Source organism: Emys orbicularis, chromosome 14 (genome assembly GCF_028017835.1).
Source record: "Emys orbicularis isolate rEmyOrb1 chromosome 14, rEmyOrb1.hap1, whole genome shotgun sequence".
Lineage (NCBI taxonomy): Eukaryota > Metazoa > Chordata > Testudines > Emydidae > Emys > Emys orbicularis.
Window position 1 is genome coordinate 26,984,577 of NC_088696.1, and position 144,179 is coordinate 27,128,755.

Below are 144,179 nucleotides of genomic sequence, written 5' to 3' on the forward strand. Positions count from 1 at the left end.
AATTTAAAAATAAATCTGCTTTGAAAATTGCAGAATGTCACGCAGCATTTCTCTTACTTTCACCCATACTGCACTATTTACAATGACACATTTCAATAAACTCAAATCTTTGCAATTCTTCAGCATTAGAGAAACCTGGCTCTTCACTGAAGTCAGTGGGAGGCTCTCCATTCACTTCAATGTGCATTGGATCAGGCCCTAAAGGATTAGTTGGATTTTTATTTGGGGAGTGGGGAGGCAGCAAGAAAGAACAATTCTGCTCCCGGTTACACTGATGTGAATGGAGCTACTTTGCATTTACCCTGCAATATAACTGAGAAGAGACTTTAGCTCCCATTTAGAAAGTAATTACAGAATGAAGTTAAAGCTATTTTTTGAAGTGTGTGCTAGCCAGTAAGAAGGGCGCTACAAACGGAGCTGGGCCGGAAACTGTTCTCTCTTCTCACGAAACTATGAGATTTCAAAAATTGTCCCGTTCTGCATCAGGATGAACTCAAGACCTTTCCAAATATTTTACAAAAACAGAGAGAGCTTGAGACTAGTTATGGGAGCCCTGGTCAAGTCCCTGCTCTGCATGATTTAGAACAGGACTTGAATCCAGGATTCCAATGTTTAAGGAAAGCGCCATAACCACCACACTACTGGGGTGGAGCGAGAAGGTTTCTCTTTTTCTCCTCCACCCTCTGCACTTTCCCAAGGAACATTTCATTTAAACTGACCTTTTGTGAGAAAAGTTTCGGTTTCAGTAAGTCAGCATTTTCTAACCAAAGAAAAACCAACAACATTTTGAATTACCTCCAAGAACTGGTCATTTGACCCAAAAATTGATGGGTAAAATTCCTGGTACATCCAATGAGAGGTCTCTGTGATGGAAGCAGCTAGAATAGGACTGAAGCTTTTCTCCTTAGAACCTACAGCTACAGTGTACTAATAAAGGGCCTGATTCTTACTGGCCTCACTCCACCATGTTTGACATCAGTGGGACTCCTCTAGAGGAAAGTACTAACTGTAAGGTGCATGGCAGAATGAGGCAAATGGAATTGTGACCGAAACTACAGTATTGCCAAATCAATAATAACCTTAGTAACCTCCCACTGGGACTACATTACACAACAGGATACAGATTTCCTGCAAATAGAAAATACTCAAATAATCACCCTGTGTTTAGATTTCAGTCTGAGAGAGGTTGATCATTTGCATTGTGTATTAGTCTTCACTAAAACAATCAAAACAGGAAAAATAATAAATGGAAAGTTCTTTATTCGAACTCTTCATCTGCTCTTACAGCTGTTACACTAGCAGTTCTGGTGGCTTTAATAGGACTATACATATGAGATAAAATTACTGGCATGACAAAGAGGTTGCAAGATGAAGCATTATATTTTTAATATTTTAAAACCAGGAAAATACATTCTGTTGACCTAAAAACCTTCAGGTCTGGTTTGGGATTTATAGGTACAGGGTTAGCTTTGGAAAGAATAGGAGAACTTTAGGCTGAATGAAAAGCACTTGTGGACAGGAGTAATTTACAAAATTATGCAACACTTAATAAAATTGCCAGGATTCTGTCCCATTTCCTCTGGGGAAATGTGCAGAAAACTGCACTGAATGGACCAAAAATTGTTCTCTTGTTGCCAATAATTTCCTAACAGGCTATTTTATTATTAGATATGTCACATTCATTGAACATCTCTGCAATTTTTACATTTGCCCTTTTCACACATGAAGTCCAGGACTGCACTAACATGAAGACTAAACCAGACTTTCTCCTTTCAAATCACCACTAAGCTCAGCCACAAGGCATGCACAGATACAGCGTGCTCTGCATCTGACTTACTTGTATGGTACCTGGTGGTGTGGATTAACAAAACTGACATGTCCTAGCATTTCTCAGCTAAAACACTGCATTTAGTGCCACCTAAGGGAACTACGGTATGTAAGAATAGGATTCGAAAATAAGAGATTGTACAAAGCAAACTACAATCTTGTCTCTTTTTCTCTGACTGCACAGACTGCGACTTGAACACTGTATGTAGAGGTGGTCACAAATTTTCCAACAGAACATTTTTCTTACACAAAATGCTCATTAATTGATATAAAAACATTCTGTAGGAACATGTGTATTTTGTCAACATTTCATTTTGGGGAAAAAATTGAATTGAAGCATTTTCACAAAGCGAACATTTGAAGGAAACATTTCCATTAGTCATTTTGAATGACTTGTTTTGAAATTTATTTTATATCATTTTATAAAAGATAAAATCAAAAATCAAAAGAAATAGATAAAAAGTTTAAATCAAAACAAAACATTCATTTATTTGACCTAACAAGAATTTTATTTATTTTTCGAAATGTCATTTAATAGGAAATCTCAAATTTTTATTCTGATTCAGAACAATTTTTTTAAATGTCAAAATTGCCCCAGAATGGAAATTCTCAGTCTTGACCTGCTCTAATTATATGAAATAACCCTTCTTTGGTATCGCTTGAGGTGATACAGCACAGCGGGCTCACATTGTGCTGTACAGCTCAGTTCTGTTCAGTAACTTTATCAGCATGGCACATGTTGCTAAAGCTCATGGATGTACATGATTAAGCCTGCTCTCACAATTTTAAAAGTTTGGGGCCAGACACTCCCATGTTAGGACAGCTTTACACAACTCTGCTGTCCCAAAGCTATATTAAAGCTAGTTGAAGCTGCCCATAAGAGGATTACCTCATAGCGGTTCCTACACCAGTAGGGTTGCAAATTTTGGCTGGACGTATTCCTGGAGGTTTCATCACATGACAATCATTAATTAAAGATTAATCTTTAATTCCTGGAGACTCCAGGACAATCCTGGAAGGCTGGCAACTGTATACACTATCAGTCCTTCCTGTAGCCAGTAAAAGGCAAAGCTGAGGGGGAAATGGGTGTAGCCAGGTCATCCTGTAGTGGCTTTGGTGTTTGAAGGCTTTGCTAGGGTGCCGTCTTAGAGCTTCCTTTGACTATGTGCTTCAACCCTTCTCCACTCTCTCCCGACCACACCTCCACACACAGACACTTTAAAACCAATGGTTGAAAGCCCTGCTTTTCCAGAGGAATAAGCTGTTTTAGTCACTCTCACTCCTAAATTTAGTGTCATTTCCACATTATGATGTCAGCTGTTCCCATGACATTGTTTTGTTTGTGCAGCGCGTTGATGATGCCAGTGGGGAGAGCTCAGACATAAAATTATCCTGCCTCCATAGTCTCAGACTACAGTCATCAGGCTTTAAGGGCTCCTAAAGCATTCCATTCTTGTAGGAAATACTTGAATAGCCATTGGGCCGGAGACAGAGTTAGAACGACTCTAGAGCCCAGTGGTTAGGGAACTCACCTGGGTTTCTATCCAAGGTCCACTGAATACTGAAGTATTTATACAAAGGGAAACAGCTTCAACAGGAGAGATTCAGAGAGCCCTATCCCAGAATATCCTATAGCTTGGTGATTAGGGCACTCCGCTGGCGATGGGAATCCTTGGTTTGAGTCCCTGCTCCGGAGCAGGGATTTGAACCTGAATGTCCCGCACCCCAGGAATGTGCCCCAACCACTGGGCTAAAGTTATAAGAGGGACCACACCACCATCTCCATCTCCATCGTGTGAGTCTCGCCCGACAAATAAAAACAAGACAGTTGGTTAATGCGTAAATGAACAGTTCTGACAGTTCCAAAATTTTCTTTTTTGTTTGTTTCAACTGAAATAATTGGCCAAAAATTGACATAAACTGGTGAAATGTTTCAGTTGACTGGAATCTGCATGTTATGGCAAAAAAAAAAAGTTTCAGCTGAAAAATTTCAAACAGACCAATTTCTAACTAATCATGCCAACCCCTGGCTCTGCTCCTCACGGTCCACATCTGCTTTACAGCCTCTGAGAAGCAGGCTACTGGGTCTTATGTACTATAGGAAAGGAGATTTAAATGTGCAGAATTCTTAGTCTGTTCGGAACAAACAAGTTATTCGCCAATGTCCACAGCAGGGGGCCCTTGCAATCGATAAATCTGCAATCACAGTTCATTGTTAAATCAGAGAAAACAATTTCAGTGCATGTTCTGTACATGGAAAATATAGTCTCCTTAATGACTGCACAGCGTCAGAGAGGCCTCTAGATTAGCGTACGATCCAGAGCAAAATCTCTCATCAGCAGCTTCTGAAATACTAATAACATCTACAAGGGGCTGGCTCATTTAAAAAGGTAGCATACATGTTAATATTACTACATGCTACAGAGATGAACAGGGCCATTTCATACATACTTGGTTCGATTCTTTTTCCACCTCTTTCAGTGTAGCTCAGGGAAACTCTATTTAAATAATTTGAATTGCATTGGTGTAAAACAGATACTTTGTCAGGAAGAGAATAAAAATAATGCTCATTGTATATGGTGACTGATGCGAATGGATCCAGATTAAACAGACTTTCTACCATGTGTCTAGATTCCCCCCCCCCCCCAGCATTTTTTTCAGTCTCCTGTAGTTTTATTCATTTTGCAGGTAAAATCTAACTACAGTATGTCGCCATTATGAGAAAAATGCACAGAAAGGAGTGTTCAGATTCAGTTGAATCACAGCTGCTCAAGTCTGCAAGCCAAACATATATGCTGCAAAGATCAGATGTAACGTAATATTAGCTGTCAAAGATAATTAAGTATCATGTGCAGGTTAATTCATGTAGGTCAAATAGTGCATCAAGAAAGCCTGAAGTTGCAACAGAGAGAGAGGAGCGTACAAAGGTCTGTGAATTAAGGTATCAGTCATCTATGGAAAAAGTTCTTGAAACTTTTTGGCACATAGTTAAAAGAAGCCAAAAGTTTAATCAAGACATGTAACCATTAGGGCCTGCGTTTCAAAAAAATCCAAATCCCAAGCCATGAACAGAAATGTAATATACAGTTTGCATCCACAGTCATGGTCAGGGCCGGCTCCAGGCACCAGCTTAGGAAGCAGGTGCTTGGGGCGGCCAATTCAAAGGGGCAGCATCTCTGGGTCTTCGGCGGCAATTCAGTAGCCCACACCTGCCAAACCTCATTCAATTCAGGCTGTAACTGTTTATCACAGATGTGATCTCAACAGGGAGTTTTGCTTTACTAAGGACCACAGAATCAGGCCCTTAGCTGAGTTCCAAACACAATCAAAAACGTACTTACCTACTTCTAGTTAGGAAAAACGCCACTCACATCTACAAATACCTTATTAAAGCTTTTCCACATTCAATAGGCTCTCCTCTCTCCCAGACTCTTGAAGACCATTTGACAAATTGATTGCTAGAGAACTGCACCTTTCACAAGAATCAGGGTAAAAAAAATAGAGAAGTAAACCCCATATAACAAGCAGATACCCTAAAACAATGGAGGATCAGAATTCTACAAGTGCAAGACACAAGGATACTATCAGCACAGATTGAGGACCAAGGCATATTAACATTTAAAAAAAAAACTTACACGACTCAAAAATATTGTTAATTTTAAGCTAAACATATTGAGTTTGGATTTTTAAAGAGCTAAGAGAGTCTGTTGGGGGAGGAGAATTCAAGCCATGTGGTAGAACATACAGCTGAAGTGCACTTTAAGGTTGATATTCCCTCCCCACCCTCTGCTACATCAGAGTGGCTTTTCTTTTAAGCTGTCCCCTCCACTCGCCTCTGAAATACTTCTGAAGAAAGTGGAAAAAAAGTACTTCACAGTGCTATTAAGGAGCACAGCTCATGCTTGCCTCCCTCTTCTTTGTGTCTGAATAACCTGGCTTGGCAAGACACACACACACACACACACACACACACACACTCTAAGAGCAAGGTTTCTCCTCATAGTAGGTACTTCCTACAGCCCCCATCACTGTAACATCTGTGCGCCTTATAGTCATTAATGCAGCTATCTTCACAATACCCCTCTGAGGTAGGGAAGTACTATGATACTAGATGTTCGGTGATGGCAGAAGGAATGGAGTGAAGATGAAGAAAAAATGCAGGTCATTGTCTCTTGCCTTAGATTTAGATTGTAAGCCCTTGGGGAAAGGACCTTCTTTTTGTTCTGTGTTGTACAGCGCCTAGCACAACGGGGACCTGGTCCATGACTGGGGTGCTACCGTAATGCAAATAATAATAATAATGAAGCAAATAAAAGCAATTTATAAGAAGTGTCGATGTTTCAGACCGGAACTGGTCTAGAAAGTTTTTAACAGCTCAAAATATAATAAGTTAAAGGGACCAGTCCCCAGAATAAAAACAAGTGGAGACAGAAATGTATTGAATGTCCCTCATATAACCAGAAGTGCTATTGTCCAAATAATTGTCACATCATTGTGCACCCTTGTTAAGACTAAAATGGATTTTTTTTCCAGCTAGCTCAGAGGTTTTTTCCTTTAGCTCCATATGTAATTCTTTAAATAATTACATATGTAATAAATTAGTGAAAATCAAAGAAACTGCCCGTCCTTAGAAAACCAGCTTAATTTGGCATGCTCTGCTGCACGCTTCTAAATGCTCCAATTCTTTCAGGCCCCGCTTCAACCAGCAGCCGTCTCTTTGTGCAAGTAATCTTTATAAATAATAGCAAATTGAATTTGGCATTAAGTGAGGTGTGAAATTCTTAAGCAGGCTCCTAAAAAAAGGAGACATCAGGGTCATACAGGGGCTGCCATCATTTTTCCTTCAAGCACATGAGCTGTATTTGAAAAAGAAATCAATTACAAATTACCAAGAACACAGCACAGTACAAATCCCTGATCTCTGTACAGGCCTCAATATGTATTTTAACTGTTGTTTTGAAACTAATTCATTATGTAGATTGCACTGGTTCTATTTAGCTATTTCAGCTCACCAGCTTCACATGGCAGACCCAATCCTCAGCGAGGTGCCAATGGAGCTATGCTGATTTACACCCGCTGAGGATCTGGCCCGGTGATTTGCTTACCATTGCCCGGTAGATCATTTTACAATGCTCTCAAGGTGTCAATTCTGGAAACAGAAAACATTTTCCATTCTGAACTCTCCACTGGCTTACTTTCAGTAAACATCTCCTACATATTCACCTCACTCTCCTCCAATTCTACAGCCATCGTGATTAACCCAAGAGACTCAGTGAGACCCCTCGAGTATGGAATTTCCACCCTGTTGGTCAGTCACCTGCGTTTACTGACACACAGGGCATGCTGCGAAGAAGGTAGACATTGAATGGGATTCCTTTGGCATTTATCCTGACTGCTAGAGAATCCTTTGTAAACAAGGAGTCAGTTGGCAAATATAACATTTGTTTAATATTTTGCTAATGTTCTAGGATGATTCATTAGTATCTTTTAATTTTTTCAGAGCCTGTTGGTTCTTAAAGTATTTGCTGCCTAAATTGGAAGACCAATGTAGGAAAATGAAAATAGTTAACGCTTTTTCATATGCTAAAAGCCTAATGAAATATTGCAATTGTAGTTAAAAGCTGGATTTTAAAATATATATCTATATAATGAAATAAATAAATGAGAGAGATCAGCTAGCCAAATTTTCTGAAGTGCTACCTTTTCCCTAAATATGATTGTACCTCTCTGAGACGTTTGGACCATACTGACTGACATTTCAAATCAAGATGAATATCTCCTTGGAGCCTGGAATCAGCACTCTGTCTGTACCGAGTTGGTTGGTTGGTTGGTTTGTTTTTGCTTACAGTAGTTAAGTATATGAACACCAGTGCCTGGGTCAGCATGTCCACTTCATTTCTGAAGCAGTCTGACAGTGGAGTATCACTTAAATAATGGAACACACATCTGGCAGGCGATTGCTGAGGTTGGCTAAGTTTATATAAGGTCAATTCAACCTCTACATTTCTTTTTTATTTTAAAAATTAAGAAATAAGATTACATGGCTAACTGAATCCCCTGGGTAGGCCTCAGGGGGGTTGTTTTAAACAAAGTGACCTTTTTTGGAGTTTTCTATTATTAAAAAAGTAAGCACTTTTTAATGCTATGAATCTGAGATATTTTCTCTTCAGAACATTGCAGTAGCTAGCATGTGCTTACTATAGAATACTATGGCATTTCTTTTATAAAGAGGGTGGACAAACTGTAAGGTAACATATAATGTGAAGCATAAAGTACATGTCCCCTCCTTTAAACAAGGTAATATATCTGATCCAGTTCTGTATCTTGCAAATTAAGGGCCTGATTATGCAAGTCTTCTATGTGGAAGATTCCCTAATGGGAAGAATGTAGGATCAGGCTCTAGAATATATATGTTTTTTCTACTTAGTTCCTTCCTTTCACTTGTTTTTATGGAAGGACAATACTTTACCATGGTGAAAACATTGTCCGGGCCTTCAGTGCTCCATTATTTTCTTCCTCAATACAATTGCTTTAAGAAGGATTAAATTCCAGTGTCTTACTTATAGGTGCAGCTACATATGTTAAAAGAATTGCTTTAAGATGTTTTTATAAGCGGCCACCCTGAGAAATGTCATGACAAATCAGAAAGATTCAGTGAAAACTTCATTTATGGAGTGCTAAAATCAGCTTAATCCATAGTATGAAAAAGTAGCAGCAGGGAAAAATCCCAAAATCCTAAATCTGCTTTATTCAAACGAGATGAACCTTTAATCAGTTTTCATGCATCTGTCCAAAGTAGATTGTTTGTGGCAGAGCTGGAAATCAACCCCAGATATCACTAGTCCCAGTTCAGTGCTTTCAGTACAACACAATTTTCCTCTCCTTTGAGTCTTCAGAATGTAAAAGGGAAACTCAAATACTTTTTACAGTTTATTTTATTCTCCATTGTTAGAAGATTTAAACTATAAACATCCTTTTGCTGCTACTTGGGTGGTTTTCACTTTCTCCATTTGGCAAACATTGATTTTCTATTAGTGTTTCTTTCAGAACACAAGCCAGCTGCTATGTCTCATGAAGTGGGTATAGAAAGAAAGAAAGAGAAGCTGCACTCAAAAGGATGGAAAGCAAACATACAACTATCAGCAGGAATAACAGCCCACTTTCAGACCCTCAGCTCCTGCTAGCTCATCCCACTTCAGACTGCGTCAAATAGTATTAACTAAAGGGGTCAGAGACAACACCATCACAGCTCTGTTGTGTTTTAGTTCCATCTTTGGGAATTAGCTTCATCAATGATTATGTGAGCAGAGATCGAGCAGAGAACAAGTTTTGTTAGTTAAGTTGTGCTCTTTTGGCCAGCTGGATGGCTCCTTCCTCAGCAGAGCACTAAACATTTTCGTTACCACAGACAGTGCCTTCTGTTCTCATTATTTCTTGGCATCAAAGCGGTGGAAGCTTTTTGTGGTGCGGTTTGGTTTTGTTGTTTTAAAAGAGACTTAAAATTCAGACAACAATCCCAATAGATATCAACATTAAGGTATGAAATCCAAGCTGAGATCAACCAAAAGTTTACTTGACAGTATCCCTTATTTGGCTCTCCCCAAGTCTACAGTGCATCTCATCAGCCAATTTATGGTACTACCTTGGAGGAAGATCAGTCTCCTTTGTGCCAATATCGTAATGAGGAAGCTAGCTCCTCCCTTTCTCGGTATCCCACAATAACCATTGCTCTCTGCACCAGCTGGCAACTGCCCAGATTACTGTCTCCAATCCAGCCCTTTTGTCCTGATTTATTTTAATGACTCTTTAACAAATGTAAAGACCAAAGTAAACATGCCTTTGTAGACACTGTGGAAAACACTGCTAGACTTGCACTAAGCTTTAGTTACAAAGTATTGAAATACATCCTGGATGCTCACGCAGCCAAGAAAACCATTCTCTCATATATAATCTAAAGTGACCTCTCTCATTAGCTGTGTTCAGTAACATGTCCCCAGATGTGCACGGGGACTCAGGTAAGACCCTCCTTTCACGTGGGAACTTGAGAGTATTTGATACATCTTATAACAAAAAGTTTTCTGTTATTCAAACAATGTTGCCATGGAGAACCACCACCTTCAGGCATTGCTCACATCATGCTTCTTCCATTTGTCTGTGTGGCCTTGAGGCAGAGACAGTGCAGTCTTCTGCATTTGGAGCAGGACCGGCTCTAGGCACCAGCATACCAAGCACATGCCTGGGGCGGCACAATTCCAGGGGCAGCACTCTGGAGGTGGGGGTTTTTTTGCTTCGGCAGTTGCGCTCTCGGAGGTTGTTTTTTTTTGCTTGGGGTGGCAAAAAACCTAGAGCCAGCCCTGATTTGGAAAGCACCTAGAACATTCATTTAGGAGTATCACTGTTGACTAACTCAGTTCTGTTCCAAATGTAAGAGAATGCTCTCCGGCAGTACTGACCAGTTCACCCCATTTGCACCAACACCCAATTCCCTTCTAACTCAGCCACTCAGTGAGTCCAGAACTTTCAATTTGCTATCTTAAACAGGCAGATAAGTCCTGATTAACAAGTTGCTTGGACACTCCTTCCCAGCTGACTCCTCCTTCCCAACTGCAAAAAGTTATTTGGATGTGGAATTGGAGGTAGACATTATTTATATAATGTTGCTCCTTTGCCAAGCAATAGCAGAATTTGGGGCCTTGTAAAGTATTACATTCATAGTAATCATACAGGGGAGTTAGATTAAACACAGAAAATACTCTGTAAGGAAAATTGCAACATATCAGTATCTTATTTCTTAAAATCCAGACTTTAAAACACAAGAACCAAAAGAGAGAGAGAGAGAGACAAAGCAGGCTGCTCCCTAAGGCAGAGAGGTACAACTCACCCCACCTTGTTCTATGCTGGCTGTTTGTAGACTAACTGCTGCTAGGCCCAGGATGCAGGCTTCCCTACAGAGTCCTCCAGCCTACAAGCAGGACCAGGAAAAAAACCTATTGAATTTAAAGTGACAGCTTACAATTTTAACACAATTTTCAATACACAGCAGAAGGCCGATTGGAACAGCAATTGGTAACATGGAATCAGATATTTTCTTAGTGTAATTTGTTAATTTACAAAATGTACATGAGTCCTGGAAATAAACCGAAGTGGTAACAGACAGGCAACTCCCTTCTGTGGAAACCTCAAGTCAGGCACAACTGCCTTGTCCCCAGAAACAGCTGTCTTGCTCCTCACTCTTTCTCCTCGGGCTCTCACAAATCCCACCACCAAACCTTCTTGCTTAATGCACAGCCTCCTCTTCCTGCTCCAGTCCCTGTGTTTGACACCTGAGAAACTCCTAGTCCCAAGCTGTTCACGGAGATATCCCGGCCTGGAAAGGAGAGCCTGGGCAGCTGCCCTTTTTGTGTGTAGCTGCTTTGCTGTACAAAGCAAGCGGAAAGCCTTCACTGCAAGGGCACTTTAACCCACACAATATCCTTAACAACTCTCTGGCTGTCGGTGGCATGTGACTATTTATGAAGAGTTTATTCCTTCGTGCCCAGAGATCAATGACCCCCTAGTGGAAAAGCTGTAACAATAAGAAATATGGCAAGTAGAATTCAAACCTGAACAAACTGGACCTTTTTGTCACAGGCCCTTTAATGAGAATTATTTTTAAAACAATATTCATCTTTCAGTCTGGGGTAGCTCCTGAAATACAACTTTTATATACTTACAAAGAGTCTGAGGTGAGCACACCTGTATTATCAGAGTGTGGGCAAAAGGATGAAGATAAAAAATAACCCAAGGGACAATATATACACTGAGTTTATTAAACTTACCTGAAATTCAGTATGACCAGCTGTTTGAAGCAGCAGTTATTCAATAAATACTACAGCTGACATATAAGTCAAGAGCAAGGGATGAAGCAGCAGATCCTAGTCTAGTTTCTGATCTGAGTTATGCCAGTGTAAGTCTTTTCACTGGCAGAACCTGCATGCACACATCTGAGTGCATGTGCACAAAGGAAATATAACAGTAGCACTACAGTCTCCATCCTGGAATGCTCATGCAGACAAAATTCTCGTTATAATCAATAGGAACTTTGCCTGGATTGGGGCCACCCGGGCAAACCGCGGCACACCATATTCCCAGGGCCACTGTGGTTCTGCCTTCATGACCTCACCCCTGTGTCATGGCCCTGCTCCCACTTGGAGGGGCAGTAGCTCCCTCCCTTCCCCATGAAGCAGTGGCAGTGTCATGGGGTCCCATAGGAGTGGCAGTAAGGACCCTGTACCGGGCCTCTCTCTCTCAAGGCTCTTCCTTGGAAATACTTCCATGTTTTTAGTGTCACCAAGTAAATGCACCCTGGATGCAGGAATACTTATCTGCAGGAGCAAAAAGGGACCCTTCCCCTTTGGAGAGGCAGGGATGGCAGGGGGCTATTACTTACATTCATGGGTGCCAGGTTTGTATAATTTTTGGTGGTGCCCAGAACGGGTCCAAGCAGAGCTGTCCTGTCCATAGGACAGACCGGGACATGCGCCCCAAGCCCCACGCTTCAGGGGGACACGTGGGCCAGGGCAGCCTTAGGGGTTAGCAGGGGGTCTGGTGCTGGCAGCAGTGAGCGACCCGGCCCCAGCCCACCCCACCGGCTCCCGGCGTCGCTTGAGGGAGGGGGTGGAAGCCAGAAAGAGGTGGGGCGGGGGTTTGGGGAAAGGGGTGGAATGGGGGTGGAGAGGGGGCAGAGCAGGGGTGGGAAGAGGCGGGGTGGGGGCAGGCTGGGGCCTGGTCATTCGCTGCTGCTGGTGCCAGGCCCCCCACTAATGCCCCAGGATGCCCTGGACCCCACGTCCCCCTGAAGCGCGGGGCCGAGGATGGTTGCCCCAGTCTGTCCTATGGATGGGACAGCTCTGATTAAATATAAGCCCAAACATTGGTGGAACTGGGCCCACGTTCCTGAATATTGGTGGAGCATGGGCACATATAACTCGCCGCCTATGCTTACATCCTAGCTGCTGAGGTTTCTGCAAGGGTGGAGAGGCTGGACCTGCTTCATTCTTCTTGTCCTGTCACACAGAGTTTTTGGGGGTGGTGGTGATGGCGCGGTCCCCAGAGCAGTGCGTGTCAGAGGCAGTACCCCATTGAGATGCATGGCGCAGTTCACCCCACTCAGAGTTATTATTCCAGGCTGTCTTCAGACTCAGGCTTACATCACTGTTACACTCCACTCACATTTTCAGGCTCTCTCTCTCTCCTCCACCCCCCAGTGGAAGCTGAATTTCCGGTATATTTACAAGACTTCAGGAGCCCTTGGCATAGGCCTGTAATGCCTATGTCTTAATCCAACCCTGTGTATAAAAATTGCAGGATTGGGCTCTATATCTCCCTATATCTTGTTGGAAAGCAGGGTAGCTCACCCCACTGTATTAAGGACCACACTGCAAGAGTCAAGGAACAGTCTTGAGTGAGAAAAGCTCTTGGCTCTTTCCTCCCACTGGAAGTATGCCCAGAGAGCAGCTTCGCTTTCGCTTCCTTAGTACGACAGTGACAAGAAACAAGAGATTTTGCTTTACTCACCTAGTAGAGCTGCAGACAGTCACCGAAAGCATCTCAGGTGCTATCTGAGCTGCACAGGGCCACTCATCACACCCCGCATGTGGTACCACGACACTACTGAGTCTAGTTACAGTGCTGTGACCACCAGGTGGCAGGCACAACAGAACAAACTTAATTCTGTCTGCAGTGGATTCAGCAAATTACACTAATGACAGACACGAGGAATAAACCCCCCAACCACAGTAGGAAGTGCTATTGTTGGTGGATTGTACCTATTTTGGACAGATACCTAAAGAAACAGGACCATTATTTAACACCTGTATCTTACATTGCTTCGCATACCAATATTGAACTATAGCCAAATGGAATTGATTATCCAGCTGGTCACCTGTTCCGTATGGAATGTGACGCTGCAGTTAGATGGCATTGCTGGTCTGTCCCTGTATAGGCCATTTCAGAGTGACATTGGCTGGAAGAGAGTTGTTTTTCTGTTTCATCTATCAACGTGTAGCACAGCAAGAACGAGTAGTGCAGTGGTTCTCATCCCACAGCCCAATCAGCACCCAGCTGCAGCCCATGCGATATCCTCAGGGCCATACAGGTAGTATATATATATTGTGTGGATGCAAGCCCACTTAACACACAGAGTGCTGCATAGGCGGCCCACAATGGTAAATAGGTTGAGAACCACTGGAGTAGAGGAACAAAGGGAAGTGAAGGGGATTATCAAGAGTTGATGAAGGTGGTATCACACTGCTATGTAGGGAAGCATGCAGAACGCAGGCTACCACCATGGAGACTTTATCCAGTGCTGCCATTCTCTCTTTCAGAAGCACATTCATATTTCTCTCTCTGCCTTCCAGGAAAGCGCTGCTTAACAAAAAGCTAATTTTACACTGCGAGGCAGTATGGGCAGCCCAGCTGGCCATGATAATAGTGACAAAGGAGGTAATAGATGCTATTTTCTCCTAAACTAGACTTGCCTACCTGCAGGGAAGAAAACAATTTTAAAATGTAGCAAAAGAATAAGCATTGTAGCCCATATGTGGAGGTTTGGTTTAGAATGACAGCCTGTTCCATCCAAGGATCTCAACGTGCTTTAACCACCATTAGTTAATTATACCTTAACAAACATCCCTAACAGGCAGGTGTTAGCCCCTGTATCAGATTGGGAAATTGAGGAACAAAGGTTCAGTAACTTTAATTCACGAGGCTGTACAGTAAATGACTGGCAGAGCCAAGAACGACACCCAGATTTCTTGACTGCCAATCATGTTCTCTAACAGCTTGCGGAGACTTTGGTTGGGGTTGGATAATTACCACTACAGTGGACTGATTAGCTCTAGAACAGGCCTGGGAACGGTACTCCCAGCGTCACAGAAGAGCTCTGTGTGGCTCTAAATCTGGTCTCTCTCACCAATAGAAGGTCCCATAAAAGATATTACCTCACCCACCTTGTCTCTCTAATATCCTGGGACTGACAAGGCTACAACTGCACTGCGTACAACGTTAGCCAAGCATTTTCAATTTCAACTCCAAACTAAGGTTCAAGCCAGTTCTTTAACTGAATGAGTTAATCCTTTCCACATCATTTATCTGAAAGCGAAGGATTCTGCAATTCCGTGACAAAGAAAGGAGACATAGTGCATTGGTTAAAGCCCAAGATTGAGAACTGGGAGACTCTGCTATGCCATAGACTCTGAATATGAATTTAAGCAAGTAATTTAACCTGTCTGTCTTAATTTACTCACGGGCACAATGGAAACACTTGCACAACTCATTTGTGACGCTTAATTAAATGTCTACAAAGTGCTTTGAAATCCTTGGAAGGAAGGTTTTACAGAAGGGCTATGGCTTGTCATTCTAAAGGACAAACATTGTGGCATTTATGGCTCATATAGTCATTGACTAAGCTCATCCTTCCCATTTTTAAAGTTTTAACTAAGCAATGTTTAATGAAATTTGCTAGACTAACTGCTTGTGTTGTCTCTGCTGGTAATGCAAAAGCAAACTGCTATAAGTACGGTACCCTGAAGGCAGACATTAGGAGTTTCTCTGTTGAATCCAGCAGAGAAGTTTCTTGCATCTCTGTTGAATGCCATCATGCTGTGATTAGTTAATCATTAAGTACATGGTGCTTTTAATTAACTGCCAACTCTGCTTGGGCATCTGTTCTAAAAATCACATCCGATCATGCTTTTCCCACTCTGTGGTTATGGAGCTCTTCAATAATACAATTGTTGCTCCGATCTTCAGCTCTCCCTGCTGCAAGAGATCGCATGCCCAGAGAACACTGCAAGGAATTAAAATGTAAATTGGTAGTAGTGGATGGGTTTCTTTGAAGGGAAAAGTAGTAAATACAAATTTAAAAAAAATCTTGAATAAATGGTAAGAGAAAAATAATTTTTAAAAGCCAGTTTAGACTTTGGAGAGGTTCAAATTTTTGCTGGTGGAAAATAAAGGAACAATACTTTCATATTTTACTCTCATTACACAGTTTTTGTAAATACTATACAATTTTTTTAAATTAGGGGAAATTTTCTCTGTTTTTCAAAGAAGACTGATCATAAATATAACTCAACCTCTGAGCCATTTCACTAGATTCAAAGAAAGGAAGGAATGTATGGGGCACATGCACCCACCCACCCAGCTTATGCCGCATGGTTTTGCTGGATTCAGCAACCACACTTCTCCAGCAGCTTCAGTTACATCTTTGCATACTTCACTGTTTTAAAAAAGGCACATTTTAAAAATGAGTTGATAACAAACAACACAACAAACCTGGTGTAAACACCTAGGGGAATGATATGAATAAGAAGGGTTGTTTTTTTTAAAGAAAGCACATATTGGTTTAAAGGTAACATGAAAACTGCAAAACTTGGAGAATGAAAAAGGTTTGGGAAAGATAACGAGATACGGAGACTTTCACTGCTACTGTAGGTCTGGTTCAAATCTGACCCCAACTAGTAGTGTAAAAGCTGGCTGTGGCTATTTGACTGCATTTCGGAAATGGGAGACGAGGTCAGTCCATTTTCTTGTGGGCAGGCATCCAGATTACAACTGGTCCTTAATGGAAGTCTCAAGGGACCAAGGATTTGGGGGCACATAAACCAAACTTCATTGCTTTCCCCTAGAAATGGTGGGCCAGATTCAGGTGATGCAAAGACAGCAGAAACTGCCCCCATCTCCCTTGCTGAGGGATTCCCGTAGTGTGGTGTTATGGCTTGAACCAGACAGAGAATCAGGGCACTGCAGCTGCCTACCTGCTGTCACTGGACCCCTCCCCCATACTGTCCTACTCCCTCCAGCTCAGGGTTGATACACACCAGCTCTGAACTGGGTCTGATAAGAGGTGTAATTCCATTAAGCACCCACTTTCTCTGGCGCTGAGCTTGGACCATGGAAAAGGCTCAGAAGTGAGGTGGCCGTTGCTGCTTGTCCCCATATTGTACATATTCCATGGTCTATCAGAAGGCAAGATACACATCAGTATGGCATCTCCAGCACTAAGAACAGAAGGAAGAGGAAACATTATTAAGCTTTAAGAGATTTTGAAGGAGTGGAGTTTTGCTAGGTACATCTATTGTAACATATAGTAAAACACTATAGCGCATCAATAGCCAGTGTATAAACAGGGGTCGGCAACCTCTGGCACGCGGCTCGCCAGGATAAGCACCCTGGCGGGCCGGGCCAGTTTGTTTACCTGCCGCGTCGGCAGGTTTGGCTGATCGCGGATCCCACTGGCTGCGGTTTGCCATCCCAGGCCAATGGGGGCGGCGGGAAGCCGTGGCCAGCACATCCCTCGCCCGCGCCGCTTCCCGCCGCCCCCATTGGCCTGGGACGGAAAACCATGGCCAATGGGATCCACAATCGGCCAAACCTGCCAACGCGGCAGATAAACAAACTGGCCCGGCCCGCCAGGGTGCTTACCCTGGCGAGCCGCGTGCCAGAGGTTGCCGACCCCTGGTATAGCAAGTAGGCATGAGACCATTTTGGTTACTGTGACTTAAATGACTGTATCTAGAGCTATTTTTACATAAATAACTCCATTAGAACAGAAGGTCAAAGTATTCTCTCTCTCTTTTTTAAAATTATGTTTAAAATGTGTGAAGGTGTTACATTTTATAGAGAAAAGAAGTGTTTAGGAATTACGTAGCAAACTTGGTTTTCTAATTGTTTCCTGTCTGAACTATATCAGGACACAGCACTTACATAAACGGAGTTCAAGGTGTTTATTGGAACACATTGTTTTCTGATGACATCATAAGAACACTGTCACTTAGGCAACTGAAAGTGTTACTATAGTAACTACATCTTTTACAGCTCTGCTATTGAAGGACACTGACCGAGATGTTAAAAACGTGAGTTGGAGATTTGCTAGTTAAATGTTTGCTGATACTGAGCAAGCAGAAGCAACAAGCCTATTTCAGATATACAGGGTAGCAAACCACTTTAGACCTTCCTGAGAATTTGAAAATGGGCATCCTTGTATGGGTAATGCAGCTTTGCCTTCAAAAACGGTAATGTTCTTAGAATATTCCAGGACTTCCAGCAATGGCATTAAACAATGCCGCAACTTGAGATAGGCCTAAGCCCTGACCTTTCCCCCAGTGCCAGGCTGTTAGGATCTGGGGGATTGCTTTAGAAAAAGCAAACAGCTGCTACATGTGCAGGTTGTGAGATCTGGCATTTTGATTCTCTCATAGCTAGGGAGAGCCCATTGGTATGTGAGGACAGCAATTTGCATTCAGCTTAGTTCCACTCCGGGGCAGTGCTTTGAAAAAGAAGGGAGTTTGATGTCAGCTGGCTGTGAAGAGTTGTGAAGATGTACAAGAGGGCATAGGAGTGAAGCTTGTTTTTGTCGTCAGCAGTGCTGTCCAGACCGGAATTGGGTAAAACCCTCCAGGTCCATATTGCTTATAGTTTAATTAAGAAGTGCCGGGTTTGGGGCAAATGTGTTTACACTTCTTACTAGGTCCAGTCAAACCTTGAAACGTAAAAAAAAACCTGAGAATGAAGCCACTGAGTTTCACCACCTCCTTCCCCCTGCAGGACCATCAAATCGTTTGCTAATATTTGCTATTCTAATTAGGCTGGTTAGCTGTGTAAGCCATATGGTATTGTTTCTGTTACCTGACTGGCTTATGCAACTAGCCAACACAGCATGAATCACAAAGTTTTTACAATAAAGTACACAGTCAGTCAGCTCTCCTTTGGTAAGCATCCAAGCTTAAAATTTGCCATTTGTGGATATTTGTGCTAATAAAGCTTGAGCGCTCAAATATTAGAGGGAAATATACAGGAAAGGGTCATGAACACAGTCAGATGAAAATTCACTCTTGAATCTGAATGAACGTTGGCAGACTATTTCTCTTTAAAATGCTATTGGGCTATAAGTTAGTGTTGTGGGTGGTCTACTGGTCACAGCATATGGCTATTAAGAATTGGGGTGAACTATGCAGAGTAGTTCATGGAAGTCTTGTTAATGGCAATGTGCTAAGGTTATTCTGAGGCCAGTTGAATTAAATTGTGTAGTAAAAATAGAATGTGAGTGTGAATGTAAAAGGTGAAGGATAAAATTCTTCATAGTGAATCTACTGCCACATTTTGCACTAATTAGCCTACTTGCTGGCCGTCTCAGCAGAGAGGTTAGAACCAAATTACACACTTACCTCTGGAGGTGGTCTCTCAACAACAGGACAATCAGATGCAATGGCAAGCAGCAATGTTATAATAAGTCTGTGTTGTACCTTCCTGGGGAGAATGAAAAACTTCCATTTCCAGGGCTGTAAATCCACCACCTTGCCAAAGCACCCATTTAGCTACAGTGATCTGAAAGAACTTATTTTTTAAAATGTATCCTACTAGGTGTTTCACAGGGCTCAGGCCATTTTCTTTCTTTCTTTCTTTCTCTCTCTTTTTTTGGGGGGGCAATAAAAAGAGATTCAGGCCAATGCTAGTATTCATTTCTCTGTATTACACTGTGAATCTATTTCCTATGGGCAGCGCAGTGCCTTCCTCAGCAGAAACGTACAACTACCCCATCATCTGTAAGAACAGGGATGTAGAAAAGGCCAATTACCTTTTGAAGACAAGGAAATTACTTGCTTATAATTGAGTTCTCTGAATATGGTGTCCGCTATTAGAGCCACACTCATCCTCCCACCACCCCTTGAGAGCTGGGGTTTTATTCCTATTTAAGTTATAATTATAATAATTAGTCTGAAAAGGATCTGGGAGTTGAGGGCTATGATATACCATATAGACCCCTCAAGGCATATTTTTGTACTAACTCATTATGACCAGTTCTAAACTTTACCATTTAATCTAGTTATTCAGTACCCAAGGTCACACCAGCTGACCCACGAGCATGAATCCTTAGAGATTCTCACCTTCAGAGAACTACAATTAAAAGGTAAATAATTCCCTAGCTGCCCTCTCTGGGAAGCAATGAGATAAGTCAGGGAATGGGATCCAACCACATCCTCATTATTATTCTAGTAACTTAACTAATTGCAATGGTTACAATTTACCAAAACAAAAATGCAGGAGAAGTTACAGTTAATTTAGAATTGGACTGGGCAAGACTCAGCCTTCTGTTAACTGGGGGTGGGGCCAAGTGTGTGTGTGGGGGTGGGGTGTCACTCAGACTCCAAGCAAATCTAAAGGGCTAAACCCTGAGAAATCAAATTAATCACCACTTCAAGGTTTGTAAAATTCATGCACTGAAACTAGGTCACAGCCTTATCCATAATAGAGCCCATTTGTTTGGATCTTTCATAATATGTTGTATTGATTCAATAATGATTTTAAGTTTCAAAGTATTTGAAAGAAAGCTTAAGTTAAAGGGGTTTTAGACAATTTTAGACTCCGTTAGCAGTTATCTAAACTGCAGTTCCTACCTTAAAATGTTCTTTAAAATGTCATCATGATCTGGGACAACAGATTCCAAGGAATTTGTCCCCACCTGAATTTCCAGAATGGGATCAGCCTCAAGCTTTGCAAACCATTGGAGCAATAGCTTTCAAGGGCATAGTAACGGAGCGCATGTGATGGGGTCGGAGCTAAAAATAGTTCACTAGAGTCCTAAGGTAGTTAGAGCATCACTCTTAGTGGCAGTAAAATAGCATTGCTCAAATTTCAAAAATATTCACTTTGTGACTGGAATTTTACAGGAGAAATTAATTTCACCTGCAAATCAGAGACCTCCACCAACATTTGTGTCAACAAAATCAAATCCATTATGTCATGCGTCAGCAATACATTCCATTGATTACAAGGACAAAATTAGAGGCTGGATGAAGGCCCTTTAGAAAAGGTGGCTTTTCAAATCTAGATTAGAAAACGTAAGGCAGAAGAAGATTCTATTTTCTAGATATAAAATAGCCAGAATATATATAATGTCTTCTGGAAAACCAGAGTTTGGTACATGTTGGCATAGGGCCATTATGATGCAATATGTCAAGTTTCTATGAGGACGCCATAGTACACACTGACATTGTGCTTCCAGGATATCTCAAGAATTGTAATTCTTGGATTGACTGAGCACCGTGAATGCCGTGCAGCACATATCAACACACAAACACCTAGAAACAAAGCTATAGGAGTCTTCTTGTTTTGCCTGGAAAACGATGACTGCTGATACTTTATCCTGAAGGTAACCTGAAGTCCTGGGAGCAGCAGGTCTGGCAGCCTCAGCTTGGTTCCCGGCTGCACCCAGTCCTTCTACACACAAGACACAATTAAGTACAATAGATAATCTTTGCTCTGAAGCAGGTCCGCACAATGAATTCTTTTATTCCCACCCAGGGTTAATATCACATGAGGGAGCAATAGGGAGAAGTCTGCACTTTTATTGTCTGAGCTATATGTTTGCTGGAGATAAATAGACTTCAATTTCTAATGTTGCTGGTTCTGAAACATCCCACTGTTTTTCTAAATTAAATTATAGGGGCACTACCATACTAACAGCCAGGCACATTAACCACAGAAGCAACATTTCAGACCATTTTTAAGTCCTTGTGCTGTGGAATTTGGGGGCCGGGAGGGGAAGCAATAATTTCAGACATTGGTGTCTTAATTTGGACACTTAAGTGCTGATATGAATGTACAGTCTTGGGATTTGGGTATGTGATAGGCTTTCTGGGGCTCAGACCCTATGCAGAGATGCAGAGCTATTCTGAGAACTCACCCTGGTAGCCAGATCAGGTGAGTCTGTCAACTTTAATGTCTGAAACTCAGCTCTTGCCCAGGGCCATTAAGCTTTTCCCACAGGTCCACTGACCCATGGCCCTGTGGGTGACACTATTTATGGGAGAAAACTCCTTAGTCTTTACCCTTTTGACGGAATCCTAAGGGTGCAGGCTCACCACACTGTTCCTTCACTGCCTATTAGAGGGTAAAGGTTGTTTCATTACCAGACAGTCTAAGACTCAAATGGTCTAATTAATTAACAGGCAAATTTATTAAGGTGCCACGTACTTGATTTGTGCTCATGCCGGCAAATTGTCAATAACATGTCTAAATGGCCATTTGAGAGTAATAGTATGATACTTGTGTGTAAAATTGTAACTGCATCTTCAGGAGTTCTCAAACATGGCTTTAAAGTAGATTTTTATAAATCAAAAAACATTCCAGGAGAAAATATTCATACTGAAGTTTCCCTATGGTACGTTTCCCCAGGATGATCTATTCTTGTATTTAAATGTCAACTCAGCCAAAGCTACAGAAATGCATGTCCAGAGCCTCTCACTCATACTGCCTAGAAAATCCTATACCAGCTGATATTACAAAATACTGAGCTTCTCAGACAATGTAATTAAATTCTCATTCAATAACAAATACATTACCTAATCTCTTGGTCTGGTATCTAGCACATGCTATAATCGTAAAAGACCACAAGTCTCTCCATTAAGCCTGCTTTCAGTACACTGCATCACCAACCATTAGTTAATTTCCTCATCCAATAGTTTTAATGTAGGCCGGTTGCTATCGATATCCACCTCCCAGTGGAAACACTTTCCTTTGAGTACCCTGTTTCATCAAGCTATTAGATGTCCTAAAATCCCTTGGAGTCCTAGATTAGTGAATTTGAACTTTTTTTGTATTTTCGTTTTGACTTTCCCCTTTGTGAGAGATGGTGGTAGGTGAATGATTTCTCTGCAGTTTCCAAAGATTTATTGGTTTAATTTAATGCAGCTCTGAAAACCGACTCAGACTCCTTCCTTTCCTAGAACAGTTACCATCTGTGAACACTACTATAGCTCCTACCTTTCCCTTGTTACCTACAATCCCTCATCTCTCGCCTTTCGCCCCCCGTATAAAAACCAAAACCCACACTCATTATAATCCATCTGTAGCTATGAATTCAACACTGCAGGGTAGATGATTAGAAGTTTGTAGGACTAGCTAAGGCGATATCTTTCCTGTACTTCTTCATTACAATCACAAAAGAGACTAAGCTCTAGTGGTTAGAGCAGGTGACTGGGTGTTCCAGGATCCACCACTGCCTCACTTTGTGGCCTTTCACAAATCACTTAACCTCCCAGTCTCTCATTCTACCCTCCTGGAGTACGACTTTTAGCTAGCTCATAGGGCTATTTTGGAACAAATTAGAGTGAATGAAGTTCCATAAAAAAGTGACGTGCAAACACAGTGAGCATCACACACTGGAACCTAGACATGGGCCCAGGCTGGATCTGGATTAGTCTGGGGGTGTTTAGATCTGAGGTTTTGATTCAGACCGTTTTCCACAGAAAATAATACAACCTCTCCCCTCCCCCCAGCACATACACACCTTTTTCAAGGAATACGTCATGCAGTTGGGCTAATGTCTCTATACTTGCTAATGAGAGTTCATTTCTGATGTAACAGCTTCTCAAGCTTGGGTTTTGGTCCCAACATCAACATTTGAAATCTGCACCTGGAATCGTGGCATTCATAGCCAACTGTGTATGTTCAGCCGTTTGGCTAAGTACCTGATCTGTCCATGTAAGTGCCTAGATGTGCAATTTTTAAAACCTCTCTGAAAACCGGACCCTAAAAATGCAGAAAGTTGCCTATTTATCACAGCCAATGAACAAATTTATCTTGTAACCTTGTGGACACAAGCAATAGGAAAGAAAGCATATATGTAATATCCCCATGGTTGGAGGTGATATTCTTACACCAAAATGGTGATTTATGCTAATTCAGCTACATGCAGGGAGAAAATGCTTCTAATTTTGTGTATACATTAGGGGAAAATGTTTTCCAGACTGGCAATGGTCCAGCAAGAGATGAGAGGTAAGAGAAAGGACCCACAGTATTATTTTGAAAATGCTTTTACGATCACATAAACACACTGAGGTCTTTTATAGTGCCTCAAGTTTGCAGTCTGTAAAACACACACTAGTACCCTTTATTAAACAACAGTCAGTGTTGTTCTATAAAATATTCCCTTGTTTAAAACACTCTATTTTTAATTGCCTTCAGTTTTTATATCAGTACCAATCAGATGAAGAAGAGTACATTACAAAATTCCAATTGGGTAAGCTAGCTTTGCTCTTTTATTGAGGTCATTGTCCATTTAATGTTTTCATTCTGGTTGCCAGGACATCATTCCAAGGCATTATGTAAGAAAACCCACAGTATTACCTCACAGTTCTGTATCCACATTCTGCATCCTCATTAACATGGGCCAGCAGTAGGTGCCTTTACATAGAATTGCTGAGTTTATAATAAAATGTAGGGCAATCATGTCAGCCATTTGCAGTTAATCTCTTTGCACTGGCAGGCCCAATTACTTCTGAAAGCACACTGGGGGCTCCCCCCTCCCCGCCCGCAAGATAAAAAATGGCTGACACAAGCTGGAAGGCCATGGATAGTGGTGTTATGGACTGGCTGGACAACAAAAGAGCTAAGACCTTGAGGGTCTCCAATGACAGGGAGTCATTTCAGGTATGGAGAAAGAAAATAAGATACTTATTTCCCTTAAATGTCCAGGCAGTTTGTGGTACAAATTTGTAACAAAAAAACGTTAATGGAGATCTCTCTCTAAATTAGAGCCATGTGAAAATGGCAGCAATTCAACAACAATATTCTTATTCTCCTAGACACCTAAGAAAGCTGCTGTGGATTTCTTACCTCTATGAACTAAGATAAAAGATTTAACTTCTCCAGTGAGTCAGAAAATTTTGCAATGGTTCAGCTCTTCCCCCTAAATATACATAGACCACTGACATAATTGTAGAAAACTAACTTGTTAAGGGTTGTGCAATTTCTCTCTTGTCATTCAGCTGAAAAAGATTCGAAGGTCACTTGAGACTATGAAGAGCATGAATGATAATCTGATGAAGCAGGAAGAAAGAAAAGTGAAAAGATGGCTAGCAAAACAAGCTGAATTATCACCATCAGCATCGTCGTCATATAAGAACTTATACAAGGTAATGAACTGCTTTTCCAAGGGACACCATGCAATATATAAAAACCATATAATAAAACAAGAGTTGTGGTTTCTATACGAGTAGCTCTTCATGCTGCAGATGTAAGCAGATCATGCTGGTCAGGCAAGCCAGGGGTTGAGAGGGGAGTTCATGGCTGGGGATAGCGGGACAAGTTAGGTCTTGCTCCACCCTCCAAAAATTCTATCCCACCACTGCAACTTGAGTAGCCACCAATAATCCTTTGGGCCAGACCCTTGGCCACTGTAAATTGTCATAGCTCCACTGACGTAATTTGTTTCAATAGCCCCGTGACAATTGGCACCTGCTGAGCATCTGCCCCTCCTCATATGACCACACTTGAGGATTTCACCAATTTCCAAATACATGGAAATTACATGAGCATGCGTCCAAATTCATGGATTCTAAAACACTGCAAAACCAACCATGTTTGGAGAAAGCAAACACTAGTGAATTTTGGCTTCCCATAAACTTGGCTTGGACACGAATTTCTGGCAGTTGTTTCTAGTTTTGGCATTACACTGCAACAGAGGAATGTTTCTCAAGTTTTACTGTATTAACACTACCACTTGGCAGAAAAAGAAAGACCAAGAAAGACCCAGAAGATATTTGCAAATGTTAAAAAGAAAAACAAAACACACCCCTTGTACTGGTGGTGTTGCTCATTTATCAATGACTGAGGGTGCAACTGGGGCTGCACTGGGTCAAGAAAGTTTATAAGGTATTTTGTTGTTTTGTGGAGGGGGCCTGGGGGAGTTATTTGTGTGTGTCTACAGTTTATTGGCTGTACTTTGGTAGCATTTGTGGGTTTTAATGCGAGTAAGGCACCTGGAGGATAAGACAGGTGCATGAAAACTGGATCTAAATTAACACACCCCTCAGACATTTGGAGACTTGCATGAGAAGAAGGTTGGAGAAGAAGATTTTAAAAAGCAAAACCTATCATTATCCTAGCTTCACCATCAACCAATAATGGGGGTATGGAAGGTTATTAAAATATACCAATTAAAATAAATTGACACTTCCTTCTCCTCCATACCCCTAACATTCCACCCCCAACTGTAAATGGGTCCATCCTTCTTGGGAAAGAGTTAAAGAAACAGCTAAATTTTCCCCTTTTTGGCCACTTCATTCCAATTTGTGGGTTGGATTTCATCTGGCTCTAGAGTTTCTCACACTTCAGATCCTAGTGTCCTTAAATAGTAGCTCGGCATCCCTTGGGAACTATTTCTGGCATCTGTCTCCTACACTCTCTTGTGAACACAGAGGCAAAGAACTTTGTTGTTGTTGTTGTTAAGCAATATGTCTACCCACTTTCTGTTAATGAAAGGAAGAACATGCCTATTTATTCTGCTATTCAATTTAAAATGCATACTAATAGGGATTATACATCTGTTACACTTATGTTTATCTTAGTTGATATTGGCAAGTTTAAGCACAGTCACTGTACCAGATTGTATATATTATAGATACACACTGTATAAATTATATGACCATCTAAACCTGCCCCATTTGCTAGCTGTGTCTACCTGGGATGAGTTTTCATTGAGAATAAAATAAGTAGCCTACACAGGAGCAGACTACCCCCAGCCCTGTAAAATTAAACCACCAACTGGGTATTGCATAAATCTACTGCGGGACTGTCCAACCTTTGCCCCACACAAGGCTGCACTCATCATTATAAGTATGTACTGCCAGATAACACTACATTAAATTGGAGTTCAGGTTGAGTACATATCAGCAAGTTAAGAGTAAAAGCTATAGGGATGTTGTAATTATCTAACAAACCAAGCATAAAAAACCCAGGTAAGGTTAAACTTAAAAACAAAAATCCAAACATCTTACAGAGCGGAAATGTACAGTGTAGGCACCCAACCAACCTTATTTCTGCCCTGTAGTTACACCATGCAATAACCATACAGTTATGATTAGTACATAATAGGATCAGTATAGGGGATGAGGCAGCTTTTCTTCTTTTGCTACTGGCAGTAGCAACAGTGGGAGGGGCTGATCATTCGAAAAGAAGGCATCTTTGCTGGTCACCAGCCATTGGCGTCACTCCCACTGAGAACAATAGGAGATGGTAGACATTTTGAAAGAGGGGAATTCCTCATGGAAATCCATGTGGAAGAAAATTATTTGTCAGCCTCTGCAGAAAAAAAATCTTTTGGTTATTAAGAATTATGGTAAAATCCTTAAAAAAAAACCACCTTAAAATGTTGCCTGTGCACAAGATCTTAGTGAGTTTTAACTGTATGGGAGTTTTGAAGGTTCTACATTAGACTACTATTAAGACCATTAGAAACAAAAAATGGTCTGACACACAGTGCTAAATTTCTTAAAGGAACCATTTTAAATTATAAACTAAATTCACTCTATGCTCAAGAGTATGTGCTGTAATTTGTGGTCAGAAACACTGTAATCTTCATACATAAAAAGAATGGTTGAGAATCCCTGCTTTAAATGCAGAATTCAACCCACCCTTAACTAAGGACCAGCTCTTCTGTAATATAATTTTTAAAAGTAGATTACAGCCCTCTAAAATTCGCTTCTACTTGAGATTCCTCCTTGATAGGTAAATGTGAACTATTTTTTGTTTGAGTTCACCAGCAATTAAAACATGGTTATCACTCAGATACCACTGTTATGAAGATACATATAGAGAAGATAACATATATTGCATCCCTGCTTTGTCCTGAACCTACAGCTACAGAGAGGCCAATAATTTGGCCAGTCATTCAGCATCTCTGATCTACACCAGTGTGCTTGATAGAATTCAAAAATTGTTCCCAATTTACTTTTTAATTCCTTTGAACAGCAGGGGCCAAAGCGCTATGTGTTGGGTTTGTAACTCCATGCTCTGCTGAAACACAACCACCTTTAAAAAAAAAAAAAAGACTACTACTCGCACCAGCAATTAATATGAATAATAAATATTTATTTTACAAGATACCATCCAGTGAAGTGAACCAAGAGGCAAACCAAGAAGTGCAACAAGTCTCCGAGAGAGGCTCCACTGAAACTCCCTGGAGCCAGTTTGGTGACCATTTGCCCAACTTTGTCAGCTTTCTGCGCCTACCAACAAAAAGACCAGGTTGTGGTAGGGAAGATAACATTCATGCCTTTATGAGGCTTGATTTACTTTCCAGGTTTTAAGCAGCATAATCAGTTTTTCTTATTGCAATAATTAGAGTTTCTCTGACTCCGCTAAGAACAGAACTCCCTCTCTACTTTATTGATGTAGCCCTGTAAATGATTCTTTTAGAAATGCATCCCTGAACAGTAAAATATTAGTTTTTCTTCTTCCTGTCATTTAAGTATAATTAAGAGATAATGTCAATGGAATAGAGCCTGGTGACAGGATGATTTCCTGCTGATAGGCAAATGGCAAGGTGAGGCGGCATTTAGTGAAAATTATATTTTATATATACATATTCTGTGACTTACATTACTATTATAGCTACTGATTATCATCCAAACCATAACAGACAGGTGCAGCAAAGCCAAAGCTGTAAGTCCTCATCAAAGAGAAAAACAACATTTTCATTGTCTTTGAAAATAAGTTTCCTTGATGCACTAGCCAATGAGAAATCTTTCCCCCCTAAATGTAGTGCTTTACTATTACGAATAAAGAGGCTAATGGGTTTAACACAGTAGTTAAGAGTCTAAACATCAAGCAACTGATGTGGCAAATCCCAATTGTGTGTGTTTTAAAGTCTGAAAGGAGAGACAGACATCAAGACGACAGGCGCCCGAGGCCTTGTCTACATGGGAAAGTAGATGTATCACAGACTGAATGACTAACCTATTAACTATATTTTAGAAAATCAATTTTTATACAACATTCACAAATAACTGAAGCAGCATGGACCTGAAGTCTTCTCAAATCCATTTTTTCCTTCTAAATTTGTTTCTATTTTTTGCCCTGGAGTTTTACTGAAAATTATGAGGTCTTCTTTTTACATGTTGTTTGGATGCCCCTTTTATTATTCAATACACTTAAGCATCACTGACAGATGACTTTGTCACAAACTCATTTTATTCACCACCTATCACCACACTCCAATTGCTCTTCTTGCTAACTCCACCTTGTAAAGAACCTTCCGCATTCTTATAAAAAGCTGTTCAGTATATAGCCAGTTTATCTACAGATATGAACACACTGTGTTCTCTCTCTTTTACTGGATGTACCCATCCATGAGTACAGTACAAAATGCTGCAGGTCCCTTTATGAAACCTGCCATTCAAACCCAATAAAGGAACTCCTAGTCTATTGCTCACCCTCACTTAAGCCAATTCTCTCAGAGGGTCTGATCCTGCAAGGCGATAAGTGCTCTCAATTCTCACGGACTTCAAACACCAATTTTGTGTGTTCCAATATCTGAATGGAGAAAAGGTATTACAGTGATAGCACCTTGCAGGATGGAGCCCTTAATGCACATATTCAAATCCCATTCACAATGGAACCAACTGGATTCAAAAAAGATTTACAAGCAAGCCTCACCCTCTTCATCTGACCTTCTTTTGTGCACTTGTAACTTTGTTCATGCTTATATCTGCACATACGCTTTTCAAGCAGTAACACCAGTGAGTGCAGTAGAAATATTTAACACCTTCCTGCTGGGTTTGTATAGGCAGGTTTTCACACTTGCATTTTTCAGCTGCCTGTGGGTGATTGCACCCACAACACAGGTCATTTCTGAAAACTGGCCCAAAGTGTCCAGCCTATATCTAGGGAACTGAGTTATCTTCTGCGGACTTTTTATTGGGCAATATTATTTTATGTTTTCATCAACCACCCAGGAGGTGATGCATAGTTATCATCATGGTCAAGCTGGCTGAGGATGTCTAAACCTGAGGGATAGCCACGTCACAGGAAGAGCATACCAAACAGCAATGGGGCCTGTTAAGACAGGAACTGTATGCTGTAAGCAACAGGCTGAAACGCTATTGAAAATACACATTACAGCTTTAAGGAGTGGAACTAAACAGAACTTCTGCGGGGGTGGGAGGGCTGATAAAGGCAACAATAAACGTCTAATGATTGATGGTAGATGGCAAATTGAGAGCTTACAGCATAATATCAGTGGGGGGGGGGGGTGAGTCAGTGCAGATCTTGGATGAATATATAGGGGGACTGAGTAGTGTACAGTAGCGTGATCATAGTGCTTCTCGGTGCTCCAGCATCTAGACCCTGTATTTGGTTCAGATAGTTAGAGTTTAGGAAATATTAGAGAAAATACAAAGAAGGGCAACAAAAGTGATAGAAGAATTATAGAATAAGAGATATGAGGAGAGACTGCAGGAACTAAACTTATATGGTCTCAAAAAGAGAAAACTCAGGGGAGCTTGATCACAGTCTATAAATACCTCCAAGATAGTAATATAAATGAAGGAAGGGAATTCTTCAGTCTCAGAAGATAACAGGACAAGGAGCAATGGCCTGAAGCTAAGGAAGGAAAAGTGTAAAACAGATTATAGTGAAGAGTTCTTAACTCCGGCCTCAGCCTCAGTGGATGAATTCACTGTGGTGGGGAGCAATTGTTCTCTGTCGACAGAAATGCACCTCCCCCCGCTCTCCACTCGATTTGTCCAGGGAAGGAATAATCACTGCAAAATCCTCTCAGACTTTACCCCTGTTGCCAGGAGTGAACAGCCCCACTGAGTCAGGTGTGACATGTTGACTAATTTTTCTCCAGATGTGCAATCAAATATCTGATTTTTAATAAGAACTACATGAAGAATGAAGACATTGTACACAGTAGGATTGCCATATGGAAATGTGTTAACACAGCATCACGAATTCTAGCAGAGAGGTAGCATTGTCTCCAAATAGAGGTACACCCTGTTCCCCCCACACACTTAGATTTCTCTCCTCCTTCTAACAGTATTATTTCAAAGGATATTTTTGCACCTTCTGCAAACAGTGAATAAGATCCAACCCACATACTTACCCAGTGCACTCGGTGGTTTGCCTTCCATACATCTGCTTGATTCAACGGGGAATGAAAACTAAGGGGAGCTGCTCCAAATGAAACTCCTGTCGCATGAGCACTCATTTGCAATCTATTTCAGAAGGCTCATCTACTAATCCAGGGATAGGAACAATGAGAATATGTCCCACCGCCTTACATTAGTTATAATTTTACAAGGGAAAGTTCTTTGACATACAACCAGCCCTTTGTCCTGGGAAAAGCCTAGATGAGAAGGATTCTTTTTATGTTCACTACAGATCAAATATCACATTTCAGGCACTTGTGCCATCTTCTTGTCTTTCATCCTCTCTGACATTTGCAATGGTGGCAGCCTGCAAGTCCTGTGCATTTAAGAGGAAATATCTACAGACTTAGAAAGGCACCTGTGTCCATCAGAGACAGAATGAGACCTGCAGGATTGATGAGAGATGACTGCAGAGACCATGATGGTGACCTGAAATGGTGTGGCTGTCTACAGAAGACGGGGCTGGAGGGAGATTAACACATCAATCCAGAGAGGTGGAGCTGAGATACAGAAAGCCACAATGAGGCTCTGGATCACTATTGATATTCTGCAAAGGTTTCAGATCACTAAGAGTAAAGCAAATGTAAGTTAAACCCTTAGAACCCCAAAGAAGTCCCCAGGGTTCAAAGTTGCGGGATGGTAGACAAACAAACTCAGCTCCTCTCTCTCTCTTTGCCATCAGAAAAGCACCCTCCCTTTTTCTAATGAGACCCTTCTAGCTTGCCGGAGTCTATATAGACACTTTAAAAGTCCATCATCACATTCCCCGCTTGCCTCACCTCAGTCACCGGCCCAAACTCCTCATTCTGCTCAGGTTGCAAGGTGCTGTTCCTTTTCAGTTATCCTGCTGACACTATTGGTGGGAGGCAGGTGGGATTTTAAGTAGACAAACTGGAATTTGATCCGGACATTGGGGGTAATACCAAAGTGAAAAAATGGCCTGGAATCTTTACTGACAAGTGGTTTCCATTTAATCCAAAACTCCACCTGCAGGATCATGGTGCCGGCTAGCCTCAGCTAACACACGGCTCAGTGATCAAGCTGCCACCTAACAGAGCATCATTGTTTCAAACTGTACCAAGGTCTTCCAGGTGTGCATTACCCACGCCCGATCCTGCTCAAATTGAGGACTGGCTAGATCACAGCTGAAAGTGGTTTTGTTGCAGGCTGTCATTTGCACTGCTCTAGATTTGCACTTTGTCTGATTTCTTGTTTTATGTTTGGAACTTTCATACAAAAATTCCACTCTGAGGTCTCAACCAAGAAAATCATTGGAATTGTTAAACCATTATTATTTTTTTTAAAATACCATCCAAACTGCTTAAGTTATAATAGTTTAAAATTAAAAAAATATGGCCAGACATTTCATATTTGGGTGCTCAGCACTTCTGATAATCAGCCCTCTTATTGAGGTGCCTGCACATGGATTCAGGTGTCCAAGTTTATAGGCAGCCACGTTTGAAATTGTCGACCTATTTGTTTAAGACTCACTGCCTTGTAAAACTTAAACAGCTAAACATTCCATTTAGTAAGCAATTTATCTACAGGATGATTCAATTCAGTTTATTTTTAAAAAGATCCTAAACCATTGAGATGATGCAGTAAAAAAGAAAGATTTATACAATATATTTTGTCTACCAGTTTTAAAAGGTGTTTTTATGGTTAGTATGTCCCCTCAATAAATTATTGCATGATAGAGCTGAACCGCTTTAAGACAGCAGTAGTTTATTTTTTAAATATTCTCTAATCACTTATTTACCAAACAGAGCACCATTGTCCTACTCTTATACTAATAAGATATGTCTCAAATCTGGAGCTAACATATATTTGATTGAGAGGCCAGACATCTTTGTATATACACATTTTTAAAAAACAAACAAACACTTTATCTGTGTGTTGCCTATAGCCTGGAATGTCTTCTGGGCAAATAAGATGCATTTTTAAAAATTTCCTATGTTCAGTATTTAACCTGAAAGACATGTAGCCATTTTGGTCCCTTAGGAAAACAACATATATGTTTCATAACTTTAAAATAAAGTTGTCTAATGAAATACTAGGAAATAGGACAACATTAAAAAGGTATACAGTCGCAGATTTCAACTAAGACTCGCATTTGCACTGGAAAGGCTCTTGCAAATTAGGTAACTGTTCATTTAACTCCCTGATTTGCATACAGAATGTTCACAGCTGGTAGGAAAATATGGCCCCAATGTTTTTCCCAAAGCTAACTTCTATGCTCCCCTTAACTTTATGAACCATGGGCTTTATCCTGAAGACCTCCCTCAGGCAAAGAGTTCCACTAATGTCAATGGGACTACTTGTGTGACTAAAGTCTTCTTCCATAAATAACTTTTACAAGATGAGCTCCTTTGAGAGTTCAGATGGCAACATTACCCTTAGCACTGAATTTGCGTCTGTAGCTTTCATTGTTTTCCTACCACAAAGGATATTTTAGAAGGCAGAGCTTTGTATTTAAGGTACTCTATATGAATCAGAAAAAAATCTCCCTCTTCTGTTCAACCTTATATAATACTATAATTTAGAAAAACATACTGTTCTTATTTACAAACTAACAGGTAATAGTGGTTACCACTAAAACCTCAGCATTTGCTATCGGTTGTCAAACTTAGAACAGTAAATAAACAGTGATAATTCTGATATTTTTAACAGCAACCAATGTACACAGTTCTCTTTGAATTAGCAACAACCAAAAGCAGATTTTTTTTTTAATGGAAAACATTTACTTGATATTAGAGTTCTTTGGAGGTTTCATCCTTAAGCAGCTCTATTGCCAAGTAGTACAGATCCAGAAGACCAGGTCCAAAACTGATGCAAAACTAGATTCACTAAGGGCTTGTCTACACTTACCGGAACTTTGACACGTGGCGATCGATGCATCGGCGATCGATTTAGTGGGTCTAGTGAAGACCCGCTAAATCGACCACCGATCGCTCTCCCATCTACTCCTGTACTCCACCTGAATGAGAAGCGCAAGGGGAGTTGATGGGAGAGTGTCTCCAGTTGACACAGCATAGTGTGGACCCCACTCTATGTAGATCTAAGCTACGTCGACTTCAGCTACGTTATTCACGTAGCTGAACTTGTGCAACTTAGATTGATTCCCCCCCCCCATAGTGTAGACAAGGCCTTAGTCAATTTCATCCTGGAGATGACACGTTTCAAACATCCAGACTTGTATTTTATTTTCAAAATATTTTATAATAGTCAACAGGCATCTATTGCCAAGAAATCTGTACTTCTACAGCTCTACACAGCAATTAACATATAACAATTGTTTCAAAATGGACAATATTTGTTGAGCAATAAAAGAGAAAGGATGGGTCAATGGTTAGAGTGCTAATCTAGGACTGGGGAGCCCTGGTTTCAATTCCTTGCTCCACAACAGACTTTCTGTGTGACCTTGGGCGCATCATGTAGTCTTTCTATGCCTCAATTCCTCACCTGTAAAATGGAGATAATCTTACTTCCCTACCTCACAAGGGTGTTGTAAGGATGAATACATTAAAGATTGTCAGGTGCTCAGCTACTATGGTAATAGGGCCCATATAAGCACCTTGAGTAGAGAGAGAGAAGACGTTTAATATTTCTGACCTTTTTCAGACCAGAAACACTCCAAGGATTTCACACCCTTCAGTGGAACTGACTTGTCCATGCAGACAGTATCTGCTAGAACTTCCTATGGCTCAAGAGGCAGCTTTTACAATCCTCACCCAACTGCCAGTGTCTCCAAGAAGGATATCAGTGCAAGACAACTTTATGGGGATAACAGTTTCTCCATGCAAGAGGCAATATCCATGTTTCCCTCCTTGCAAAAGCTATCGGTAACAGGAGAGAAGTTCTCTTTTTCTAAACTTCATCTGCACGAAACTGCCTCTGGATCCCCAGCATTTGAAAGAAGGTTGAAGGGCTTGCTTGAAAGAGCTCGGGAAGAGGAAAAATTCAAACAAACAGTGACTCTGCCACAGATCAGACCTGAAGAATTTTTGAGCTGCAGGTTAGAAAATGTTTTGTGAAAATAGCAAAGAGAACTCCCCCAAAGTTTACAGATCTATGAAAATAGGTATAATGGGTATCATTAAGAAGTCACCCTCTCCCAACAACAGCTAGCATAGAATGCTGCACAAAATATTTATTTTCTGGAGCTTGCATATGTGCTAGCTTTTGGCAAATAACCTTTTAATGGTGACTAGTAATGTGGGTTGGTTCAAAATGACGATGAATGATAATGAGAAATACTTACTTCTTTTTAGAACCATTTGAAATATCAAATATCCTTACTGCTAGAGAGTGCAATCCAGGGAAATCTTTAAAACCGAGGCAAAAAATAACTTGTAGACATACAGAGTAACCATCTTTACCCTGCAAATCTGCAGTTTGCAAATTATTTCATTTGACTATGTATATAAAAATAAAAATACAACTCAACATTTTGAAATACAAATACCTGAAATCAGGAACTTAATAGATGACCTGATTTTCAAAGGTGCTGAGCACTCAAGCTCCCATTGACTTCAAACCATTTTTACCTAGTTTTCTAAAGGTAGATTTATGTGCCTATAGCTATACACCACATACGGAAATTTTGACCAAAGTTTCTGAGATGCTTGCAAGATACTTTTGCTCTCTCTTTTTTCTTTTATCCAGATACCTACGTTTGTCACAGAGCAATATTAACACCTTGCTACAGCTGTGTAAGGAATCAGGAGTTCACATAGACATTCATCCCCATATGAAGGAATCTGAAATCGACATCAATACTGTTCTCTCTTCAAACCTCAGTAGGGCAGTGTAGAGCTTAAATTCCCTACTCTAAATTTTACTGTCATTAGATCAGTTTGTAATTTTCTGAAGTTATGACAACAGCACATTAAATTAATTCCCATCTGTTGCTATCCTTTAAAGCTTCTCATGTTTTGATTTTTTTTTTAAAAGAAGAGAAATCAACTTACACAGATTTTCAAAATGTTATGGTTAGTAAAAAAAAAAGACTAATTGGACTCAAAAGATGTTATTTGAATAACCAAAATTAGATCCACTTATTGTAGTATTGTATTTCACTGGCTCAGACTGGATTCCAATTGATTGTCATTAGATCTAACCCCCTTTTACTGCACTTGAATATCGGATCAACACTTTAATAATAAACAAAACTGTATTAGCAACATCAAGCCGTAAGAGGGAACCCTAAAGATAACTGTACCAACCCAGGCATCGGCGTTATGCTACCTCACACATTCACAAAGGCAGTGCAATATGCTTGTGCCCTGATTGGGAGCGGTGCTGAATAGCTTCAGCTCCCCTTTCTTTAACCCTCCGGATTTGGCCCTAATTATACAAAGAAACTAGTTTTTTTACAAAGAGTATTTTTTTTTAATTTTTAACCTCCCTCTTCCTCATAAATGTGAGTTATAGTTCCTGTTATACAGTATGTTCAGTCTGCTGCATGCACACACACAAACCACCAAAGAGTTTAAATTGTTGTATGTGAAATGTTTGTTAACATAGTAGATAAATACCTAAAGGAAATAAAATCATCTTCAACAAACCACACTGTGTGTGTCTTAAGGACCGTATTCTGTTACCCTCCAAGGGCCCATCCTGGAATGTGTCAACCTCCCACTTTGTCTCCTACAGACTTTAACAGGAATCATGTGTGTTCTGCATCTCCCAGGAGTAGGCCCCTATAGTTGTGTCAACCAATCACATATCAGCGTTCCTAAATCCTAGTAACCGGTTTCCTGGTTTAGCCAGAGTGGTTGCTCTGTCCTTTAGGTGCAGATAAAAACCCAACACTCCAGCAGGAGTGCCAGAATCTCTCCTGCCCCACCTCTTCCCCCAAAAGCCCCACATCTTCCCCTGAGGCCCCGCTCCGTCCACTCCGCATCCCCCCTATCCTGTCGCTCGCTGCTGTTCCCCTTCCACCACCCCCCCCACCCGGATCATAAGGGACTCACCTGTGGAGCCAGGACTGGGAGCGGCCCTGGCTGAGTAGGGGCTGACGCAGGTGACGACCTGGTGCATCCTCCACCCGCAGTAACCAGACTTTGAGTGTCCAATCAGTAGATCTGACCAGACACTGTCAGGTCCCCTTTTTGACCAGATTTTCCAGTCAAAAACCGGACACCTGGCCACCCTACTTTCTATATGGGATTGTTAATCAATTAACACTTTTAATTGTACTTAGACTGAGCCTGTCCACTTGTTCACAGTGGGTAAAAATTTCCAAGGTGCCAAAGTGACATAGATGCCTAAGTCTCACTGATTTTCAATGGGACCTTAATTGCTTTTGACAATTGTACCTAGTATTCAGAACAGGTTCACAATTTATATGGGATCATTTTACTGGGAGAAAAATCTTGCAGGACAACAGGAATAAACAACAAGCATTTTTGTTTAGTCTGAGACTTGGCTGCAGTCATGATCATGGATGGCTGGTGCCTAAAATGAACAGCTGAATTATTACCACAAACCCATATTGCTGATGATTAGCCTTTAAGGAGAGACAAAGTTCTTAACTGTTCAGCACTGTTAACCTAGCACCATACCATTTTGCAGATGAACACTATTCAGGGGTCTGCAAATGAAAAATCCCCTACTCTCTCCTCCTAATGATTTAACACACGCAAGAGTGCCCCTTTCCAACCAGCAGATCTCTGAAAATCTGCGGATAGCCGCTTTATATCGGTGGTATCTGCAGACCATGCTTGCGGATCGCTGATCAGATGCGGAGGGGCTCTACCAACCAGCTTAGCTAGATTGACACACTAACATTTCGGCTCTTTCTGAATATAAATTCTGCCCCATTCCCAAGATATTAAAAAAAAACAAAAAAACCCCACACATTTTTGGGGGGTTGGGACAGCAGGTGAAAGATAGATTCCAAATTTAAGAACCAGAGACTGGTTTTTATCTCATTTCTTCATCAAGGATCAGTCAGATACAATTCCATAGAACTCAATGGCATTACAGCAGCAGATAAGTGTGACACCAGAATCAGGTCAAAGACACATGGTAAATCTGCTTCCTAGCATTAAAAAAAACAACCACTCTACAATATGCCCCACTCTAGCCATTTGGTAAGGGGTTTTCATTTGATAAGTATATTACAAATGGCTTTAAGATGCTCATATTTCTCTCATTGAAATCTTAATTTAACTAAAATTAATGTCTTGATTTTGAAAGGCATATTTCACTCATTGTAAAGAATTTAAAACCACAGTTACGGACCCCATTATTTGTATGTTGCTTGTCTACTCAAATCATAAGATCATTGAGGTAGGCACTATGTCCTTGTGCAGAGCCTACAAAATGGAAACCACTAATTTGGATTGGAGCCACTGAAATATAAATATTTAACAACAACAAACAACAGTGGTTAAGACTTCCTAGCATTAAACAGTATAAAAGGCCTTATTTTCAAACCTGAGCTTCATTTCTATTGGTGCAATTTTGTACCTATGGTAGATTGCCTCCACATTTTATACCTGCAGGAAAATAGATGAATGAATTAAAGGGAAAAACTAAGTGACCAAATCATTGTGGGTTGCAAAACGGTGGCAACAAAAATGGAATCTCAGTTTAAAAATCATGACCAAAACACAGAAGTTTAAAATTCGGCTGTTTAAAAATAAAGATCTAGTCAAATTACTCCTTAGGCCTATACTGAAACATTGCATCATGCAAATTAAACAATACAAACTCTTCAATATACAATGGCACAAAGCCAATTTATGTATCTTACTTACACTGAAGCCAAAATGTACTTTATGTTAATTAACATATCTTTTTTTTTTCTGGGTACATTTATGAAGTCAGATGCATTGTGAGTATCCACCTAAGCACAGTAACAGGATACAGACGTCCTAATAAATACAACATCAGGCATAATAGTCTCTTAAAACCAATTAAGATTAGCAATTATATTCAATGGTTGTATGTTCCAAATATCATTGTGTTTCAACTCTTAAAGATATCCAAGCTGGCAAATCATAAAATTCTTCTGTGACATTGCAAACAATGCTCTGCAGAATTTCAAAGTTTTCATAAACTCATTGTGCCAGAGGTTAAAATCCATTGTGCTAAAGAGATGCTTGTTTCCTGTAGATGACATATTAGTTCTTTTTTTTTTTTTTTTAAGAGTGCTTTATTGCATCTTCCATGCCCACTGTAAATCATCAGTTCGAGGTTTCTGACCTGTTAATGCTTCTATAATATTTTCCATTTTCCTCCAAAATCCTATTCTGTCCAAGGGGTAATTTAGCCAGCCTGGAAGGGAAAAAGTGTTGATAGTTAAAAATATTTTCTCAATCGTGTCTCTTTGTTGTCTTTCCCCTTGCTAAAATATTATAACTTGCTAGTTACTGCTCTTCTTAAGCATAACCTAAAGCCATTGCCAACCCATACATTAATGATAATGTTTAAAGTACATGTCAAAGGGCTGTTGCAAAGTAATGTTAACGCCATCTGCCCCCATTCTCTTTCTTCCACCCTCGCCATGCATTCTTACATTTCTAGTGTATCACATCCTTGAGAAGACAAGCTTTTACTAGCCTGGGAATCATTCTCCTGCACTTCATTCACTATCTTTTATGCACCACCAGATCACTGTACTTTGAGATCTGTATTCTGTTCAGTGCCACCATCTCAATACTCCTTCTGTGGGCATTACAGACGCTTTCCACTTAAATTACCCTATTTAAGATCTATTTTTAAATTATGGACTATCAAAACAAATTTTCAAAGGCATCATCAATAATGAAGTAAATAAAAAAAACTTAGTAGATGATTATGGATTCATCTGAAACATTATCAAAGAATCATCAACACAGAGTTGGTACAAACTAGCTTCACTAAATCATAAGTAGCTTCTGTCCTTGAAGCCCTGAGCAATCTAAAAACATATGATTTCCTTTTATAGAATTTCTAGTCAATTTAAAATTACAGCAACAATTTACAGAGAACGAGTTTTAATATAAGCACAGGTATGTTAAATAATTTTTTTTCACATTACTGTAATATTTGATTGCCAATGATGTGTGTTACATTCAGTTATGCAAATATGTTACCATCTGTGGTACACACATCATACAATATATGAAGGGTTGAATGCTACTACATAAAACTGTTCCTGTAATATGACAGTACTGTATTACACTGAAACAGCTCTCTCTTCTATGAGTAGAGTTTCTAACAGTCTAACTTAGCATGAAAGATGAAGAATTCTCAGCGTTGCACTCTAGAAAGCACCAGATTTATTTATTTAAAACTCTGGCTTTAAAGTGAACACATCTATTAGGAAGCAGCACCAAATGAAAATATCCAGTTTGCAATAATCATTCCAAGAGCAATACATTTTTTCAACTTTCCAAATTCTTCCTCCTTCCCCCCATGTCACAACATCAGACATGTCATGGTTCTCAGAGTTTTTATTTTACCTGTAGTGATGCAAAAATAGGTTTCATGGGGTGCTACGTGATGGATTCTGTGGTGGTTCCTCGGTAAAATGATGTGCAGATCTTGCAAAACTGTGACCCATAGAGGCAGCCCAAAGTAGGAATGGGACCACTTATGAATCTGATTAGTCATTGTGACAAAAATAGCTAGCGCAAACATAAAGCACTCCCAAGCATATGTCTCATGTATATATTCTGTACGGGGAAAAAACCATTTGATTAGTAAGCAGTTTGTAAGACTTTATGCAAACACATTCAATTTTAAAAGCAAATTGTGCATGAGAAAGCTAAGATTATGTCGTTCAGTAATACAGAGATATAGTTATAGGCAAGAGAACAGTTCAGACGTCAATAGCTACCCTTATACAATAGCTTCAATGACTAAACAATGCTTATGACATAAACCATGAGCTGTTTTTTCCTGAATAAAATAAATAAATAAATAAAAAGGTCTACAGTCAAAACAGCTAGGAGGGAAAAAAGTTGAACTCTGGCATGGAAATAGGTCTCACTGAGACGTGCTGAGTGCTGCAGTGGAAAATGATTTCAATCTGACTTACTTACGATTCACCAAAACTCTCACAGCACATGTAGTCGATTTTACATAGAGTTTGTGCTAAGCTCCTAAAAATCCAGCAGCTAGTGCTGCATTAGGTCCCACTGCACTGAAACCAGTGCACCTCCCCCCCTCCCTTTTTGGCAAAGTGATAGGGGTGCTAAGCGTGTAAGAACTGTGCATCGCAGGACTATGGTGCTGTGTGATTCCTCCTTTCCCCACCACTTCCACAGGGGATCGCATATGTTCCCCATATAAACTACTTCAGCCATTCCTCTTCGTAAAGCAGCCTCTGTGAAATGGCTTAGCAGCTGCTGAATAGCATATGGGTATTGTTCCCTTTTGCCTCCCTTATGTACAGGATAATAAGGTGATACCACCTAGCTCTTATCTAGTACTGAGGGCTGGATATTAGACAAAGGAAATGTACTGTATGCGCATAGCAAATTTAGTCATACACTCAATTTCTTAGTCCCTTGAACTAACAGGAGCCATTTCCCAATGGTTTCAGTAAAAGGAATCTACATCCTGCCCCATTCCCCCCCAAAGCCCACTTCATCAAGGGAACGTGCACAAGGGTAGGAGATAGGAAAGCCTAACTTCCGTTCCCACATCTGCCATTCTTTGCTCTTCACAAACTTTATTCATTCATTTGTTACCCTTTTGTTGTGCCTATTTCACATGCCACAGCTCAGCACAACAAGGCAACATTTACCATTCTGCGATAACCTACATGTAACAATTTTTCTGTATATTTAGAACAGAAAGGAGCTGTGGAATCCCTGACCACTGTGGAAACTGTTGACTCTAATCGGTGATTATTGGATGTATGCCCACAAATATATAATGTGTGTGCATGCACATGAACACACACACACAGCGCTCTGCAGGGCCGGCACCAGGCACCAGCTTGTCAAGCAGGTGCTTGGGGCGGCCGCTCCGGAGAGGGGCGGCACGTCCAGGTATTCGGCGGCAATTCGGCGGACGGTCCCTCACTCCGCCTCAGAGCGAAGGACCTCCCGCCGAATTGCCGCCGCAGATCGCGATCGCAGCTTTTTTTTTTTTTTTTTTTTTTTTTTTGTGGCTGCTTCGGGCGGCCAAAACCCTGGAGCCGGCCCTGGCGCTCTGGCCTTGATGTCAGGTCAGCCTAGATTACTTCTTGAGGAGAAATAAGATGGAGACACCCAGCCATTTGCTTGTGTACATAAATGCCCTGGGCATATACTCCATTTTATGGCCCTGTTTTGTTGTTTTTATTCACAGTGGCTACACACTGTTACCATGTTGTGTAATAATAACTGAAGCACTTTGTGTTGCACCCTGAGGTCTTAATAGAGGACTGCTACCTACTATCCTCTAGCAGCCAACTCGAGAGACAGTGAGATCCACATTCTTTCTTTGTGTGTTTGTTTTTGGACATTGATGGGGGGAAAAGTCCCATGAAAGTGAAAGATTAGCTAGTAGCAGAAAGTGTGATAGCCAAGCTTTGTCGATTACACTAATGAGTCCACACAAATAATTTAATCTGTTTTCTGTAATCTGTAACAATTTCTTGAGCATTTGTTTGGATCAGAGAGAGCAAAAAGGCTTCCTAGTCGGTGCAGCACAGGTGAGCAATTCTACTCATGACACTTAAATCTGTATTAATTACAGAAGAGATCGTATTCACAAACCCTCAAGACAAACATAAACAGTTATAAAGACAATTATTTTAAGATACGACTATTAGACAGGAATAGTATGATTAAAAGTGATATTATATAATTAGCCTCACATTTATTAGTTAAGACTTACGTCTTTTGAAAAAAGGTTTTAACTCTTGTGTGAACAATCTCTCTCTGCCATTGCAATAATTTATCAGTTGTTCCCTCATATCACCACCAGATGGGGCTCAATTATAGCTGAATTCGTTTATCATTATATAATTTTATATTATATTATATACGCACACAATTTATATTATCCACATTATTAATTTTAAAATATATTATAGTCGCATACTCTCTCCTTTAACAAAAATACATATTTTAATTACCAACATAACCAGTATTATACCTACAATACTCTCAAAACTATTTGCTACATTGCATGCCCTGTTCAGATTAAGTTTGCGTTAATAAGAAGAGCAAGTATGTTCAAGAATTACAGTGCTAGTTTTGTAGCAGGCTTCTGCCTTGCTGGGATCTAGAACATATGGAGAGTCTCACTGCCTGTTGTGAAATCACTACGAGTACTTTAAAATTTGCTCTCATGCCAGCGCCTTGTCTAGTTCCGGGTTAAACGGTGGCAGCAGGATGAGATGCAATTATATTAATTGTAGGTGGAAATCAATTACAATCAATCCAGAATTGCTTTTGCTTTATAAAAAGTAGTTTTACCTTAAAAAAAAGAAAAAAAGAAAAACCCTCGTGTCATACAGCTTCGAAATTCAGTAGGGGAAATGTCCTATTTTTATCACCTACTTTCTCGCTTTCTGGAGGCTTTCCTTACTATGTGGTTGTTGTTGCTGTTGTTTTAACTTTCCCCTTTGCAGTTGACATGAGCAATAATTCCCATAGAAAATAACTGAGCTTCCATTTTAGATACTCAAATGTTTCAGGACTGACTTGGAGGGGGAGAGAGCAAGAGCGAGGGCATTCGCCCATTTTCTCAGCCTAAGCAAGCCATGCTGGGCACTCTGGTCCATGTCAATCAGCAGCACTCTGTGAGTAGGATCAGTAGCAGCAGGGACCTCAAATGTCTGTTTGATAAAGAGGTGGCACCATGGCAGCCAAACGCAAGTGATAAAAATCACAAAATGGTAGAAAACACTGCAAATCCTCCAGGTGCTTCGCTAGAGTGGTGGGAGGGGCAAGTTAATATTAAGATGCGTGCCTGTAAATCCGTTCCCTTATTAATAGTTTAGAGCCATATTCAATATTTTAAAAATGAATTTCTATGACTTCAGCTTTGAAGACTCCAGGGGGCTTATCAGGCCCAGCTCCTGCAGAGGCTAATCCTGATTCTGCAGCAAAAAGCAACACTCCTCCCTCACAGAGCATCTCTGACTCAGGGGTTTGGCAGCACCCACTTGATTCACATGGGGCCTTCCACTGCAGCTCCACATCAGTATTTCCCCACAGATGTGGTCACAAGGGCATTTTCTCAAACAAGGAGTGACCTAGCAATTGATTAGCCCTCCAGATACGCTGGCTTTTAAATAAAACCTGAACACAGAAAGAAGTGTCTCTTTATATGACAATAGCAACACATCGTGGTGTCAGTCAGCCAAACACTGATCACGTGTATTTTATGCCAAGATATTTTTCAAAAAGGGGAGGGGCTGCCTAAAGATGGGGTTCTAAATCCTTCTTTATGGTTGTAAACAAAACAGCCTGAACCTTTGTGAGCCCAGGTCATTTATTTAGGAGCCTAACCTTAGACACCCATTTCTGAAAATCTCAGTCTGTATCTGCAAAACTTCCAAGTAGGGAATATAGGACTGTTTCCATGGCATTTTGATCATGGTGTCATTCCAACATATTATTAGTATAAAAAAAGAACCTAAGCACACTGCAACCACAAAGTTAAGATGACACAGTCTCTTGGAGACAACAATGAGCTTTCCAGGCCCTTTTCTGACAGTGTCCCCCGATTTGTCTTTTGCCTAGCATTGCTACAGCTCTTTGGTATTTTAGAGCTTCACTTCCACTCCGTGCTACAGGTGCTTTTCTGGGCCAGAGAGGAGGTCAGCTACCTTCTCTAGCCAGCTCCTTGTACACATGCTGCCTCTATCCTTGCTCTGTGTATTTGACTCACTTTACTAGACTGACCCTGGGTGTTCCCCTGTACTTACAGTGCACAAAAGCCTGCCAGGTGCTGTACAGAAATATATTAAAACACCTGTCCCCTGCCCCAAAGAACTAACGTGTTAATTACTGACAGGACGAACAATGGGGGGCGGGGATGGGGGGGAGGTGTTCGGGTGGAAGAGGAGAGGCAGGGAAGAACCATAGTTATAGGATCACACGGCAACTTCATTTTGGCACATGCAGTGTGTCATATTCCGTGCGATATGTTTTTTTTTTAAAATTACCACACCTATGGGTGATACGGCAGAAGTGAGTTCAATTAAATGGAGGAAGAGGGAATTAAATGGTGGCTCAGTAAATGGGGATTCAGAGAGCATGTTTCGTGCAGAGGAAAGAGGTGCAGGTGGGAGAAGGAAACAGAAGGGGCGGGGGGCAAGAAAATGCGATGGGTCAGAGAGGCAGGGCAGAGTGGCGGATAGCTTTGGAAAAGTGAGAGCAAGCAACAGGATAACTGCCGGAAAAAGGGATAAAAAGGTAAATTTAAGAAGTCATAATAAATAAAGTATTTAAGAGCCAAGTACTGAAATATGACATTTGTACTGAACCCAAATGTCATAAAAATTTAACATTTTAGTTTGAACAGATGCTTAATTGTAGGCACTTAATGAACCATCATAAACTAAAAAAGATTCCTGATATGGTTGTAAGCCAGGCACTATACTGTATAATGGCAGGGATAAATCAAGGAATCTCAGCCTGATGATTTGGTAGTCACAATGAACAGTGTATAGCAGATATAAAAACAATGTGCTAAATTCCAAACCAATGAACTCTAAGTGCTTGATTTAAAAAAAATAGATTCTATTTAAAAATTAAATAGACAAAAATTATCCCTGTGAATGATGGGTGAGGACAAAAGTTGAGCAGCCTTCATGGAGGATTGTGGAGTTCAAAATTGGGCTTCTTGTTAAGCTCCTACAGAATCCAATAATACTGAAATAACACAGAGGGTCATAAAACCATAGAGCCTTAGTGAGGATTTTTAATTTTCTAATGGTGAGGAAGTTCTGGTCTCATCTACTTCCTCAATCACAAGGCAAAACATAAAAAGGAGGTGAGATTTGGGGTTGTTAAAGGTACAGGAGGCTCAGCATTCAAAACTGTTCCATAACATACTGCACACATGGTTCTTTCCATTTGCACTAAAAATGGAAAGGGGAGAGATTTATTTTGGTTACAAAAAATCCCCCAAGACTTGATAGGTTCTTCCCAAAGTTTCCACGGCTTCTCTAAAATGTCCTTAAGCCAAAGAGCTGAGCCTGATCTGCAAAGTTCTGATCTAGAGCTGCACTTCCCCAGAGTTTGAGGCGATTTGGATCTGATGTTTTAGTTCAAATTCATCTCTATCAAATATCCCTTGTGGAATGTGAGGTTAAATGCCTCTTCTTTGTTTGCACCCATTTCACATTGTCCCTTTTTCAGCCTTTGAACTGGTTTGTCAACAACCTAACATGACATGTTAGGAAGAGTTTTAATGACTGGTAGATGTTCCTAACATTGTTGTCCACAGCCCCATGATAGAGAAACTGCATAAATGTGAATCCAAGATTTTCAGTAGTTAACTCTTCCACTTGCAGCTGCTCAGATACCATCAGCTAGTTAAAACATAGCTAAAGAAGGACAGTGTCGAAAATCTTCCAACGTGGCCAACAAGACTCCCCAGGAGTGCTATGTAAAGAACACTGGGGGGAAATGAAGATTGCATGCCATGACTAGATTCTCTTATTAAGGCCAGGGTTAGTTATGGGGACTCAGCACCTTTCAAGAGTGCTCACCACTTTGCAGGAGCAAGCCGTGGACCAAATTACCTACCTCTGGTTTGCATACGGACATTCGAAAATACAGTGCTGATGAACAGAGAGGTGAATTGATTATTCAGTTAGTGTCTGTCTCCCTGACCCCAGATTACAGAAGTTAATGTTGCTGTGGTACGAATATAAGCGCATTGTGAATAGCTCTGCAAATTATTGGAAGGAAAATTAATAGGAAATCTATACACTACGTTTATTATTTGTTAAATGCAATATGCTTGGCGCTGTACTAGACAAAATCCAGAGAGTCCCTGCCACAAAAAGCTTTGAATTTAAGCATTATATAGGACATAATTCTCAATTCCTCTCACTTGAAAAGTTATCCATCTGTGTATTTTCTGAAATCTTTTATTCCATTTTTTTTAAAGGATTCAGCTATGGAATCACATGTTGTCAAAGTGCTCTTGATCTGCATGTTTCTTCCCCCTCTTAAATGAGTTATTAGTGGGAACTGAAGTGTCTGTTAAATCTAGAATACGTTAACAAAATATATATAAAGCTGACTTGTGACATGCACTTTAAGAAACGGTTACTCTGCATGTTTCCCAGCTTCTAGCTCCTTGATGCTCTCTGCCATGCTGTAGGTGGCATCCAATCAGAGAGACCGCCACTGAGGGCCAGGGAGAAGGGCTGCAGTTTTTTTATTTTATATTCCAGCTAAGTACAGGGAATGTAAGACAGTAAGGTGTGTATAGCACGAATAATGAGTTGTGCTAATTCACAGAAATTCATTTTTTGCCATCACACACTGCTCCTTTTTCTATAGACCAACACTTTGAAAGTTCATTTTTATATGTCATTTACTTCCCTGGGGTGTAATGCTTCCTAAAAATATGGCCATTTCTTAGACTTTGATAGAAAATTATTTATGTTAAAGCAGATTCATTATTCTGGACACACTGGAAGTAGAAGATTTTATTTTATTTTTTAAATTAAGGTGATTTCAAAGAGACACATTTGGAACATACAGCAAAGACCAATATTGTCAGCAGAGGCTGAACCTTACACATGGGTCTTCTGAGCACAGAAGGGATGTCAGGAGGTTTATTAAATGAGAGAACGCTAGTCTCAGTTGGACAGATCACTTGATTAAAAAGCACAAAGGAAAAACTGATTAAGACAACGAGGTTGCTGTAAGCAGTTACCCCATCGAACCCCAAAGAAAACAAAATCACATCTTTGTGGTGTAAAAACACACAGTAGCAATTAAAGCCACACAGAAAATATGAATGTGGGGGGAAGCCTGACAACTGGCATCAAGAGGTTAACTCTTCCATTCTTTTTAATCAGTAACTAGTTCTGTCATCTTTTGGTTCAGTGCAAAACCTCCCCAGAGAAGCAACTCCGTTCTTTGAATGTCCATAAGGCAATTAGGTTTTACATTTTTAAAACTGAAGGGTTTTACAGGATGAGCCAATTTATATGTTTCCATAATAAGAAAAGACTCAGGGCTACTGAAGGATCTATTACAAAATGGCTTAGGTGGTGCATTATTGAATCATACAAAGCCAAGGGGCTTCCAGGTCCCAGAGTCTTTAACAATCATTTTGTGGGAACTACCTGGGCAGAATACAGAACAGCTTCATTTTTGGAAACCTGTAAAGAAGCCATTTGCTATTTGGAGTTCCTTGAACACGTGCAGAACAAAGCGCTATAAATCAGAGGGTCAGGCTTGAACACAGGCAGCGTTTGGTAGAAGGGTGCTGCAATAGCAGTGGGTGGTTAGGTTTCCTAGTTCCTGAGCCTTTTTATTGTCTTAATAAAGCCGGTCAAGTCCCAATCATAAAAACAGTTGGGTGAATATAGCTGTGAGCAAAAATGGGTGATAGCTTTCAAACTGGAAAATTGTAACAGCTATATCTACCAATTAAAGCTGTTCCGTGAACAAATCTGATGATTAACTGGATATGTAATTAAGCCTTTATTATTAGTCTAATTGGATGGTTAGGGGAATTATTAAGGCTGTTAAGATTCTGTGCAGCAAGCTGGCTGTGCAGTACAGGCAATATGAAATTCAGCTCATTATTAGCAGGGCCAGGTGAACGTGTGAGTGGAAATTCGAGCCAGCCGCACCCAAACCTTTCAAACCTAGCCCAAATAAACCTGAACGCAGAGTTCACCTCAGCAGAGAATGCTGTGATATTCCACTGCAACTTGCATCAATTGGCCAAGCAAAGACTTGCCACCGGGTGGCAGAGTAAAGGGAGGAGATTCTCAGACACTGGCCCAGGACAGCCTCAGTCTCGGACACTAGGTCCTTGAAGTCTTGGTGGGAAGGAGCTCTTGCGACATAGAGATGTGGTCAGTTAAGAAGCAGCCTGCACCGCAGTAGTCCTTCTCCCTGAAGTGTGGAGAGGAGGAGAGAGCGGACTGAGTCCCAGAAGAGTCTGGCACTCCAAGACTGAGTCCCTGGAGCACAAAGCAAAGGAATGAGATTGGCAAATTTGCAGAATCTGAAACCAATCTGCGTGGCTGCCCGCAAAACCTGAACTTTTCCAGGCTCACTTAGCCCACGATCCTTGGTTCAACATTCTCCTTGCTCCATGCCTACACCAGCGACAGCACAGTCAGTGCACTTCAGCACAGACTCTGTGGAAAAGGCACAGCAAGCGACAAGCTGAGCATTAACGACAAAACGTATCTCCAGCCCACACTTTCAGCTGCCACAGCTAGTGAACAAGGGACTGCACTTTGGAGAAAGACAATCCTTACTTTTAGAATCTCTCAGTGGTAAAAATCACGGACCTGATTTCCCATTGCCTCACACCTTTTTTCATCATTTACACCCGTGCAGAGTGAGTGGAAAATTTCAACCTGCAAACATTAAAACTTTGCAGTGGTGTCAACGACAATACAAGTTGCAAGGCAGTAGAGAACCAGACCTCAGAATCCCTTGACTATGACAAGAGGTGCTCACCCCTCTTTGTCCACCAAGACAAAAAAATAATACAAGCTTACCTGGTGTTTGAGAGAGGAATTTATATAACATGAAGGCCAGTGGAATTATGGTTATCAAACAGTTATCTCCATTGGTCTCAATGAAGTCATGTCTGGTTATTGCTGTTGGATCAATATGATGCTCTCTAAATGGCCTGATAAATGCCTGTTGGTAGAAAAAAACAAGATTTATTTTAATTATTTTTGCAGTGGTCTTACAGAGTTTTTCCCAAGTTTGTGTGTTCAGTGTGAACACACAATCCATTTTCCTACCAATATGAAAAATCTTGAATTTAACAAAGGTTACTAAAAGTATGATTTTATCAATTAAACGTAGCTTGAGAGCATTAAAAAAAAAGTATAATTATCACCAGAACTCAAAGCGTTCACAGTGAAGAGGCTTCACGGAGCCCAAGGACTGTGGTTGGGTGATGGTGCAGGAATGCAGACGTTTTCCTAGTTTGCATACCCATCCAGAACCAGCCACATCCTACCCAATACAGCAGAGAAACCTTTAGTGTTATAGCCAACACAGATACGTAACACAGATGCCATGCCAAACACAGCAAATAGCTTTATGTACTAATAGGCAGGGGTATAACAAATCTAGAGGACAAAATGGGCCACATTTTAAAAGACCAGTTCTAATTTTTGTGTCCACAATTAATGTCAGTTGAGAAAAAACTAATTACAGTTAAGTGGGTAAAAATACAGCCTAAAGATAACAAGCCACAAGTAATCAATGGTGTTACATTGGAATGGCATGTGTGTGCAGAACACGTATCAATTCCCTAAGGGGTTGATTGTGGGTCTGGTATTCTTCAGCGTACATTAATATCTCGGATGACAACACAAATCTGAACACATAAATTTGCATATAACACAAAAACTACAAGTTACAGAAATCACAGAAGTTTGTGTTTTTGTTTGGATGTAAGTCCTAGCATTCCTGTATGAGAGCTAGGGATTGTTGTTGTTATTATTGAACAAGAACATCTTGGTGAAAATTTGCTACTGGAGCAATGCCTTAACTTGTGACCATTTAACATCCCAATTTTCTGTGGGGGTATATTCTGTTCAGACAAGACACTGGCACATCAAATGTCTGTGGAATGAAAATAAATATGAGATATCATTACTTCAGGAGACTGCGAGAACTTTATCTCCACTGCTACTGTTACAGGTTTCGGGTGTTCCTCTCCTATAACCACAGAACCGAAGCAACAGTTAGAAAAAGGTTTGCTTTGACACCTAGCTTTTTACCAACTCGCATGGTTGTGGAGGTTTTGTAATTATATCAATTCACACGCTAGATTAGCTGCTAGCAGGTTCATTTGTTGTACTGCAGCAAACTAAGAAAGTAAAATTGTGGGATGAAAGCAATCATTTAAAAAAAAAAACATGATAAAAATTCTTTTGGATCCCCACTTCTACAAAGGGAATACTTACACAATGGCCTAAATGACAACAGGGGTATTACAACTCAGAACAGAGAGCTCCCACTAGAAAGACTTTCAAATACTTGCTTTTCTGTATGAATATCATGTCACCAGATTACTGCTCAAATTCTCACAATGAATGGAATAATTTACTTTACAGAATATGCAAATTCTAAGTAAGCCAAACTCCACAAACAAAACTAAGGTTTACTTAACACAACCACAAAGAACCCTAGAGACATTACAATTACAACTTCTGCATTTGAATTTCCAGATTTAATGTCACACTTTTACAGCTACAAGATTTTACATTCTATGGGTACATGGATATTGACTGATACTACGGAACAAGTAGGAAGGAATTCATTAGAGAAAAGACAATATAAGAAAGATAGAGAAACTCTGGTACCGAAACTAGATTATTAAAAAAATAAGTTAACCAAGCTATAATTAGTACAATTCAACGTTCAAGCAAAGTGTATTTCCAACAAAAACTTGACCAGCAACAACATTACTTAGGCCTTGTCTACACCGGGAGCATCATGTAACGTACGTATAGCTACAATTTATATAGGAAAGCAGGCTGCAGCCAGACTGTGGTATGTAGCTACATGCAGCAGTGAAAAGCTCTGGCTGGGGAGAGGTAGCGGGGAAAAGCTTTGGCAGTTTTCCACTGCTGAAGCCTTTCTCTGTGGCGGGAAAAGGCTCCAGAAGCAGGATGCTACATGCTAAATATAAGAGCATAGACAGGAGAGGCACTGCTCGGGCATGTAGAGAGCCATATAGGGTACATAGCCTAAGGTTCTAGCATGTCTTTGCTCTACTCACCTAGCAGTGTGGATGGTGAAGCACTGCTTATTTATACCCATGCTTGGGGGGCATGCAGAGTCTGTACTCTTTATGCCACCACAAGTGTAGGCATAGCCTTAGACAGATATAGAACATCAAAATATCTCATTGTATTGATGCTCATGAAAAAAAAGCCATACTAATCTCTTCATACTAATTCTCCTTCTTGTCTATCAAGCACCTAGAACATGTTTGAGGCTGACTAGTGAACAAATAACCACTCAATACAAATAACCATAAAAAGAAGACTATCCCAAGTAAGGGCGAGTTAATTTGTGCTTGAGGTATAAACATATCTTGGATCAGTTTTCCCAGCAAGCACTATAAGTTTCCTCTGATTGTTGCTAATCATTCTATTTATTTTAACTGCTATATTTTTATAAAAACAATGAGGAATCCGGTAGCACCTTAAAGACTAACATATTTATTTATTTATTTATTTATTTTTATAAAAACTCTTAGAATCTTGTACACAAAATAAGTAATAGATTTGTGTGTGACAGTCACTGTTGCTAAGTTAATTATAACCGTATACTGAGTTCCCCCAATACATTGTTTTCAGTTACTAGTAGACTCTAAAAGGAAAACTGCAGGTGGACAAATGCAGTTTTTTACTTTTTAGGGCCCTGATCTAGCAACTGACCACACACCTGCACAGATGTGCACCCACACGGAACCTCACCCATTGCAATGGGGCTCAGAGAAAGAACAGCGGTGTATCTCCATGTGGTCAATTGCAAGATCAATGTCTTAGCTGGTAGGAAAAAAATTCTGATTGGATGAAAGACAATTTTTACATTTTGATGACAAGTTTATCATCTCGTAGAAAAATGTATTTCTTAGATCAACTTTCCAGGACACAAAAGTGAATTTGAAGACTGCTATGTATCTTTACAAGATGGCATATGACTTCAGAGAAAAGAAAATGATCCCAAGAACCTTGAAAGAAGGAAACACCATTGGTTTGAAGATGACTTATGGAATATTTTGTAAAATTTCTCAGGAGAAAGGGAATCAAAGCTGCTTTTTCCCCACATATGAAAAAGGATGAAAACCTGTCATTCATCAAAGTGGGCTGCTGAAAGAAACAAAGAAAGAAACTCTGCAACATTTAAAAGATTGCAAAAATTTCTGAATGTCATTAGAAACACCACCAAATGTATAGTACAGCACAAATACACCTATGTATGCATAATGATAGAAGCAAATGGAAGGGAATAGCACCATGTTGAGGTTCTTTCATGGAAATGGGATTGCAACACATGTCCAACTCTAAGAGATAAATCCCATGCTTTCAGACCAAATGGGAGTCCTGCACATGTAAGGAGCTATTTGCTTTCAGGAGGATCTAAGAGAAGAATTTTACATGGCATTTCAACCATCTGTATCCACAAGTGCTTGAAAAGGGATTCTATGAATAGTGGAACAGCAGTGGAACAAACTCCATGAACTGAAAATACTGCCAAGCAGCAAATAGTGACTTTTTAAGTGGTACTGTAGTTGCCAGCTCATTAACAAATAAGATAATGAATATCAATTGCACGAAGAATATTATTTTTATATTATTTAAGATTATTATTTGAAAGCTAATGTATATAAGTCCGTAACAAGCATTCTGACACTAAGCGCTGCTCCACACAAAATAAAAACCTGACATATATCTGACCAGTTACTAAATTCTAACCCTAATTTTCACGTATCCAGGTGACGCAAAGGGCCACTTTAGGATGGAAGGTCGAGGTGAAGGCTGGGCTGAGGCTGAAGGGGCGCTATGTTTGCTGAGACTGGTGTGTGGGCGTGGGAGGGGAAATCTCCTGCCCTGGGTCTGAGGTGAGGCAGAGCAAGCACTCCATCATAAAACCTCCTCAGCTTAATCTCCCTTTTCTTCCTGGCCCTGGTTTTAAGGGCTAAACAGAAATTGTACTTCTGTGGAACATGTGTTTCTCCTAGAGAACGAACGCACCAGGAATGCCAGTCACTGACTAGGATCACCTCTTAGCAAGTGAGACAATATCAGAACCAGGGCTGGCTCCAGCGTTTTTGCTGCCCCAAGCGGCCAAAAAAAAAAAAAAAAAAAGCAGCGATCGGTGGCACTTCAGCGGCAGCTCTACCTCCGCCGCTTCATTCTTCAGCGGCAATTCAGCGGCAGGTCCTTCCCTCCGAGAGGGACTGAGAGACCCGCCGCCAAAGAGCTGCATGTGCCACCCCTTTCCGTTGGCCGCCCCAAGCACCTGCTTGTTGCGCTGGTGCCTGGAGCTGGCCATGATCAGAACCCCGGTGATCTCGGCATATCTCCGAGCAGAGGGAGAACCTCCAAGAAGGAAGTGGGGGGAGGAGAAGGAGAGGAATAAAGACAAGGCACAATCCTCTTACAAAAACCAGCAAATTCAACAATACTAAACACTAAACTAATAAAACTAACAATTAACTAAAGACTAGTTGAGGCAAGCTTGACCAATTGAAGTGGGCATGCTGGATGCGCCGTCTCAGGCCAAGGTGGTTGAGAAGGCACTGACGGAGATTCATCCATGCAGCCCTATGTAGCCTTTGTTGCATGGCACGAGAATGAGTAGGGTGTATGAGTGCGCCTAACGGGCATTACTACCGAAAATCTCCAATCGAAAGCACATACACACTTGACATGGAGCATCCATAGGGACACTACTCAAAGAACTGTCTTTTGGAAAGAATGTCCCTTTCTGGTAACTGATGCTTTGAAAGCATAAAACAATCTAGCCTTAGACCTAGAAAGATCCTACATTACTCAGAGATTATGGCATTAAGAGATTTTGTTATCTGGTGTGTAAGAAGCAAGGAATTTCTCAAAGAACTTTCAAAAAACCCAGTACGTTTAATTGGAGAAATGTGTCAATTTATTTTCCTGGTATGGCTAATAGGGTAGTAGCACTTTTTGTTCTTGCAAATCTCTATATTCATTATGCTAAGGAAGTACAGAAATCAATCTGAGAAAAGAGAGCTAATGGAAAGTATTCAATTAAACACCAAACTGTCACCATGAAAGGGCACATATTGAAATGATTGCTTAATACAAGAGCAATGATGCTGATGTGAAGTCCTGCAAGTTACAAGCAAACACTGATATATTTTCAATAGACCTTTCTCTATGGGTGGATTTCAGAGTTCTTACACTTCCAAAAGGAAGCATGAAAAAAGTGAACAACAAGAACACGAAAGGAAACATAACAAAATAGCGTTCATTTGTTTGACTAAATCGTCTGCAGAAAACTGAAGACAAAATTGATTTAAACCAAGTAATTATCTGGAATTATACAATAAGAAATTTAAAATACTCATATCCTCCACAGCTCCTCCAATGGACGGATAACAATGCTATTTATGTAAAGAAGATGTATAGTAGCCACTTAGCAGAAGATGAAAATAGTTGCTACAAAAGGAAAATTATGTACTGAGGCACTATTAGAACTATACCACCTCCTTCTAAAATAATAGCATTACTGCACTGGCTCTGGAAGAATGGATGGATCCGTGTCAACACTGACCACCGGGCTAGGAATATCTATCACACAGCAAATGATAAAAATGACTGCTAAGACTATCCTCTGAATAAATACATAAATTTGGGAATTGTAAACATGTAATCTGAATAGCTATGCAGGAGTCAAACTGCAGCAATAAGCTAACTGGTAGCTATTCAGTCGGAGACATAGCTTCAGTGTGTTAAAATAACTAATAAAATCTCTTTGCATTTCTTTTGACTAAAATACATGGCACACGCAATGACAATAGTTATGAAAAGTATGAGGGCACAATGCTTTCTGGCCTTTGCAAATAAAGGATTTTAGCCTTTAAAATCTTTTAGAAAGGCCATTCAGGAGGAAGATTTTCAAAAGCACCTAAGAGATTTGGGAGCACAGTCTCCACTGACTTTCACTAGGACTTGTGCTCCTAAAGCTCTTAGGTAGCTTTGAAAATTTCCCCATTAACTACCCTTGGGAAGTAATAGGCTAGTTCCAATTCATTTTTTTTTAAGTAAAAAAGAAACAGTAATTTGCATTGTTGGGTCCCAAGGCCCTTTTCCCTGTTTACTTGAGTCATGTTGGGTCCCTGTAAAATAGGATCTGGCTGGTGCCCTGAGAGGATGCAGGTGACACAGTGAACAAACAAATAACCAAGGAGCTGCAGGAGAAGTAACCACCAAGGTAAGATGTGGTAGGGGGACAATCTTGGTAGGGCAAGCAAAATATACAAGTGACACTGTGCTGGCAGGAGACTGAAATTCCTCTTGTAAGACATAGCTATGTGACAAAGAGCTGTATTTGTTAAAACACTGAGATTTCCATCCTGGAATCTGCAGGATGGGTAGCTCCAGAATGCTTCTGGCTAGACGGCTAGAAAACGGGTCAGGGGAGTGGACACCAAGAAACTACGCTGCACCAGAGAACCCTGGGAAAAGATTGTGCATCAGCACCTCTGAAAACCAGGCCCTAATTTAAAATGACAAGTTAGAACATTTTGGTCTCCAAGTCCATCTTTGGGACCAGATTCCTTCTATAATTGCTCATCTCGTTGTTGGCACCTGAGTCAGTATATCAGCCAATTAGAGGGCTAATTTCCCATCTGCAATAGTATTGTCAGTGCATGTGCACTTGTGTGTACAGAATTCTGGCACTAAATCATAGACCTTCACCCTGGGCTGTGTGTCCAGTATTACTTCAGACTAATCCTTTGCTGCTTCAGGGAGAAGTCTGGAAAGATCTTTTGTCCCTTTGTTCAATGTGTCTTTCATTCAGGGAAGCCGGAGACCTCTCTCTCCTTGTCTCTGTTTGATGTCAGTTTTCCAATCCGATTGCTAAATGATGCCTGCCTCTGCGCAATGACTTCAATGGGAGCAGTAGGAACTTAGTACTTCTGGGAATCAGGCCCCCTTCCTTTAGGTTCCAAAACACGGATTTAGGTGTTAACCTTTAGGCACCCAAGTCTGGAATGTTCTATAGCTATTTGCCTTCTTTTAGTTTAACTAGCCTGTTATTGAGTATCAGAGGGGTAGCCGTCTGAATCTGTAAAAAAGCAACAGAGGGTCCTGTGGCACCTTTAAGACTAACAGAAGTATTAGGAGCATAAGCTTTCGTGGGTAAGAACCTCTGTTGCTTTTTAGCCTGTTGTTAATTAGCTAGATCCTAAATACATTGTTATGAGCAGGAAAATGGTTCAAAAATAATATCCCATCTTTTTCTGATAATATTGGTATAATATTTCCTGTAATCTGATGTGCTTCCCCAGAGATATTAGTAAAATTAATGGTTGCAATTCTGGCACTATATAAGAGAGAAAGATACACCCTCAGAAATGGGTAGATTGACATTTAAGCTTCATGTGTTTGTATAGTCTTAGTATTACAGCTTCACTGTAAATTTCTTTGCTATGGAGATTGTTACTAATATGTGAACAACAACTCTGAGGGTAAGCATTCTACCTTGAAAATGAATAAAATATAAACATTACAGGAAAGAAAGACCTTGCAAGGTCAACTGTAGAGCAAGGGCAAACCCAGAAGCTACACACAGAGGCATCAAGCTGCAGTATGTGTGGTTCACAGGCAGGACTCTAAGGAAACTCTGAAAACAATGGGTCAAAGGAGAAAAGGGAAGAAGTATTACAGCATCAGATAGGTCATGGTCTTAGCAGCTCAGCAGCAAGAAATATGTGAGGATTGCTGCGAGTATGAGAAAAATCCAACCACTTTGCCAGCCTCTCAAATACAGTCTCAAACCCGTCATTGTCTTGTGACTGATTTTTAAAGAAGGAGGTAAAAAGTGCTTAGCAACCACAAGCTCCAAACATAGCCATGAAAGGTCAAAAATATGGTATAAAAATAATCACCTAAATGTAAAGGGCAAATTCCCACCCCTCAATCAAGAACAGTTAAAATAAATGCACAGTTCAGTCTCAACTATCCAACCTCAGGTTATCTGAAATACCAGGTTAAAAACCATGGTACAGCTCTTTCATATAGTTATGCACAATGCATTTCTATCCCTTTCATACAAAAGCCTATGTTCCCAAAGATTTAAGAAAATTTGGAATATAATAGGGCAGGGGGGGAAATCAGGGTTGTACTGCAGAATTTAGGAATAACAAGTTATTTTTACATAAGCTTTTCATACTTATCTCAAAGCACTTTAAAAAGAAAAGCAAATATAATCTCAATTTTACAGATGTGGACACTAAGACACAGAGAGATAAAGAGACATAATAAGTCAGTGGGAGAAACAGAAATAAAACCCAGTTCACCTGACTCTCAATCCAGTGTCCTGATTACACTGCCTCTCAGTTTAACAGAGATATTGTATACATTACACACACACACACACACACATTCAAAATATAAGTAGCTTGATTTTGCAATAGTGGTAAATACCCAACCACTCCCACTGACTTCAATATTCAATTTTACCTTGGCCTAAGGACTTTAGGGACTTGAATTCAAGGGGAGCTGTGAATGCTCTGCACTTTTGAAAATCTTGGCCATTCTCTCTAGCCTTGATCATACACACATTGCTCCTTCAATACATTCAAAATGCAGCTGTTAAAGTCATCTCCCTTGATCTAACTGATGAGCATGTCACTCCCCAGTATGAAATTCCTTCACTATTGCATCAGATATAAGCTCATAATCTATTTCAAGGCTCTGCCCATTCCTAGTTATCCACCTATATCAAGTTTAGCACTACCCCCAGACCATCCACTCCATCAATATTCCTTCTCATCTCCAGCCATCTGATTCTCACAAAGACACCTGACCTCCATGACATCTGCCATGCAGCTATCTATGCAGGTACATTAAGCTAGTCTGCAAGGGCCTCTCCCATGTCCAGAATTAAGACCCACTTCTTCCATCCTTCCTATCATGAATCTAGTTGACTTATATAAACATCTTATCTCTCTCAACTTCTTGAATGTCTGGAAAATACCTTAGAGAGACAAGGTGGATGAGGTAATATATTTTATTGGACCAACTTCTGCTGATAAAAAAAGAAAAGCTTTCAAGCTACACTGAGCTCTTCTTCAGGTCTGGGAAAGGAACTCAGTGTCACAGCAAAACACAAGGTGCAACCGATTGTTTAGCATAAGTAGTTAACATAAAGTCTGAAGGACTTGCCTCTTCCACCAACAGAAGTTGGTCTCACCCACCCGCCTGTCTCTCTAATATCCGGTTACCAACACGGCTACAGCACTGCAAATGGAGTGCTACCAAGTAGCTAAATATAAATAAATAATATGCATTTAAAAAATTCACCAGATAATGTTAGACAGGACTGACTTTAGATGGAGACCCATAATTAATTTAATTGTACCATTTCTGCTAAATAAAAAGGTAAAATTATTTTAATTACAAAACACCGCTAGTTACATTGTTACATATTGTTCTTGGCTGTTGCTAAATTGCAATTAATAATTTTGAGACTAGTCCTTTAAAATAATCCACTCTTTCTTAATGAAAACTAGAAGCATTCATATATTAAAAATTCAGATCAGAAGTCAGAGTGGAAAATGAAAACAAATATGCACACAAAACCTAATATATCTCTCATATATATGACCAAACTTGTTGAGATCTAAATAGTGTGTGTACCTTTGTGTAACACACATACACATGCTCACACTTTATTTATCTGTATATACCTCAGATGTCACCACTTTTAGCCCATGCCTCATTTATGTCTATTAATATTTTGTTTTGTGAAAGAAAGGCATATATGCTATACCACATACAAAATTAAGTGAGGATAAGATGGAGCTTTTGTAATGTATATCATACGAATGGTCTCATCAACCCTATTACATTCATATTACTAAACAGCTTCACATATAGTATTTCAATGACCTGATTACGTGCCAGATTTGGCAACTGTGCACACACACACACACACACACACACACACACACACACACACACACACACACACACACACACACACACAAATGAAGATAAGATGGATTCTTTTGTCAAAGATATATTTGAGATTAACAGCAAGCTGGCAGATTGAACGTGTTACACTGCACTGAGGCAATTACTGTAGTAGGTAAAGCAAGTGATAAAAATTTATTTAGTACAAGGCTGATATTCATTAATCTCATTAAACCCCATGTTAAGGTTGTTTAAAGCACTGTAGATCTTCTCTGGGAAGGTCTGTTGAATCTATGACAGAAAAGGCAGACCTGCATAAATGCAGTGCAAGTCTCCGTGGACTATGACATTTCTATACCTCCACAGGGAGGCCAGTATTTTAGATTAGTTTGGTTAGCACTGCAGATGTAGCATGCTGATTTACTAAACTCTGATGCAAGTACCAAAAATAATTAGCGTATCAAAGATCACTTTCTTTCCCCTCTTTTATTAGTGTGCTAAATATGGCATTGTCACAAGGAAATAACTTATTTCACTGATGTTCAGACACTAACGGCAGACTTCACAAAACTGTACGTTTCTAATAAGATCTGTTTTTTTCCAGTACTGATTTTTTTTTAAATGAACATATTATTATACAATTGCACAAAAGTCACTCAATTACACCCCTCCTTCCACATATCTCAGTATAAGGTACTAATAAGCATTTCTAAAAATTAAACAGTTACTTTGGTGCTCCGATACTATAGTAATAGGCACAGTAGAAATACCTAGATTTAGTGCAAAAGCTTTTCTGAACTGCATTTTATGTGTCACAGATTAAACTTGTTCAATGGATAACCTGAGCACTAAATGCTTTTACAGCATTCGCTTTATTAAAAAAATAATTCTTATTGGGTGGGTACACAGAAAAATACTCTCTTTGAAACAAGTTAATTTCTTCAGTGTTTAAGTGAGATCCATTTCTCAATACATAAGAAAGAATGAACACTGTCTCAAGAGTTTTGGTCAAGGTTCCCAGGTATTGCTGGTGGATGGGTGCGTAAAACCAGAAAGACACCCACAACCCTTCCTAATTTTTTATCTTCAGAAAGCATATTAAAATGATTTATTTCTGGTCTACTGCTCATATTGAATGCAAGTCAACTTCTCCTTACCTTGCCAATGACAGGGATATCAACGGAACCCCAGGTATCAGCTCCCCAGTGAACCATGCCTGAGGCAAAATCAGCTGTAATAATTCCAGCAACTGGAAATAAAAAAGAATGTTAACAGTAGAAGCTAATCTACACACTGAAGTTACATCAACCACTTACCCTATGCAGCAGAAAAAATTAAAAAAAAAAAGTCACTGATTTCCAAATGCAAAAATACTTTTTATGAGACCACACAAAACTAGCAAAATTCAGTTTTATCAATTTCAATTAAAAGAAATGTAAAGTCTCTATTTAAAAACATATTAAAAAGCTGCTTCTGGAATCAGGCAGAATCAGAAATCAGTTTTACATATAGAAATGCAGCAAGTCAGCAGGTGCCAACTTCATTTTAATAGTAATCCATTAATCAGTTTTTAAAGGTTTCTCTATTGTAGGTTTACTTAACCCAACCTAGCACAAAATAATGGGGTTAGCCGAGTGTTTCTCCAACATTTTTTCAACCATATTCTTCCTTATCTCTCTTTCTCTCTCTCCCTTTCTCTATGTGGCCTGTACAGTTTCGTATCTTCATTGAAATACCTTCCAGAAATGCCTTTTATTCCAGCAACATAAGATGGTTCCATTGTGCTGAGAGCCTTTTCCAAAAGAGCAAAATTCTCCCGAGACTGGGGTTTCCAGATCTGAATGCTTAATTTCATAGTCTATCTCAACAAGGGCAAAGCTTCAAAAATACTGGATCAGGGTTTATTGTGATTAAACTACGAGAGCTACTTATATTGAACTATTCCCTCATTTTCAAATGCTGGTTCAATATTAACATCTAGCAAAAATGCTGAAGATTTGTATTACTATTTCATAAGCTTTATATACAGCATATCAGTAACTCCATCTACTGTCCATAAAACTCTATTCTAGTTATTCAAATACAACTAAAAGGAAAGGGTTTTTTTAAATGGGCTAATTATCTAACTCCAAGATTCATGATTTGCCTGTCAAACTAAAGCCAAGTTGTTAATTCAAAACAACTGCACCAGTTACTTTTCCTCCGATCAATTCTTTGCATTGTCCTGCTTAGCTACCATGTAAACAAACTCCCCTTCACAGTAAATAAATTCTTCACGCAAACCATCTTTGTCCTGAATTTAAAAAAAATATTTGAAATCAGTATGACATGTTGTCACTGCAACAACTAGATTTAATAACCACCCTGAACTTGTATTCATAGATTCCAAGGCCAGAAGCGACCAGTGTGATCATGTAGTCTGACCGCCCATAAAACACAAGCTATTTAACTTCCCCAAAATAATTCCTAGAGCAGATCTTTTAGTAAAAACATCCAGTCTCAATTTAAAAATTGTCAGTGACAGAGAATCCACAATGACGCTTGGTACATTGTTCCAATACTTAATTACTTGCATTGTTAAAAATGCATGCTTTATTTCCAGTCTGGATTTGTCTAGCTTCAACTTCCAGCATTGCATCATGTTATATCTTTCTCTGCTAGACTGAAGAGACAATGGTTAAATATTTGTTCCCCATGAAGATATTTATAGACTGTAATCAAGTCACCCCTAAACCGTCTCTTTGTTAAGCTAAATAAATTGAGCTCCTTGAGTCTAACACTATGAAGCATGTTAGTATTCAGACTAAAGGATTTTCCTAAAGTCAACTGCACTTATCCTAATATTTCAAATAGGCCATTAATTTCATAGTCTATTTTAAGGACCAAACCCCAAAGTCCGATGGATTTTCATAGGAGTTTACTTGAGCACGGGCTGGCATAAAAACAGAGTGAGGACTTCAAGATTTCGCCTTCTAATAGTGTCCTCTACGTTACATAAAATATTTCTCCCTCCATCTGGGAGATCTTATTTGTCAAAATCTAGAAATGTAGATAATTTCAGTGGGAGCAGGATTATACCCTTAATTCAGTCTTCCTCTAACATGCAAACTGGGCATAATTCACAAAAATAGCACTATAACAACAAATGTGACAGTTAATTATGTTTCATGGCGTGACTACCACCGGTACAGAAAAATGGGTAAATCCTTGTCTTCTGTCAGGTAAGTGGTGGTGCCCACATGAGGTACAGGAATTTTTATGCACAGTTCTGCCTCCTCTTCCATGCAGGCAAACTCCCCAGCTGATGACTGCAAAGTCTGTATAATATAGGTTAGTCTGCCTTGACTTCCTAATTTCAGTCACTCAGCCCAAGCCATACATCTGATTAGACAGTTTTGTGGGCATCTGTACCTCTGTGGTCATGCCCTGGAAAATGTGATGTACAGAAAATGTATTAAAATTGTAGAGCTAGTATTTTAATGCTCAGGGGTTTCCTGGTCCTGCTTGCAGGCTAGGGAGCTCTGTAGGGAAGCATAAAAGCAGCAAACAAAAAGCCTAGAGTAAGGTGGGGCAAGTTATGCCTCTGTTTTAGGGAGCAACCTGCTTTGTGTTTCATCATTCTGAATTCTAAGAAAAAAAGTAGTGTTACATTGCAACCTTCCATAAAGAGTATTTTATCTAACTTCTCTGTTGGTATGCTGTTACACATACCAGAAAACCATCAGGATAGTCAAAACAACTAAACTGTTTTTTGCAACACAAATTAAACATTTGAAAGGTTCCAAATGTTTTTTTCCATTTCTGTCCCCCCCCTGGTGTGACTGTCACTGCCTTACACAAATAGGTTTGACTAGCAATAACCTCAGCTCAAAAACCTCCTTAATCGGTTTATCCCATTTTAAGAGGCAAAAGAGACAGCACCTTTCTGCCACCCATGACAGAGAAGTCTTGGGATAAGATCGGAAGTAGACAGGTGAGACAGAGAGCTGAAAAGGGCACTCAGTTAGGGAGATTTTAGGTGAAGAAGAGAAAAGGCGACCTATGAAGGAAGCTCCATGTGCTTAGCTGATACAGGCAATGGCCTCTGGAACCAATTTTTTTCCAAGTGGGGGCACAGAAAGGGGTAAAAGGATCCCCTGGACAACCTCCTCCTTGACACTGCTTTCCTCCTCTTTCTTCTACCTCGGGGGCGGAGCAGATAAGAGATTTGTCCAGCCCTGTGACAAGTGTCTGAAGCACAGTGAAAGTGCCCTTTATCAGCCCTGCCTCAGGTGAACCAGTGACCATCTGCGAAGAGGACCCAGTGCCCCATGTTCATACAATGCCCACAACAAAGTGCTGGAGAGTGGAGTTGCAGTGAGTTCCTGGCTAGCTTCTTTTTCTTTCCCAGCTGAAGAATGAAGCAGGTTGAAAAGGTTCAAGATGCCACCTCAGTATGAGGCACCTGCTGCTTCTTCAACACAGGCAAGAATCAACTGGGGAGTCTGGCTGCATGGAGGTGAGAAGGAGCTGGAGTGGACATGAAAATTTCTGTATCCTGACTGAGTATCACCGTCCGATGCACCAAGGATAGAAACAGACAGTGCTTAATTTGTAATGAAAGAGGTGACCGGGTTCAAGCAATTTTTTTTAACATTCATAACTGATGCAGCAAGCGCAGAGGTGCCTGGCTATGGACTGCCACACCTAGAGTTGCTGGAAACGTGCTTATTTGTCTGTATCAGTGGCAGCCACACCATGGGAAACAGAGAAGGCATGATGGTGTGGCATGAAGGTTGTATCGACATCAACTTGGAATGGCCACATTACTTACAAGTGGTAAAGTCACATGAAAATTATTCAAATACATCAACAGTGTTGGTAAAGTCTTTATACCATACAGTCACATATTCTATGCATTCCACATCCTTTACGGAAAAAACATTTTAGAAACTGTTTGAAGGAGTTTTCAAAATTTTTATATCCCTCCACTTGTAAGGTCAGGTTCTCTTAGTGCCCTTAGCCCAATGATGTAGGCCTCAGAATGATAAAGATTTTCTCAAATACATTTTAGAAACCTCTAAAACGTGATTAGAATAGATTTTCTATGCAGAATAATGTGGTGTTTTTAAGGTTTTGCTCTTAAAGGACTCAAAGCAAGTTTTAAGATTGGGCATCTCAGAGCTAAAAGCCAGTGGTTTACGCACTGGAAAGCTGGCAATGTCCCCATCACACTGACTGGTATAAAATTTCACGTTTCTAGTCTGCTGGGTTTCAAGATAGATATCTGACTTTAAACTTGTCACTGTTCCTAAATTGTTCCTAGGCCAATGTAATTCTGTGGGAAATTCCACATTTATGAGACAGGAGGAAACAGGCAAGTTGTTTAAAAATAAAAGTCTGGAGGGGTTTGAATGTTTGAAGTAGTCCCAGATGAGACTGATTAGTGATGGTGAGTTGGCCAAAGGTGTCTGATAACCATTATCACACAGACTTTCAATTTACCAACACCATGTGTGTTATAGAAGGTATTATCATAATTGTGTTTTGATGCTGTTTAATTCTTGCACTATGCATCTGTATTGTAAAACACACTATTTGGAGATTCATAAGTAACTAGAAAAATATTGGTTGTTTGAAATAAATCATACACATATATTTTAGTATATGGGAAGTTTTTAAATACTTCATTTAAAAAAAGGATAATGTTTAACAACAGTGCAAGAAACTAAAAACCCCCACAGGCTTTTGGGTTTTACTCTCAAGGTCAACTGATATCATTAGACTTACATGAACTCACTTCAAGTTACAGCAGGGAAATCATGTTAGGAAATATGGGTCAAGTCATCAAGCAGTAATAAAGCTGTTACCTCCAGACTTACTATTTGAAATATTCTTTGAAACCTGTCATAGTTTAGTATTTCCATTATTAGAATGACATTTAACAATGAAATATATCAAATGACTAAAAAACCAAAGGCCACTTAAAATGAATATCAAGTCAAATGTATCAGGAAAAAATTTACAAACCAAATAACGTCACATTTTATTTAGTTGATAGCCATTTTGTCCCTATACATAAGACATGAAAGAAAAAAGTGGAGAAAACTTCTTAAGCTTCAAGTTAATGAAATAACTATGCTATTTAGAGAGCTTCAGAAAGGTTTTTATATGGCAACTGATATGGGCCTCCATTGATGCAGCATATGAGTACAAAGAGTAAATGATATGTAAATATGAATTATAGTGCCAAATGCACATCAAACGGATGAAGTGACATCATCAATCAGATGAAGTGACAAATGTAAGTCACTCAAATAGCACAATCATAAGCATGGTATAAAAATGTATGTTGTGATATCCTCAAATGTATATTCTCATTTACAGTTTAGGGAGAGATTTTCAAAAGTGCCCAGCTTTTGACTGACTAAATTTGCTCCCGATTAAGTCAACAGGAGCTTTATAATTGATTTGAAAGGGAGTTGGGTTAGGCCAGTGCCAAATGCTTTTGAAAATCCCACCCTAAATTGTTTTCATGAAGAGAGTTTAAGCTTGTGTGACAACTTTGGTATTCCAAGTATCTCCAAGTGCTTCAAAAAAGGAAAGATTAGATACAAACTGAATACTCATTATACTTGCACAAACCCTTGGCATTAGAACCTGTTTAACTAAGCACAAGGGTGGGTGCATCAATGCTGGCCCTTATTCTTTTCAGAAACTGCCAGTCGTCCAGATGAATTGACAATCACCAGACACTGCCATCCCTATCAACTGCTGATTTTGTGTCTCCCCTCTGCCTATCTTCAGCTCCTGATTTACAATCCAACCACTCCTCATAGTGCTTCTAGATAGATCATTCTTATATGGATCATTATTAAATTCTAGCAACCCTGGTACCGTCTACCCCCTGCACAGAATTACATGGAGCTACTACAGAGGCAGCTGCGCAGACAAGCAGGGGACAGCCAAAACAGATCTCGGTGGCTGCTAGCAGGAATAGGCACATACATGCTAGAACATCCACATTGCCTATATGCTGTCTGGGTTACTTCCTGGGGACCCAAATAATTTTTCAGGAGTTAAACCTGAACACCCTCAAACACAGTTTTATTATATAATGTATATAGTGTTTCAAACAATCATAAGAATCAACCAAAGTGGTATCGCTTTTTGCACATTTGTTTTATTTTTGTATTTTTAAATTACATTGAATTCAGTAAAGGTGTTATATTTCATATAGCCAGGCATTCCATATGTACTAGATAAGATTTACATTTCCATTAGTTAAATTTGGGGCTAAAAAAATAAATGGTTGAGTGTCCTTTTAAAGAACTAAGTAGAATAGAGTACAGTTTAAATGAATAATTCATTTTTTTAAAAATGGAACAAAGTAATATAAGTGGGGCGCATTAATTCCCAAGCAAGTGAAATTTATTGTCATGTAGGTGCCCATTGGGAATAATTTATGCACCTTCTATTAAGAAAATATTTTAAATTTAAATTTACATATTTTGCTTATTAGGACTAACCTTGCCAGGATCCTTTTTGGAGGTGCCAAGCCCTCTGGTGTGGACTTTATAAAGTGTCCACTTAGCAGGAAAAATAATGAAACACATACATGGGTGTTTTCCAAAGAGAAATGTTCTGTGCATACTGAGCTTCTCACATGCTCTTTGTAAACTCAGCTTGTCAGTCTGCAGACTAGATTACAGAAGTCTTTTTTTTTTTTGCCTTGTACAATCAAAACCAAGTAAAACTCACTATCTCTTGTTTCAGAACCTCTTCACTCAAATGCATTAAATCAAACCAAATCAATGGTAGTATATTAAATTACAAAACAAGAAGAAAACTTCACTACAAACTACCTGGGTCGAAAGGAAAGGAAAGCAGCATTCACTTACAGCACATACAATATTCTTAACAACCTAATCTCTCTCCATCATCTCTCATTACGACTGAATGCAAACACAAACAAAGAGCTCCAGGAAATGTATTTCAGTCATCACAGGTCTTTGTGAGAAGCACAACCATTGTGAAATTCTAAGGTTTATAAAACAGAACAGATTTTTAAATCATTCTTTATTAAAGCACAGCTGAAGTTGATGTTAAATCTTCACTCTCTAAAACATTCAAAAGCACTGATGCTTGCAAGGTGTTAATAAAGCAAATCCATTCAGATCACAGTAGTTTGCCTGGCTAGAATTAAAAGCATGACCCCCGAGACAGACTCCAATGCTCCCCTCACCTCCTGCTGTGGGATACGGATGGGATACTGCTGTTGGGCCCTGCATAGGAGAAGATAGCAATGGAAGCCTCCTACTCCACATACCAGTCTCTCTCCTCTCTGAAGAAGATTCATGTGGACACTCTGCCACGCAGGACAAAAACAGGACATGGCTAGGATTGGAGAGGTAGGGGGTTGGGGGAGAGAGAGACACACAGGAGAGGTATATTCCTCTCCAGAAACTACATAAGGATATACCACTCTGTGACGCTCCCACACCCCTCCAAGAGTTCACAGTGTGTTATCAACAGCTGAGGTACAGTACAAAGGGGAAGTACAACTAGAATGAGCCAGCAAGGTGATATGGGGATTGTGACCCTAGATATCCATGGATCCATAGCTTTTTCGGTCTGTGGCCTCACTATACCCTAATGGACTCCCACACTGGGTGAATGAGCTGACCCAGAAATATTGCATTAGTGAGTTCCACTTTTTGGGTTTGAGAGGAGGGCTGGAAATACTTCACAAAACAGTCAACGTGGAAGCAAGAAGTACAAGAAAGCATTTATATAAGGGTTTCTCGCTTATTTTAGCGGGCTCTAGAGATTTAGATAGTTGGGATAAGCCTCCGAGCTATTCACCTATTAACAATAATTACAACTGATTTAAAATATCTTAAGGCATTCCCATGCTTCACCTACAACAACACTGCCTTCCTATAACTCTACATGCAGATAATTGGAAAGAGATTTAACTTAAAAAAGGAACAAACAAACATGAGACCAACAGTGGTCATACTAAAAATACCTCTGGGAAAAAAATTAAGCCATATATAAATGGGGAAGGACTAGCTGAGATAGATGTCCAGGGACAGGAAATTCCACATTCAAAGTCTACGCACACAGCAAAGGTCAACCCATAAAGCAACAGAGTGGGAGTTCTAGAACACAACTTATCAATAAAAAGCAAACTTCAACAAGGCTGTTTTCAGTATAGCCAGTGCCTACACCGTTAGAAACCAAGGGGCCAATTTAAAATTAATCCACCACTTTATAGGCAGCCAACGTAAAGAACAAAAAGATGGACAGGCATAATATGATTGTTCAAAACAATGAGCAAGGATACTGCTTCAAGCGACAGAGAGGCAAAACTGGAAGGAGTAATGCTATTAGGAAATTAAAGACACAAGCCTCATGGGCAGGGGGACTGCAAAGTATTAGAAAGATAAGACAACCTGCACATATTATGCACAAACATTCCCAAATAATCAAACTCACACATTCACTCATCCCACACATGGCTTTCCACAGTCAGATCAGTGCTTGCTTTAACGATAACTGAAGATGAGTTACATCTCTAATTGGTATTAACTCTCCTGTAAGCCCACATAAAATCACTGTACAGGCAATGAAATTCCAGGCAACCTCAGAGGCTTTTGTAGTTTATATTTTTTTTAAATCATGGTTATCCTCTTAAGAGCTTCCTAAAGCAAGAATCCATATTAAACTCCTAGTAGCACTAAACCAATTGTTCTATAAAGTCAAGTATAATGACGATGGCACATCTGTTCCACTACAGCTAAAGACTAGGTGGACTTTCCAGTACAAATCCTTTACTAGATCTTCAATCAGTTCAAAACAAGTCAGTTGTTTTACAGCTTATTTCATAGGGAGTATTGCCAATTTCTAAGGGAAGTGGGTGGGAAGGCCATTTTTAAACAACCTGGAAAAACTGCTGACGAGCAGTATAAGTAAGGGCAGGTCTACACAACCGCTTAAGTCTAACTTATGTTGCTCAGGAGTGTGAAAAAGCCCCACCCCACTTGAGCAACGCAAGTCTTGAACTGTCCACACTGCTCTCCCACTGACATAGCTTCCGCTTCTCACCGAGGTGGAGTAATTATGCTAATGGCAGAGCGCTCTCCCATTGGCATAGCGTGTCTTCACCAGACTTGGTGCAGCTGTTCTGATGTAGCGCTGTAGTGTAGACTTGCCCTGGTGACATGTAATGTGATTCCAAATACCACTGCACTCAACTGGATTACATGAGCTTGAGTGAGTAATCAGTGTCAATTACAGATTGAATGGGAAAAATTCATTTTTAATAAGGTTAGGCCCAGATCCTGCACTTGAATCCATGGAGCTGGGCCCCTATGACTGCAGGGAGACCCAGCAAAGTCACTGGGGTTCTGCTGCACGGATCAGATTGCAGGATCAGGGCCTTAGTCTCTGAAAGCAAACAAGTGCCTTCAGACTATTTCAGGAAATGAAAACTGGAAATAAAATCAAGAATGTCTTTATAGTTGTTTGAGAATTGGGTGAAGAGAATGCATCTGAGCTGTTAAAATATTTGTATTATGGTTGCGATAATATGTCCATAAGGTATTCATCAGAAAATACTCTTGTATCCGTACTTCTCAAGACTATGCTCTCCCATGTATAACACTCATGGAGTGTGGCTGGAACAAACTTCTGTACAAGTTCCCCTTGTGAATTAAATTCATACCAGCAGTACAGGAGCACTACATTATCCATAAAGTGCTCCTATCCCTGCCTCATATACCCAGCACTTGAGAGGCCTTTTGTGGGATACAAGGTGAATGAGGATTTCAACTGAATCTGGTCCTAAACTGTTTTTCCACAGCTCAATTGGCTGGACAACCTAACATTGCAATTGCAAAGCCAGTCGGCTTCACTAGAGAGGAATAGCTACTGCTCTAACTGGACACCTGAAAGGGAATCAGTATAGCACCCTGAGAATGCTCATGTTTGTACATCAGGTTCTTATTTACAGTTGAGGCATTAAAATAGACTTCACAGTTGATTGGTTCTTCTAGACCAGTGGAATTAGACACTCTAAGTACCTTAGTATTTGGAGTATGATAGTGCAGATACTACAGATGGCAAAACAAATAATATAGATACAAATAAATTGTGATAAACCAATTCTTTTTATTTTTCAGTGGAAGTTTTGAGTTTGTGTTGCTACAGACAGACTTGCCGTAAATTTGTTGCTGCATTTATATTTAATATGTTTAAAAGAGGGATGAAATAGACTTTAGAAATGCTGGTGAAATATTTATAAAACCACAAAGAAGCTATGTAACTGGAAGAGAGGAAAATAAAATAGCTCACACATGGGATCAAATATACAAGTCTAGCTTTTAACCTGACAGTTTCCCCACAATGCAACTGAGTACACTGCCAGCATGTCACAGATCTGCAACACCTGAGCTGGCAGGGGGAAAAAAGTGATTAAAAGAGGGTGCAATAACGTAATTCTGTCCTTAACACATTCATCCCAAAATACTCCTGCAGATCTGTTCCAAAACAAAGGCATCCTTAAAAGTACAGCCCTCCTCTACTACACAAGAGTTTCTAACAAGTTTCTCCCCTTCACGAAAATATCAGCAAAACATTTTTTCCAGGATGGCACTAAAGTTCAGGATTTCTTCCCTCCCTTTCTCATTATTTCAATATATTTAAGTACTACAGATGAAAATTTCACAAATCATATGTTACAAAGAGCAACTTAGACGTGGCATTAAAACAATGTCCAGAAAGTCTATAAGCCCGAGGTAATGTCACCAAGTGAATGCTAATTATGGTGGAAAAGACACTATATGGACACCAATTCATCGAGTAGTAAATGTGATAATAGAATCCACTGATCCTTTCTCAGTGTTCTCTCTTCATTTTTTATATATTAGGGTAACCAATGTCCTGATTTTATAGGGACAGTCCCGATATTTGGGGTTTTTTCTTATATAGATACCTATTACTCCCCACCCCCTGTCCCGATTTTTCACACTCGCTATCTGGTCACCCTATTATATATACACACATACATAAGTTAAGCACATAAGTGCTTTGCTGATTGCGGACTATAATTCTATATCCTGCTATTTCAAAAATACAAAACATAGGAGCTTATTCAAATCCTGTGGCCTAGAACAATACTGCTATATTGCCTGGGTATATGGGTAGTTGCGATACCAACCTTAGTTCTGAATTTCTCTACATTTCTGATTTTGCAATTCTTACAACTAAATTAAAAATACGTTTATAACAATATCTGCCGTATTGCTGCAAAATGTGAAGATTTGAACTGTGTGTATTGATAATTTTAAAATATGTTGAGGGTTAAAAGACTGAAATACTTACCTACACCTGCTATTATTTTATAAAGATGATTTGCTGAAAAATGGATTAACAGGAGCAGAAAGTCAACTGTGACCAAGATTATGCAAAGGATAACAGAAACCCATTCTTGCAACCGTTTACCTAAAAAAGAGAAAAAATAAGAAAAAATAAATTTAGTGCAAACTGACTGGAGAGGAGGAAGGAGAAGGACACCGTGGAAGAAGGTGATGGGAAAGAAGTGAAGGAGAAAAAGAAGAAAAAACTACAAGTATATTACAAACACTATTTGTCCTACTAAAAAACTATTCATCCTTCTACTGTGATTCCTTAGTAAATCTTGCCCAGAACACAGGCATTAAAGGTATGCAAGTGAGTGGATCATAAGAAAAAGAAATAACCAATTGCAGTCAGCAAAGTCTTCTGCTAAAGGTCTAATGTTTATAACGAGGAAAATAACGCTTGGGTATGGAACCTGACCATCCCAAGGAACTCTCCCATCTTGAAAGCAGTCAGCTGCTAGGCTTTCCTTTGGGCACCTACATAAAGAAAGGATTAGCAGAGCTGAAGTTAACCTGTGGAGCAAGGTAGTGCTCAAGCAATCCGTCAGAAGACATAGAATAAGGCCTCAGTCTTGCCCAGGGATCCAATGTACTTTTCCTATCTTTTCAATATGTGAGGTATTTTCCAAGAAGCTGTGAGAAGAGAGACATCTTGTTACTTTGCTTCATTAGACCTTAAGAACCCCTCATCATAAAAGTGGACTAGCCTCTGCCCTCAGTTTATCATCTCTCTCAGGAGGTCATGGAGGAAATGCTAGGACTCAGTCATTAAAATTGTGTTTTCTAAGTTTTCTACTCCTTTTAAATAATTTAAATCCTAAATAAATAAAATTTAGCACGTGAGACAGTGCATCAGGTGCAAACCCAAGTGTCAATGTAGGCTACACATTGGGTCTTTTGCAGTGTCATGGTACCAAATTTTGTCTTGCCACAGTTTAGTATCACCTCAGATTACCTACAGCAGAGGCAAGTGCCACAAGCTTCAGCTGTAAAGGCTCTAGCACAGTAAAGGCTCTTACATTTGCACGGCCACCCGCAGCTCCCAGTGGCCACGGTTCGCCATTCCCAGCCAATGAGAGCTGCGGGAAGTGGCGGCCAGCACGTTCCTGCGGCCCGCACTGCTTCCCGCAGCTCCCATTGGCCAGGACTGGTGAACTGCGGCCACTGGGAGCTGTGGGTGGCCGTGCAAATGAAAACAAACTGTCTGGCGGCCTGCTGGTGGATTCCCCTGACAGACCACAGGTTGCCCACCACTGTTCTAGCACCTGGCTGACCCAAATATACACTCTTCCACTGCCTTCAACTCCACGTTCTGCCCTGGGCCACAGACATCCTGCTTCCAAGATTCACTTCTCCCACCTGGCCTCCTAACTGTCACAGAGTCTCCTCCTGGGTTTATGGCTCATTTTCTGCCTCAGCTGGAGGTTTAGAGCAGCATAACGACCACCATTAGCAGGCTCCCCAGACGGCTGTCTGCTGACCAGACACTGCTCAGCTGATTCAGCTCACCAATCCACAAGGCGCCCAACCCTAAACTTCCAACTTCCACCTCAGATACATCTCCCAAGCCATTCAAGACAGCGGAGCTAGCCATATTAAGGCCTGCAGTCGATTTAGCTGATTTAAACTACTTAAAAGGGGCATAGAATTTAGAAACCAACCACAGCTGGTGTAAAATCAGCATGTCATCTTTGAACTCAATGGAGCTAGCCCGATTTACACCAGCCAACGATCTGACCCCAGGATTAAATCATCAAAAATCTTAATTCTCAGGCAGACTCAGAGAGCGATGACAAACTGAGGGCAGACGGTAGTCTATTCCTCATAATTCAGGTTATGTAAGGACTAATGGCCTCGACTAACAAAAACATCTCTTCTTGTACCTTCTGGAAAAATCACCACACAGGCCGAGAGTACAGGAAAAGTGAAACTATTATTAATTAAGTATCAGAGGGGTAGCCATGTTAGTCTGGATCTGTAAAAAGCAACAGCGAGTCCTGTGGCACCTTTAAGACTAACAGATGTATTGGAGCATAAGCTTTCGGGGGTGAAAGAAGTATGCGTCTGACGAAGCGGGTATTCACCCACGAAAGCTTATGCTCCAATACATCTGTTAGTTTTAAAGGTGCCACAGGACTCTATTATTAATTAATGTCAGTATTGACGTTGAAGAAGTGCACAGAAATTAGTTAACTCTTTTCAGAAGCTCTTCTACTGACTTGCTGGAAATGTAAGGGTCCAAATAGCCACCTCTCCTTATTACAGTGCCACCAGCTGACTCTTTGTACAACCCCAGTTACTGAATTCAGGCTATTTAAAGAAGGCTTCATAGAAATTGAGAACTTGATTCTGCTCCCATTGACTTCAATGGTGCATGATCGAGCCTTTTAAGGTTGTTGTACGCCAAGTTAAAATGTCAATGTTGCAGATACCTATTAAGAAATTTAGAAGCTTTTAATTGCATAAGAACCCACAAGCACTTTAGCATAGAAAGCTGGCACCATTAATGTCGGGCTAAACACAGCGTAGTAGAATCAACCTTCAAATGCACATGACAATAGTTTTTGGGTTTGGAATTAAGTTCCGACATCGCATATAGCATAATATTAAATCTCACAGAGTGTACTATAAGCAATTCTCTACTGGCCCAATCTACTAAAATGATTTATGCTCCGAAAGTTTAACTGTACAGTAGGGAGACTGCTGCATATTTGCTCCCTCACAAAGAACTCTTGTCATTCAAGTCACTGGTACAAATGCCGTTTGTGCAGATTTTCGACTGGTAAGAGATTTAGAGTTTTAAAATAAACCCATCTTCTTTCAGTGCAAAAAGACAACAAACATACTATATGGAATGTATACCATTTCTTGTGCACAAACAAATATATTTTATGGCAATCACATCACAAAAACACCTCACCAGCATTAAATAAGAGACCTGCCATAACACAACCTGTTTGCTACTCCTCAGAGTGATTAAAATATGATTTTGCCATATTGAAGCACTTTCACCCCTCGCAGTCAGCAAGGCCTTCCCTCCTCACCGTATTCATGATGTTTGTTTTAACAGATTACCTGTATGCCTGTCAATATATTGATGAACAAATATAGGAGCACTTATGATTAAGATGCCTCTATTCTACTACATTAAAATAAATACTTACAAGGAAATGTGTTCAGGTTTGTTTTGGTTTCGGCTCACTGTTTCATTTGGGAAAAGAGTACATAAAATTACTGAAAACATTTTTGTGTTTCCTACTTGCAAATATAGAAAAACTTCTGTTTGAAAGGCCAGATTCTGCAGACTGTCTGCCCTCAAAACTTCCCACTGATATCCTGATCGGACACAAGCTACTCATATGACCATTTATGGATGTAACAGAAATTCAAGAAACGTTGCTAGAATAAGCAGATACCAAAAATATGGAGTTGTTTGTTAGCAAATAGAATTTATACCAATGAAGAAACTATCTTCCACCATTCTGTACATTTAAGTCATCTTGAAACATCCAGTAACTTTAAAATTAGAACCTGTCAAGAGATATTTTCCATTTTATTTTGTCTAAGCACGTTTCTCTCATTTTAGGGTCTCCACCGATTTTCATAAAGTTTCCAATAAAAATGATTTTGTTGACGCTACAATAAAACGGGGTGACAAACCCACAATTGAAAGCCCATGAAATAGCAGAATTACATAGGATTCCAGTATAGCTGTGAACAGGGGACTGCGCAATTTGCTACCAAACTCCTTTCTCTCACCCCTCCAATCCTGTACCCTTTTACCCTCTGCATCCACCTTCTCCCCTGTTGAAATCAAGAATGCAGAGTAGATATTAAAATTAACTAATACAGTAAGTGAACTGAAGAATTAGTGCCAGTCTAGCAAATTAAACAAGGGAATAACCTAATTTTTCCCCATTTTTTTCCTTTTTTATTACCAACAAATTAGAGGGCTCCAGTAGATTTTATCAAATACTGAGCTCGCCACTCTCTTTCTCAAGCTGTATAAATGCCTTTAACTCCCAAAAGAACATCACCATTCCTTAGCCCCATGTAGCTCTCTTTCATTTACCCACTTCCACAGCACCATTTTCAAAGATTTGTTACAGCCAAAGGGAACAAAGTGGAAATCCTGAAAGGATCTCTGCAGATTTTTCCAGAATTTTTACTCTGCCCCCTCCACCAACTGTCCATAAGACCTCAACTCCCCTGCTGCCTATATCCTTTATGGATGACTCCTAAGATACTTAAAGATTAAAACAAAGGACAAGCCTCACAAGTCTTCCACAGAAATGTCAGCCATAATAGTTTAGTCACACTATCTGAACACAAAAGGGAAGCCTAACCTTACCTTTGAAGTTGCAAGCCTTAGTCAATTCCAGAAAACAGAAGATAGGCACGACACAAAACATTATATAATTTATTTCATTACCTACACCCATGCAGACTCACGCTATACAATCTGAGCAGACACACTAAATACAAAAACAGGTCTCACCTATTAAGTTCAATATGTTTTATTTTTTTTTAAATAGTATTAAGCTATGTTAAAATAAAATGTATAAACATCTTCATGGAGCAACATTGCAAACACGTAGGAAATAAGAAAAATGTCTCTTTAATGCACAAGCCATTCAAAACTGGGCCCCAAGTGTTGTGAGAGGCTAACTACAATAGATAGCCTGCAGGCGCCTTTAGAACTGTCCAGGCACGGAATGTAAAAAAGAACGACAGTGCTTCTATAGTAGCATCAATTCCAATTGAAGCAAAATAATAGGAAAGAGCACAATATTCTACACTTGTATCACAAAAGGCTAAACCTCAAATATTTGTGTACGGTCACTCAGCCAGATGCTAAAAAAAAACAGTCATATGTATTTTTTTAAATATGATCAAATTTTGCAAACTGCAGCCTTCTAATTCACATATGTCTAAGTGATGGCAATTATTTTTTCCCCCTTTAAGATACCATTTGCTTTCCTTTCAAATGAGCCATAATTTCTAACTATTCCCGTGGTGCATTTTAACCTAAATAAATCTGTGCAGGTATGCTTTTGTAATCACTTATTTTGCAGTGTACTAACCTCTACTATGGATTGTACATAGATATGAGATTAACTGAGTGTGTGTGTGTGTATATATATATATATATATATATATAACAGGCTAACTTCTAAAAGTTTCATCCCATGTGAATTAAAAACCTTACATGCTGTTGCTGGTTCTAGTCCTCGGTGCTCTAGCACAGGACTGTTTTCTTTGAGTAGAACTGTGTCTACAGGGCCATCTCTGTAAGCGTTCACCACTGGTAGATGCTGTGGTCATTATGGTCACACAACTACATTGACTGTGCCGTACCTAAAGCATTCTGTATGTGAACAAAGAGCAGATATGTATAGCGATCGCAGACTGATGTGCTCCTAAACAATGGGCCTGTGTCACAACTGGACTGAGATCAGAAGGTAGCATGTGACGTCATATGGATGCAAGCCTTACTAAAATGACTGGTCAAAACCAGCAAGTCCCAATGTCCTTTATGGAGCCAAACTAAATGCTAGAGACTGCAAGAGACTTCCTAAACTATGAAAGTGCAAAAGCTGCTTAAGATCCAGTCTCCTCCTCTACTGTGTGAGGGAAGAGGGTACGAATGACTTTATAGGAGGAAGCAAAAAGATCACTGAAAGCAGAAAGCCTGGGTGAAGGCCCAAGGCACCAAAGGCTGTCTCTGAACCTCAATCTACAGGACAGAGAAGCGTTCTCTCTCTCTAAGGGTATGTCTACACTACGGGATTAATCCGAATTTATATAATTCGAATTTGGGAAACAGATTGTATAAAGTCGAATGTATGCGGCCACACTAAGCACATTAATTCGGCGGTGTGTGTCCATGTACCGGGGCTAGCGTCGATTTCTGGAGCGTTGCACTGTGGGTAGCTATCCCATAGCTATCCCATAGTTCCCGCAGTCTCCCCTGCCCATTGGAATTCTGGGTTGAGATCCCAGTGCCTGATGGGACAAAAAACATTGTCGCAGGTGGTTCTGGGTACAGCCTCACCCCTCCCTCCCTCCCTCCCTGCATGAAAGCAACGGACGGCAGACAACCATTTCGCGCCTTTTTTCCTGGGTGAACACTGCAGACTCCATACCACGGCAAGCATGGAGCCCGCTCAGCTCCAGACAGCAGTCATGAACATTGTAAACACCTCGCGCGTTCTCGTGGAGTTTATGCTGAGCCAGGACCAGAAAAACGAGGCGAGGAGGCGGCGGAGGCGGCAGCGCAGCGACAAGCGTGATGAGGACATGGACACGGACACGGACACAGAATTCTCTCAAACCTCGGGCCCCGGTGCTTTGGAGATCTTGTTGTTAATGGGGCAAGTTCTATCCATGGAACGCCGATTCTGGGCAAGGGAAACAAGCACAGACTGGTGGGACCGCATAGTGTTGCAGGTGTGGGATGATTCCCAGTGGCTGCGGAACTTTCGCATGCGTAAGGGCACTTTCATGGAACTTTGTGACTTGCTGTCCCCTGCCCTGAAACGCCAGAATACCAGGATGAGAGCAGCCCTCACAGTTGAGAAGCGAGTGGCGATAGCGCTGTGGAAGCTTGCAACGCCAGACAGCTACCGGTCAGTCGGGAATCAATTTGGAGTGGGCAAATCTACTGTGGGGGCTGCTGTGATGCAAGTAGCCAAAGCAATCACTGAGGTGCTGCTACGAAAGGTAGTGACTCTGGGAAATGTGCAGGTCATAGTGGATGGCTTTGCTGCAATGGGATTCCCTAACTGTGGTGGGGCGATAGATGGAACCCATATCCCTATCTTGGCACCGGAGCACCAGGGTACCCAGTACATAAACCGCAAGGGGTACTTTTCAATGGTGCTGCAAGCACTTGTGGATCACAAGGGATGTTTCACCAACATCAACGTGGGCTAGCCGGGAAGGGTTCATGACGCTCGCGTCTTCAGGAACACTACTCTGTTTAAAGGGCTGCAGCAAGGGACTTACTTCCCGGACCAGAAAATAACCGTTGGGGATGTTGAAATGCCAATAGTTATTCTTGGGGACCCAGCCTACCCCTTAATGCCATGGCTCATGAAGCCATACACAGGCACCCTGGACAGGAGTCAGGAGCTGTTCAACTACAGGCTGAGCAAGTGCAGAATGGTGGTAGAATGTGCATTTGGCCGTTTAAAAGGTCGCTGGCGATCGCTACTGACTCGCTCAGACCTCAGCCAAACCAATCTCCCCATTGTTATTTCTGCTTGCTGTGTGCTCCACAATCTCTGTGAAAGTAAGGGGGAGACCTTTATGGCAGGGTGGGAGGCTGAGGCAAATCGCCTGGCTGCTGATTACGCGCAGCCAGACACCAGGGCGATTAGAAGAGCACACCAGGAAGCACTGTGCATCAGAGAAGCTTTGAAAACCAGTTTCATGACTGGCCAAGCTACAGTGTGAAATTTCTGTTTGTTTCTCCTTCATGAAAACCCGCCCCCTTTATTGACTCATTGTCTGTAAGGAACCCACCCTCCCCCTTCCCCCAGCTTGCTTTCAAACCAAATAAAGTCACTATCGTTTAAAAATCATTTATTCTTTATTCATAGATTATAAAAAGAGGGAGGGAACCTGGGTGGGGTTTGGGAGGAGGGAAGGAAAAGGCCACTAAAAAAAGGTTAAAAAAATGACAGCCTTTTGCTTGGGCTGTCCACTGGGGTGGAATGGGAAGGTGTACGGAGCCTCCCCCTCCCCCCCCCGCGTTCTTACACGTCTGGGTGAGGAGGCTATGGAACATGGGGAGGGGGGAGGGGGGTTATACAGGGGCTGTAGCGGCACTCTGTTATCCTGCTGCCGTTCCTGCAGCTCCACCAGACGCCGGAGCATGTCTGTTTGCTCACGCAGCAGCCCCAGCGTTGCATCCTGCCTCCTCTGATCTTCCTGCCGCCACCTCTCATCTCGAGCGTCTCTCCTCTCCTCACGTTGGTCCCTCCTGTCCTCACGTTGGTCCCTCATGTCCTCACGTTGGTCCCTCCTGTCCTCACGTTCACTGGCTTCTTTCCTATACTTTGAAACCGTGCATGGCGTGGTCAAGTGTCCTACCATGGAGTACGGAATAAGGCTGCACTGCCCAGAAACCTTGTGGCAAGGCTTTTGGAGTACCTCCAGGAGAGCTTCATGGAGATGTCCCTGGAGGATTTCCGCTCCATCCCCAGACACGTTAACAGACTTTTCCAGTAGCTGTACTGGCTGCGAATGCATCCCAAGTCCTCAGGGCAAATTAATCATTAAAAAACGCTTGCTTTTAAACCATGTTTTATATTTTAAAAGGTAAACTCACCTGAGGTCCCTTCCATGGGGTCGTGGTCTTGGATACTGGCTTGGGAGGGTTGGGAGGGTACTTCAGTCAGGCTGAGAAAAAGATCCTGGCTGTTGGGGAGAACGGAGTGCTGGGTGCTCTCTGCAAGCTCGTTATTGTCCTCCTCCTCCTCCTCCTCTTCCCCGTCCACAGAATCCTCAGGTGTAGCTGATGAGATTATCCCCACCTGGGAATCCACGGTCAGAGGTGGGGTAGTGGTGGCGGCCCCCCCTAGAACTGCATGCAGCTCGGCGTAGAAGCAGCATGTCCACGGCTCTGACCCGGAGCAACCGTTTGCCTCCTTTGTTTTTTGATAGGCTTGTCTGAGCTCCTTGACTTTCACATACCACCTCTCACAGAGGCAGGAGTTATTAAGCAGACAGGAGAACTCCCTCCAGTTGGCTTAAAGCATCTTCACCAGAAGATCACTTAGTCTGACCTCCTGTATAACACAGGGCATGGAATTTCACTTAGCAATTCCTGCATTGAGTTCAGCAACTTTTGGATGAACTAGGATATCTTTTTAAAAAGCATCCAGTCTTGAAGTAAAGTGACAAAGAATCCACTACATCCCTAGGTAAGCTGTTCCAATGGTTAATTATCCTACGTTCATGACTGTATGCAGGGCAAAATATTCTGCTCAGGAGATATACTGAAGTTAATACAGGTTTGGAAAGAGTGCTTTTTCACGTTCATGTATTGGGTGTCACAGTGAGCTGAGACACAAACAACAAATAACATGCACATGCTAACAAATGAAGACCAAGTGACATGATGTACAATACACAAACAAATTCTGTAAATTAATGATAGTGTGTCTAGAATATACTGTACCTGAAAATAAACTAAAATAGGTTTAAAAACATGAATTTTCAGCCACGTCTTTTAAGATGCCAATTGTACGAGACTACCACTACACAAAATATAATATCTAACAAACCTCTTGTTAATTGATTTACTCACCTTAATCTTTTAAGACTAGACAATGCAATGAATAATACATTCAAAAAAATATATATAACACTTTTCATCCCAAAGTACTTTGAGAACCCCTGTTTTACAACCAAAGTTTCTAAACTTCATTGCACCGCAACCCCTTTGGACAATAAAAATTACTACACGACCCAAGGAGGGGGGACTGAAGCCTGAGCCAGCCCAAGCCCCCCAGTGGGGAAGGGGCCAAAGCCGAAGCCCAAGGGCTTCATCCCCAGGCAGGGAGCTAGGGCTGCCAGGAGTCTGGTTTTTGACCGGAATGCCCAGTCAAAAAGGGACTCTGGCGGCTCTGGTCGGCACTGCTGACCAGGCCGTTAAAAGTCCGGTCGGCAGTGCAGCGGGGGCCCCGGGCCAAGGCAGGCTCTGCATTGCTCCCAGAAGCAGCCCCCAGGACCCTGCGGCCCCCTAGGCACTGGGGCAGCCAGAGACTGGGAGACTCTGCGCACTGCCCTCATCCCAACTACCAGCTCTGCAGCTCCCATTGGCTGGGAACTGCGACCAATATGAGCTGCAGGGGGCGGCACCTGCAGGTGGGAAAACACCGCACAGAGCCACCTGCCCGCCCATGCACCTAGAGGCTGCCGGGACCTGGCGGCCACTTCCTCGGAGCTCGGTAAGCGCTGCTTGGACCCCGCACCCGAACCCCCTGGCCCAGCCCGGAGCCTCCTCCTGCGCCCCAAACCCCTCGTCCCCAGCCCCACCCCCATCTGGAGCCCTCACCCCCACACCCAACCCCCTGCCCCAGCCTGGAGTCCCCTCCTGCACCCCAAACCCTTCATCCCCAGAGCCTGCAGCCCCAGCCCAAAGCCCATACCCCCTCCACAACCCCCTGCCCCAGCTCGGTGAAAGTGAGTGAGAGTGGGGAAGAGTGAGTGACAGAGGCAAGTGGGGATGGAGTGAGCGGGAGCTCAGAGAAGGGGAGGGGCAGGGGTGTTTGATTTTGTGTGATTAGAAAGTTGACAACCCTACAGGGGGCCTGTAACCTGAGTCCCGATGCCCAGAGCTAAAGCCCTTGGGCTTTGGTCCTGGGCCCCTGCAAGTCTAAGCCAGCCCTGGCAACCCCACTAAAATGGGGCCGTGACCCACTTTGGGGCCCCGACCCATAGTTTGAGAACCGCTGTTGTAAAAAATGACTGAGTAGCAAGAATAATTTAACCCAACTGTGAAATGCAGGTACCTATGAAGTGAAACACAGCAGCTAACAGCGTTCAGTAACACATAACAGGTTAGGACCAGATGTGAAGAATATTCTACCCAAACGAATTTTATTGGGAATTTTGATAAGAAGAATGTAATTTCCCAAACTGGATATTGGCCAAGACACATGGGATAGGTAACACCCTTTTTTTGCCAGAAACAGCTTGAAATCTATAATTATCACACATGGTTAAAATTTAAGTTTTATCTCTCATCTGACAGTCAGCACCTCCAGCAACACAGCACCCAATAGCATCATTGTAGGGCACTGCCTGGAGGAAGATGTTCCATTCAGCTCCATCTTAAGCATCACCTTAAATGCTCCCTAGAGCATTCTTATCCAGATAAGCAGGGTCATCTTGGATGCCTAGCTTGTAAAACCTGACAAAATTTGATCAGAAGATGGAAAGCTGCAGAATATAAAGAAGGGAAGAAATTTGCACTAGCAGAGTTGACTTTTCATCTTCAATTTCTATGAGTATGTGTTAATCCAGTTCCACATGTAATGTACATAATTAGAATCGACCCATCGTGTCAGGCACTTCAGCTTCAAGTGGAACTAAATTCATTTGAGTTCAAACTTGGAAATACTGGACTTTTGAAACAAAATCCCCTTATAGGAATATAGTCCCATGTTAGGCATGGGTGAACTATGGTTTTAAATTGAGATCGGATGTTTTGCATGGATAATTGGCTCAAAAGTGACCAAAAAAGAATGAACTCATGAGAAAGGAGGATTGTTTGTGTTAAAATTGTAGTGACGCTGGGAATATCAGTATAATCTTATTTAAGGTTTGGGTGTAGGTCAGGGGTCGGCAACGTTCGGCACGCGGCTCACCAGGGTAAGCACCCTAGCGGGCCGGGCCAGTTTATTTACCTGCTGACGCGGCAGGTTCGGCCGATCGCGGCCCCCACTGGCCGCGGTTCGCCGTCCCGGGCCAATGGGGGCGGCGGGAAGCGGCACGGGCCGAGGGATGTGCTGGCCGAGGCTTCCCGCCGCCCCCATTGGCCCGGGATGGCGAACAGCGGCCAGTGGGGGCCGCGATCGGCCGAACCTGCCGCGTCAGCAGGTAAATAAACTGGCCCGGCCCGCTAGGGTGCTTACCCTGGCGAGCTGCGTGCCGAACATTGCCGACCCCTGGTGTAGGAAATAGAAATTTTAAAAAATGGTTAATTGGGTACCCCCAAGTGCAGTAAATAATTGGCTCGTTTAGTTTATTATAAAGAATTGCTTAGTCCAGGGTTAGGCAGAAATATGGCAAAGTTAGACCTGAAGAAGAAAATCACAAAGAGAGCAGATTTCACTGTTTCATCTGGTCTTAGCTAAGGCCTGATAACTAGCAATGATGGTACTTGTTTGTTATAATGTAAAAAAAGCAAGGTTTTCTAGGGGTTTCTTTGTCAGAGCTTTTCCTTACCCCGCCGGAATCACACCATGATGGGAAGGTATCTCCCAGACCAGATCCTGTTGCAACTATTTTGGCCAATACTTATACCAGTATTGTGGCTAGGATATAGAATATAAGACTGTAAGTATATACTTATATTGGTATTTTGGATGTAATCAACACTTGGTTTTGGACTAATAAAGGAATACCTGTCTGGAAACTGAGTCATGGAAAATCTTAATAAAATTATTAGGAAAATTATTTCCAGCACCTCTCATTTGTATACAGTTGTAGCGGGTTGGCTACCCCGCTCCTGCCGGGAAGGGCTTAAAACAGCCCTGGCAGAGGGCTGCAGCTCTAAAAGCTAGGCTGATTGGGGAAGCAGCCACAGCAGGGCCACGCCCCAATCAGGCCACAGCTGGCCTGTATAAAAAGGCTGGGAGCCAGAGGCCAAATAGTCTCTCTCTGCACTCAGAGAGAGAAGGGCCTAGCTGCAGGGAGCTAAGACAGAGTACCTGGGTGGAGCAGGGCTGGGGAAAGGCTGAGGAGCTGGGGAGCTCCAGCCTGGAAAGCCCCAGGCTGCGGCCAAGTAGGAGGCCAAGGGGTACTGGGGGTTGCAGAGGGCAGCAGGTCCAAACCCAACCTTGCCTGTGATGAGTGGCCTATACTGCAGTCTGCCCCAGGGAGCGGGGGCTAGTTGGTGACTGGCAGTGGCCTTATTCTGAGGTGAGGTAGGGATAGTGGGTGGGGGTTCCCTGGGGAGGGGAGACCCTAGTACTGAGGGGTGTACTGCCAGGGGGGCAGCACCCCAGATACAAGAGCACCGGGGTCCGGGAGGGACACGGGGGCCAGAGGACAGGCGGATCACCGGCCTGCAAGGGGCGCTCCAGGATGCCGGAAGAGCTAATTCCCAGAAATCACCAGCAGGAGGTGCCGCAGGGGTGAGTCCGCTCCTGTACAACAGTATTTTTTAATTTGAGTTAATATGTTTGAAGACTCTTAAATGAATGAAGAAAGTCTGCAGTGTGACTTAGGTCAGGTAGACTGGAAGGCACAATTGCTTATAAAAAGCTAGTCACGGTAATTTTTAAGATGGACTTTCAAATTACTAATTCACTTTCTTCCCCCAAAGAAAAGCAACCAGATTTTAAACATCATCATATATTTTTCTGACAAGACTCAATTGAACCTCTGCATGTCAGTTAAATAAAAAGTTTAAATACATTTGAAAAAGGATATTTGGTTAATTTATAGATAACTATACACATCCACAATACATGTCTATATCCCCAGAATGGTTAACCAAAGTGTTAATAGTTGATTAAATGTTTCATTGGTAATCAATTAAAATACTATAATATTTTAAATGTCCACATTAAATCTGAAGCTGTCTAAATTAGAGAAATTTGCACTGAAGCAACTATTGATGTAGTTACACGGATTCACATCCCTAAAATAAACTAGACAAGTACACCTCTACTCCGATATAATGCAACCCGATATAACATGAATTCGGATATAACGCGGTAAAGCAGTGCTCCGGGGGCGCGGGGCTGATCAAAGCAAGTTCTATATAATGCGGTTTCACCTATAACGCGGTAAGATTTTTTTGGCTCCCAAGGACAGCGTTATTTCGGGGTAGAGGTGTAATTCACACTGAAGTAAGCCCAGCTTTATACTAGCGAAACATGTCTATGCTGGGGAATTACATTAGCGTAACTGCATCAAAATAGCTACAGCAGTGCAAATTTCCCTAATGTAGACTGGGCCTTATTTACGCCTCGGAAAAATAAAATCCACCACATAACAGAATACATTATAAGATCCAAACACCAAGCATGCATCATTACCCTGTATAAGTTTTTATTCAACATGTAGTGTTCAATATGGATCTTAGATACATGGGGGCACATCTCCAAACATCTTGTAAATCTATAGTAACTATTGTCAGAGTAGCTAATTTTGCAAACTACGGTTACACACCAGTATCTGATGTCAACTTTACGCATAATGTACTTTTAAAAGTATTTGCCTCTCTCTTTGTATACTATCTTTTTCTCCATTAAACAGATGTGCTCCAGAATTTAGGAGCTTTGCATTCGTCATGATTCAAAGCCCTCGTTTGTTTAAGAAAAATCGCTCTATGTCCATGCGTTTCTTTAAAATGCATGTTCTAATAACTGTTTCCCATGTAGCAGACAGCTGAATTGGCAGACAAGAGATTTTTCTGAAATAGACAACTCCAGAAGAACTCAGACCTGAGTGAATGCCACAATTTATTAACTCAGATTGTGAAAAATTACATTTATTACTCTTTTCTCATACGGAGCTGTTCCATAAAGGTAAATTTGGAATTAGAAAGCTGTTTTAAAAAGGCAGCTGAAGGAAGTTTAATGCAGTAGAACATAAAATTGTAACATGTTTACTCAATTCCAAAGACTTTTAAATTTACTATAAAAAAAAAAACACAAAAAAAACCCCTCCTCCCATGCTTCAGCATCCAACTTTGACGTTATCAATTCAAAAACTAAATAAAAATATATATTTGAAAGATTCTCTTACAACTGACCAGTAAGGAACTCAGTGAACATTGCTGGCTTTCAAATGATATTTAAGTCTTGGAGAGAAAAAACTCTTTCAAAGAATAATAGACTTTTTTTATTTTATCTTCAATGGTCATATTTCCATAATATGAACTGCTTGATAGTCACTTTCCCTTTAAATTATTTTTTAACCATACAGGCAGTCACATCTGATTTCTGATTTTCCTTACCTTACTTTTCCTTTCAATTACTTCAGTTCTTAATACGAACAATAAGAGTGCTCATCGCATGTCCTCTGTGGGACTCCTGGAACTTAGATACTCTATAGACAGGTGCATAGACAAGGATTCAAAGTCTTTGTTCCACTGTCCAGACAGAATATGTTTAATCTTTTTTTCTACCTTTTCTATGCCATTTAAACTTTAACCTAGTAGTAAGTTTTACTGCCTTGATTCACAATTCAAAGGTTTAAAGATGAAAAGTCCTTGCCTTGGAACATAGCTTGAAAACTTCATTCTTAGTCTTTATTTCTTTTGAACTTCTTCTTGCGGTTTTTGTCTTTATTTTTCCAGGGTTCCAACTTTACAGTATAGGACTTTCCAAACCTAGCAGCAGGGCTACTCAGAGGGAAGAAAAGTGGAGCAAAAGTCACTGGAACCAGCTCACCCTAATGGAAAATATTTAAATTGCTGACTGAGGCTACATCGTTTCTGATTTAGAGGGTTATTAGTCAGTGCATTTTTCTTCTGTACAACAAGCTACTGCAAATCCCTTATATACATACATTTTAATCTGCTAAGGCATCAATGTGGGACAAGGACAAAAACACAGTAGTAGTGGAACCACACTTTGCAACATGCCCAACTTTTCCCATAAATTCACTATTTCGTGATTCACAATTTTGAAATAATAATCACTCTCAAATGTGAAAGAACAGCAAGTTTATATGTATCAAGGGCATCTGATATGAAACACCCCATATCAGAAGGAACCTTTCAGAGAGTTGTTAAAATATACTTGCATTCAGTGCAGCTAAAACATCCAGGTTCTGGAAAATTCAGTAACTTTCTTTCCTGGGGTGTAAATGGTGTTTATGGAACACATGTGCCTCTAGGATGTGTGCAGGACCTACTTGTGGACTGAAAGCAGCAGGGTGAATGTCTGGTCTTATGGGACATGTAAGGTAAAGAGACTGAGCACAGAGTCATTCTGCTCCAAGAGTATTTCTTTCTATTTACTAGCAGTGTAAATAGGCCTTCCCTGTGCACAAGTAATTCAACAACATCAACAATCCCCCTGTTACATGGGTAGCAATGGAAGGCTCATTTTAACAGTGGCCTATAAATTATACCACAACTTTATTAAAATTACCCTCATCCATGATGTCAAGTATCAGGGGGTAGCCGTGTTAGTCTGTATCTACAAAAAGTCTTTAAGGTGCCACCAGACTCCTTGTTGTCCTCATCCATGAATACTTCGAGATCAAGTATTAGGGGCAATCCTAGGATGCTTCAAGAAAGTAAACATTGCTTGTAGATGCGGTTACATTTTCTCACATTGTTCAAGTTATTTTAGTGTTACTACGCACTCTTCTTTGATAAAATTATCATTATCGGTTAAAAGGGAGATCTAATGAATGTCGTCTTCAACAAGGTGAAAGCCATCATGAAGGCAGGATTACAGCACACAGACTGTCAGGTAGCAATGTGATAAAGCTACTCACAAATCCTGAAGCTATAAAAAGCATTTAAAGTAATTATGTAAAGGATATGCCCTCACACTCTGCCATTTAAATACCATTTAACTCATCATTTCAATTTACTAACAGATGTAAACTTGGATCAAGTACAAAAACGATGTCAATCAGTGCATTCTCTGTTCTTTTTAAGAAATTTCAATTTTAATTTATACAGCCAGCACAACCTTCTACAATGCTTCATTCACTATTAAATTTAGATTTACAGCCAGACAATTAAAAATTTAAAGGGCATATGTACACTATACTTAGTCATAGTATATTTTTTTAATTGGAAAAGTTGGTAAAGGTCTTCCTAACCCTCAGGAAGGAGGCCCTTGAAGAGTGGTGTGGAGGATTAGAAGAAAGTGGTGGAATCTCCATCTTTAAAGGTTTTTAAGGCCTGGCTTGACAAAGCCCTGGCTGGGATGCTTTAGTTGGTGTTGGTCCTGCTTTGAGCAGGGTATTGGACTAGATGACCTCCTGAGGTCTCTTCCAACCCTAATATTCTATGATTCTATGAAAGTACAATAGGATTGTGCTTTGGGAGGGTGAGCCAAAGGTGCTGTCCAAACTAGATCAAAATTAGTTCTCAAAAATGGTTCAAAGTCCTTCTTAATCCCATTTTTGTGGAGGTTTCCCTATGCTGAGCAGTTCACCAACATTATCTCCATGCCTTCTTGCATTTTAACTATTTCCTCATGTATTGGATCTGTCTCATTTAGGGCACAGTCCGGCAAATAGCGCCCACTAGTCCCATGTTCATCACTGTATATATACATATAGCAGGGAGAGGTGCAGCAGGTGAATTAATAGGAAACCGGGTGAGGCAGGAAGAGACAGGGGACATTGAAAAGGAAGGAAAGGGAGAGAAAAAGACAGGAGAAATGGAAGAAGCATGGTGTCTGGCAGTGGAGGGATTGAATCTACCTAGGGCAGGGGTAGGCAACCTATGGCACGCGTGCCACCTCTGATTTTCAGTGGCACTCACACTGCCCGGGTCCTGGCCACCAGTCTGGGAGGCTCTGCATTTTAATTTAATTTTAAATGAAGCTTCTTAAACATTTTAAAAACCTTATTTACTTTACATACAACAATAGTTTAGTTATATATTATAGACTTATAGAAAGAGACCTACTAAAAATGTTAAAATGTATTACTGGCACGTGAAACCTTAAATTAGAGTGAATAAATGAACACTTGGCACACCACTTCTGAAAGGTTGCCGACCCCTGACCTAGAGTTTTATAGTGCCATCCACCACTAGTATCCAAGCACCTTCCACATAAAATCAATAGCCATAGTTATGGATTTCATTGAGTCTCTGACACTTCTCCCTTTTCAGGGTTAAAATTCTTCCTGAGGTAGAGAGATTGCGAGGGAGAAGGTCAAAGCAATCAGCCAATCGGAGGAGGAAAGAATAGCCAGAGTTCACCCTGAAGAAAACAGGTTATGATCATGTGCAGAGCCCTGCAAATCCACAAATATCCGCAGATGTGGATATCCATGAACCATTTTTGCAGATCACAGATTGGATGCGGATACACATTTTGTATCTACACAGGGCTCTAATCATGTGCATCCAGACCTTTCTGAATACACCCTCCTGCTGCTGCTGCCGCCGCCACCACGATCCTCTGCCCATCTCCTTTCCCCCTCTAGGACTTTTCTTTTAAGACTAGCACAAATTAAAACAAAACCAGAATTACATGATTCAAAGGAAAGCTATCAAAAAAGGGAGTGCCAGATGGGTCATTGCCATGCCTTAACCACACTGCCATAACTCTGCTCAAGGACCTTAACTACACCTCTGACATAAGTATGCGCACCTCACTTGCACCCTTACTACATCAGCTGGGGTCTGGAAGGCAGTTATTTTTATACTGTTATGCAGGACATAATCCACAGAAACAGAGTCTGTGAGTTTCTCCTGCAGGGGCTGTAAGATTAGCCTAGGAATATGTAAACTAAAGGAAGACCAAATAAATATACAAGATGCCATTTGAAAGACTTGCAGAGATTTTTTTTTTCTTCGCTTATATATCAAAGAAGGCCTGATGGGTTTGAGGTTTTCCCTGCTTGTTTTATACTTGAGCAACATGAGATACCTCAAGTCTGTTCTTCCAGGATCTTGCTGAATGACTTATAGGTCATATATTTTTAACTTTTAACACTTAAATGAAAGGGTGAGGAAAATATCCCTTTCTCCCAAATGTCAGCTGAAGAACAAGTATTAACCACACACACACACACACACAAACTTTAGCACAGCAATTTAAAATTCCTTTCCCCTCTCATTTACTCTGCATTCCTTCTCTTGGCTCTTGTATTGTCACCATTTCACTAGTTCTCTAGTCATCATACAGTTTTCCAAACACAACATGACTCAAATTTCTAATGTAAAAAGCAAGCAGAAAACAAACCTTTTAAGCACCTTCTACGTTATAAAGCAGCAATAATGGTCACAAACCCATTTGTTTCCACCTTGTAGGTCATTTTTTAACAAAAAGGAGACTAGTTGAATAGTGAATGATGGAGGCATGATGTTAAGAGTTTTCATGGTATTTGAGGATTTTCTCATCTTGTTGCTCTGGAAGCGAGGAGATAATATATAGAACTCACTACACAAGATGGAGAAGTCACTCACCTTGTGAAGTAACTGGAGTTCTTTGAGATGCATGTCCCTGTGAGTGATCCACTTCAAGTGCACATGCACCCCAGGCGTCTCTGATTGGAGAGTTTCGATAGCAGTGCCCATTCGACCTACGCATGTGTCCAACTCATCCTCATGCCTTGCATCAAAAATAGATAGGGCTACACGGGCAAACTTGCCCCAGTTCCTTCTCCACCATACAGGAAACTCTGAAGCAAAGGGGAAGGAGGGAAGGTAGTGGAGAACCCATAAAGACACACATCTTGATCTCCAGTTACTGCACAAGGTGAGTAACCTCTCCTTCTTCGAGTAGTGTCCCTATGGGTGCTTCTCATCAGGGGACTTCCAAGTAGTATCCTTGGAGTAGGGAGCTTTGGAGCAGAGTCCAGTGCTGAAGCCAACTCTGCACTCCCAAGGACTGCATCCGATCTAGAAGAATGAACCACTGCATAATGCTTGGGGAAAAGTATGTATCGAAGTCCAAGTTGCAGCTTGCACATCTCAGCAATGGGAACATGTTTAAGTAATACCATAAAGGTAGACAGAGACCTCGTGGAATGAGCTAACTCCCTAGGAGGAGGTTGTATATCAGCAGATCCATAACAAGAAATCATACACCCTGAAATCCACCTCAAGTGTCTCTGGGAAGAGAATGTGGACCCTTTGGATATAACAGAAAATGAGATGAACAGCCTGGGAGACCTTCTAAATGATTTGGTTCTGCCCAGATGGAAGGACAATGCCCTCCTGATGTCAAGAGTATGGAAGGCAGCATCCTCCCTAGTCTGATGTGGCTTCAGGGGGGAAAAAAAAAGGGGGGGGGAGATGGATGACTTAGCTGATGTGAAACACCACTGTAGGGAAACTTGGGATGTTGGCATAACTAAACTTTGTCCTTGAAAAACTCTCTGCCCAAGAGAGGTGACAGCTGAGGATCCAGGAGCCTAGAGTGGGTGCCCTCAAGAGACTCTGCAGGGGGAATACAGGTGTAGTTGCCTTCTACTGTGACAACCTCAACAAGCTGATTATCTGTCTCTTTCTATGCCACATAAAATTTCTGCAGGTAGTCAAAGTGGGAGGATTTGCAGGAACTGTTATGATCAAGGAAGATCATTCATTTTTATCAAGTTGAATCAAGCAAACAAAGAAAAAACATACCACAATGTAAGGTATATAAAAGGAGTTGTAGATTAGTTTGGTTAAATTGGGTGAGATTTGTATCCCCAAGTGTCCAAATTCCTCAAAGGGTGGGGAGAGGATTATTGACATGAAAAATTAGAATATGCTTAATTATTACCTAATGGTTTCACCTCAGTCTTGGTTAAATATACATGGACATTTATAGTGCCGTAGGCCTTTAAGATAGAGGTTGTACTTCCAGACATAAAGCAAGAGGTCACATCTGGAAAGGACAATTTATGTTCTTTATAGCGGCTTGGCATGGCCTGAGTCTCAAGAGAATCTCTGACAGTTATTGCAATTGGTTCTGTGGAGACAGCAAAGGGAAGTTGGCGGCAAAGGATACCCTTGCCTTGTGGTGCTCTTTAAGGAGAAAGCTTCTGATATTAGGTGCCATTCAAATGAAGGAAAACTGTAGAACAGTTGGACAAAGGTCATAAACTGATGTCCAAAATTCAATTTCTCTATTACTACTGTATGATAGCCCCAAAGAACCCTGGTGAATGTCTTCTCTGCATCTAATGCTAGGAGGCAGCCACATTAATTCACTTGGTTAACTTGATCAATATGCTTAAATACTTGTTAAATTGTTATGAATTGTGCCTGCTCTCTGAATAAAGCCAGACTGGTCAGCATGAATGAGTAGTGGTAGGGCTAAAGACAGTTGGTTTGCTAAGACTTTCACCAGTATTTTATTCATCAAGATTAATTAATGTATTAATCCAATTTGGTAAAACCTACAGAGCTTTGTACAGCTAAACTGGATTTTAAAACAGACAATGGGCAATTTTCCTTGTTCAATGGTTTGATGGATTTGAGGCACCCCTGAGAACATGTTTTAGCTCCACAACATTATACATTTGTGTTGTAGTAGTAGTACCACAAAAATAACATCCTTCAGTTTGAGCAGTTGCTGAAGGAATTCTGGTTTCTTTTTCAAGATTAACTGGTTTGCTAAAAGGGCTCTTTTGGATTCCATCACATACGTAATAGTCATTCCTTTAACACATGCCTTATGCACTTCCTACAAAATCTGTGGGAAGACTGCCCCATTGTCATTTATTTCAAAATCATATATGCCCATTGATCAACTGAACAAATGCTTTCTGTCTGCACATATATGAGAGGAACTTCTATCTGGCTCAGAAGCCTCTTCTAATGTTGGCTTTTCCTCCATTTTAGGACCTAATTCAAAGCCCACTGAAGTCAGTGGAAAGACTCCAATTGGCTTCCATGTGCTTTGGAACAGGTCCTTAGAGAAAAAAACTTCGAAAACTATAAATTCTCCTCTTGGAGCCCACTTATAAAACCTGCACAAAAAAAGTAGCATTATGTTTTAAAGGGACCAAGAAAGAAGAAGAATTGGGCCTCTTGCCTCACACCCATCATCTGTCACTTTCACTTCTCTACATCATTCCACAAGTCTAGAATGTTTCCCTTAAAGCACCCCCAATATGAGAGCAATAAAATTAGCTTGCAGGGACACAGTAAAAGCACAACAAAATCTCAAATGGGCTGTGTAGATTTGTGCAGAACATCTTCTTTCCTTTGGTGCATAGCCCCAACATTCACGTTTTTCCACTTTTTTCCTTCATCTAATACATGGATAGTTCTACTTTCTACACCCCTATTCTTGTTGCAGCCACCACTACTGCTCCCTCATCCTATTTCTGCTTCCTCCAACCATCTGACTGGTTTGCTGAACATGCCCCACGGTCTTCTGTAACAGCCACCGACTTCCCTACCACTCCAGCACACTTACCTGAGTGTTGGAGGCAATACCTACCCTTCCATTGAGAGAATATGCCTGTCTTTTTTTTTATTCAGATTTGCAACTAAGGATCCCTCTTGAACCTGCAGATGCTACTGTATGTACAGTGAGCAACTGTGGCTGAGTATGCTTTTTGAATCTGCTGTTGGCAAGGAGACCTATCCTTTCAGATGTGGACCTAGTCATCAATACTCATGCCTTTGTCACCTCCAAAACAAGTCACTGAAATGCATTTTATATGGGGGTACACTTGGAAGCTTCCTCTAGTGCAGAATGCAGTTGCCAGCTTACTTTGGAGGTATTTACACCCATGCTCCAGAAGATGCATTGGCTGCTGCTTTCTTTCCAGGTGCCATTCAAACCGCTATCTTTGATCTATAAAACCCTTTTAATTTGGATTCTTCAGTATCTGTGACACCCCCTCTTTCTGGGTGGTATCTCAACACTTGAGAGCACCTGGATAATTGTTCATCTGGGAGCTGTGGGCAAGTCATTCTCAGCAGAGAGCCCTTCACTCTGGAATTTGCTTCCTGGCTTAGTCTGCCGGAGCTTGAATCTATTGACCTTCAGGACACATTAACAGTTTTTTCTTGAGGATGATTGGGAGTAAGGGCTTTAACTTGATGGAGAATCTTATTTGGGGCTGAAAGATTGTAATGTCAGTATGAATCTGATTACTGCACATGTTTTTAAAAGTTTGAAAAGTGCCTAGGAAGTTAGATATAGTTGTAGTGTATAAACCAAAAGAATGAATAAATAATGATCACCACCCAACCACTTCTGCTTTAATCACCACCAGAGCAGCAGCTGTTTGAGCAAATGCCAGATACAGCAAGTTTCCAATTGGCTGAGCCTCATCATTCACAGTGGGATCTCACTCATGTGAAATCTAACATAGGTTACCATCAGAAAGTTTAACACTGCAGTCCATTACAGATGCTCCCCGACTTATGCAAGCATTCCGTTCCGGAACGCCTTGCGTAAGTCGAATTTTGCATAACTCGGAGACATATACCCGACAATTATGGGGGGGGGAAAAAAGCTTACGGAACTTTTTCCGTAAGCACGGGTTTGCGTAAGTTGGGTTTGCGTAACCCGGGGAGTGTCTGTATATTAAAAATACATAGCTTGTCAGCAGAAGGAAGGAGCCTGTCACAAAAACTGCATGTAAAGGGGGAAGCCCCTCTATTGTTCATCGAATTGAAAGAAAATTCAAATCAATACTTCTGTATTTCTCCAGCTACTCACCCATCAGTGAATCTCAAGGTCCTTTGCAAATGTTTATTAATTAAACCTCACAATGCCCCTGTAGTGGTAGGTAAGGCACCAGATACAGGAATCATTTACTTCATCCACAACTGAATTTCAGCCATCCCTGGGGTGGAATATAGCAGCTGTTTAATGACACACACAGCAGCACTACACAACTGTTTAGGGCAGAAAGTGAACAATACCCACTATATCCAATCAAAACTTCACTGGGGATTCAAATAGGTGGCATGTAATTATCCAAGCTATAATTTGGCCAGGACCCATACTCTTGCAAGAAGTCCCATAGGATCTTTTAATGTTCAGACAATCTCTTTTGTGTCCCATCCAAAAGAGGACACTTCCAGAAGCACAGAGAAAAGCAACATCAGAGGAATCACCAACACCTTTCCAGAGCATCTGTTTCTTAGAGGTCTCCTCCGCAACTACTGACCGGATTTATGAGATTCTGGTATAGCAAAAATGGCAACAATTATGCAAGAATGTCTTTGCTAAAGAATAGCTGGGAAGCTAATCTAGATTTGTTCCTGAAAAAGAATACTTTTCATTTTTAAAAGTTTGTGTTTATAAAGCTGTATGCTTTAATTCCAGACACCTGTTCTCTGCCAGTTTCACACAGGCCCAAGCCTAGAGATGTTGTGGATGGAAAAAGAAACTTTTAATAAAATTTTGCCATGCTAATTAGCAGGAAATGGAATAATATGATGCAAGGAAGAGACTGCATTGAAGCAGGTAAAGCTTTAAATTAAGAAGAAAAAAACACAATGTATGGACCTAAAAAGTGGGGAGAAGAAAGCTAATCTTAGGGAAAAAAGAAAAAAATCTAACATTTAGAAACCTAAAACAATCATATAAGAGAAAATTGAAAGTATGAATAAAAAAATTGCAATATAAAAGCTTAGGCAAAGATGATAAAAGATCAAAAACGAAGTCATACCTCAAACAAAGACACTAAAGATAAAGAAAAGAGAGTTTGTATAAGAGCTAGTAAGTGTTCTTCAAAAGAATTGTGTTTTAACTTTAAGGAAGATTTTGCCTTCTTAGATGAGAGCCTTTTATGTGATGCTTCATTACTAAGGGTTATCAAGAGAATTACAGTAAAAACCTAATCTTTCCATTACATGAAAAATCAATCTAGCATATTTATTTTAAAAACTATTAAAAGAGCTTTCATGAAAGGACAAAAAAAAGACACTAAAAGGTATTTTGACAACTGGGAGCATAAACGAATAAACAGGACATAAATTAAATTAAACATATTATTCTTACAAACTTAAGAGACACAATCATGTAGTTAGGGTTTTGTATATGAAAAAAATAAACAAAACACATGAACACCAGAAACCACAAGATAAAAACTTCTCTTTTTTTGGTTTAAATTTAAGTATGTCCCTGCCATGTTTGCAGGCCCAAACACTACATCATTGTAGAAGTATCAGAGAACTGAGTATTTCCTTGTCCTGGCAGAATGAACTGAAGAAAGCAAACCGAAGTGGTGAAACATAAATTAGAAATTAGTCTTAGAGGTCCAGATCCCAGGCTCTGGCCAAGGAGCACACAGTAAAACTCAGGAGAGAATTGTACAGACGATCGTGTGCCAGCATAAGATAGAAAAGTCTGAAGACTGCTCTAATTTGCATCAGCTGCCAATTGCTCCAAGGGGCCAATAGAGCAGCTGAGGAACAGCAAAGCTCAGGGAAGTGCCAGACAGAAACCCTTGCACCAGTCACGCCTCCTACCGTGTCTGCAGGTGAGGGATAGCGTAAGGGCTGCTATGTATCTATCTGTACAGACTAGCGCATTTCAATTTAAAACATGAGATATTGTACCCTTAGGCAGCTGTGATAATGTGGGCATGCATCCCCAAGGGAGGCCATATGCTGTTCTCATGGCTGCCCTTCACACTGGTTCTGCATTTTTCATGGGAGCTCAACCAAGGAAAACTGTGTGGAGGATATACTAACTCAGCAGCATTCAGGCAACCTGGCCATATCACCTTCTGAACTGTGCCATTTACCTGCCTGATCCACCGGAGTGGGCTCGCTACTGTCAGGCACGCCTGCAGGCAGTTTTTTGCAACTAGCAGAAGTCGGTGGAATACAGTGATGAATGCGTCCCAGGATTGTAACCCTAAAATACCTCTTTAGCAATCTGTGTACTTATGCAGTCCCTGTACATGAGAGCCTCCCAAGCACAGAAAAACCCCTATTTTATGGACTAAGTTAATAAAAATTGAGTATCTCATAGTTACTGTAGGTATGGTGCACAAGTGGCAGTATGGTGCACTACTTCGCTTTCTTTTTGTCCTTCAAACCATGTAGTGGATGCTCCCCTGCTGCAGACCTCCTGATGTAGGCCTCTCCAAGAAGTATTTATAAATCTATTTTATGGGTCAGAGGTAAGGCTATTGGAATGCGTAAATCTTACTGCTGGTAAGCAAATGTATGAGCTGCGAAGTATTAGAATATGCTTTGTAAATTACCTTAACTTGTCATTTTGATACTTTAATGTTTAGGTTTGTTTGAATTGTTTTTGTATAAAGGCTTAAAGTACTTACTGAAACAACTGTAACTTTCAATTAAAGTATTTTATTTGAGAATATGATAGCTGTGCATTACAAACACCCCCCCCCCCGAAAGATGATATATTTTTTAAAAAAGAAACCACCATAAGTAATAGATCTCTCGGAATTAAAAACTTTCAGTGTTTCTCTCAAGCAGAAGGGCACACCTGGCTAGTGACTGTGGATGTGATTGCACAAAAATCAGTGCTATGGGAGGAGGGTGGTGGGGAAGCTAATAATTGGGCCCTGCTGATTCAGTGTATAAGCTTTCCAACCTTAAGCAAGAACTCTATGGGAGACACCCACCACAGAGCCAGATCTGTGGACTTCTGCACCACAAAAGTCTGTGGTTCTTTTCTGCTGAACAGAGCCCAGTGAGATTAAGATAAAATGCTTCCTCTCTACATGGCTCTTTTAACAAATCAAGGATTTTGCATGTGACAATGGACCGTGTTAAAGCATTTATTTCCCCCTTCTTATTACATCTTTCAGTAAATTAGGATTTTAATATTCCCAAAAAATTGCAGAAATATCCCCTTTATGTGAGAATAAGTACACTGAAAGAGACAACAACTTCTTAAAAATCCATACATAATAAGGGAACAGGTTATTCAGCTATTCATTTAAGACGCTCTCCCCTTCACAAAATAATGCCTAATCCTCCTCTTCATTTCAGGGTTCCCCACAATAAATTTAGCAAGCAGGATAATACAGAGTTCCCTACAGAGGTCCACTACTTAGCAGGGAAGGAAAGCTATTAGTGGGTAACATCACAAAGGCTGAAGTATTTAATGCCTGTTTTGCTTCAGTCTTCGCTAAAAAGGTTAAATTGTGACCAGCTGCTTAACACAGTATTAGCTACAAGGGTGAAGGAACACAAACCCAAAACAGGAAAAGAACAGGTTAAAGAATATTTAGATAAGTTAGACATATTCAAGTCAGCAGGGCCTGATAAAATTCATCCTAGGGTACTTAAGGAACAAGCTGAAGCAATCTTAGAACCATCAGCAATTATCTTTGATAATTCATGCAGGACAGGTGAGGTCCAAGAAAACTGGAGAAGGGCAAACATAGCACCTGTCTTTAAAAAGGGGAATAAAGAAGTCTCAAGGAATTATAGTCAAGTCAGACAAACTTTGATAACTTGGATAATGAATTGGCGTGAATACCAATTATAAAATCGATGGATGACGGCAAGCTGGGAGGGGTTGCAATCACTTTGGATGACAGGATTAGAATTCCAAGTGTCCTTGACAAATTGGAGAGTTGGTCTGAAATCAACAAAATAAAATTCAGTAACAAATGCAAAACACTTCACTAAGGAAGGGGAAAAAAATCAAATGCACAACTACAAAATGGGGAATAACTGGAGAGCCAATGGTACTGCTGAAAAGGATTTCAGAGTTATAGTGGATCACAAATTAAGTGTGAGCCAACAACGTGAAGTTGCGAAAAAGGCAAGCATCATTCTGGGTTATATTAACAGGAGTGTCCTATGTACGACACGGGCGGTGAGGCCTCAACTGGACTACTGCATCCAGTTTTGTGCACCACACTTTAGGAAAGATGTGGACAAACTGGAGAGAATCCACAGGAGAGCAATAAAATATTATTTTTAGAAAATGTGATATACAGGGAAAGGATAAAAATGGGCACTGGTAATCCTGAAAAAAGAAAATGGAAGGGCAACCTGACAACAGTCTTCAAATATGTTAAGAGCTTTTTTAAAGAAGAGGGTAAGCAATTGTTCTCCATGTCCACTGAAGGTAGAACAAAGAGTAATTGGTGTAATCTATAGCAAGGGAGATTTTAGGTTAGAGATTAGGAAAAGTTTTCTAACTATAAGGATAGTTATGCACTGGCTTCCAAGGGAGGTTGTGGAACCCCCATTTTTTGGAGGTTTTTAAGACAGGTTGGACAAACACCTTCCAGGGAAGGTCTAGGTATATTTAGTCCTGCCTCGGTGCAGGTGGATGCACTAGCTGACCTCTTGAGATTCTTTCCAGCCCTACATTTCTCTTTCAAAGGAAAACTGCGTGTTTTTTTTTTTTCTTATACAGATGCCACAAAGCAGAGGCATCCCAATGCATACTGCCCCCTCCTTCCATTCTCCCAAGCAATGACATATACTGATATAACTTATGCATCCTTGCAGCCATAATCAAAGATGCTAGCCCAATTGGTGGGATTCATAGGAGTTTTTAACCTTGCCTTTGTGATGGGAAACCACCTCTCTTGTCATCTGTGGGGATGGCACCACCTGAACAGAGTCTGACCACTATACCTACAACTCAAGATAGCAAGGTTAGGGAGTTCTGGTTTAATTTAGCCAACAGAACAGGAGTAGTGCTACTAGAAACAGTGAGGACTTGACTCCAGGAGATAAGATCACCTTTTAACTATACTAGCTAGATGGGGACAGGACAACACACAGTATCTGGATACTACAGTGAGGGGCAGAAATGTAACACCCTAACACAGTGTATGATAAATATTCTGATTGGCTCCTGGAAAGGAATGGGGACAAATGTCCCTATAAAAGCTGTTCTATATCACTTGATAGATGGTAAGAAACAGAACAGCTGTGAAACACTTAGGAAAGTGTAACAGCTGACTCTTAATCCATTAAGGATATGTATATTTATTGGGTTATTAGAAGCAGGAAAGAGTAAAGCATGACAGAACAAGGGTTATTGTGCCAGTTAAAAACTACACCATTTTACATTTTAAAAATGGATTTCTCCTTTAACAATAGCTTCACAATAACAACCCAAAGAACAGTTGCACAGAAGTTGGAACTGCAACATGCAGTTAGGTAGTAATTGCAGGGCTTACACAGTTATAAAGGTAGCTTGGTTAGAGCAGCAAAGAGTCCTCTGGCACCTTATAGACTAACAGACGTATTTGGGTGAATACCCACTTCGTCGGATGCATGTAGTGGAAATTTCCAGAGGCAGGTATAAATATGCAAGCAAGAGTGAGTCAGGCTAGAGATAACGAGGTTAGTTCAATCAGGGAGGATAAGGCCCTCTTCTAGCAGTTGAGGTGTGAACACCAAGGGAGGAGAAACTGCTTTTGTAGTTGGCTAGCCATTCACAGTCTTTGTTTAATCCTGAGCTGATGGTGTCAAATTTGCAGATGAACTGAAACTCAGCAGTTTCTCTTTGAAGTCTGGTCCTGAAGTTTTTTTGCTGCAGGATGGCTACCTTTAAATCTGCTATTGTGTCCAGGGAGACTGAAGTGTTCTCCTACAGGTTTTTGTATATTGCCATTCCTAATATCTGATTTGTGTCCATTTATCCTTTTACGTAGGGACTGTCCAGTTTGGCCGATGTACGTAGCAGAGGGGCATTGCTGGCATATGATGGCATATATTACATTGGTGGACGTGCAGGTGAATGAACCGGTGATGGTGTGACTGATCTGGTTAGGTCCTGTGATGGTGTTGCTGGTGTAGATATGTGGGCAGAGTTGGCATCGAGGTTTGTTGCATGGATTGGTTCCTGAGTTAGAGTTACTATGGTGCGGTGTGTAGTTACTGGTGAGAATATGCTTCAGGTTGGCGGGTTGTCTGTGGGCGAGGACTGGCCTGCCACCCAAGGCCTGTGAAAGTGAGGGCTCGTTGTCCAGGATGGGTTGTAGATCACTGATGATGCATTGGAGAGGTTTTAGCTGGGGACTGTATGTGATGGCCAGTGGAGTGCTGTTGGTTTCTTTCTTGGGCTTGTCTTGCAGTAGGAGGCTTCTGGGTACACGTCTGGCTCTGATGATCTGTTTCCTTATTTCCTCATGCGGGTGTCATAGTTTTGAGAATGCTTGGTGAAGATTTTGTACATGTTGGTCTCTGTCTGAGAGGTTGGAGCACATACGGTTGTATCTCAGTGCTTGGCTGTAGACAATGGATCATGTGGTGTGTCCGAGATAGAAACTGAAGGCATGAAGATAGGCATAGCGGTCGGTGGGTTTTCGATATAGGGTGGTGTTAACGTGACCGTCACTTATTTGCACCGTGGTGTCTAGGAAGTGGCCCTCCCATGTAGATTGGTCCAGGCTGAGGCTGATGGTGAGGTGAAAGCTGTTGAAATCGTGGTGGAATTTTTCCAGAGTCTCCTTCCCATGGGTCCAGATGATGAAGATGTCATCAATGTAGCGTAGGTAGAGAAGGGGCGTGAGTGGACGAGAGCTGAGGAAGCCTTGTTCCAGGTCAGCCATAAAAATGTTGGCATATTGTGGGGCCATGCGGGTGCCCATAGCGGTGCCACTGGTCTGGAGGTATATATTGTCATCAAATCTGAAATAGTTGTGTGTGAGGATAAAGTCACAGAGCTCAGCAACCAGTTGTGCTGTGGCATCATCAGAGATACTGTTCCTGACAGCTTGTATTCCATCTGTGTGTGGGATGTTTGTGTGGAGAGCCTCTACATCCATGGTGGCTAGTGTTTTCTGGAAGGTCACCAATGCATTGTAGTTTTCTCAGGAAATCAGTGGTGTCACGGAGATAGCTGGGAGTGCTGGTGGCGTAGGGTCTGAGTAGAGAGTCCACATATCCAGACAGTCCTTCAGTGAGAGTGCCAATGCCTGAGATGATGGGGCGTCCAGGATTTCTGGGTTTGTGGATCTTGGGTAGTAGACAGAATAACCCCGGTCGGGGCTCTAAGGGTATGTTGATTTGTTCCTGTGTTAGTGTAGGGAGTGTCCTGATTAGATGGTGCAGTTTCTTAGTGTATTCCTCAGTGGGATCTGAGGGAAATGGCCTATAGAATTTGGTATTGGAGAGTTGTCTGGCAGCCTCCTTTTGGTAGTCAGACCTGTTCATGATGACAACAGCACCTCCTTTATCAGCCTCTTTGATGTCAGGGTGGTTTCTGAGGCTGTGGATGGCATTGCGTTCTGCACGACTTAGGTTATGAGGCAAGTGATGTTGTTGTTCCACAATTTCTGCCTGTGCATGTCAGCAGAAGCATTCTATGTATAGGTCCAGACTGTCATTTTGACCCTCAGGAGGAGTCCATGTGGAGTTCTTCTTCTTGTGCTGTTGGTGGGAGGGTATCTGTGTATCAGTGCGCTGTTCAGTGTTATCTTGAAAGTATTCTTTGAGTCAGAGACGGCGAAAGTAGGCTTCCAGATCGCCGCAGAATGGTATCATGTCTCTGGGGGTGGCAGGGCAGAAAGAGAGTCCCCGAGATAGGACAGACTCTTCTGCCAGGCGGAGTGTGTAGTTGGATAAATTGACGATATTGCTGGGTAGGTTAAAGGTACCACTGTTGTGGCCCCATGTGGCAGGTAGGATTTTAGACAGCTTACAGTCCTTTTTCCTTTGTAGAGAGGTGAAGTGTGTAATGTAGATCTCCTGTCTTAGGGCAGGTCTACACTAACCCCCCAATTCGAACTAAGGTACGCAACTTCAGCTACGTGAATAATGTAGCTGAAGTTCGAAGTACCTTAGTTCGAAATTACCTCCGTCCAGACGCGGCAGGCAGGCTCCCCCGTCGACTTCGCGTACTCCTCTCGTCGAGCTGGAGTACCGCAGTCGACGGTGAGCACTTCCGGGTTCGACTTATCGCATCCAGACAAGACGTGATAAGTCGAACCCAGAAGTTTGATTTTCTTGCCGCCGAACTACCGGGTAAGTGTAGACCTACCCTTATTTTAGTGAAGTCCGCTTGTATGGAAGTTTGGTTATTTATGAGAGTCTCCAGGTTGGAGAGCACTTTTTTGATGTTTTCCTGTTTGCTGTATAGGATGCTGATCAGGTGGTTCCTCAGTTTCTTTGATAAAGTATGGAATAATCTCTCACTGTGGTCTGTGTAGTATGTAGATAGCAATGGATTTTTCACCTTCAGTCCATTTGGTATGATGTCCATCCGTTTGCATTTGGAAAGGAAGATGGATATCTGTCTGTACTTGTGCAAGTTTCTTCATGAGGTTGATGGATTTCCACTCCATACGGCTAAATGCAGTGCCTTGCATGGTGTCAAGTATCAGAGGGGTAGCCGTGTTAGTCTGGATCTGTAAAGCAGCAAAGAGTCCTGTGGCATCTTATAGACTAACAGACGTATTGGAGCATGAGCTTTCGTGGGTGAATACCCACTTCGTTGGATGCATGTAGTGGAAATTTCCAGAGGCAGGTATAAATATGCAAGCAAGAGTGAGTTTGTCTGCGGCCTTGTCATGAGACTGCAGAGGGGGTGGTGACAGTGTCACAAAAGAACTATAAATTAAGCCTCAAAAATTCTATTATCCCATTTTACAGATGGAAGAGAGAAGTTATTTGGCACATAGGAGTTATTTTCCTGAAGTCACACAGAGAAGCCTGTAGCACAGCTGGCAACAAAACTTACACCTCCAGATTCCCTATGTCCTACTGTAATTACAGTACCACATTACAAAGATCATGATATAATGTGTCAAAAGCATTATTTCACAATTACCCAAATTTTACAACCCAAGGGCATTATTTTGCACAGACACTCAAAACTGCAGTTCCTATTTGTTGCACTGTACTTTTAGTCAATAAAAGTGTTTTATATACCGGTATATATTATTTGGAAAGCAGTCACAAAAACAGCACGAGTGTGCTGTATTGATTTCTTTGCTTGTCTCTTATCATGAACAATACTCTATTGCCCAATCTCACTATCTAGGAATTTTCATCACTGTGACATCCGAGTGCTCTATTGTCCAGTTTTCTAGCAATGGCAGAGAATTATAACAAGTTGCATAGTGCTGTTTACTTAGAATAAAAAAAAAGATGCAAAATATTAACTAAATTGTTATTTTAACAAAAACAACATTCCTGCTTTTATGTCAAATGGTCTACACCTACCAATGTGGATACATCTTACATGCATTATAAAGTCTATTGCTGGTGACATTAAGTTTTCCCCTCAACCATTTTATAGTTGGAAATATATTTTGGAGTTGTTCTTTCATTAAATTTCCCATGAAAAAGTATTTTAAAGTAAGGGGGAAGGAGGAGTTTACAAAACTAAGAAGTTAGTAGAATCCATTGGTCTCTTGGGTTCCATGTATCTAGTATACTAAAATCAAATTCAGGCACTGTGATAATAATACAATCTATATGGTCAACTATCATGGGGATGAAAATAATAGAATTACCTAGATTATGTACAAACAATTTTTGGGAGGGGTTTACAGTGAACAGTGTGGGGGAGGAAAGGGGGGTCACATAGATAGTACTAAAGCTTGATGAGCTAATTTTGCTAAGAGATGTCAGTGCTCCAGTTAGAGAGAATTGTGTCATGTGGGAAAAATCTCCCGGGAAACCTGGCCTTAGGAAAGAGAATGTCACTAGGTTAAAATTGTTAAAACTATGCAACTGGAAGCTCAAGGCAATACAGAACACGCTGTCAGCATAAACTCTTAGTGAAGCATACTTGGAACATACCACATTAAAAGCTCAGGATCCTAAAGTTACATGGTAGTAACCCTCAGTTAACTTCAGCATACTGAAATCAGAAATTGTAAAAGCAAATTGACATGGGATCTTGCCATTCCTCGGTAGTTTCAGAAATACACCTGTAACTGGTGGGAAGTAATACAAATGTGATGGATTGAAGATTGTTAAGAAAGACTACAGGAAGTAAAAAAAGAAAGCTAACACATAAAAACCCCACCAGTTCACTTTAGTTGTTAGAGGACATTTTTAAAAGTCTTAGGAAAAAAATTAGAAAAGCTGTGGGAAATGTTAAAAAAAACGGCTTGACAGAATCAGTAGGGGATGCTCTGAAACTAATGAGAAAATGCAGGCAAGCAAGAGAGGTAGATCAGGTCAGAAATGCCAGATATGATGGAAGAACTGTATGATGTGACCGTGGAGGCCCTGGAGACAACAGACAAAGACAGAAAAGCAGAGAAAGAGACAGTGCTCAAGGGATGGTGCCGAGAGAGAAAGAAGCAGGTTTTCTAGCAGAGAGGGAAAAAAACTTGAGGACCCATAGAAAGCCAATATATAAGAACCAAAACTGTTTGCCAATCCTATTTATTCTGAATTAATCATGCAGAGTGACAGATCTCGAACGAGGGGGGGGAATACTGAAGATAAGAATAGGCGAGACGGTAGATTGGTAGGTTGCTTAAGTTTTTGAAAGAGTGATTGCATAAGCCGTTTTAAAGAAAGGTGACCACCATATGCAGCAGAGATCTTCTGAAGGATGAAAGAGAGAAAGAGCGAAGCTGCAGATCATGCTGATGCCAAACAGACAATGAACATGGAGAGAGCAGCAGCTTCCAAAAAGCTAGAGAAAGCACTAAATCCAAAAGAGGGGGTGGGATAAGAAAGGCCACCCAAGAACATGTGGAATCAAAGTGGAGGTACTAAAAGGACAGCAGATTAGAGGAAGAAGAGGCACAGCAGATCAGTGGTCAGAAGCAGAGAAATCTCATTTTATAATCTGTGCAGCCTGAAGGGCAAAAAAAAAAAAAAAAAAAAAGTAACACAGGGCTGGAAAAAAGCAGTTATTATACCATACAACAAGGAAATCATAAAGAAGTGTTAAAAATGTCCATGAAACAGACCTGTCAAGGGTTCCAAGGAAAATGTAAAACAGGGTACAGGGTCACCTGAAATAAGTAAGAAACTGAATAAAGTTAGCACCAGGAAAGGAAAAAGTAGTACTTAGTTAAATTTCCACCTATAACAAATAACGGAGAAGTACTAGACATTTGGATCTGACCTGTAGGCGTGTTTTCTGGACTTTAAACATTTATGATTTTCTTTGGTGAGAGGAAGCTATTGGAGTTAAATGGTGTGCCATGGAAGATCACAAAGTTACTCACGGAGTTAAACAAGGCACTAAAACCTATGTTAGGATTAGAGGATAGAAAGTGTTGAATCTTTCTTACTTACTCTTTTCAACATTAATGAATCATGTACTGAGGTCAATGGGAAACACAGAATAAAGTAGGAAGGAGCATCTGTTAGTTGATCTTTATTATGAAGATTATGATACTGTACCTTGTTAGGAGAGATGTTAATTGAAAGAAGAACTAAAGCAGGGAAAGAATATACTAATTCCCTTAAAGAAAAAATTAACACTTGTGAAAAAGTAGGCTGAGATGCAAGTAGCTCTCTCTCTCTCTTAGACCAGAATGGAATTATCGAAAGTAAGTTATTGGATTCATTTTAAAACCATATGCCAAGGAACAGGACCTAAGTGAGAAGGATGTAAAGTAAAAATTTCTTTCATGAACCATGTTAAATGGGTTTTAATCCATTCTCTTATACTTCCAAACATTTGAGGCAGGGAGAGGACTGGGTATAATTGCTTTCGTTGTGAAGTGCTGTGAGTTGAGCAAGAGTAGCATCATATCTGGATTTTAGGAATATCACTGTAAGGAGGCAAAAAGCTACACCCAGAGGAGAGGCAGAAGAAAGTCATCCAATAGGTGTTTATTGGTTTGCTGTTGAGCAGCAAGTGACGAGAATTTGAGCAATTAATGCCAACAGGTACTTTTAACAGAACTCGGTCCACCCAATACCAAGTTCCAGAAAAGCTGTAACCTTTGCTATCACTCTGAATATCATTTAACACTCATAGTTAATGGAACTATTTTTGTACAGGAAAGTTACTCAGTATGAGCATGTGTCACAGAATCAGGCCCTCACTGAAGATGTGGTGATATTTAAGCTACACTAGTGAAAAATTTGCAGTGAAGATTCAGAGGTAAATACACAGATCAGATTAAAGAGTTACTTCCACAAGGTACATAAAAACACATGGAAGAGGAAATCAGGACAAGGTGCTGGTGATAGCAATACCTCTGTGCTGTTTATGACTGACTGACTGAAACAGATATGCATAAAACTGTCACAGGGAGTAGCCAGACAGGATTTTCTCTGTATGGATTTTAAAAAAAAAAGGCAAGTTTTTCTGCATTGATTGAGTCATTGTGTAATGTGTATGTGATCATTTCTGAGCAACATCCACCCAGCGTCAAAATACCAGTAGATCGTTTATTGAAATTATTTACCAGCTTAAGGATCATCACTTTTCCTTATGTGATGCAACAAAGCTTATTTTAAACCACCTGTGCAGAGTTTTTAATAGATGGAAAGAGACTGAAAGGTAACTTTGACGTGTAGGCTCTAGACGCTCATTTGATAATTACACTGACATCCTTTGTAAAGTGCTTTCAAATTTCCTGATGAAGGTGAGATATTATAATTATTTGTGTCTGGACATGGAGGAAGGTGAGAGGGTGGAGGAGCCAGCTCCACTTTCTTTGTCACACTGATACCAGCAGAAAATTCTCCTTCATGAGGGGAATTCTCTGCCTGCTGGCTATGACCAGAATTCTTCCACTTGGTTCCACCTGAGCAGTGCAAAGTAAACGTGGTGGACCAGAAATTCAAAATCAAATATCAAAGCTTTGGTATATTGGTTTTGAATATAATTGCTTGAATGAGTATCGTCTTATACATAACAGCAATAATATCCATGCTGAAAATGAATTCAGGTCAGTCCTTGGGGTCCACAAAGCTTGCAACCCAGGCTCCCACGGATTGAGAGAGAACACGTGTGTGTCTGCGTGCATGCAGAACATGACCTTGATTCCACAAACAGGTGCACTTGAACTGACCCTTTCACATATATTGAGTCCCACTGGCTTCAACAGAACTGTAAAGGTCTGTACCACTTATCCATTTGCAGACTGAGAGCCTGCATTTGTAAACTGGGTCCTATCTCCATGGAGCCACACCTTTATTTTGAGATCTGCCATTGAAACAACTTCCAGAAGTGTGACCCCTCCACTGATCCAAACTGCATTTTTCCAAGGAGGAGGAGGACCGTTTCCAAGTTATATATGTAATAGTGGTATTAAACAAAAACACAAGTTACACCAAAAACTTCAATATTCAAAGAGAGACTTCACAAAATAGATTTTTACCTTATATTTATTTAGCTGCACACACTCCTATTCTGGACATACATTCAACACAGATTTTTAGCTGCAGAAAGAACTTATCACCATTTCTTGATTGTTAGGGCTCACTCTTATGTTTTAGTGACAAACATGTTGAAATTACAATTGTATTGTTTTAAACCTTATACATAAATTGGTTGCCACTCTGAAGCCTAAAAATGTCACTGTTCAAGCCTAATTAAGAATGATTTTACTATTATATAATTACATCTAAAGAATTTTTTAGGAAAATGGACACAGATTGAGTTGTGCTATTCACATTAACATTAATGGAAGTCATGCGGCTCAATCCATGGCACACTGTGCCAAAAATATACCCCCTAATGTCCATCCACAAACATGACCTTTTCATTGTAAAATACAAGGTTTCAAAACCAGTTGAAAAATTAACCCTTCAGACCCCATCTCCATTAAAACTACAAACATCTTAGCAATTTGCTTTTCATGAAATAAACATATGGGTACTCCACCAGATGGGACCTCTTTTTAATGAGTAACATACACAAACCTCTTCAGAGGTTGGCAACAATGTCAAATTCAAGGCTTTTGCTCTCTCCATATTACTGAAAGTGTCATCATTATCTCCAGTGACCAATTCTGAGCCAAACCCAAAGGTCTCTTCACTCTATTCATTCTCCTTGATCTCTTACCTACCTTAACATCATGGACTGCCCTCTTTACAAAGACACTCCCCCCTCCTTGGGCTTCCAGCACAGTGTGTGCTATCATCCTACTTCGGGACTACTCCTTCAGCATCTCCTCTAGCTAGGTCTCATCTTCTCACCTCCCCACATCTGTAGGTACCCACAGGGTTCTCACTTTGGTCTCCTCCTTCAATGCTAATTACGGAGGTGACATATCCACAGCTAACACACAGATACAATACTTATGCCACCAAGTCCCAACTCCACCTCTTCCCATCTGTCAAGGCTTGCATCAGTGACATCTTTCTGGATGTCCCACCATTATCTTAACTCACTATGACAAAAGCCAAATTTCTTAGCCTCCATCCAAAACCCTCTTCCTTACTGCACTACTTACTTTATCACTGTTATTAAAGCCACTACTCTCCCTACCGTGCAAGCTTGCATCCTTAATGTTCTGTTCTTCTCCCTGCTGTCTTTCAGCCCATTTCCAGATTCACGCTCTTGCCAAGTCCTGTCACTTCTTCCACTATATTTAAATATCTGACCCTTCCTCTCTGTACATTATGACAAACCCAGTCCACATTATGATCATCTCTTACCTCATGATCTGCAACCGCCTTCTGTCCTCCTACTTCACCAGTCTATCCAAAACACTGCAGCTAAGAACATCATCTGCCATTCCAACCTTTGCCCCTGCTCTCAACTAACTTCACTGGGCCTTCCACCTATCAATCAAACATATGCTCTTTATTCTCAAATCCCAAGTCCTGCTCTAGCTCTGCTCGAGCCTACTTCTCAGCACTCATTTCCACCTCCACCCCAGACAGAAGCCGGAATACCAATCAATCCTCTCTCCCTAATGCTCCCTTTGTCTCTTCCACTTGACCTTTCTATTACCATGCTGTCCCCTCCACTTTGAGCAGCTTCCCTCTTCCCCTGAGCAAGCACCCTCACTCTCCCTCAAATTCCTCCTCAGTGCTTACTTCTTTCACTTATACTTCAAAGGCTGATCTCTTCTCCAAAGCCCTCAGGTCCTGATCCTCTGTCATTTGTGTGGTATCTGCCTAAATTAGATTAGGCGCTCTTCAGTGAAAAAGCCTTATCTTCCTATGCAATTGTAAAGTGGTATACACAACTAATGCACCATATAAATGACAGTAACTTTTCTACGTCTTCAACATAATTGGGACTGTCCAAAAAAAAAAAAAAAAAACCCGACCGGAAAATATTGGCCATATAAAACTTGAGCAAGTGTGACACTTAACTTGAAAACAATTTATCAAGTGTTTACTGTTTGTTCTAACAGATTAGTATTTAATAATCTGCTAATAGAGTCCTCCCGAGGCCAAAGGGTGTGTGTGTGTGTCTGTCTCAAGCTCGTTGTTTGATCAAGGCCAGGGTATACCACCACATCAATAGGCCTCACCCATGACTCCCGGGGTGGACAACCTCTTTGATTGAGACCACAGTTCAAGCGCCATTCAACCCCATTCTCTCTGTCAAGACTGCTAACAAGGAGACCAATTAGTGCTAGGTTTTGTCATGTCCACTCTCATTCAAATAGACTGAGATCACTAAGGCTGTGTCTACACTGCCACTTTCAGCGCTAAAACTTTTGTCATTCAGGGGTGTGAAAAAACACCAGTATAGACAGCGCTTTATCGCTGGGAGCCACGCTCCCGGTGATAAAGCTACCACCGCTCGTTGGGGTGGGGGTTTTTTATCGCCAGGAGAGCTCTTTCCCAGCAATAAAGCATGTCTACACTGCCCATGTCACAGTGCTGCCGCGTTAGACATACCCTAACTCATTTCATGTAGGCCACTGAACAACCTGAAGATGGTAGCCACCTCCAGTCACTACCCACTTGTCTCACACTTAAGGTGGCAAAAAGAAGGCCTGGTGACTTTTGGTAAGAAAAAAGGAAATGTTAGCCAACACACCATTTGAAGAGCTACCATATATGCGATAACAAGCTACCATTCAGCTCCACTAATCTGAATGAACATCCTATAGAAGACACGTTAGCAGTACTAGCACTTAAATCATTCCTAGAAGAACCAAAGTAAATGCACCAGTGCTAGACCAAGAATGGAAAAAATGCCTACAATTCTCAGTGTAGACGCAGTCACTCCACTGCCCATCCAGTCAAAATTTTCAAGAGTGATTAGCGATATTGGGTGCCCAACCTGACACCTGAGATGCCTTAAAGGAGTGAGATAATCAGATAGCAGGAGCTCAGCCCCCTTCAGACAATCAGTTTGGGCACCCAAAATCACTGGTTACTTTCGAAAGCCGCAGTCTGTGGCTAGACGCTAAAGGTTACTGGCACAGAAAGAGATTACAGGGTAAAAAATATGTAAAATCTATTTTCCAAGATAGTTTACTTTGTGCATTTGACAGCACTTTACGCAGCTAGTCAGTTTCCTCTCTAGTTGCCTGGCCCTTTCAGATAGCACAGAAAAATGTTTTCAAAGATTGGAAAACATGATTGTAAAACCACAAAAGTTAATGGGGGACTCGGAAGCAGTATAATACCCAAAACTACTTTAAACTCTATTTTTACATTAATTAGATTTGGTATCCCTCTATCCCAGGCCTGAACATCCATCCCTAACACGATATTTAAAGTCTTCACCTTAACATTGTCACTTCTTCATATGTTGTTCTATTACATTTTTACAGAGGACATGCAACAATGCAGCCCTGTCCATCTAGCTGTCCTCTTGAGTGTTTCACTCAGTCCACTGAACTGAAAAGCAGCCACAGTCACCTAGATGGGCTTGGATCGAAAGCAAGGATATTAGATTATGAAGCTAAAAGGTGCCAGGGTGAAGAAGAGCACCAGTTTGGGCTCAGGGAATGGCTAGATCAATGCAGTCTATATTAAACACTGAGAGAAGTGTGCAGCACCTGGGGCTATGAAGCCAGGGGATAAGCCCCATCCACTTTCTGCAGCTGTGGAAATCAGGTCCCGGACCACCACATTCGCCCTCCCTTCACGCCCCGTATCTGCGTGGCTCTGGGCCACTTGCATCGCGTTAGTCTATAACGGTATGAAGCAGAAGCAGCAGCGGGCGGGGGGCGGACGAGGAGGATGAAAGCGCAGCGGAAAGCCGGGGACATGATGCCATTCGCCCCTCCCTCCGCGCTAGGTCCCTGCGGCTGCGGGCGGGTCAGGGGCGCGCAGCCTTACCGGGCGAGTAGAGCTGGGCCAGCTGGCGGGCCCCGGCGTGCTGCGGGCCCCAGCGAGGCACGGTGCTGCTGCGGGCCGCCGCCCCGTGCTGGTTGCCGTTGGGATCCTCCTCGGCCATGGAGCGGTGCTTGATCTCCAGCTCGCTGAGCAGAGCCGCCGCCATGCTCCCTGCTCCGCCGGAGAGCGGGCTCCGGGAAGGAGGCGGCGGCGGCGGCGCTGCGGAGCAAAGCGAGAGGCGAGCGCACCTGAGAACGCGGCAGCCGGGCGGGGAGCGCTCAGCGCGGCGCAGGGGGGTGCCGCCCTCCCCGGAGCGGCTACGCGCGCACACCGGGCGGGGGGCGTCAGCCCTGGGGAGGTTCCCGCAGCCCCCCGGAGACCCTCCCCTCGCACACAGGGGAGCCCCGAGCCAACGCGCTGCAGCCCCCGCTCCATGAGCAGCCCCCGGTCCGTGTCCCCAGCCTGGGGCAGCGGCAGTGCCCGCGGGGAGGGCGGCCCTAGGGGAGCCCCCCCCGGATCGGGCACAGACGTGTGGGGGAGCTGCAGCCGGAGACTCGGGGTGGTGGCCGCTCCCGCTCCAGGGCGCGTCCATCCCCGCCCTGGCCCGCACCCCCCGGGGTGACAGCTGCCTGGGGAGGAGACAGGCTGCGACCTGCCCTGCGTGGGGGCACCCACGGCTATCGGCTCATGCGCGTGTCCGTGGCCCCCTTCCCTAGTTGGGGATGTTCACCCGCCCGCAGCCGCGCCCCTCACCTGCCGTCCGGCTGGTGGCCCCGCTGGCTGGGCCGCCCGCCGACACCGGCTGCTCCCCTTTCCCAGCCCAGCCGAGCCGAGCCGAGCCGAGCCGAGCCGTCCTCCCGCTGCTGCGAACCCGGCCGCCGCTAGGGACGCTGCGGGGCCGCCGCTCCCCTGGTCCGGCGGCTCTCTGAGCCCGTCCCGGCTCCCCCCGCGGCTCGCCTGACACCTCCCGGACCAGCTTGCTGCTGCCTGCCCGGCCCCGGCGCTCGTTGCTGGGCTCCCCCGGCCCGGGCCTGCTGCTCCCGGTTACCCGAACCTCCCCCCCGCGCTGCTGCGGGTAAGAACCCGGGTCTCCCCGGGGCAGTACTGGAGCGCAGGGTTTGGTTATGAAACCCTCTGACTAGAGCTCCTGCTCTGCTGTGTGGGGATCGGGTTGTGGGCAATGGCCTCGCTAGGGGAGGAGATATTAAAGGGGGGCCTGCAGGGACCCCTGTATTTAGGTTACCCAGCATGTTCCAGTATAAGATTCTTGGGACCATATTCTGTACAGCTCTGTTACACCCACTCCCCCGCCCCCAGCAGGCATCTGAAATATGGCAGTGGCATGGCTTGGAGGTGTGTGTGTGTGTGTGTGTGTGGTGGTGGGGAAGTACCTTTTGTTGATCACCTGTACATCTGTTCAGGTTTGGGAGTGATTATAAACTATTGAAACAACTCTCTCTTCTTGTTGTTAGGATCCACAAGGCTCCTTCTTATGTCATACCCATCCTCCAGGTACTGATTTAATTCATGAGATCAAACAGTTGCATTTCTCCATGCCAAAGGCTGGAAACTCTTACTTTTCTCTCATTGACATAATTCTTTGCTATGATTACTGGGGACTTGTATAAATAGACCAAAACCAGTGATCATTACTAATACTTATCATGGACATGGCGCTTTCAACTCCTAACTACTGTACAGACATGAACTAATGAATTTTAGCACTTCAACAATCTCCAGAACGTCGCCTTCACCATTTCTCATACTTAGGGTGACGAGATGTCCTGTTTTTATAGGGACAGTCCCAACTTTTGGATCTTTTTCTTATATAGACTCCCATTACGCCCCACCCCATCCCAATTTTTCATACTTGTTGTCTGGTCACCCTACCCATACTGGTCTTTCAGAAAAGCTGCAGGCTTCAAGATGTTTAACATAACAAACCTAAAGATTCTCCTCTACTTAGGCATCATGCACGCTGCAGTGTAGACTCATAGCAGTTTCATTTTATTGCAGGTTCACAGTAATTCTGCTTCATTGCAAGGACCTGCTTTCAGCTCTTATCAAAGTCCATAATTCTAGTCTCCATTGTGCCAGCTCGCTGCCATTCTTCCTTCTGCAACCACCACTTTCCCTGGTCCACCTGTGCCATGCCTTGCCTGCCATCAGTCTGACAACGGATGGGGTATTTACTTCATAAGTTTTGAAGCAATTTGCCAAAGATAGGTCCACATTAGAAGTAATGGTAACTCACCTGGACCTCAGTAGTCATCTTCTCAGATCAGCAGCAACTGAATGCTAAGACAGACAAATTGGTTTGAACTTGACCTTTTGACTAAAATCAAGTGTAGTATTATCTAGTATCAAGGGATTACATTTTATAATGTATTCTGTAGGATATTTCCATAAGGAAAATCAACGGAGAGTGACCTTTTAAACCAAGTCGTTCCTTGCTCTCTTACTATACCTTTATACATTAGCTATTCCTTTTATTACTTTGCCCTTGCACCGTAGGGTTTCATCCTCCTTTTCTCTGCATAGTATGTCACAGATTGCAGTACTTCTTAGCCTAGATTTAAAACATTTTAACCACATCTCTGTTTCTGTGCTTCTAAATTAAGCTCACATACATTACATTCTTTTTTTCCCATACTAGTGGATAGTAATACAATACAGGTGATCAAATATTTTCAGATTCATTGAGATCTCACCTAGTCCTCTGAAAAAATAGCATTCAATCCTAAAGTCAAAGAGTTGTGTGAGATTTAGTGATTTGATGCCCACAGGAATCAATGGCCATTTTGGGGTTTAAATCATGTGCAATTCAGGGGCCCAATTATCTTGGCAAGTTCGTATGCACTACTTCTGTTGCCTTCATTGGGAATTGCACACGTGCAACTAACAGAATAATCAGGCCCCTGAAAATGTAAGCTGGTGTCCCTAAACACAGCTACTGTATTTTTAACTCATTCAGTGTTAGATGCATCTGTGGCCTCAGAGCACCAGCTAGGAATGTGCATTGGCACTCCGAAGGGATTTTCTCCTAGCTAATGCTCTCTGTTTCAAATGGGATATACACCCATCTATAACCTGCATTGTCTGTATTTAAAACATAAACTTACCTTATATTATATCTAAGTATTTCTGTTACCATGACATCAAACAAGAAAATAAACATTACTCTCCATAGAAAATGAAATGCATGGTAACAGAACATTTTAGCAAGTCTAATGACAGACTCGGAGCCATCATAACAGATTATAGGAGACAAATAAAAAGATTGCTTTTGATAGTCTGAAATGAAAAAAAAAATTAAATATTTTGCATACAGAAGGAGAGAGAGAAACCATTTTCAGATAATCTGTCTTTGTTCCAAGCAAATGACAGAAATGGACTATGAATTCACAAACTATGGAATGGGGCTGGAAAAGAAACTCTCTCTATATTTCCTACAAATCAGGTTATTTCTTGAAACACAGGAACAAAGAATCCAGAATGCAGAGAGAGTTGTTATTATTATCAGTAAAATATGTATTGTGGTTCTCAGGAAAGAGAATGTTAGTTCAATTTTTTCATACCTGATATTCTTAGACATTTTAAATCCCAGTCCTTCAAGTTGGGTTTACTCAGCCACCCACAGAGGTATGCAACAAAATATATAACAATAACTAGAGCCCTGTACAGATACAAAATTTGTATCCGCATCTGATCAGCAAACATGGTCTGTGGATATAAAGTGGATAACTGCAGCTTTTCAGGGCTCTAGATATAAAATTTGGATCCGCATCCATCCGTGATCTGCAAACCTGGTCTGCGGATATCTCCATCTGTGGATACAAAGTGGATATCTGCAGATTTGCAGCGCTTTAAAAATAACTTTGCCTAAAAGCTAAAGGTTGCTTGACTACATTTGTGATTAAAATTACATAAATACATATGATTCAATGTTTAAAAAAAAAAAAAATGCTATAAACCAATATTCAAAGTGAACTCGCATAATGACAGAAACCAGACATTTCAGAGGTATACCCTAAAGCAGGCTAAGCATTCCAGAATCAATCTATCAAAGTCTATTATGTTAGAGTAGATGAGATAAAGTCATTGACTTGCAACTAAAGAGATTCTAATTCTAGTCCTAGCTCCTGTACTTGTTTGTAACAGATGTTAAATAACTTTTAGTGATAATTCAGTAGAAGTCCTGCTATTAGATGGATATAGGGGATAAATTAAATATCTTAGGCCCTGATTCAGGAAAGCACTAAAGAACATAGTACATCTCTATTCAGGATAGCAATTAGGCCCCAGTTCAGCAAGGCGTTTAAGCACGTACCTACCTTTAAACATGACCTTGCTAAATCTCAGCCTTAAGTATGTGCTTCACTTTAAACATGTGCTTAAGTCCCATTGTCTGTAATTAAGCATGTACTTAAGTGCTCTCCTGAATAGAGATGCTTTCCTGAATTGAGGACTAGCTTTCAGACCTAAACAATTCTATGATTTTCCACACCCTGCTCACTTGTAACATTACACTAAGCAGGGCTTTCCAAGCTTCTTTGGTCTCATTCTGTAAAAGCTTCCCTTGGGCAGACAAGAGTCAGAGATGTTATTTTTTTAATGAGTCCCTCCCCCTCCACCCAAATTCTGCCCAGTTCAACAAAGTAAAATAGACTCGGCCCCACACAAGCTGATTTGAATTATTTATTTTTTAGAGTTGTCCGTCTTAGAGCTGAATTAGTGAAACACATCTTTAACTGAGCCAGGAGTCTGGACTGTCATGTTGACGTTCTCATTGGGGAAATGATGCTGTAAACACCCATACTTGATTCACATGCATGGTCTCTTGGTTGCCTAGAGTAATGCCCATCTGTTTGGATGGCATCTTGCCCACACAAGTTGCCCCAGAGAATACGTGCTGGGCAATGATTGGTTTAGGTAAGTGTTTCTCAAACTGGGTCGGTGTCAACCTCTTTTGGGAAGGCCCAAGAGAAAATGAAACAAAAAGAATTTTTTTTATTTTCAATGGATTGTTTTAATTTAACATTCAGCAAAAACATCACCATGTATTGAATATTAAATATTTAATATTCAGTAGATGGTTGTGTTAATTCCTAGGTAAATATGGCCCAACAGGAAGAAAAAATGAATAAGCACCCCTCTCCCGATTTATAAACTAGATTTATAAACACCTGCACCATCTTTTTTTTTTTCAGGGGAAGGTTTTTTCTGTTCCTTTTGCAAAAGCCTTTACATCAGGGAAGGGCTGACTATTTTGCCATATTAGGGATAGGATGCTGTGCAATGTTTGAGAAATCCCACTTTACATTATCATTCTGCATAGCACTGCAAGCACCATCCCATCTCTAGAAAAGAAACCAGTCTCAGAAATGAAGCCATGTCACCAGCTGACAATTAAACCAATCACTTTTGTTGATACCTAGTAGTACTGTATGTGCCCCCAAAATGATAGAGTATAGTGGCAGGCGACTTTTATGTTCCTAAATTATGATTCAGACCCAAACAAGTACCACTTCACAAACATAACCCCCCCAAAAAAAGAAATCACACACACACACTCATAGCCTTTATGTGTGTGGTGTCGTGAAAGACTTAAAGCCCTTTTAATTTCATAACAATTGCCAGTTCCCCGAAGCAAAATAACTTTCATATAGTGACATGGACTGTACAGTGAACTTACTCGGCACAGTGCTCTATAATTCAACGGGGCAAGAGGGAGGAAAGTGTGTCAGCCCCCTTTTTAAATTCAAATACATTGCATTAAGAGAAGCTGCTATTACTTAAATATAAAAAGAAAATGATCCTGATCTTTTTCATTTGAGAGACAAAATCCTTTTCATTGCTGCATCCATGATCTCTGACTCTACTGTTTTGACACTGTGTCAAGATGCTCCCACTCCGCTCTAGGTCTCAGATCACAGTTGGAGTGTCTTGATACAGTGTTGAATCGGTAGTGGCAGCAAGTCTCAGAGCAGAGTCAAAGAGCCTCAATGCGGCACTGGAGCAGGTAACATCAGCGAGCCCTTTCCCCTCAACTAAAGCAGGGAGTGGGAGGAAGGAGAGGTGGTGGTGGTTCTTTTTAAAAAAAAAAACTGTTTATTTTGTTGCTTTTTGACCCAGCAGCGCAGGGTTCATACATGTAACCATGTGCCCTTTGCAATAAGATGTCAGAAATACTCTTCTCCCAGCACCAAATCTCTGTTAAAAAGAGTGGAATAATAATTATTTTCTTAAAAGGATTAAATGTAGAATAGGAACAGGAATCAAGGTACCAAGCTTCTAAAAACCAGCCAGCATTGCCAGAATGCTGCATTAGCAGGACCAGATTGTGCCTTGGGGCACTGGCCCTCACTTGGGGATTGGGAATAGCTGCACCACCTCAGGGGGAGCTGCAGGAGAGATTGTGCCTCAGGAAGTCCCTCCTGGGGCTCCCCAGTGCAAAGGGGGACTGACCCATCCCTTCCTGTTCGAAGCCCAAATTTCAATCCCCCACTAACCTGACTGAGAATGTGAGTGCACAAGGGCAGCTTCATACGAATGACCGTGAGATTCTAGCTACACCCATTTCTGGATGAAGGACATGAAATCTGTGACTGTTCTAAAATGGTCACGCTACTGAACGGCAGCTCACCCTCTGCCAACAGCATCACAAAACTTGGCGTGTGGAAGTTTAAGCACCAACAAAGACATGGGGTTTGATTCAGCCCTCAGAGGAGGCGCAGCAGCAACCGCCCCTCTTCGGCCCCTACACAGGGCCAGTTAGTCCCACCCCAATAGCTTGTTCAGAGGCTCTGTAACATCCCAGGGAGCTGAAGGCGTCTCTGTGCAGCTGCTCCACAACCAAACATCTCTGAGAAGGGGCATAAGTGGAGCCAAGGGGTCTATGAGGGCCCTCCTCACCAGGGTGAGATTCACCCCTAGAGAATAACGTAACTGCCATAATCAGCATAAGGAACGAAGCATAGTGGATGAACATGATTATGTTTTGTGTGATGAGTTACAGGATTCGAGCAGGAAGGGATGTCATTGATGTGATATCTTTAGACAGTAGTGACACAATTGATAAGTGACTCACAAAATCTTGGCAAAATTATTTCCCATTGCCTTGGATCTGGATGCTGCCATATATGGGCATGAAAAATGGCTGAGGATGGCAGACAAAGGGTAATGATGCAATGCAGCATATTGGGTTGGCAAGGTGGCAAATAGCGTGCTGCCAGGATCAGTTGAAGACAAGATGGGTTTTGTTGTTGTTTTTTGTTAAAATCGTTAACTATCTTGAAGAGAGAAACACCATGGTAAACAAACTCTCAGATGACAATAAAGAGGTGCCTGTGAGGGCAAAGAACTATTGGAAAGGGACCTAAAGACTGATAGAAAATGGGATTTTATCAAAGACAAAATAATTCATGTGAGTGTGTGTATATATATATATAGAGAGAGAGAGAGAGGTGGAGTGTCAGTCAATGGGAGTGAGCTATCCAGAAACCAAAGGGCAGCAAATTGTGTCAGCTTGTAGCACAATGTTGTAGCAAAAGGGCCAATATGATTTTGTGGGCTGCATAAACAGCTTTGTCGTGGGCCCGCTCTTAGAAAAGGGGCTGGAAAATGCTGAGTTCCAATTTTTTCAATGGATGTTGAGGACACGCCGCTCCTTGAAGGATTGAGCCTTGTGCCATGAATAAAGGAGGTGATAGTATCTTATGTACTGCTGAGACTACCCCTTGGATACCAAGCACAATGCTAGTTACTGGCTTTTTGGTACCAGAATGATAGCAGTATCTGGGGAGGAATGGGCGGATGGAATAATAATGAGAATCCCTAGCTTTTATATAGCATTTTCATCAGTAGATCTCATGATAACACGATTGATTGATGAGGAAAGATTAGGAAACCTGAATGGTCAAATTCAACCTTGGTGCAACATTATCGACTTCAGTGGAGTACTGTGTCCAATTTTGGTCACCAATGTATAGAATGTGGAGAAACTGGAAAGGATCCAGAGGTGAGCGACAAAGAGGCTGAAGGAACTGGGTATGTTTAGTTTGGAAAAGAGGAGATTGAGGGTGGACCTAATAGTGGTCTTCAAATACTTGAAAAAGTTGGAGAAAAGTTGTTCTCTCTTGCCACAGCGGGCAGGACAAGAGCAATGGGTTCAAATTACAGCATAGCAGATTTAGATTAAATCTCAGGAAAAACTTCCTAACTGTAAGAACAGCAGGACAATGGAACAGATGCCTAGGGAGGTCGTGGAAGCTCCTTCACAGGAGATTTTCAAAAGGAGGCTGGAGCCATCTGTCTGGGATGGTTTAGATACAACAAATCCTGCATCTTGGCAGGGGTTTAGACTAGATGACCGTTCCGGTCTCTTCTAACCCTAGGATTCTATGCCTGCCTACACCAGGGAGATATGTGGCCACAGTGAGTGAAGTGAACTTGTTCTTTTCATAGTTGGGTCAAATTCACTGAAATCACTGTAGTTGTGATTGTGTGTGTAGTTGTGGAAGGGATGAATTTGCCCTCTGTGTTTTATTGTGCACACCAGTATGTTAACTATTAAAGCAAAAATAGAAAATAAAATACACACAGGTACAGTAAATGCTCGAGTATTGGATTTGACTCATCAAGTAAAAATATAGTTGAGTTTTAAAAATATGTATTTTAAAATTAAAAATTATATTATTTAAATCTATTTAACAAAACAGTCGTAGAGAATATAGTCTAGTGGTTAGTGCAAGAAAATGGGAGATGGGACTCCTAACCATTTTGTGCCTTAGTTTACCCAAATGGGGATAATAATTACCTTCCTGTGGAATTATGGGGCTTAATTAGTATGTATAAATTCTTTGAGATAAAGGTGCTATTGAAGTGCAAAATATTATTATTATTAAAAACCCCAGCTTGATGGTTGTGAAGGATGACTTATTGGAGGTGTCTTTATAGTGTTGGTAGAATCCAGTGGTTTACCCTTCTCTTTCATTATGGTCTGCCCAGAATTGTCTGTTCAGAATTAGTCACACCCGTCTTTGGTGGCAAATTATCTTTGGGAGCACTTGCCCTCCTGCACCTTAACAAGCAGTTATCACCCAACGCTCCTCTGGCTAGAGCAGGGACTGGAGGAGAGAGAAGTTAAAGAATGTGTCTTCCAGGGCACAAATTAAAATCTTTACAGGTAAAGACCGGATAGAAAGTCTCAGAATAGAATGAATTATGTATTTGAACACTTAAGATTTTCTTGCTTTTATTGCAGCATGGGGTCTGAACTCTGCTTTCTTCCCTGCACTTTATTACATGGTTAGAAGTCCCACAGTATGAAACTTGCCGTTTGAATTTTGAAGCACCTATATTGTCGTGCTTTTTATTTTAATATTTGTCACCGACAGGGCCGACAGCTAAAAAGTGCTGGCTCCCCATGGTGTGATGTGCGGGATTTTCAATAGAGCTACACAATTGCATTTGCTAAGTGCTTGCGGGGCTCACACGGTCAAAGCCCGCAAATTGCCACATTCATTCCACTGGGCAGCAGCCAGCGCTGCACTGAGGCGAACTGCATTGGAAAAGGGATTTGCTTGCAGGAGGGACATTTGCCTAAATGGCTGATTTCTTTTTAAAGTCCTAAGCCATTGTCTTTAGCCATTTCTACCAAACAGTTCTATACTCACAGCTTTTAAGAGCTGGTGGGAACTTCGGTGTTGTTTACAGTTTATTTAATTTATTACATATATTTTTTTTAATCTCTGTTTTCCCATCCCCAAAATTTACTGGCCAAAGAATTCATGGAAGTAAATGGTTCTAATGACAGGACGGAATCTACATCCGTTACTCTTTTCTCCTCTTCCCTCTATATTCTTTTATTTTTTCAATTCTCATACTTCTATCTTAACGTATGGCAAACCTGTCTTGTTTGTGTTCTAGCTTCAAATCAATACTATTGTGTAAATCATTTGATGTGCACAGCAATGTTACGTACTGTAACAGTTACACTTTGGGTATCAGGGGAGTTATTTGTATCCCCTCCCTACCTCCTTTGTCTTATTCACATGTCAATTACAAAAAATGATTCCAACAAAAAGGTCCATGATGATAATTGTCAGAAAAAGCCATGGCTGAGGATTGGTTTAATGACAGCTGAACGAATCATTGGGAAATGCTACTTTCATGGAGTCTAAAGCATACTTAATGAGCCAAATTCATCCCTGGGGGAGCTCCACAGGCTTTAGTGGAGTTACTCCAGGAATTAATTTGGCCCACTCTGCACATCATTGCAGAAAAGACAAATGATTCTGTAATGGCTGCGCTGCTGAGCTTAGGTGTTCTTTATCAGTGTATGGAAGAGGTGTCAACTCGGCCTGCATAGACTTGGTCGGCCTTTACTTGTGCATTCTGCAGTTATACGAGAGGGGAATTCTCCAACCATTTTATATATTTTGTTTCTGTCACTGAAGGAAATGAATTCTATGAAACAGATGAAAGTATAGGCCCAGATCATCTTCTACACAGGAAAATGCCAGTCAGGGGACTGAATAGGGAGGGACACTCCATTCACAGAGTTTCCTCTGTATTTTTCCATCTGGGATCAGAGCAAGAGGCTCTTCCCATAAAACCTGCAAATTTTGGAGATCTATCAGATGGCCTGTGTCTCTCCACTTCCTCCATAGTGGCCTTTGATTAAGAGGAACTCAGCGCCTGCAGCTCCTATTGTAGGGTTACTATATTTTGAGTGTCCAAAAAGAGGACACTCCACGGGGCCCTGGCCCAGCCCCGCCCACGCCCCAACTCCACCCCTTCCCCAAAGTCCCCGCCCCAACTCCACCCCCTCCCCTGCTTCCTGCGAACATTTGATTCGCGGGAAGCCTGAAGCAGGCAGCAGGTAAGCGGGGGGAAGGAGGCGCGGCCCAGTCTGGCCCCCCCAACCGAGCGGCTCCCTCCGGCGGCCGGCCCCGGCCCCAGCGTCTCCAGCCTGGCTCGGCTCGGGCCCTGGGGTGCCGGCCCCGGGCCAGCCCCTGGCCGAGCACCCCCGGGCCAGCACCGCCGGCCCCCGGCCCCGCACTGCCGGCCCCCGGCCCGGCCCCCCCGGCCCAGCACCCCCGGGTCCTGGGCCAGCCCCCGGCCCAGCACCGCCAGCCCCGGCCCGGCCCCCGGCCCAGCACCGCCGGCCCCTCCCTATTTTCCCGGACATGTTCGGCTTTTTGGGATTTCCCCCCGGACGGGGATTTGAGGCCCAAAAAGCCGGACATGTCTGGGAAAATCCGGACGTATGGTAACCCTACCTATTGACTTCAAATAGACTTGTGGGTGCTTAGCACTTCTAACAAAATCAGACACTAGGTGGTTCATCTTGGGCACCCAGAATTATTGGACATTTGAAAATTTACACTTAAGTGACTTTTCCATGTCAGTATCAGAGGCTGAGCCAGGATCAGAAATCAGGAATTCCTGCTTCCTGGTGCTTAATCCACTAACTCTCACTTCCTGGACTTGGAAAGGTTATCAACCTTTCCAACAAAATACAATTCCTACTCAATGCTATCAACGTTGCCGAAAGACAACTGCAAAAGGCATCTCTGGAGAAGACTCCCATTACCAGGGCTATGCAGAAGAATAATGAGAAACTTGCATTTGGTTCGAAAGACATAAATAAGTCTCTCTTGGATACAAAATATTTGTTCAAACACCCTTATGGAGAAAGTAACACAAAATTGAGCAAAACACTGTCAATGGGGAGCTCAGAGTGAATGAGATGCACCAGTAGGGCTCAAATAAGGAGCAAAATGTCATTTCTGAGCATGAACCTGGGCAGAAAGCAGCGTCCGTTTTTCAGGCCCAATTTGCAGCTATTACAAGGTAGGCATGTGTGTCAGCATTGCTTTTAATATTGATTTTCCATATTCTTGCTTCTTTCCCTGTTGTTCCTTTGGGACAATGTACAATGCAGGGATGTTCTTGGTTCATCACATAGTTTGGCATCTCCTCTTCTTTTAGTTTTCTATTTTCATATTATGTAAAATTCAAGAATAATTTTCCACAGAAGAAATATTTTACACCCTTTTAAATGTATTAAAAAAACCTGTAGACATTTTAACCTCATTTTGCCCCCGAAAGCCCCCAGCACAAACCAAAACAAAAATCCCCAACATATTTCAGACTTAGTTTTGAGCAGACTAGATATACAATATCACTCTCCAGCCTAAGGCCCTGATCCTACAAGTGCTTACTCAGAGGCTTTGCTTTATGCATGCAAGTAATTCCACCAAAGTGAATAGAACCAGTCGTATTCTTAGAATTAGAAGCATGCACGTGTTTGCAGCATCAAGATGAGAGATGCAATTTGCTGCCATTCACGGGAGAGTAGTGGGGGGGGGGGGGGAGAGAGAGAATGCCCAGAAAGCAGATGAGTTCAGTATCTTAAAAATTGGCGCTACCCTGCAGAATTAAAGCATCAGACTTTCTTTCTGCAAGGCTAATACACAGCAGAGTTTAGCTTTGGCTTATAGTTTGTGCCCTATCTTAGTTCTACACACCTTAGAAAAAGGTTATTCAATACTTTATGATACCTTGGACTTGAATTTGCTGAAGAAAGTAGGTGCCCTCTTCTATCAGCAAGGCTTGCTTCCCCGCTGAGATGGATGTGTTAAAACCTAGTCTCAGCTTTCCCTCTTCCTAGCCACCCGCCCTAGCTGTAAAGATCACAACAAATGTGGGCAGTGTGAACTTGCAAGTCCTTCTCCCCCTTTCCCAGATAATCACTCCCAGCCCAGATACTCTGAACAAAAGGAGATCACTAATTCTTAACCGAGGGCCTGTGCTCTTAGCACAGACTCTCAACAGAAACATTGGCAAACCACAAAGCCCGTCACACATGAAGACACCTTTGTTGGGGAGGAAGTTGGAAAGGAGTAAACACGGCACTGGAACTGAAACACATCCAGCAAGCACAGCCACAGGCACCCTGCCCCAAATGTCTCTCAGCTGCCACCACTAAACAGGGCCCCTTTCTTTTGGGAGTGGTCCATGCACTCCGACAGCAACCCAGGAAATCAGGCAGCTGGTCTTCTTTCAAACCGTGGCGAGCTACAGAGCTGTTTCATCTCATTGTGTCTCGTACAGTGGGTAGCACCATATGTGCCGGTGCTACAATGCCTAAACCTGCAGGAGGTAAGTGAAGAACCGAGTGGCAGCCTTTCAACTCTGAACTGGGCTTGTTTTTGTGCACTTTAGTCAGAACTATACCATGGAACTTGATTTAAACAAAAAATGTGCTTGGTATTTTAAGCCATCATTTTCATGACAGTCACCGCAAGGGGAAAAACTCACCATGGACTCCCCAAGCATTCCTGATTCAGGTGAAATGTGACAATGCAGATGTTGCCTCTCTCTCTGTTTCACTCATCATCCCCTTTTTCCATCTACCATCTGTTAGACTCCATTGCCTGGCTCTGCCAGCAGAAAGACAGGAGGCAATGCATGTGGTTTAATTAGGCCACAACTTTATTCACTTCAAATATCTGGGAGTACCCAGCAATACATCACACAGGGCAGGACATTTTCTTCATAATTTCCACATAATCCCCAACCTGGTCCCAGCCATCCCCACATAGGACTTAAAAGGGGGCTACAGAAGGAAGGGGTTGGCTCCCCGCTGTACCAGACATAGGAGCCCAAAATCCCCCTTCCTCAGCTCACTTAAGAGCTCTCTTTCCTTTACATCCTTTTCCAGTCCATTTTATCTGGTAACTGTAGCTCTTCCAAACCGAGTACTCGCACTGGACATCTGCCGCAAGTTCTGCATCCTAAAATGCACTATTATAACTTGATCCCCCGCCCCACCCAGTCCCAAACCCGCTGTGGGGAAGGTGAAGAACTCTACCCTGCCTCAGCTGATATTGTGGTGTAGGACAAATTCCTTTCCAGCCTCCAGGGAAAAAGAGGGACTACTGTAATGCCCACACTGGTCCTGAGGTAACCCAGTCCTTTTGCAACCTTCATGGGTGGGTGGGTGAGTGCTGCCAGCAGGGCTGGCACAACCCATTAGGCAACCTAGGCAGTCGCCTAGGGCGCTACAATTTGGGGGGTGGCGACCGCAGTGGTATTTCGGCAGCGGGACCTTCCGCCACCTCTGTGGGGGGCAGCATTTTGGGGCGGGACCTTCCGCTGCCTAGGGCGGCAGAAAAGCTGGCGGCACTCCTGGCTGCCAGCCTGAGTCAGGTGACAGAGAGCTTCTCTAGGGCTGCATGGGGTATATATACACACCCCTCTCCCCCCCCCCCCCACACACACTCTCCAGGCTGGCAGGAAGGGCAGTGCCCTCCCCCTGACATTGAGCTGTGATGAGCACAGCACATTCTGCAGTAAATGTAGCCCCCGTCGTCAACCTCTGAATGTTTTCAGCACTAAGCATGAAGTGCACAAGATAACATCTGATTAACCCTTAAACCACAAGACACCTCATATGGAATGGGGTTCACTGTGTCCTTCATCTTCAGCATTAGTAAGGCAAAGCGTTCCTGCTACCTGGTACAAACGGAAGCTATTTACCATTTCCCTTAGTCTCATTACAATAGCAGTAGCTTTACAGTATGGTCACTTGCACACTTCCCTTAGCCCTCTTCTGTAGCAAGGTTATATTAAGATCTTTTGTGAATAATATAGTGGAAGCTATATCTTTTGCAAACAACATACATATTTCATAGCTTTCATGCCCAGAAGCCAGTTTCTTGAGGATACTGTCTATAAATTGCAAATGAAAGAAGATGCGCTTATTTATTACATTACTCCCAACCAGGAAAAAAAAATGCTGTCTCTAATTTAAGGGCCCAATGAAAAAAACAAACACCTAGTGTATGTTGTTCAGACATGCCAAGTTTTGAAAGCTTTCCTGCTTGAGTATTTATTTGTGATGTAAGAATCATGCTGGGGTCTCAGGTACCTCTTCAGCTCACATAAGATTTAAGAGATAGGGCAGCATAATTGGTGAATTCAAGGTGACTATTTGAGCTTAAGTACAGAGGTTGTACTTAAAGTTTCTTCTGGTTTGAGTTGTAGCAGTATTTCCCACACAGAGCATAAGAGATGTCCCTGGGACGGTTAGATCCCTAATCCATATTTTTTCATATATCATTTGTTAAGTGCGAACGGTGGGCTCTGTGCTGCACAAAACTCTAAATACCAATAAGTATTCTGGGGGCACCAGGAGAAACAACATTTAGCAAGTGAATTCTTGCATTTTCCCAGTTAATCAGCAAATGTATTTGTATCCTTTCCCCCCTTTTTAAGTCACTTTTAATGCAGAATCTCATTACTGAACATCAAGTATGTGCAAATAGAGCTGGGCATCACTAGTGAAAATCTTTGCATAAAATTTCATCACCAGCTGGGTTCATGCAGGCTTAGCTTTCCCAAAATTTTGCTTTTGGCTTAACATTTTTCACAGGCCAGTTGGTGAAATCCAGTTCTAGGTTGAAATTTCACAAAGTCCCATGTGGAGACAAGACAAGAGGCTGACCATGTAGGTGCACAGGTGCCATGGAGGCAGAGGGAGGCAATGTAGGCACTTCCTCTACTGCATCACTGGTAGATGGTATCTGTCCCCCTACAGTCCAGCAGGATGAGGCAGGGAGTGGTCAAGAAGGTTTGTGACTTAGGTGGAATTTTCAGCAGCTAGAGGAAAACAATGAATTTTTTGGCTGAAGACATAAAGGTAGTTTAGTTAAGTGGTAGCAGATAAACCAGCCTGTTTCCCAACAAGACCCCCAAGTGAACTTGAAATAGCATCAGTTCTCATGTGACCTGAATACTGTCGCTGCAGCAGAGCCTCGCCATTGCTGTTCTGGATCCTGCTCTCTTCAGGAACTTTTGAAGATCTCTGGGCAATGCCTGTTCAAAACCTGGCAGCTGCCAAGGACCTACAGGAGAGGTACCAGGGCTCCAGGATGAGAGAGTTAGTAGTTTTCAGCATAAGGATATCATACTAAATTCACAACAATTGGATCCTGTGTGCGTCTCGCTGGGATACCTAAGTATGCCTATTCCATTGTGATGACGTGCAGTAAGCAGAGCTTTGAGGAATGGGTTCTTAGCTTGGCACACCTACACCATAAGAGAAGATTCTCAACACAGTCCAACAAACCTCTGTTTCTGGACAAAACTGAATGTTTGCTCATGCCTGTCATTACCCTGTCTAGCAAATGCACGTTATGCCCTAAAATGTGGGTGAGACAGCAACTGAGATAGCTTTATGAATAAATAGCCAAATGTAGGTGTAGCCAATGGCTGTACGGTACCTGCACATATGTCTGCTTTCATTTTTTGAATATCTGTAGCCAGAGGACATTTTCCACAATGCCGATATAAGGTGATATTACTGGGTTTTGATACTGGAAGGCTCCCCAAAAGGGAGGATGATTGAAAGGTACAAGTCTGGCCTTGCCTTAGGAATGTGGATTGGAGACAATACACTATTGAAGTGGTTCCCAAACTTGTTCCGCCGCTCGTGCAGGGAAAGCCCCTGGCGGGCCGGGCCAGTTTGTTTACCCGCCGCGTCCGCAGGTTCGGCCGATCGTGGCTCCCAGTGGCCGCGGTTCGCTGCTCCAGGCCAATGGGAGCTGCTGGAAGTAGTGGCCAGTACGTCCCTCGGCCCGCGCCACTTCCAGCAGTTCCCATTGGCCTGGAGCAGCGAACCGCGGCCACTGGGAGCCGCGATTGGCCGAACCTGCGGACACAGCAGGTAAAAAAACCGGCCCGGCCCGTCTTGTTTGTTTACCTGTTTACACAAGCGGTGGAACAAGTTTGGGAACCACTGCACTATTGGATTGATGGATTAGGGTGCTGGAGGAAAGAACAAATAGATGAACTGCTCTATATCAGAGAATAGCTGCCTGGAAAGGGGGACAGATGGTTTGGAGAACAGAAGGAGGGAAAGTAAGCAGCAGGGCAGCCTGCCATAAACTTGGAGAGAGAGAGGAGAGAAACAAAGCTAAGGGGGCTGATGTGGTCATTGACATGTAAGATTACCATGAGTGTCCTTTAGCTTTTGTAATTTACACACTCATGGCCTACATTACTGTTGTTATTTATTGGTTGTGTTATAGTAGTGCCTCGGGGACCTACTCAGGGACCAGCACCCCATTGTGCTAGGCACTGTACAAACAGAGAAAAAAGAGCTGGTCCCTGCACCACAGAGCTTAGCACAATTTCCAGCAGTGGCATCTACACAAGGTATCGTCTTTGCCATCTTTTCTCTCTTTTTTTTAAACAGCATGTTGCTGAAACACAGCTCTGATTGGCTAATACTGAGGTGATGACTATACATCTTGGAAAACTAGAAAGGCGCTCGCCCTGCGAAGGAAGAACAAACGGATGACGCTCAACTGCTCAGCAGTGCCATGGGCTCTCGAAGAGGTGCACAGGGGCGTGGGGGAAGTGCTCAGTTTACGGCTATCCGTGGTACAGTGGCCCCGTTACAGTAGTTAACACACACACACGACAGTTTCTTGAGGGTATTATTTAAAGCAATATTTCCAGACAGGGAAAAATATGCTTTCCCTAATTTGGAGACGGAACCAAAGCCCGCTGAGGTCAATGGAAAACTCCCAGGCCGTGATTCAGCAAAGCACTTATGCACATGCTCACATCCCATTGAAGCCAATGGAATTTAAGCATGTGTTTAAATTTAAGCATGTGCTTGAGTGCCTTGCTGAATCAGAGCCAATCTGACTACAGTGGGACCAGGCCCTTAAAACCAAAAGGAAAAATAAATTTCTGTCCAGAAAATTAAGAAAAAATAATGGTTTAATAAACATAAAGGAGTTCATTAATAAACTGACTTTCCTAATCTAATCTGTGTTTACTAAGTAATACCATAGTAACAAAACATAGATGAAATGCACATGCAATGCTTTCCCAAACATATCCAGCTAAGCCTTCTTCACGCGTATCAAATAAAAACTGTCCATGTAGTGAATGTCATAATAAAAAAATCATTTTGATTCCGTACTGAGATGCTCTCAAGCGATTAAATTACAGTTCATTAATAGGGCAATGAAGATTCATACTTTGTTAAGAATCCTGTAGGTGATGTGGTAATTATCTTATCTTACTCTTGGAGTGCTTGATTATTTTTTCCTTTGGATGCTTTCTACAGATAGGCATGTGCTTGCTCTCTCTCATTTTATCTATTAAACTTTAGAAAAGTAACAATAATTCCTATATAAATAGACCATAGGTCAGGCTGTGGCTGTTACTATAAGAAGAGGATCTTACAGTCATGAGGACAATAGCAATTAAATGAAAGATGAGCGAAACTAAAGAGCACACAGAATTGCAAGAAAGGAGAGTTTGGGGAGAAAAGAAAAGGACGAGATGTTCATGTTCTGCTCAATTTAACTCTGAGGACCTTGTCTAAATTAAGGATTTTGGCACCAGTGGAGGCACCCTGATGTAAATCTGCAGCATGAAATCTTGCTCCATTGAAGTCAATGATAAAACTCCCATTTGCTCCAACAGAGAGTGATAAACTTAGAAGTGGAGGATAAGAGAAGGGCTGGAAGACCCAAAACTAAGTGGATGGATGTAATACAAAAGGATTTGATTAGCCATGGAGTTTCCAAGGAACTGTTTCAAGACAGACTGGAATGTAAAAGGAGTCAAAGAGCCAACCGGGGATGGGACTGGACTAAGGGTAAAAGAAGAAGATAAGCTATCAGTAATGCATATAAAATATTTAATGTTAAGGATTAGTCAACAGACAAAGATCTGAAGTTGTGGTCAGTCAAAACACAAATAGTGTATGTAAAAGGTGACTGTACAGACACTAAAAATTATGTCCTGCAACATTGTTTAATAACTTATGATTAGTTCAGAGTATTTAACGCTTCTAATGACACGGAGGTATGCAGACACGGAAAATGTAAAATCATTCAATATATAAATGGTAATATGTTAAATTGTTACAAATGTATTGGCTTCATTGAACTAAATTTACCAGTAACCTGTGTGTCAATGTTTACCTCGACTTTTATATACAAAAGAGCGATAAAGTTTTTCTTTACACTCTCATAGCTTGTATCTCAGTGTCCCTAATACCACCGAGGGACTTTGAAGGGTGTTTAGTCTAATGTGTTTTGTGAATTCTCTGATACAACCTCATGTTTACAGACCATCTTGCCAATGAAGCTCCCACTTACCGGTGCATCTTCCACATTAACTGGAATCTGAGCAGAATCCTCCTGATCCAGATTAGCAGCCACCAGTTTGAAGAGTAAGTTAATGTTACATGGCCAAGTAGATAAAACTTTACATGGGGTTTTCCGAGAGCACCTCCATTCAGTATGACACATTATAGATTCAGACGACCTTCTGGGCCAATATATCTCCTTTTGGCCACAGACAAAAATGGGAACAAGACTCAGAAATTAAATGTTCAGCAACTGAGGCACCTCTATCTGCACCTGCAGAGCCAGTGATGAGAGCCAGATGCAGTAACAAAAGCAACAGCATATACCAACAAAGGGTCCGATAAGTGCTAAGAACTATTGTCAATAGGAGTTGCAGGGGTTTGGAACCTCACAGGATCAAGCCCATAGAGCGAAATCATGACAGTAAATGTGAAAGCTGAGGACTCTCCTTCCATTTCCTAGCACCAGATTTCATTTTCAGAGAAGGCTGAAATTCGTAATTACTTATTAAAACAGCCCCAGCCATTTTGTCTACATTGTCTTTGGCTCATAAGCAAAGCAGTAATTGAGGTGGCAGCATCGCTGGTCATTGTGTGTGCTTTCATTATGTTCTTTTATATAAACACTGGTTATGGCAAATATTCCACAAAACAACTTGCTAGACTGTAATTTACATTAAATGTCACTGGCCATTTGTAGGTATGATCACACTGCGGTGGAGTGAAAGATTCTTAAAGAAAAACAAAAGTCAGCATTTGCAATCAGATCGAGTTCAGACATTACTGAAGTGCTGCAAGGCACAGCAGAGACTGGAGAAGAGACCTGCAACTCAGTTTTTTCCAGCCTCAAGCGCTAAGTGCAGCCTAGTCTGGCCTCCTTTCTTTTCTAACTGGTGCTGCCCATCCACAAGACTCAGATGGCAGAAGAGGCAAAAGGAAATTGTCCACTCATCACGTCTCTTTTGATGACCTAAGCCTGCTAGATGATTTACATCTTGACCCACTGTGATGGGGGCAGGAGGAGAGCAACAAGAATGTGCTGAGCGAGCTCTCAGACACATTCAGGTGACCTATCCAACTGAGGCATGTTTGGCAACTCATCCAAAATGATTCATTCAGTATAGGAAGTCATGTGGGTTGGTGGATAACACTGAACAACAAGTTGGCACAGATTATATTTCAAGGAGAAGTAGCAGGTGTTACACCTACTTCCTTGTCAATCTGCATGGAACAAAGTCAATTCCTGATCCCTAGGGTTGGGGTTACCTACCCTTTTAACTTAGTGGAAAAGTAAACTAGCATGTGGACACACACAAACTCTTCATCTTCTGGGAGAGAGTTAGTCTCTCATAGTTCCCTTTTCCTCAGGGTAACATGGCAGGGCATGCGGTGGACAGTTAAGCAATTTTCCCATCCCACTGCCATGAGCGTCTTTGAACCATACTCTCTGATATGACATTGAGCACAGTGTGACCTTGGCTAAAAACTTTTAGCTAAACCCTGTTCAGCACCAGATCAACCGCACCAGTAATTTTTGTAGCACAGCTAAGGCTTAAGAGAGCTGTGCTCTGGGGACTTGGGACTGGTTGGAAGTAGGAGGCAGATTCTTTACACCATCGGAAGGGTGACGAAGTTACTAGCTGAAAAAGGCTTCTTTTAGACCAACTCAAACATTTGCTGTACAAAGCCATCCTTATTTAGTTAATTTAGTAACAAGGCTGAAGGCAGCCTTTTTTTAATCTCCTAGGTTAAACCCCTAACTATAAGAAGTTTTAGTGTAAAGTGGTAGTAGGTATGGTACATACACCATTTAATGGATGGTATTTTCTAAAAGCATGTAATGGAGTTAGGCATGCAACTCCAGTTGAAAGTCTAAGTCCCGAAGGCACTTTAGAAAATCCCATACTAATTTTTTGCCTGCAAGTTGGCTGTGGGTACAGTATGTGGTTAGAAATGCATTATTACATTATTTGTGGTATTATTAATTGCTGCAGTTTTCATTTAATTCTTCAGCGCTAAAACCGATTTAGTGGTTTACATAGAAAAAATGTTTAAAAGGTTAAAAATTGCAGCGGTATTTTTGGAACTGGATGTATTTAGAACAGTGCTTAGGTTTCAAACATAGCAAGAGAAAATTTATTTAAATAAAAAGTGACCCATTTTCACTGAAATGAAGAAAAATTATAACTAGTTTTCTTACTAAAATTGAGTTTTGTAATTTTTTTTAATAAAAACTAAATTTTGAGCCTAAACTACCTGTCAGCGTCCAAGTCAACTTTCACTAAGAAGAAAATTAACCAATTTCATGTCAGCAGAGTAACTGGAAACATAAAAATGGTCTTATTTGCCCAAACAGGGAAATTAATCTCATTCTCTTGAGAAATGTGAAACATTTCTCAAAATAGCTGTGCATAATTTACATCTGCCCTAGTCCTTTCTAGTTTAGGAATGAACCCAAATCCCTCCTTATAACCAGGAGGCCAATTCTGTCCTCAGTTACAAGAGTGCATCTCCCACTGCCTTGAAGGTGTGGTGCACCAACGAAACAGAGAACAATCAAAACCAGCAGGAAAATATAAAACATCAAAATATAATCTGAAATACAGGAGGTGTACTAAAAAGAAGCTTCAGCCTTTGCATTTGTTAAACAGTGTATTCCAATCCCAATTGTAATGCACTGCATAAACCAATTTACGTACTTAGTGTTTTTGCATTGAAGGGTATATGACCCTGAAGAGTACTTTCTACAAGGTGTTAGTGACATCCTCCAAGCTCAGACACAGGGCAATGACAACTAATTGTGCTCAATTTTGGTATGTTAAAGGAATCTAGTAATTAGCAGTATTAATATTAGATCATAATTAGGGCCCTACCAAATTCACAGTCCATTTTGGTCTATTTCACAGTCATAGGATTTTTAAAATCATAAATTTCATGATTTCATCTATTTAAATCTGAAATTTCAGTGTTGTAATTGTAGGGGTTCTAACCCAAAAAAGAAGTTGGGGGGGGTTATTGTAGGAGGGTTTGCGGTACTGCTGCTTTCAGAGCTGGGCAGCTGGAGAGCGGCGGCTGTTGGCTGGGGTCCCAGCTCTGAAGGCAGAGCCGCCACCAGCGGCAGTGCAGAAGTAAGGATGGCCTGGTATGGTATTGCCACCCTTACTTCTGCGCTGCTGTCTGCAGAGCTGGGCCTCAGACAGCAGCCGCTACTGTCTGGCCACCCAGCTCTGAAGGCAGCAGTGGTATTACCGTCCTTACTTCTTCACTACTTCTGGTGGGGCACTGCTTTCAGGGCTGGGCACCCGGCCAACAACCACCGCTCTCCGGCCTCCCAGCTCTGAAAGCATCGCAGAAGTAAGGGTGTCAATACCACAACCCCCTTAAAATAACCTTGCAACCCCCTGCAACTCCCTTTTGGGTCAGGACTCCCAATTTGAGAAACGTTGGTCTCCCCTGTGAAATCTGTATAGTATAGAGTAAAAGACCAGATTTCACGGTCCGTGATGCATTTTTCATGGCTGTGAATTTGGTAGGGCCCTAATTATAATATGGCCGTTTGATAGGTCAAATGTGCAGTGGTTGAGTAGAGAACCCATACCAGGAGGTCTAGAAGTTCATGTGGCTGATATGCACACAGTCTCCTAACTGGCCCAGCAGTTACTGCATATGAATATAAGCATGAATCTTAATTACCTTGTGTTGAAACAAACAAAAAAGCAGAAGGAAGGGATCCAATCCTGCAAGACGCTATGTACCTCAATTTTCATTGGCATCAGTAGGAGCTGAGGGTGCTCCAGCCCCCCATGGGGCCAGAGCTTGGAAACAAAATAAAAAAAACAACCCAAAACCAATTCTATGCACAAGTTTTATACAGTTAATTTCTAAAGTGCCAACTGTTCCATCCTAATGCATGTGCTTAACTCCCATTAACCTTAAAGGGAGTTCTGTGCATGATACACTGCTCAATACAAGAGTATATGTTTTGCACTCCTCAAGGCTTCACTTTTCATGGGTTACTTCCAGTGCTTAATTTGTAATGGAAGAGGTGTTGGGGCTCAAGCAATTGTTTTACTTTCATAACTGATGTGGCAAGTCCAGAGGTGTCAGGGCTATGAACTGCCAAGCCCAGAGTGCGGGGCTCAGCCCTGGCAAGCTCTGGCACAAATTAAGCACTGGTTACTTCATGGGTTACATGTGTATGACAACAAATGATTTTATACTCTAGTCCTCTGACCCACACGTACAGGGAAGAGTGACATAACGTGTACTGATAGATGCATTGAAGCTCTGACACTAATCGCATGTATTCCCTTTATTGAACTGTACTAGTTATTGCAATCAGATTAAGTCACATTTATAAAGCAGACCATCCAGTTGCACTGAAACCGATTATATTCATTACATAGTTTTAATCACTGTCCGGTGAACTGGCAAATCCAATCAAAGCATTAGTCTTTAATTAAAAAATTCAAAAGAAATATTCCGACAATAGCCAAGCAATCACATCACAATGCACAATTACCTAAAATTGCAATTAAAAAGCAGTTAAAAAAATCACACCTAATCTTTAACTATCCATATAATACAAGAAGCAACAAAGGGCAACAGCATCAAAGCAGATTTATCTAACACTATAAATTCAGTCAGAAGCAGAAGCTCTAAAGTACACTAGCTGAAGCAGGACAATAAAAAATACTGAGCATGGAATACTTTTAATCTCTTCCATTAATATTCATTTCCAGCTGCTTATAATAGCAGCGCCTCATGGCCAAATCATTAGAGTTTTACATCTGGGTTGCAAATGACACTTTGATTGGATGTAATGTTCAAATGGTCCTCCCCACTGTGCCTCCGTCAAGTCTTCTGCAGAGAGGTGTCCTGTAGTGCCAGTGGCTCACTGTGCGTGCTGACTCAATGTGTGGTTCTGGAAAGATGAAAAAAGGATACATGCATGAGGGGCAGAATAATAGAAAGCATGCCCATACCCTCCTACTCAGTCCCATTTATGCAGAGTTCTACATAAAAGCTTCTCAATTATTACAAAACAAAATGCAATAAAGAAAAAGTACTCATAAGTAACAGCTGCCAATATGACACATTTACTTTGTACTGATAGATCTGTTAATGCTGGCATGAACTTAGGGGGAAAAAAAATTTCTACCAGCCAAGTACAGCCTTTAAGATTTTCAGTACATATAGAGAAAATGGTAACACGTCACGAGAAAAATCTGCCTTCAGCTATTCACTTAATTGTAACAATTAAAAAAAAAATCTGTATCACTGAGGGATCCCTTCCCATATTTTACTCTTCATTCTCACTAGTCATTGGTAGAAGTACTGGCAGAAAGAGACACCAGATTGTGACACACACTTTGCAATCCAAGGAATACTTCAGCAATAACAGCTGAACCACTAGTTTTGGCAACAGGGCATTTACACTGCAGAAAATATGCTGGATGTGTCCCCCAGAAGTTCAGTCTCTTTACAGAATGGACTATGCTGCACATCTTTGTGAACAGCCCTCCTTTTTTTTAGTAGAGCTGTAACCACCACCTGCAATCACAAACAGCTCTTTAGCATAGGAGGGAGACATTACAGTCCAGTCATGCCACTTTGGGTAGAAGCCAAATAAATCCAGAAGCAATCTCAAAGCGGCATTTTCAGTGCAATACATACCCAGACATTTTGCTTGCATACTACAGCCCCAATCCTGCAAACGTGCATGGAGGTAAGTTTATTTGCATGAGTAGTCAAAAGGATAATTTGTGGAAAGGTATACGTGTGCATAAGCCTTTGTAGGATTGGGGCCTAAATGTTTTCAAATGTTGCCACAACTCCTACCAGTAAAAATTCACACATTTTCCTTCATGCTAGTTTTAATTTACTAACTTCTATCTGCCTAGTAATAGAACCATGCAGGTCTCCCAAAGAAAAAGGAAAAGTTTCTAAAATTATAGCTTAATTTGGAATTACATTATTTATGTACAATGTATTTCAAATACATGAAGATATTTTAACTTTTCATAAATCATCTGTTCCTTCTAAATTATCTACTGTTACATCTCAATCAGAAACAAATGGGTCCTCTACTTCATTATGGCAATGGCATCTGTCTAATGAAAATTGTCTTGTGGAAATAGTTAACTAATGAACCTTCCATTCGCAGCCCTAGTCTCTCTAGGTAGCAGTGACCCCATTTAAAGCTGGTATTATTTGCTGAACTGTGCACTCCCAACAACTGACCACAAGGTGTCAGAAGTGCTGTTGAGTTCCTAAATCATGTCAAAAGTTATCAGCAATAGATATTGTGGCAGGCAGATTCTTATGAAACTCTACACAATGATCAGTCTTTCAACATGACAAAAGATTAAGGAAAAGGGGGAAGTGTTATAGTTTAAACATGCATAGGGTGATATTTTGTGAATTAAACAATCAACTGATAAAATAGCAAAATCACTACAGCTTGCTTAGCGTAACTATAGCCCATAGCATAGCTATTCCATGCCCTGAATATTGCAACAAATTAAGCTAAAATATTTGAGATCAATAACCCAAACTACTGTGTAGAGAAATGGAAAACTTACTAATGTATTATGAATCACATCTGTGGAATGTAAAAGAAACTGTATTTTTTGCTTTTAAGTGATTTAGCATAACCAAGCATAAAATCTGACAGCTTATGACTTTTTTAAATATGGAGATATTACCAATCATACAGAAGAACCACCTTTGCCGTGCTTTATGTTATTCACAAAGGGAACAGCAAGTAACAAAGTTATGTAATAGGACTAATGTAGCTGTATAGGGTAACAGCAACACTATACCTATCTCATAGAGCTAGAAGGGACCCTGAAAGGTCATTGAGTCCAGCCCCCTGCCTTCACTAGCAGGACCAAGTACTGATTTTGCCCCAGATCCCTAAGTGGCCCCCTCAAGGACTGAACTCACAACCCTGGGTTTAGCAGGCCAATGCTCAAACCACTGAGCTCCCCCCCCCCCGATAAATGAGTTTGCGCATTAAGACAAATGAAAAGATTTTTTTTTTTTTAAAGTTGAAGAATACAAAGGTATCCCTGTGTTCAAACATGTTCCTGAGCATTTTAACCATGGCTATTTCTAGTGCACTTCATTGTAATTCTATTTTTAGGTCATCCTCAATACCAATAAAAAAATGCAAAAGGTTTACCATCCACAAATCGAAGCAAGGACTATTCATGGTAGACAAATCCATACTTATTTAGGCAGTGTCATTTAAAAGATAATGCACAATCAGCACTCGATGCAGGGCGCACAGTCCACAGTCAGGGAACATGATTTCAAATCTGTGTGGCTGCTGCATTGATTACACCAGGCAGGTCAATAAAGGAAGGGTATGTGACTCTAAATCTGATAATGAAGCACTCATTGTGAACCCTCCCTCTTCAAACATGGGTTAATAATATGTTCTGCCACACATCTAATATAAAAAACATAGTGTTTTGGTGAGCAGAGTCTATACAAAGATGCAAACAAATTATACTCCAAACCAGCAGCTGTATGGAGCCGAGGTCATCTGTTTTCAAGTAAAGACTCGTATACTGAACATAATATACAAGCCATCAGTCGAATGGATCAGATATACATTTTCCATATGCAAATCTGGATTTCCTGGGGAAAGTGCTGTTCCCCCTTCCCCTCACATGTACTGCAGGCAATTGACATGCTGACTAATCCCAGCACCAAACAGTTAACATATAAGGCCAAATTTTTAAAGATCCTCAAAAATGCACTTACAATACGTATGGGTACAGCTGTCTGTGTGTACGAAATCCTTCATCCATCTATAAGAAAACTGAATCAACACAAGCTAAATGGGTAAAACTTGCACGTACAAGTGCCTGTGAGTACTTGACTGTGGGGTTTCTGTACATGCTAACAGCTAACCCCACAAATACCACAGATGCATATTTGGAAGCCCTATGAAAATGTGCTCATCTTCTGTGTTTCCAATATACATTTTTACTTGTTAAAATATGTTTCAGACCACAAAAGTGAGCCATTCGGTTAAAGCATGACGACCTCCAACCCTCTACCACTCACCAGCAAGATTACATTTCTTTTTTTCCTGCCTAGTCCTGAGGTGTGAGTTTGTGGCTTATTGCCACTGCATTTTGGTGATGCTGAAAATTGGCTACATTCAATCCTTGCATTTTATAACTTTGTTCCCCAACATGAACATTTTTAAATTTTTAATCCAATCATCACATGTTTTTGAGCTCAAATCTTTTAATGGTAGTCATTTTGCATGCCCACTGCTGGCAACAGACAGTGTACCAAGATGACCAGATTTTCAGGCCAAAGCAATTTAAACCTTATCAGTACCATCTTCAAAATCTATATCAGACCTTTGGGGAAAATGTGCTAACCGTATTATAAATGAAAAAAAATGACAAGAGGTAGAGAAATAAAGCACAGGCAGTAAGAAAAGCTGTTAGCACATCTTAAATTAGCTAGTAGAGATCCCTTTTCATTGCATCCCTTTGTACTAAAACTGAACTATTACACCAGGTAGGCAGAAGTGTAAATTTGAAGCCAGTGAACACTGTATATTTCCCAATATATCAATATTACAGCTATACTTCTGCTAAGTAACGGTTTGTTGACCAGTGTGAAAATTCTCATTTCCTACCAATGAAGGGGTGGTTTAGAACTGCAGTGGGAATCAGGATTGCTTCAAAGGGTTTTTCCAACACAGCAAGTTACACTCTACCAAAAACAACATAAAACAAACAATAAAAAAACCCCAACTTTAAAGGTGACATGCAAAAGAATATTGAAGCAGTCACAGACAATTGTGCTAAATCCTCCTCATCTTCTGACCATGCCCTTTGTACATGTGTAGGTTTGTGCGTTTGGTTAGGGGAGTAGGGCATAATGTATAAACTAACCATTAAAAGACATCATGGCAAGTGGAAAACTGCAGCAGCACTAAGCTCGCCTATCAAGATAAGTTACGTCACTGCCTTAGTATATGACAAGGTTGGGAGATTTAACTGACGCCAATTCTGAAAGCCATGTCAGATAAAACTGGGCATTGTCCCTGCGCCCCAAGAGTGCCTGGATGCTTATGTGGTGTTTTCTACTCACTATGGCATCCCCAATCATTCTGGAACTGGGTGACCGGTTTTGTGGACAATAAAAAGTTTTACTATAAGGATTAACTGGCATATATGCATATAGTGATTGCTACCCACAGCATAGTTAGTTGGGAACATCAGTGCTTGCATTGGTGGTTGGTTCAAGCTAACTTTGCAGCACACCTTGAACGAGCATTTCTTTGTTATCGTATGGGTACATAGTGCATTATAATCAAAGCACTTGCACAGCAACCTCCATTTTCAGAGCACTTTATCAACAAGAAAGGAGACAGGGTCAAAAGAGGATAACTTAGAGCAGTAGAAAGAAACTCTTACGAGCTGTATAAGGATTGGGAGAACCACCTCAAAAAAAGCAGCACATGATGGAGCAGAGCTACAAGGCTGGCACTCAGGCTGGGAGTCTCCCACACTGCAACCACATTTCCTGCCAATAAGTCACAGGTGTACTACACAGGAGCAGGTGAAAAAAATAAAATGCAACTGCAAGGGGTGTGATGATGGTTTGAGGCCATAATACATTCAAGTCTATGGTGGCATTGTGCATCTGTTCTGTATTTAGGTATTTCGTACAAGCTGTTTTGTCTATACATTTGAGCATATACACCTAAAAAGACTGTATATTGTACGGGGTGAGGAGATGGCACAAGACTGGCAATATGTGCCCTTCTTGAGTGAAATTCATAAGTCTCCTAGCAGTTTTATACATAGACTGGGGACTCTGATTAAAGTTTATAAAGTCTCTCACTCTAACTCCCATTAAGATGAACAGCAACCTCTCCTCAAATCATTTCAACAAAAATTATAACAGATTTGTGTAAAAAACAGCAACATGAAACTCAACAGGTGCTTAGCCCATTGGATGACCCATGAATATGAGCACGCCTAGGTATTTCTGAATATAAGTGGATAGCAAGTATTTTACTGCCCACACATCTCTTTAATTCAGCCTGATGAACACATTATCATCTGGCCAGACAGCACACCAGGTTGCATGGAGCCAGGGTAAATGGAAATCACTGTAGTTACAGGCAACAAGACAAACTGGAAGTGTTGACTCTACTGATGCTGCAAGAATACAACTGCATGATCTTGTGACATCTAGGAAGATAATGCCTATAAATTATTGTATTTCTCCCAACCAGAAAGTCCTCCAGTTATCTGTAAGAGCCTCATGGATTCCTCCCCCTGCCATTTTCTTCTCCCTCCTCCAATGATTGGGGCCTCATGCTACCAACCTGGTAGCCAAGGAGGACTGCATAGGATACCTTTCAGAGTCCAACACCACCCGTCATAGAGCAGGATACTAGTGGAGCAATATGAAGAACTCCTTACTCTCCACGTTCCCTCACCTACCCTTTATGGCATTACAGGGGTCGGAGAATACCCAGAAAAGAATCCGTTATTTAATAGCATTCAGTTCTGCCAGTGAGAGTCACATGCACAAAAACCTTAATCTTCCAGTTCAGTCAACAGTAAATCATGCTCCTCAGTGCAAACGCACACAAGAGTCCCTATTTGAATACTTAAACTTCCTGACAAATGCAAGCCAGGATGTCTAAATATTTAGGAAACACTATCTGCAATGTCTTTTTTTTAATCACAACCTTTGTTGTACTGTCTGAACCCAAAATGATTCAAAAATCTCTCCGAAAATGTCATTTTTATTTATGTATTCATATTTTATAAATTATGGGTTTTTTTCAATTAACAACAATCCATCAGTAAAGATCAAAATCTTTGTGCCTTGACTTTACAAAGAGATTAGTTTAGACAGAGGACACAAGAAGACCCTTGCCTCAACCATCAGAGATTATCGCTCCCTGTGGAAAAACAATGAGCCTTAAATTGGTGCTGAACTAATCCTAAACTTGAGAGGCATTCAGGGATGTCATGACCAACAAGAGAGAGCACAGAGGAACATCAGAAAACCACTCAGAAGAAGAAATCTGATTGCAGAATGAACAGCTTTATTTTATTTTTTTTGGTTGCTGCTTTCCCTGTGCTTTAGTACTCAAAAGAAAAATCACCTTTGCACCCCCTTGCAGTTTGTATGTGCTTATTTTTAGAACTGTTTGACAATTATCCAAGGGTCTAAGACTAACAGATGGCCTGTCTTAAAGCCTCATATGCTCACTAGTTTGCACTTCTGACAAACAGTAAATGTACTCAAGAGTGTGCCATAAACAGAGCTGAATGAATACTCAGAACACAATTTAGTTAATACACTTCATTAAAACTGATAGTGGTAACCAATGTTTCCTGTAGAACCAGGTGTTAATTCCCCTTCCAGTTGTTTCAGGTAACTCTTATCCAGTGACACTTATGTGTTTAGATCTTTGTTTTTCAGAAAATACAGTGTTATTTCTTTCCTTTCCCCTGATGTTTCCCCACTATATAAAATGTTTCTAACAAGTGAACTCCAAGTCATCATGGCACTCAATAAAAAAATTGTCAGGCAAGACAGGTTCACATGTTCCCATTTCATTTGAAGAATCCCTTGAAATTGTGGTAGAGGCAAACGAAAGGTGGAATATCCTTTGTGAAAGGAAAAGTCTGCCTGTGTTACTGCTTCCTTCACATCTCAGAAATCTGATAACTTGCCATACGTCAGTCAGTCTCAGTCTTAACACACTTTTGGATTGCACTTGAATGAATGCAGTTAGGGCCCATCCTTTACAAATTATTGAACTCAAGAAAACAGGTCTGGAGGATCTTCACCAGTTAAAAAGCAAAGTTGAATATTTCAAATGAGAAATAAGAATTAAAGTTGGGTTTTTTTTTTGCTAGGTTTACGTACTCTCAGGGCCAAATTCATCCCTCAGTTGTACCAGCAGAAAATGGAACTACTCCCGGTTTACATCCAGGTGAATCTGGCCATCAATCTGAGTTTGTCATCTACATCTCTGTGCACACTAGGTAACCAGAACAGGGCAGCTTGATTCTGCTCTCACTTACACCAGTGTAAATCACAGCTCCACTGAGTGTATGAATGGCATAAATGAGATCAGAATCAGGCTCATGGACTGTAGTCAATGGAAGGATTCAGAACTCATAAAATATTAACAGAAGACAAAAGCCTTATTCTATACACGTCAGTCTGCCATCTACATTTGATACAACTACCTCCTATGATGGTTTTAATCTTTATTGAAATGTATCAGCACATAAGTGGTTTTATTTAAATCTTAAAAGAAAACAGGAAAAAGTAACTTTTCATAATGTTTATTTTGTGCGTGAATGGCCTGTGTGCATCTGTCTCAGTATCTGGTAGTGTTTCACCTCTCAATCTATCCTGTTTTACCTCTATAGTCACCCTGCTTTTCATTTTGCTGTAACAATGTTCTTGCATTTTGGTGACATTTTCCATTTTATTCTCAGTACCACATACACCTCTACCCTGATATAACGCGACC

At 41.4% G+C, this 144,179-nt stretch overlaps 3 protein-coding genes across 3 annotated transcripts in view; 1 reads left to right on the forward strand and 2 right to left on the reverse strand.

The window, feature by feature from the left end:
* Nucleotides 1-24,219: 24,219 nt before the first annotated feature.
* On the forward strand, nt 24,220-35,616 carry C14H16orf78 (chromosome 14 C16orf78 homolog). Its single transcript, XM_065416788.1, has 4 exons — nt 24,220-24,300; nt 24,639-24,785; nt 34,430-34,818; nt 35,469-35,616. Exons 1-4 carry the CDS (start codon nt 24,220-24,222, stop codon nt 35,614-35,616), a joined length of 765 nt encoding a protein of 254 aa, XP_065272860.1.
* A 3,351-nt stretch (nt 35,617-38,967) lies between these two features.
* LOC135888929 (plasmanylethanolamine desaturase 1-like) lies at nt 38,968-112,609 on the reverse strand. Its single transcript, XM_065416728.1, has 6 exons — nt 112,447-112,609; nt 71,977-72,096; nt 60,768-60,859; nt 49,453-49,597; nt 40,259-40,471; nt 38,968-39,089 (listed from the first exon to the last, which is right to left on the reverse strand). The coding sequence occupies exons 1-6, from the start codon at nt 112,607-112,609 to the stop codon at nt 38,968-38,970; spliced, it is 855 nt and encodes a 284-aa protein (XP_065272800.1).
* Nucleotides 112,610-136,327: 23,718 nt separating this feature from the next.
* Nucleotides 136,328-144,179, reverse strand: part of ZNF423 (zinc finger protein 423) — a 212,359-nt gene continuing 204,507 nt past the window's right edge. Inside the window, exon 6 of the mRNA XM_065416708.1 lies at nt 136,328-136,553. Within this exon, the coding sequence (XP_065272780.1) occupies nt 136,524-136,553 (30 nt within the window). The 3' untranslated portion in view covers nt 136,328-136,523. The remainder of the gene's footprint in view (nt 136,554-144,179) is intronic.

Excerpts from the sequence above, each read along its gene's own strand:
- LOC135888929 (XM_065416728.1), bottom strand. The coding sequence starts at position 112,609 with ATGGCGGCGGCTCTGCTCAGCGAGCTGGAGATCAAGCACCGCTCCATG. Across the intron at positions 60,860-71,976 it reads TAAAATAATAGCAGGTGTAG|TTGCTGGAATTATTACAGCT; the intron begins GTAAGTATTTCA and ends TTTTATTTCCAG. Across the intron at positions 39,090-40,258 it reads CTATTTTTGCATCACTACAG|GCTGGCTAAATTACCCCTTG; the intron begins GTAAAATAAAAA and ends TTTCCCTTCCAG.
- C14H16orf78 (XM_065416788.1), top strand. The coding sequence starts at position 24,220 with ATGGATAGTGGTGTTATGGACTGGCTGGACAACAAAAGAGCTAAGACC. Across the intron at positions 24,301-24,638 it reads ATGACAGGGAGTCATTTCAG|CTGAAAAAGATTCGAAGGTC; the intron begins GTATGGAGAAAG and ends CTTGTCATTCAG. Across the intron at positions 24,786-34,429 it reads CATATAAGAACTTATACAAG|AAACACTCCAAGGATTTCAC; the intron begins GTAATGAACTGC and ends TTTTCAGACCAG.